The sequence below is a fragment of the Rhyacophila brunnea genome, unplaced genomic scaffold, assembly GCF_057557595.1.
Source record: "Rhyacophila brunnea isolate RB1 unplaced genomic scaffold, BYU_Rbru_1.0 scaffold_13, whole genome shotgun sequence".
NCBI lineage: Eukaryota > Metazoa > Arthropoda > Insecta > Trichoptera > Rhyacophilidae > Rhyacophila > Rhyacophila brunnea.
The window spans coordinates 12,929,638-13,073,816 of record NW_028232785.1 but is presented as its reverse complement, the minus strand read 5'-3'; the positions used below and the strand labels follow the sequence as shown (position 1 = coordinate 13,073,816).

General features: G+C 34.1%; 3 protein-coding genes and 3 long non-coding RNA genes across 8 annotated transcripts; 1 reads left to right on the top strand and 5 right to left on the bottom strand.

The window, feature by feature from the left end:
• Nucleotides 1–17,049: 17,049 nt before the first annotated feature.
• Nucleotides 17,050–20,508, top strand: LOC147076535 (uncharacterized). Its single transcript, XM_085941280.1, has 3 exons — nucleotides 17,050–19,183; nucleotides 20,043–20,125; nucleotides 20,276–20,508. Exon 1 carries the CDS (start codon nucleotides 17,058–17,060, stop codon nucleotides 18,756–18,758), a length of 1,701 nt encoding a protein of 566 aa, XP_085797406.1. The 5' UTR covers nucleotides 17,050–17,057; the 3' UTR covers nucleotides 18,759–19,183; nucleotides 20,043–20,125; nucleotides 20,276–20,508.
• A 4,198-nt stretch (nucleotides 20,509–24,706) lies between these two features.
• LOC147076532 (uncharacterized) lies at nucleotides 24,707–100,121 on the bottom strand. 3 transcript variants are annotated; one of them, XR_015069312.1, is made up of 3 exons: nucleotides 31,446–31,662; nucleotides 29,906–30,052; nucleotides 24,707–26,945 (listed from the first exon to the last, which is right to left on the bottom strand). It is a non-coding gene; the product is annotated as an uncharacterized LOC147076532 (long non-coding RNA). The 3 variants fall into 3 exon arrangements; XR_015069311.1 differs by lacking the exon at nucleotides 31,446–31,662 and adding an exon at nucleotides 99,896–100,121 and having other exon boundaries at nucleotides 24,710–26,945; XR_015069313.1 differs by lacking the exons at nucleotides 24,707–26,945; nucleotides 29,906–30,052; nucleotides 31,446–31,662 and adding exons at nucleotides 96,914–97,033; nucleotides 98,400–98,555; nucleotides 99,896–100,118.
• On the bottom strand, nucleotides 56,504–70,536 carry LOC147076534 (uncharacterized). Its single transcript, XR_015069639.1, has 4 exons — nucleotides 70,313–70,536; nucleotides 63,414–63,560; nucleotides 61,559–61,678; nucleotides 56,504–59,257 (listed from the first exon to the last, which is right to left on the bottom strand). It is a non-coding gene; the product is annotated as an uncharacterized LOC147076534 (long non-coding RNA).
• Nucleotides 93,848–95,468, bottom strand: LOC147076533 (uncharacterized). The gene has a single exon (XM_085940325.1). The coding sequence runs from the start codon at nucleotides 95,398–95,400 to the stop codon at nucleotides 93,946–93,948; it is 1,455 nt and encodes a 484-aa protein (XP_085796451.1). The 5' UTR covers nucleotides 95,401–95,468; the 3' UTR covers nucleotides 93,848–93,945.
• A 434-nt stretch (nucleotides 100,122–100,555) lies between the features above and the next one.
• LOC147076531 (uncharacterized) lies at nucleotides 100,556–107,018 on the bottom strand. Its single transcript, XR_015069638.1, has 3 exons — nucleotides 106,791–107,018; nucleotides 103,085–103,231; nucleotides 100,556–102,224 (listed from the first exon to the last, which is right to left on the bottom strand). It is a non-coding gene; the product is annotated as an uncharacterized LOC147076531 (long non-coding RNA).
• A 27,368-nt stretch (nucleotides 107,019–134,386) lies between these two features.
• Nucleotides 134,387–136,797, bottom strand: LOC147076530 (uncharacterized). Its single transcript, XM_085940323.1, has one exon. The coding sequence runs from the start codon at nucleotides 136,623–136,625 to the stop codon at nucleotides 135,141–135,143; it is 1,485 nt and encodes a 494-aa protein (XP_085796449.1). The 5' UTR covers nucleotides 136,626–136,797; the 3' UTR covers nucleotides 134,387–135,140.
• Nucleotides 136,798–144,179: the final 7,382 nt, after the last annotated feature.

Genomic DNA, 144,179 nt, shown 5'->3' with positions numbered 1-144,179 from the left:
TAGTACAAAATGAATTTTTCTAATGTGTGTATGCATGGGATGTTTTCAAATTATCAATATTAAGCATATAGATTGTTACATTCTCAAAATATTATTACGTCGTATTCGTTGAATTAATAATAGTTAAACAAATTGAAATGTCACATTTAAATGGGTTTTCTCCAGTGTGTCATATAATGTAAGTTTTTATTCTAGATTTTATATATAAGTAATGGGATGCTCGTAGTTAAATGGTTTTTACAAGAATAAATCATTTAGAGTGATTTCATGGGACTAGATGTGATTAAATGAAAAATTACATTCTCGCGATTAGTAAATTTAACGTTTTATGTTCGGTAAATTTAGTGACGGGATGTTATACAAGAGGATTTAATTACAATTAACATTTTTAATTATTTTTCATTAGAATAAGTCATTTTGTGAGTTTCATATTAATAGATTTTTTACAAAAATAAGCACTTAAATATCACATTTAAATGGATTTTAATTAAAATGTGTCATTTTATGTTATTTCATGTTACCAGATGTTATACATGCCAATTCACATTAATCACATGTAAATGGCTTTATACCAGAATGTGTCATTTTGTGATGTTTCATGTAACCACATTTTTTACTAGAGTAATTACACTGATCACATTTAAATGGTTTTATACTAGAATGAATCATCATAATAATATGTGATTTCACGTGGAACGATGTTTTAGAAGAATAATCACAATGGGCACATTTAAATGGCTTTTTACCAGAATGTGTCATTTTATCTAATTTCATGTTACCAGATGATATACAAAAGTAATCACATTTAAATGGCTTTATATCAGAATGAGTCATCTTGTGTGATTTCATAAGTAAAGATGTTTTACAAGAATATACACATTGATTACATTAAAATGGCTTTTTAACAGAATGTTTCATTTTATGTAATTTCATGTTACGAGATGCTGTACATGCGTATTCACATTGATCAAATTTAAATGGCTTTTCTCCGGTATGCATCAATTTAAATTGTTTCGTGTCACGAGAATAATTAGATTCATCTTTTTTAACCTCTTTTCCGCGACCTTATTCCGCTCATGTACTTCTTCAGGCGCGCTACGATTTTTACGATTCATAAATCATACCGAAACGTCATTAAAAATGTACCTAACAATCCACTGAGTGGCTCTAGCAATCATAAACAATTCCTTTTAATTTTAAAGCATGTCAAAATAAACAAAATGATCGTATATTAAGCAACAGGGCTTTAAGAAATTCTGTCATACATAATAAAGCATACTTGCAGTACATACCGCGGAGTGAAGTCGACCGCTTACGACAACGGATAAGTGGTAGACACTTGCGCCGATGATTATTGTTCACACTTTTTTAACACCAACATAGAACGCACACAATTGTCATTATTTTATTTCCTTACAGCTATACTTGGAGACAGTCTCATATTTTAGTCACACCTTATTAATGTTTATGGCTAAACTATATAATTCAAAAATTGATTTTCTCATGGTAGTCATAAAAACAGGGCACAGAGCATAAAGCGACATCACATGCTTCACACATAATGTTCGTCATTTTCCTTTTTTTATCTTTAGTTGAAGCAATACACACACGACATCTTCGGTATGGTTTTGTTTTATTTACTGTTGGAAGAATTCTACGGGGTAAATGTCTTAGGAGTTCTGTTTTCAACATTCTTTTTGGGTTATTAGCTACATCAAATGGAGTGTGATGAGAGACTTTACATTTACTACATTTACATTGTTTAACATCCTTATTAGTGATTTTATTGATTATATTTTTATGTAACACTTTATGAAACTCGAGCAAGTCTAACGATGCAAAAACATTATCACATATACCGCACACAAAATTATTAACATGAAAATATTTTTTTTCCAACTCTATAACAGCCACTAATTCGGGGATTGATTTAGTAACACTACGTTTAAAAGTGCCACGTATTTTTTTATAGCCTTTGTTGTATTCTTCGGGCTCTTTTTTAAATTCGAGTCAAGTTATCAACTGTCAAATTTCTCTTCTGTTCACTAAGTGACATTGTTTCGTTCACCGCGACCATCTTTTAACGCGCAATTGTAAACAAAAAGGAAAATAGCCGTACACATGGCGTCATCATTAACAGTACCAATGGGTCATATAATTCAATAGAAGGAGAATGCTGCAAGCAAATGTATCTACTATCCCATATTGCAATCTTCATCTACTGTACCAAAACGTAGTACCTTCTTTTACTCTAGTCACTTAAGAGATAGGACAATGGTTGAGTTAAAACAATAGTTTATTTACCTAAAGTACACTACAGTCAACTCAAATCGATATTCTGAAGGATGCCAAACACACTTAGGTAGGTACATGCAGGGTGAAACAAAAGGCTACTTTACTTTGAACATCCAGATCAGAAACTATTTTGTACAATGAAAAGTGAAACATACGTAAATTGTCAAGGCTGATCGAGATCAAAATAAAATCTAGATTAGAGTGAAAAAATAACAGGATAACGATACCCACGTTCTCGACATGTATCTTAAAACAAAGTTTTTAAAATTATTTTCCCATCGTTTAGCTTAACTAGGAATCTGCGTAACTTCAGTAAATAATTAACAGCATACATGTAATGAGGATGAAAGTTTAAAAGATGCTTACGCTGTCTAGATCGTGTGGTGCTAATAATTATATTATAAATGTTTTTTAGGATAACGCAACAAATCTCAAATCGTCCTCTATGTCAGAAGAAGAGAAAAATTATGACATCATACAAATCGACGAACAAGATATTAATATGCATCTGTACGTGTACCTATGTATTCAACCAACTCTGGTATAGTAGAGTTGTTTGAATAATAACCTTTGCTAAATTATCGATTAATAAACTTTATGTTTTTAAGAATTCTGACTATGTATTTTTCTTTTTTCAACGATATCCAATTATGTTCATTGCAGCTGTACCTAATATTTGATCTAATTTAATTCATTAGTTACGTATTTGTGTCCGCTGTTATTGGGACCATCACATATTAATTTATACTAAATTATACTTATTCTCTGTGATTGATTTTACTGGTTAGTTTTACTAGAAGACTTATTTAGAGAACTTGACTGGAATGACGCGGGCCCCCATAAATGGAGGATACGTGAGTCATCTGCGCTTTCCCGATGACAATAAATAGTAGTTTGCAAGACTCAGAAGACCCCCAAAGAAGAATGCAGGAACTCGCTGGAGTAAGCAACAAAGTAGGCTTGATAATAAATGTGTCAAAGAAGAAAGTCATGTTCAACTGCTTTGCGGGCCAAAAAGAGATCCTCATCAATGGCATTCAGCTCGATCAGGTGAAAAACTACACCTATCTGGCACAACAATTGTCTATAGATGGATGTATATTTAATGAAATTGTTTGCAGAGTGCGTTTGGCCGCCTAAATAATTTCTTCAAAAATGACCTCCCACTGTGCCTAAAGTGCAAAGTGTTCAACCCGTGTGTACTTCCCGTAATCACATGCGTGTGGAACATGGAAATGCGTGTGAAACTAAGTAAAAGAGAGATCCAGAAACTTAGAGTAGCACACCGTGGAATGGAAAGGTGCATGCTGGGCATAACGCAAACGGACAAAAAGAAGAATGAGGGGAACGAGACGAGAAGGGAACAGACAAGGATTAATGATGTGATAGAGTTTGCTAAAAACCTCAAATGGAAATGGGCTGGACACATAGGTCGAAGAAAGATCAATCGCTGGACAAATTTATTCATCCAGTGGTATCCAAGAGGTACAAAACATCCGCAAGGTAGATCTAGAGGCCGCTGGATCGATGTAATGATAAAGTTCTGCGGAAAAACTTGGCAACGCAACGCACAGGGACGAGAGAAGTGGAATCAACTTGGAGATTAGAGAGGCCTTCATCCAGCAGTGAATAGATTCAGTCTGGTGATGATGATGAATACATAATAAAATTTAAAAAAGTTTTGCTTTGTTATATTTATACCTATAAATTTTTTTAACTTATAATTTGTTTTATTTTGGCTAGGTAAATAAGATACAAATCCACATTTAACAAAATATCTTTAGAGGCAGATGGATGCAAATCCACACTACGTTTTTTATTTTATTTTTTTTAGATATAAAATTGTATTATATTTATTCTTTTCTTACATATTCCAGAAGTACTTTAATTGAATTAGAATTAAAAAAATAATGATCATTATATGTATATTTTCTTAGAAGTTATGAATATTCGTTTCAAATAAAAATTGTTTTTTGGCTCTCCTGAACAATTGGGTATTTGGCACTTGCATCCGTCTGCCTCTGAGGTACAGATATATATTATTATAAGCATTACGCAACAGAGAAATTGAATGTGTATACAATTATTGTATAATATCAGGCAACTGTCCCCGGTGACATCCTTTTGGGGCTAGATAGATGAAGAATTGCATAGGGGCGGCATTTGGTGCGTAGAATAAAGGAGTGATAAATAAGTAATACCTACAACTTTTGACATTAATAGCGGTTTTAAAGATAACAGGAGATTACCTAGATTCTTCGACTTGCACTTAATTAATAACTTTCCATCTGACGTTAAATCGTTTGTTTACGTCAGGAATTGCAAATGGCCGACAATAATAATTGATAATAATAAGAATAAGTGTGAACAATTCTACTATCAAACTTGCGTTTGTATACAGCTAACTGACTCGCAGCTATATTCATACTGTCGTAACGATGTGTGCACGCAGCTCTCAATTCCATTTCTGCCCCAAAAGAAGTAGGTATAACTTCAAAAATAATCTAAGCATGATAATCCTGACATCGTAACTATTGTCTAATACTTGGACGTATGTCTGCAAACAAGATCCAACCCACAGAATGACCAAAATTGAGTTACATATACTAACGCGTAGAGAAAATTGTACTCCATATTCTGCAAAAAAGATCCAAGGTAGGTATACGACATTTCTGTAAAACGATATCGTGATAAAATCTGGTTTGCATAAAATAAATATTACTCAGGGAAGATACAAAGCTCTTGGATCTTTGTCGCTACATTATAATGTGAATCCAAGTTACCTTGATCTTATTCGCGTATTAGTGTATAGGTATGTATGACTTTAATTAATTTTGCAATATAGATCCAAATAGCTTGGATCTTTTTCGCATCTTAGTGTTTATGACTTTTCAGCCTTAATTAATTTTGCTAAGTATATAGATCCAAATAGCTTGGATCTTTTTTGCAAGTTTAATATCTTCCTTACGATAGCTTTTTTTAAATTTTGCAAAAAACATCCAAGTAGTATGGATGTAACATTGACTTGGTATTAAATTAGTATTTTAAATATTATAAGTGAAACGGTCAAGTTATATGAATTAATACTGGATAACTGAATAAAATCAATAATTAGCATTTCGGATGTGGGATTATTATATGAGTCTACTGAAAGAATAGTGACTCTTTATACTATGGATATGAATGTTGAGTCGTCGCCAGATAGTTTGGATGTCCGGCAAAATACTTATGGGCATTTTCACCAAAGTTTGTACATTGCGTTTTTGGCATGACGTCCCATGACTTTGATTGTTTTTTTCATAGTTATTATATGATATAATATTGGAAAGATATGTATTTTTAACACGCAAATTTATTAATTTACTTTATTCGATCAGTTAAATACAACTGTCTGACCTGTATATATTTTTAATTAATTATTTAGATCGAAAGGTAGTGTGTTTTTACCATGTCCCACCCCTAAATTCAAATAAACAAAGTCTGATTTCGTCATTAATTTTGAGTGTGTAAAATTAAATTCGAAGTGTCTTCAACAGCTTACATTATATATTTTTGGAAAATATACATTTTTTTTTTAAATTTGGACCAATATTTAAAAAAATGACGTTTAAAGTGTGTCCTAGGATATTTGAAAAAGTGGAATTCCACATTCCGATACCACGATTTTAGCATGAAAGCGAAAATTTTCCACTATAAATATGTATTTTTTTAATGTAACAACACTTTTGTATAATACTGATCGCCATTTACAATTTAAATTGTTGGTGTGTGTCGGTATCGCTATCGGAACAGGTTGCTTTCTGGGTTGGTCATTTAAGAAGTTCCACTACTGTTACCACGATTTGTAAGGTAAGAAATCACATATTTCCCATTTCACCTACTATACATATGGAGCTTATCTTTCATACTACAGATATAATAAAGCATATTGCAGGTTTAACAATAAAACTAAGCTAAATTTTGGCTTCAACCACTTCTGAAACAGAATCCGTTATTTCCGTTCCGAAACTATATTGGTGGTAACGTATATGTGGAATGTAAAAGTAACCAAATGGAATGCATAAAGTTGGGTTTACATTGTGTGTTTAGTTCTTCATAGATTATAAAAAGTTTTATTTTGACTGTTCGTATGAAAAACAAAAATATTTTCATTAAAAAATATAAAAAATAACCTGACTATATAATAAAGATTAAAAAAGTATGTGATATATCTGAATACGCAAAACTAGCGAAGATAAAAGTATGGAGAGATAAAAAAAACAACAGAAGGAAAAGAAAAAAGACCAGAATAAAATAATTGCGAGACAGGCTCTGGATCTGTCATACACTTTCTGTTATACGCCACCAAAATTTTAAAACTTCTCCATAGATTTTAGGCATAGAAATTTATAAAAATGTATGAAAAAGTATTTTTTTGTCACGTTTAACAGAAATGTGTACCCTATTAGTTTTAATACCTGAAACTGTAGGTATTTGCGAAATGTCAGAAAAGTACGTCTGATTACAATCAACCTGTATAGCTACATTTTATGTTGATGAATACAAGTAAATTTCACGACAACATACAGTCGAACTTGGTTATTACGAGGAAGATGGGACCGACTGAATTTGCTTGTTATAAGCGTTATTCGTTATATCAGAGAATACGTATTTTTAAACGAGCATGTCACATTACACAAAAAGTCGAAAATAAAAAATTTGGAAACTATCGTAAAAATCCCCGAAACGAGCATGGCATCCATAAACTACAAAAGAAGTTGTTTATTGTAATGAACGCTGGTAGGTACCTACGGACTTCACAAACCTTAGATTTTTCAACCATATGCGTGGATACTTTTTTTTTATTATTGTCGGCGTAACACAGATAAGGTAGGTACTTAGACACTTTACTAGTGTCATAAACGTAATCCGACCCCGGCGGCATCCTGTTCAATCGGATTTTATTGCTTAGGGTCGAAATGTTTTAAAACGATCGACACATTAACAGTATTTTAGCTCGGTACATCCGATAAGTTGCTCGTAATAACAGTGAATAAATTAAATGTATGGCGAAAATCATAAACCAAATGACAACAAATGTTTCCTTATTACATCCGAGATCTCGCTATGTCCGAGATCGTAATAACCGAGTTCGACTGTAATTATTTTCGTAAAAGTTATATACTCCGTGCCGCGCTATGAACTCGCGTCCGAATCCCTTGCTGATTTAATTTTTTTCATAAATATTGTTAATTTGCTATAAAATATTTTTTATCTGAGTTACAAATAATATAAATGCCAAATAAAAGTTATGGTAATGTATAGTGTGTCAAAATTATTACCTATCTTAATTTACTAGTATTGGGAAATTTATTATAAAATATCTCTATTTTAGTGATTAAGTTTGATTTGTTTTGTTATTGTGACGCGCGTTGAATATATATCTGACTATCAAAAAATTCAAATAAATTTCATAAAACAAAAATTTGTTTTTATGGTAACATGTAACTTTAGCTTTACAAATTACACTCCGTTACCATTTCGATCCATTCCGAAAATGTCCCTAAAAAAGTTGAACGTTAACTATTTTTCATTTGATTAGGTATTAAACAACGAAACTTATGTATTTTTCCAATAAAATTTAGTAAAAGTGATTACTGTCTTTAAAAAATTAGCAGAACGAACATTGATTGGTTTTTTCAAATACTAATGGAAAAATGCTCTGCCATTATAGACATACTAGGGTAACGGAGTGGAACTAAATGTGCCCAAGAATTAGAAGTCAATAATATTTTTTGACTATTTGTAGTTTTATTTTTAAGTGTATGGTTTTTTTAATCTTATAGAGCTCTTTTATGTGATAAAAAGTGTCTCATTCATGTTTTATAAGCTTAGTTTCGTAGTCACGGAACGGAAACTTATTATGCCCAATTTCATAATAAAAAAGATAAAAATATTGAATTCATCAATATTTTGCTGAAAAATTGCTATCACCAATTCAGCAATAGAACAAGGCTAGCTATATAAAAATGGTTAATTTAAGTGAAAAAATAATATTACCCAAATTTCAAACATGTACAAACTTTGGCGAAAATGCCCGAATACACCATTCATATGCTGTAAAAATAACAATTTAAATATCTCCATGTATTTAAATATAGGATTATGAAGTTTGTTTTTCGTCTCCTGAACATTTGGTCTATTCAGGAAACCAATCCTACAGCGACGATATATTAAAGTCATGCATAATAATAAATAAATACCAAGCCATTCAATGTCTAATGTATTTAGTTTAAAACTATGTATATAAAGATTTTATTTATAAGAATAATAAATGTCTGTGTTCATTTTGTAGGTCAGATATTTCAAAATATGTACCTATCAAGCAAAGAAATGCAGTAATAATAATCCCAACGGCATGCACCGAAAACAAATGGTCGTTCACAAGAATAAATCATTTAGTGTGATTTCATAGGAGTAGGTGTGATTGAATGAAAAATAACATTCATAAATTTAAGAAGTTTTTCACCGGGATGAGTAATTTTGTCGTTTCATTTTCGGTAAATTCAGTAAAGGGATGTTATACAAGAGGATATCATTGCATATAACATAACACGTAACTATTTTTCACTAGAATGAGTCGTTTTGTGTGACTTCATCCGACTAGATGTTCTACACGAGTAACCACATTGATGACATTTAAATGGCTTTATACCAGTATGTGTCATTTTGTGTAATTTGATCTGAGTAGATGTTTTACACGAGTAGGAACATTGTTCACATTTAAATGGCTTTTCACCAGAATGTGTCATTTTGTGCAATTTCATCTGACCAGATGTTATACATGAGAAATCACATTGATCACATTTAAATGGCTTTTCACCAGAATGTGTCATTTTGTGTGATTTCATGTTACCAGATTTTATACATGAGTAGTCACATTGTTCACATTTAAATGGCTTTTCACCAGAATGTGTCATTTTGTGTGATTTCATGTTACTATATTTTATACATGAGTAATCACATTGTTCACATTTAAATGGCTTTTCACCAGAATGTGTCATTTTGTGCAATTTCATCTGACCAGATGTTATACATGAGAAATCACATTGATCACATTTAAATGGTTTTATACCAGAATGAGTCATTTTGTGTCGTTTCATGATACCAGATATTTTACATGAGAAATCACATTGTTTACATTTAAATGGCTTTTCACCAGAATGTGTCATTTTGTGTGATTTCACGTTACCAGATGTTATACATGAGTAATCACACTGATCACATTGAAATGGCTTCTCACCAGAATGTGTCATTTTGTGTGATTTCATTCTACCAGATGTTATACATGAGTAATCACACTGATCACATTGAAATGGCTTTTCACCAGTATGTGTCATTGTATGTAATTTCAGAAAACTAGGCCTTTTACAAGAATAATCACATTGGTAACATTTAAATAGCTTTTCTCCGGTATGTGTCAGTTTAAATTTTTTCGTGTCACTAGAATAATTAGATTTATCGCTTTTAAATGGCGTTTGATAAGAGAAATTGCTTTTACTACGTTTAAATTGTTTCATATCCATATGAGTGATTTTATTGATTATATTTTTATGTATTAATTTGTGAGACTCGAGCAAGTCTAACGATGCAAAAAAATTATCACATACACCGCACACAAAATTATTAACATGAAAATATTTTTTTTCCAACTCTATAACAGCCACTAATTCGGGGATTGATTTAGTAACACTATGTTTAATAGTGCCACGTGTTTTTTTAAAGCCTTTGTTGTATTCCTCGAGTTCTTTTTTAACATCTTGTTCGTCGATTTGTATGATGTCATCAATTTTCTCTTCTTCCGACGATTTGAGATTTGCTGCGTTATCCTAAAAAAATATATAATATGATTATTAGCACCACACGATCTAGACACCGTAACCATCTCTTAAACTTGCATTCGAATTACATGTGTGCAGCTACTGAAGTTACGCAGATTTCCTAGTTGAGCTAAACAATGCGAAAGTAATTTTAAAAACTTTGTTTTAAGAAACATGTCGTTTTCATAATAGTGAACGTACGTGTCGTTATCCTGTTAGTTTTTCGCTCTAATCCAGATTTGCACGTTAGCATAAAAAGGGTTGCCATCGCTGCTATAGATTATATGAAGATACTATAAATTATGTAATACCATAATAATGATTACTCGGTATTAAAATATGCATGTTGGATGAATACACAGATACAAGTTTAGGTACCTACCTACTTACCTACTTAACTGTTCCTATTCATTTTTTATATATTTCAGAATATAGATTTGAGTTAGCCGTAGTTTACTTTAGCGTGAATAAGTCACTATTGTTTTAACTCAACTAACGTCCCACCCCCTAAGGAACTAGAGTAAAAGTAGGTAGGTACTACATTTTGGTACAGTATATGAAGATTGCACAACGGGAAAGTAGGTACCTTTGCTACTGGCATTTCTCTACTATTGATTTATAAGACACATTGGTACTGTTCGTTTCTCGGTTATTTTCTGTTTTGTTTATTAGGTACCGCGCGTTGAAAAATGGACGTGATGAACGAAAAATGACTTAAGGGGGGGCTGAAGAGCTCATATTCAATTATAATTTAGTATAAAAAGGACCTCGGCATCGTAAGTACGTTAATTTAAATCGATCTTTTGGCAAAAATCACTAATCATCGGAGATTTTATTTAAAAGAACATTATTATTATTATCGTCGACCATCTTACAATATTATTATTGTCAATCTTACATTATTATTTGAAAAACACCTGCACGTGTCCGCTGATCAGAAAACAGGGCTGTCAAAATAATATAATATTTGTAAAATGTTAATTTCATAATAGTTTTTAATCAAACCAGTGCAAAAAGTACATACTGATAACTTGGGTGGATATCGTAGCAAACATACTATTGATATATCTACGGATATATTATTATTATAACCGAATTCAAATTGAACATAGGTTGATACTCAAATACTATTATAGTATCTTTATGATTTCGAGAAAATAATACGATGGTATATATTATATAATCCATATCAATTATTTGAAAAAATTACATTTGTACGTATATAATATAGTGAAAAGGTCAGATAACTGTTCTCTCTGCAAGATAACATCAAAATTTATATATACTTACCTAAATTAAGAATTACATTCATGAGTGAGCACGGCTCAAAGCTCTTTCTATTAGTTATATAAAATCAACTTTATATAACTAATAGAAAATACCGTTTGTTTCCACGAATAAAAAAACATGTGTACAAATCACGGCAATCAGAAAGGCCGGCAAATATGGCTGACAATGCATGATACACAAACATAAAATACACAAAATTACAAGCACATACAAAGTTTACCGCACACGTGCAGACCACGTGATATTTGTTTACGCAAATTCGTCACTTTCCAAAATGGCGAATTTGGTTGCCAGTTTTTACTGCGATGAATCACTATGTTCTTTCCTCTTTTTTTATTCGTAGGTGTTTTTACTATGTACACCGAGAAATTTCCATTAATAAAATCGGAAATGAGTTGGAATATAATGCAACCAAAACTGGAAAAATTCTATTATGGGTGTTTACTTTTTGAATTAGTTGACCCCAGAAACAACAGGTCCATTCCACTACGTGAACCACAGTGGATATTATGCCGGGTCCACATTGGCAACATGTCATTGGCAAACTCGTTAAATTTTACGATAAGTATGATAATTATCGTAAAATTTATCGAGGTGCACATAGCACATGAAATAAAAATGTAGGTAGATGTGTATTTCAACATCCTTCGTATGTTTAATTCTCGGACAATTTCAGGTTAAAAAGTTATTAATATAATATTATTAAGTTTATATTGTGGCAACTACATAATTGAAAATGTCACCGTCATATTGGTTGCAATACTTCCTCCCAAACAATTTAGTAACATTTACGCACCTACCTATATTAGAAGAAATTATTTTTTGGTCACCCCATACTGTCTTCACGTCGACCGTGTTTATGATTTAAATTTAATTTAGAAACCGTTTACATTTGACACAAGCATTGTAGGCTACCTTTGTATATTGCTAGTAGACCAACAATTCCGGAGCACATATAAAAAAATCATATTTCTAATTCTCAAGGGCAATTCTGTAGAGCTTACCCTTAAGGCTATACTTTAGCTGTTGCATGGTCTAAAAAAATCGTGGCTAGGCGATGCGCGGATTGTGCAAATGACGCGTCCCGAATGAAATAGAATTTGTCATAAAAATCCAACATGCGTCCATTTAATGTTATGTTTAATGTTATATCACTACCATTAAAAGTATATTCATTTACATGTTTTCTTTTTTAAGAACATACGTGAAGTTTTTAGTCTTCTTTAAACGATTTAAGAATATTTTCATCTGACGCCATGTCAAAACAAATCGACGTTTGGATACTTCGACCGTCGGTTTCCGATTGGCGACTAGTAAGAAATTTCGTCGCGCCTACTGTTGAAAATTATTTTCCGTTTCACTGAAGTAGGTTGGTAGATAAAGCAAGCAGAAATTTGACTTTAATAAATGCATATACACGTGAAAATACACTAATAACTTAGGTAACTGACACATACGTACATCAGTAAAGTAATATATTTACCTGCATAGCTCAAAAAGACAACGCGAATTGTAAGCAGTACGTTTTCTTCTAGGGCGCGTTCCTAAAATATCATAAATCTTTCCATCAAACTTCAAACGAGACATTGTTACTCAATGAGAGTAACTTTCAAAAATTTTATCTTACCTTCCGCATCACACTTATCTAAACCACCATTACCAAAAGAGCTGGTTCAAAGAAACGATATCCGTCAAATGACAGATGGTGAGGAGTAATAATTATCTGGCACGAAAAGGAATTTAAGATGATATCAATTTTTTTAAATAATTTTTCATTTACTACAAGAAGACATTGGCTACCTGCTCTTCATCACACTTGCAATAATAAACTTGAGTCGGCAGGACGGTCGTCATTGTAAGGATATAAACAAACATTTGGTTTAAATGGTTTGTCACCAGTCAATGTGTTTGGGTCGTCATAGGCTTTAATTGTATATGCATGACAATCGTATTTAAATAGATTTTCACTAGTGTGTTATTACAAATATCTTAGAGCGTAGGTATGCATAAAGAGGTTCGCCATCGCTGCTATAGATTATAGGAAGATGCATATTACCATATCAGTACCTACTTACAGTACTAAAATTGTTCAATAAAAATATTTATTTGTAAACCTTACGTTGTGTTCTTCGAGTTCCTTTTTAATGTCAATTTCATCGAAGTGTATGTCGGAGTAAATTTCCTCTGCTCCTGACGTACATAAGTTCAATTTAGCCATAACGGTGCTAGCGGCGTTACCCTAAAGAAAACAAACATAAGACAGATCGTATTTATAAAAAAAAAAAAAATCATTTTGACCAGTTTAGCAGAGAAATTATGTGAGAGAAAGTCGATCTTTTTTGACGTTAAACATAATTTCGCGTGGGCCATTGATTGCCTCACATGTAGACCTTTCATCGCGAAAGCATTCCTTCCCAGCTGCAATTACTGACAAAATGGTTGGAACCTGTCAAATATCGGTTCGCCTCGACTGCACTCAGATGATTAAAAACAGTTCCGTAGGCACCTAAATTTGTATCTGTGTATTCGTCCAACATGCATTATTATATATCATGTCACTAGGTAAATTACAAGAATTTGGTTTGACAATACGCAAAAAAATGCCAGCAACAATTAAAAGACTTTAGTTAAAAAAACAAACTAACCTCAAAAGAGCAACTGGGACCGTCGGAATTCTTTTGCTCTATATACTTTTTCAGGTTATATCGATGGTATACGGGCATCTGCCTTTCTGAATCAGATTCGAATTCATCCGGTTCGGTTTTCACGTCCATCTTTTTCTAATTGAAAGCGTAAAATTACTTATAGGTACTAAGAAATATTATCGTAACAGAACAAAAGCGTGTCGATATTTTACGTGTAGTATCTATGGTTAGGGGCAGTGTTGCCCACTGGCATTCACAAAAATACGGCAGTTATGTTTGTAGGCACAAGCTAAATGGCACTTTTTCCCAACGTTAAAAAAAATGTCTATATTCTGGCATTTCAAAATATTAAGACATATTATTTTACGAGAACAAAGATTGATAATTACGAATTTATTGTTTCACAACAAATAAATAAGCCATAGGTACGCCTAAAAATAAATGAAGGTGCCTACCTACCTACGAAATTTAGTTATTATTCGCTATTGACTCTGAAGTCCCTTGAGATGTTGATCGTATTTTTGCCTTGTGTTCTTCTGCGCTGGCCCCTTTTTACCCCCTTTTCTTCTCGATTATTTACCTCTCTGGTTGTTCATCTTGTTTTTTACCGGCTGGCAGGACTGACGCTTGTATTGTGGCGTGCTTTGTCTTTGGTATTCAATTGTGTGATTGTATTGCTTTCGTTCGAAGCGAGAAAATTTTGTCAAACGTTAAACTGTGAAATTTGTGCAATAATGGAGCGTAATGAAGCCAACAACGTCGCGGAGGGACTAGCGATGGAGACCGACTCGAATGAATCGGAATTGCTTTTGGACGATCCAGTGCGTGAATTGAGGGCAACAGTAATGTCTCTTGACAATAAGGTATCACAGATTTTTTTCAATCTTGACCCAACAAGGCCTGCCTGCAGCGGTGCCTACTCCGCAGAGGCCGACGGTAAATATCGACTCTCCGGTAAGTTTTTTACGGCCGCCCGCAAGGCCTGAGACAGCGGAAAAACCCAACAGGATTCCGTTGCCTGTTTTTAGCGTCATAGTTCAGGAGCCTGCTTTTCCGACGCCAGACAAAGCTCGGGTAGCGGAACTTACCAGGCTCCAACTGTTCGACACAGATAATTGGGCGGGGGTTCGCTACGCTGAAACCCAAAAACAATATTTGGCGGCCCCGTCTTTCGTTGAGTTGGGACTCAACGATGAGTTACGCCCCTACGACCATTCATCGCAAACAATACATTTAATGGAGCGTACGATTGCCGGCCTCCAAAATGCAATGCTTGCTCAAAAAGAGTGTATTCGGGACGCGTTGCAGCGAGTGGTCGACTCTGTCAGCGACCACACCATCGGTACGGCTCTTTTTGAAACGGTCGTAAAGGAGTTCGGGCCCTCTTCAGCACTCAACAAAGTGTCTGAGGACGTCACCCGAATCCTTTGTGGAAAGCGGGCAGAGTTAGTTCAGACGAGGCGGAAGAAAATCCTTTCCGGTATAAGAGACACCTTCACCCGAGAGGCTCTTAACAAGATCCCACCTAGCGCCGAACACATCTTCAATAAAGATAAACTGGCGGTATTCCTAGAGAGAGATGGGGGTCGTGAGAAGGTCTTCGATCAGACCACCAAAGTGGTTGACCAGGTCAGGGAGAGTCAACCTAGCACTTCGTCAGGTGGACGCAAGGACACCTTTCGGAGGCAAGGATGTACGAGGAGGATACCAGACCAGGTTAGGGGTGGCCTGCCGAGAGGCCCACGCCCATCCAACCGAGGTTTTCCCAGAGATAACCGAGGTGGTGCAAGGGGCACTTACCCAAGACGCAGGTGACCGGGTCTCCCTCACCACGTTCAAAGGGGGACGCCTCCAGCATTTCCAGGAAATCTGGCAGGCCAAGGGTGCACCACCACCATTATTAAAAATAATAACGGGAACCCGTATTCCGTTTATAAAGAAACCCCCTCTAATAATGCCTTCCGTGCAATTCCAGAAGGATTTCCAAACGCGACAATCGCCGGAGATCACTTCACAAATCGCGGAACTGAAGGAATCGGGAGTATTGGAATTGGCAGAACCATCTCCAAGCTTCCTCTCAACCCTGTTCCTAGTAAGGAAGCAAGACGGCAGTCAACGACCCGTCTTCAACCTAAAACGCCTAAACGGTTTCCTACAACCAAGGCCGTTCAAACTGTTCCACCACTTCAAGGTCCCGACATTCCTGCAAAGGGAAGACTGGTTAGTAAAAATAGACCTAAGCCAAGCGTACCTACATGTACCTATAGCTATACAACATCGCCGATTTCTTCGGCTAGTTTACCAAGGAGAACTCCTTCAATTCACGTGCCTTCCATTCGGACTGTCGGCAGCACCAAGACTGTTTGCCTCGTTAACAAACTGGGTGGCCGAACACCTCCGGGGAAAAGGGTATGAGAATCGTCACTTACTTAGACGACTTTCTGATGGCAAATCAGTCCAGAGAGATTCTCCTGTCGCAACTGACTTATATGATAGATTTCATGCAAGCTCTAGGCTGGATAATCAACAAGAAAAAATCTTGTCTGATTCCAAGCCAACAGCGGGAGTTCTTGGGTATCACGTGGGATACTCACAACAATCGGAAATATCTATCAACAGAGAAGTGCACATCACTTCGTCACCACCTGCAATTGCAGATCCAAAAAGGCAGTTGGTCGCTCAGGCAGGCCCAACGCCTCCTCGGGCGACTCAACTTTGCAACCTTCGTCACTCCACAGGGGAGGTTGCATTGCCGACGTCTACAACGTACGAGCGCTCAATTATCGAGGAGCCACCCTCACAAATCAGCATCGATTCCTCCACAAGCTCGAGAGGACATCATGTGGTGGATTCGAGCGGTGGGCTCCTCAGGAAAGATTCACAGGGCAACCTAAAATCACTTCCTCACCACAGACGCAGCCGATTCAGGCTGGGGAGCGCAGTTAGACGAGTACCACCTATCAGGTACATGGACAAAACGCCAATCCACGTGGCACTCCAACCGAAAAGAGCTGTTTGCGGTACTTTCAGCCATACAACTCCGGGAACAAACGCTCAGGGGATCAGAATTACTCCTACAAACCGACAACAAAACAGTGGTGGCCTACATCAACAACGAAGGGGGCACAAAGTCCGCAAGCCTACTAAGTCTTTGCCGACAGATCCTGGAAATCGCCAACCAGGCCAGTATATCATTGACTGCACAATACCTTCCAGGAAAATACAACTGCGTGGCAGACCATCTCTCACGCAGCAAAATTATCCCAGAATGGCACCTAGTTATGGCGGCTACAGCTCCCCTATTTCAAAGATGGGGACTCCCAGACGTAGACCTGTTCGCGTCCAACACAGCCCATGTTGTCGCAACCTATGTCTCACGAAATCCGAACGATGCTCTTGCACTGTTCCACGATGCCTTCAGTCGACAGTGGGACTTCAAACTAGCCTGGATATTCCCGCCACCGAATCTAATTCCACAAGTATTGGCACACCTGAACATGGCAAGGGGAAAATATTTACTAGTGGCCCCATGGTGGAAGAAGTGTTTTTGGAGCGCAGACCTACAGCAGAGATCACTGGAACCCCCCTACCCGATCCCGCACTTGGAGTCATTTCTAGTGGATACAGTGACAAACCATCCACCTCCACAAGTCCGGGACCTATCACTCCAGTTATGGATAATTTTGGGTGGGCAGAGTTAGTTTCTAGCTGGTCGGTAGAGGACAGATCACTTCTCACTTCTGGCTGGCGACCATCCACTTTGAAGACTTATAGACCGGCATGGGACAAATGGAAGACATGGTGCATGGCCAACACGATAAGCTATAATACCCCCGAGCCGATTGAAGTGGCTAGATACCTGGGTCACTTATACATTAAGGAAGGTCTTTCATATAACACTATTCTTGTACATAAGTCAGCCATAGCTACCTTTTGCAAACCCATGATCAGTAAAGACATCAGCAGTAACATAGTAGTGCGTCATATGTTAAAAGCCATATCCACCCGCAAGACTAGACCTACAAAACCACCGATTTGGGATCCTAGAATAATCGTGGACTACCTCAAGAAAACAACACCACTAGTATACAACCTATATGAGGTTTCACGCAGAACAGCTATACTATTATTACTCGCATCGGGACGACGGGTTCATGACCTTACCCTACTCAGTATAGCGGATAATGGCCTAGTCGATAATGGCGACCATATAATTCTATGGCCAGTGTTTGGTTCCAAGACGGACACATCAAGGCACCGCCAATCTGGATGGAAATTAAGCGCTTCCAGTTGCCAAAACATCGATCCAGTTTTTTGGCTACGAAAACTTATCTGCGTTTCCAATGAGAGAAGAGAAGAGGGTGGTAATATTCCGGCATTATTTATCTCGTCAAGAGGCCCCCCAAAACCTGCGACTCGAGCAGTCATTGGAAATTGGGTGAAGTCAGTACTCGCTGATGCAGGGGTACAGGAATCACCAGGCAGTACTCGATCAGCAGTCGCCTCTCTAAATTGGTTAGAGAACTACCCCATAGATGACATCCTGCAGAGAGGTAATTGGCGCCAAGAAGCTACTTTTAAGACATTTTACCAGAGACCGATAGACACACAGACTTCTACAGCGGGGGAACAAAATATGTTGACCTCTCTATTCAGCCCGGTACACTGAGCCTAAAAGCAAGGAGATGTTATACCTGATTCTCATGTTAGGTTCATCCACCTTATCTTGCAGGATCTATCTTGCTTTACCAGGTGATAACAAACAGATATCTCAAGGGACTTCAGAGTCAATAGCGAATAATGAAAGGAGTTTTACCTACCATTAAAACTCTTATTATTCTTGTTGACTCTGAAGTCCAGAGAACACCTACCTGGTTTCCTTGAGACATATCAAATTGAATACCAAAGACAAAGCACGCCACAATACAAGCGTCAGTCCTGCCAGCCGGTAAAAAACAAGATGAACAACCAGAGAGGTAAATAATCGAGAAGAAAAGGGGGTAAAAAGGGGCCAGCGCAGAAGAACACAAGGCAAAAATACGATCAACATCTCAAGGGACTTCAGAGTCAACAAGAATAATAAGAGTTTTAATGGTAGGTAAAACTCCTTTCATTACAAAAATATTGTAGGTATGTACCTAGTAATAATAATGTAAGACAGAATTAATAATTGGAAGTGAAATAGGTACCTATCTAACGGGTGTAGAGTCACAAGCAAACGATCTCGAGTGTGGAAGAATATAGGATAAACTTAAACGCGTGTCAAGATCATTTTAAGCAGGATAAAGACCAAACACAATTTAATTGATAAAAAATATGTATCTGCAAATCTTTAATTATTTTTATTATTATAATATTCAAAACTATTTTAACTTTCATGTTACATTAACTTTTTGAAAGATATGATCACAAATATTTTTTAAATCAGTTTATAGGCTCTCCAGTAAAAATAAAATTGATATTGAAAACAGGATAAAGACCAAACCCATTTTTAATTGATAAAAAATTTTCTGCAAATATTTAATTATTTTTATTATAAGATGTTCAAAACCACTTTAACTATCAGGTTACATTCACTTTTTGAACGATAGGATCACACATATTTTTTAAATCAACTTATAGGCTCTCCTGTAAAATTCACTATTAATTTGGTCTTTGTTCAGTTTGCATTCTCAGGTCTTCATATTTTTTATAGTACCTACTTACATACAACGTAGGGTGACTGCTATTTATAGTAATGGGGCAGGTTTATTTATGGGACACCTGAACTTTAAACTCCCATAATCAGATTACCTAAACATGTCTGTAAGTATAAATAAAACAGATCGATACGGTCATTTCCTCTTTATATGACTTCGTTGAAGTCACCACAATATCGCGAAAACGCGTGTTTGTATTAGGAACAGTGATCTTTTGGTGGTATTTTTTTTAATTCAAGTTTTGTGTATTTCAGGAAGAAACTTCTCAGGGAAGTGCTAGAGACTACAAAATATATTCATTGAGATTTACTTATCAGCTCGAAAATTATCCCTAAAGGTAAGTGTGTCCAATTACTAGAACAGATTTTTATGTTTTTTTAGTAATTGGACACCCTGTCCAATTACTGTGTTTGCTTGGACCAGGTGTCCAATAACTATAATAATGTACTATCCAATTACTAAAACAATTTTATTTATTGTATTTCAGATTCCACAACATGCCCATAACACCTCAATATAGGTAACAAATAACTTTTAGACAAGGCCATCGAGGATATCAGCGCAGGGGTGAGCTTAAGGGCTACTTCAAAAAAATATGAATTCCAAAAAGTTCCTTACATATAAAGATGAAAAATACGAACAGCAAGTCAGCTATTGGATCCAATCCATATCTCACAAAGAAATAAGAGCAGGAATTGGAAGGTTGGTTTTGTGAATAGGGAAAAAAAGAAAAATTCTTGATCATGCCGAGATTCAATTCATGTTGAATAATTAATAAATTATGAACAGTCGAACATAAAATGAATTAAAATGGTTTCTGAAGCAATTTCACCTGCCGAGCTAAGTGCAATATCTGAAACGACTTCTCAATTCAACCTAGCGCAGGATACCACTATTAATACGGATACCTACCGTTTTGCAGACGTCACTATATTGATGAAGAGATTATCCATGAACCAAATTAGGTAGGTAGGTACCTACTAAATGTATCCGCAGAGCTTACTAGAATTGAATAAATGATATTTCCTACACTGATTGCAAAAATGTTGTTTTGCTCTGCAGCAACAAAAATAAATCTACACAGACATCTGGAATACAAAACGATATACAAGGTAGGTACTGCGAATGTGGTAGGTAATACAAACAAAGCTAAGAGATTTTTCAAGCGCACATCCGAGACCTAAGAGGAAAGGCAAGAGAGAAAGTTGCGCGCCTGTCTTTTAACACATATCTAGGGCTTGACCAACAACTTGTTCTTTCAAATATCAAGGTAAAAGTAAAACTTTTATGTTCATTGAAATAAGCTCATCTATCACATTAATTATTTACTAGCTGAGCCAGCTGGCTCTCGCCAGTCTGTCTCGCTAGGTCTTGCAGACAGCTTTTCGTCATAATGACATGGTGTTGGATTTTAATATAATGGTAAAGTATGTATAGACGGCGCCATAGTTTTCCCTTTGGGATGGATTTTCATTTACGTCAGACATTTCGCTGATTTGTCAGTTTTACGATTTGCATGTCGTCACTGCCAATACAAAATTGGATTCATATGCGTAGTCTATTTTGGAGTCTGGCCTTCACAATATCACCTGACATTACTTCAGGCTGCTAGGCCTAGCAGAGCTCCTGGCAATCGCCGATTGCTACCAATGACATTTTAATTTTAATACAAAATATATGTGTAGGTATGTGCATTTATATATGATAAATAATTATACATCTCATTCATTCGCAATATCAATATACAGCAATATTATGTGATTATTATTAAAAGCGATCCAATATATCCAAATATTAATCTCTTTAGAGTCCCATTTACATAATAGAAAAAGGTTAGTAGCATTAAAAACAAATTTAAACATTGTTTTGTTTCATTGTCAATAAAAAATAAATGCTTGCAGCCATAGAATAATATTTAAAAATCAAATTTTTAATTCAAAATTAACCTTAACTAATATAGTTTGTCTGTGCGGGACATTTATATCGAGACAAATGTTGATAAATAAGAAAACAATACATATTATATCTGAGAGGAATAGCCCAATTTTGATAATAATAGATATGAATTTATAAAACCTAAAAATGTGGAATCAACTTAAAGAGGCCTTCATCCAGCAGTGGATTGACGACGATAATGACGATATAAATAGGTAGGTATATAAAATCACAAATTAAAAATAAATATAGCTGTTTATATGACTAAGAAGAGTAGAATTAGGTTGGCATAACCTTCATCCAGCAGTGGATTGATCTTGGTTGATGACGATATTATGAATGGGTAAATATAATATCAGCAATTTTGATAAATATAGCAATTCATATGATCGACAGAAATACAAACAACTTAGAAAGGCCTTCATCCACCAGTGGATTGATTCAAGCTCATGATGGTAATGGCAATAAAAATAGATATATATAATATCACCGATTTTGATAAATATAGCAATTCAAATGACATAAAGGAGTAGAATCAGGCATGGGAGGTCTTTATCCAGCAGTGGATTAGTTCAGGTCGATGATGATAAGGACGATAGAAATAGGTATAATATCACAAATTCGGTACACCTGATTTGTCAGTTTTACGATTTGCATGTCGTCACTGCCATTCAAATTTGGAGTCATATGCGTAGTCTATTTTGGAGTCAGGCCTTCACAATATCACCTGACACCACTTCAGGCTGCTAGGCCTAGCAGGACAGCTGACAATCGCCGATTGCTACCAATGACATTTTAATTTTAATACAATATAATAGTATGTGTAGGTATGTGATTTAAATATGATAAATAATTATGCATCTCATTCATTCGAATATACAGCAATATTATGTGATTGTCATAAAAAGCGATCCAATATATCCACATATTAATCTCTTTCGGGTCCCATTTACACAATAGAAAAAAGGTTAGTAGCATAAAAAACAAATTTAAACATTGTTTTGTTTCATTGTCAATAAAAAATAAATGATTGCAGCCATAGAATAATATTTAAAAAATCAAATTTTGAATTCAAAATTAACCTTAACCAATATAGTTTCCCGGTGCGGGACATTCATATTGAGACAAATGTTGATAAATAATAAAGCAATACATATTATATCTGAGAGGAATAGACCAATTATGATAAAAATAGGAATTTATAAAACCTAAAAATGTGGATTAAGCTTAAAGAGGCCTTCATCCAGCAGTGGATTGATGACGATAATGCGATATAAATAGGTAGGTATATAAAATCACAAATTTAAAAAAATATAGCAGTTTATATGACTAAGAAGAGTAGAATTAGGTTGGCATAACCTTCATCCAGCAGTGGTTTGATCTTGGTTGATGGTGATAATGACGATATTATGAATGGGTAAATATAATATCAGCAATTTTGATAAATATAGCAATTCATATGATCGACAGAAATACAAACAAATTAGAAAGGCCTTCATCCATCAGTGGATTGATTCAGGCTCATGATGCTAATGTCAATATAAATAGATATAATATAATATCACCAATTTTGATACATACAGCAATTCAAATGACATAAAGGAGTAGAATCAGGCATGGGAGGCCTTTATCCAGCAGTGGTTTGTTCAGGTCGATGATGATAAGGACGTTATAAATAGGTATAATATCACAAATTCGTTAAACCTATAGTAGTAGAATCAGGTAGCGGAACCCTTCATCCAGCAGTGGATTGATTGTGGTTGATGATGGTGACGATATGAATATGTCGATAAATGTAATATCACCGATTTTGATAAATACAGCAATTCATATGACAGAAAGGAGTATAATCAGACTATGGGAGGCCTTTATCCAGCAGTGGATTGGTTCAGGTAGATGATGATAAAGATGATAGAAATAGGTATAATAACACAAATTCGTTAAACCGATAGTCGTAGAATCACGTTGCGGAACCCATTGATGATGATGATGATGAAATTCAAAACTGTCAAGAATACAATCAACGTAGAGAGGCCTTCATCCAGCAGTGGATTTAATTAGGCTCGTGATAATAATGGCATTATAAATATAGATAGGTAGATAGTATAATATCACTGATTTTGATGAATATAATAATTCATGTGTAAGTAAGGAGTAGAATAAGGATGAGGAGGCCTTCATCCAGCAGTGGATAGGTCAAGATTGGTGATGATAAGGATGATAAAAATATGTAGATATTATATAATATCACACATTTTGTTAACTATAACAATTCGTATTAATTTCTTTCATTGTTTACAATGGCAACTTAATATGACCATATCTATGGAAATTAGTAGCCTAGGTAATTATTCAATAAAAAAATAGTGCGTAAACAGCCACAAAGAAGTATTTAAAAAAAATCTAATTTGTTATTAATTAATAGAAAACTCATCTTACAATAAAAATGTCTTGATTGATATTGATTATTTAACATGCTTATAGAAATGTCACATTTTTTGATTAATTCTGCAAATTCTAAATTTGAATTCTGCACTTCAAATGAACTTGTTTTGCGAAAGAAAACAAATGACAATCTAAGTCTATTAGTTTGACAGATAAAAAGCAGTGACATGGTTTTAGATTATATTTTCGTAGTAATTAGTGAGGAAATATGTATTTATTTTGTGTTAAAACCCATCGTACGCCAATGTGCTGCTTACAGATTTTAATAGATTTGTGGAATATTAATTGTGATTTGTGAAATTTCGATTAAACAGAAAGTATTAAGCGACATTATAATCAATTTGCGATAGATAGACAATAAAGTAGCGAAAATGTATGGTGACGGATGTAAAACGCGATTTAAAAATGATTTTATCTGTGATTGTGTCGAGTTTTATCAGATTGTGCCCGATTCAAATGGAAGTAGATTCGGGACTCCAATAATTGAAGTGAATTCCTTTAATAATCAACAACGTGGTATTTAAATAAAAAAGTCGGTGCGTTTTCCAAAATCTCTTACGATAATAATATATAGGAGATTATCGTACAATAATTGTGTTAGGTATATCAGTAAATACATAATATTATAAAATCATATTGATAATACAAATACATGTAAATATGTGCATTTAGTTCATACTCGTACATTATTATGTATATGTATTTCATAATTTATCAAACAAAAAAATACGACACCCGCGGGACTTGAATCTATAACTGCTGGATTCCCGCCAGTATGCTTTTTTCAATAAAGCTACGGGCATCTTAGTTAATTATGATGATTTTATCTAGTGGTTGTTACATAAAAGGCTTATCGAATTGCGTTATATATAATGTTGGCTATCGGTTTTAGTACAAAATGATTTTTCTTGTGTATATATGCATGAGATATTTTTAAATTATGTTTATTTCAATATAAAGAGAGTTACATTCCCTAATCTTGTATCCCATTTGTAGAAAAAAAAAGGTTGAACATATTAAATTGCCAGATTTAAATGGGTCTTTGCCAGCATGTCATGTTATGTAAATTTGTATAACTAGATTTTATACATAAATAATGGCATGCACCTCAAATAAATGGTCTTTCACAAGAATAAATAATTTATTGTGATTTCATGGGACCCGGGGTAATTAAATGAAAAATTACATTGAGAAATTTAAAAGGGTTTTTCACTGGGATGCGTTTCATTTTCAGTAAATTCAGTGAAGGGATGTTAAACAAGAGGATTTAATTGCATTTAACATAACACGTAGTTATTTTTCACTAGAATGAGTCGTTTTGTGTGATTTCATCCGACTAGATTTTATACACGAGTAACCACATTGATCACATTTCAATGGCTTCTCATTTGAATGAGTCATTTTGTGTGATTTCATGTTTTCAGATGTTATACACGAGTAATCACATTGATCACATATGGCTTCTCACTTGAATGAGTCATTTTGTGTGATTTCAAGTTTCCAGATGTTATACAAGAGTAATCACATCGATCACATTTAAATGGCTTCTCATTTGAATGAGTCATTTTGTGTGATTTCATGTTTCCAGATGCTATACACGAGTAATTACATTGATCACATTTCAATGGCTTCTCATCAGAATGAGTCATTTTGTGTGATTTCATCCGACTAGATTTTATACACGAGTAACCACATTGATCACATTTAAATGGCTTCTCATCAGAATGAGCCATTATGTGGTATTTCATGTTTCCAGATGTTATACACGAGTAGTCACATTGATGACATTTCAATGGCTTCTCATTTGAATGAGTCATTTTGTGTGATTTCATGTTTCCAGATGTTATACACGAGTAATCACATTGATCACATATAAATCGCTTCTCATTTGAATGAGTCATTTTGTGTGATTTCATGTTTCCAGATGTTATACAAGAGTAATCACATCGATCACATTTAAATGGCTTCTCATTTGAGTGAGTCATTTTGTGTGATTTCATGTTTCCAGATGCTATACACGAGTAATCACATTGCTCACATTTTAATGGCTTCTCATTTGAATGAGTCATTTTGTGTGATGTCATGCTTCCAGATGTAATACAAGAGTAATCACACTGCTGACATTTAAATGGCTTTATACCAGTATGCGTCTTTATATGTAATTTCATACTATTAGATGTTTTACAAGAATAATTACAATGATCACATTTAAATGGTTTTATACTAGAATGAGTCATCTTGTGTGATTTCATGTTTCCAGATGTTATACACGAGTAATCACATTGCTGACATTTAAATGGCTTTATACCAGTATGTGTCATTAAATGTAATTTCAAATGACTAGATGTTACACATGAGTAATCACATTGATCACATTTAAATAGCTTTATACCAGTATGTGTCATTTTATGTCGTTTCATGTTACCAGATTTTATACATGAGTAATCACATTGATCACATTTAAATGGCTTTTCTCCGGAATGCAGAAATTTAATTTGTTTCGTGTCACTAGAATAATTAGATTCAACGCTTTTAAATGGCGTTTGACAAGAAAAATTGCTTTTACTACGTTTACATTGTTTTACATCCATACTAGTGATTTCGTGGAATATATTTTTTTCGGGTATTGATTTAGTAACATTACGTTTAATTGCGCCACGTGTTTTTTTTAAACTTTTCTTGTATTCCTCAAGTTCTTTTTTAACATCTCGTTCGTCGATTTGTATTATGTCATCAATTTTCTCTTCTTCCGACGATTTGAGATTTGCTGCGTTATCCTAAAAAAACATTTATAATATAATTATTAGCACCACACGATCTACACAACGTAACCATCGTTTAAACTTTCATCAGCATGTTAATAATTATCTACTGAAGTTACGCAGATTCCTATAGATCTACCATCGTAAATTGGCAGCCGGTCGAATTTGAAACTAAAATTGTCTATCGAGGATAAATTTGTCACAAATGCCATTTAATTTTACAACATGTTTCTCGAATTATGGATTACGCTTGCGTTTATTTAGCTCTCATGGCGTCAAAATATCAAAATCACATTATATTTAGTGGTGATAAATAAAATATACCTACCTATTAAAAAAAGAGATCAAAAAGTGAAAAAAGCTTTTTCCTTAATTAAGGAATGTACCTAATACATAATTTTATATTTGATATAGTATTTTATAATCGAATGAGTGTTTGTTGCTAATTTAGGTAGGTACGCTATTTTTCTTGCTCGCAAGATTTTTATTGTTTGTACATTTGAAAACATAAAGAGCATTTTAGATTATTAATAAACGAATGTGACCTTTTAATATTTGACATTATTCGATAGCTACTTAGCACCAATTATTTGGTAAGTATTTAAAGTAAGCTATATTTTAATATAATCAACAACGAATTATGTCTCCACGAAGAAATTAATGTAGACATCCGAAAATAACTCCGGGCGATTGGGCGTTATGACAAATTTATTCCAGACTGAGTCAAATGTTTACATTTTGAAACGTCAGTGTGCAGGATTCGGGGTATATATTTTGTTTTTGAAAATACAGAAGAAATAAGTATAGTGCATAATGGCAAGTAGTTCTAAAACAGTTCGTGGAAATGTCAGAGACATCATTCTAAAAGTATGGCAATTTTGCGATGACGAAAAAGGACAAAACGAAATGATTATTTATATCGATAATGGAATACAACGGCAAGTCGCCATGACAGTTGTTCAGTGTTACCAAGTTGCATTTATATTACAACGCAAGTAATTTCTTATTTTTAAGTTTTAAGTTATGATATAAATAAAAATTAATGTCGGATAGCAATATAAATGAATGCTTACTTATTATTTGTGTATGTAAACGGATTTATAAAGAAATTTAGTGTATTAATTAAACTGACATTTACAAGTTGTAATTCCATAATATGACCTCGACTGGTTTTATTTTTACTGTAAATGGTCCTAAGAGTGACACAGAATCGGATGATAGTCTATCTGGAATTGAACCATTATAGTAGTTATATAATTTCTACATTGTTTGTGTAATTTATAGTTATCGGGTTTCATTTAAAATTCCATTTATGTTGATACTATTTTACTGTCTTTAGAGTTAATTTAATTTACTTTCGCTTTTTTATTATATTTTTTTCCATGACTAAAATATACACCAATTTCTGATTTTTCCAACTATGCATTTCTTCCTCATGGTTATAAAAGAAGTAACACGTTTTTATTTTGATTGTGTTAATTTTTTATTTTAATAATATTTGTACCTATATCTACTACCAATAAAAAAATATAAAATACCATTTTTTGTTAGTTATGGCAACATTCTCAATGTCATACTAGCGCCCTCGCTGAAATGCCAATTTATGATGGTAGATCTATAGTTGAGCTAAACGATGCGAAAATAATGTTAAAAACTTTGTTTCAAGATACATGTCGTTTTCATAATAGAGAACGTGGATGTCGTCATTCTGTTAGTTGTTCGCTCTAATCCAGATTTCAATAATTAGATCTCGATGTGCGCTGTACCTATGGTTCACTTTTCATAAAAAAATTCTGATCTGGATGTTCTAAATGAATTTTAAGGACACTGTAGAGCAGCTCTTTAATTTCACTCTGTATGTACCTAAGTGTGTTTGGCATCCTTCAGAATATCAATTTGAGTTGGACGTAGTTTACTTTAGCGTGAATTACCTATTGCTTTAACTCAACCATCGTCCTATCTCTTAACTAAGTAAAAGATTGTACCTACTAAATTTTGGTAGATACAGTAGATGAGATTGCACAATGAGACAGTATGTAGATTTGCTTGCCCATTGTTACTGTTTACGATTACGCCATGTGTAAGGCTATTTTCCGTTTTATTCATAATCGCGCGTCTAAAGATGGACATGGTGAACGAAACAATTTCACTTAATCGACCGAAAGACAAATTTGACAGTTGATAACTTGATTTGAATTTAATATTATGCATCAGTACGTGTATGTATTCCACCAACTCTGGTATAGTAGTAACCATTTTGAAATTATCGATTTACCAACTTTATGTTTTTACGAATACTAACAATGTATTTTTCTTTTTTAAGGATATCCAATTATCGTCTATTCAATTCAAAACTATCCTAAACGACAATTTTTCGAAATACGTTTTTTTACATTAATCGATTCTCTATGAAATTTCCAACATTTCTGTATAAACCTGAATGCATACGGTTATATTGAATTTAAGAAACAATTATTTTTATGCCACTTTTTAAGTATCCTAAGTGACATTATTTGCCAATGTTTTGAATTTTTCATAAATTTGAAATTGGGAAAAATTCCCCAAAATCTATTGTAATTTGAAACACAAAAAATGATTTTTTATTATTTCGATATTACAGAACTAAATCGAATGTATAGGTTCATAATTTCTAAATTTCGCTTTCCTGCACATTTTATGATTTGACGTTTAGGATAGTTTCGATTTGAATAGACGTTATATTCATCGCAACTGTACCTAATATTTAATCTAATTTGATTCATTAGTTACGCTATTTGTGTCCGCTGTTATTAGGACCGTCACATATTATTTTATACAAATTATAATTATTCTACTTATTCTCTGTGATTGATTTTACTGGTTAGTTTTACTAGTATTTTACTGGTACTGGTAGACTAGATACGAGAAAGAAACACAATATCTTCATGTTTCTACCTACATTGTAAGTACATACATAGTTCAAATATATGGATTACCTGTTTTAGTGGGCTATGTTCGGAATACGAACACCTTGGTTGAGGACCTTTATAATTAATTGTATCTTCAATAACCTCTTCCTTGATGTCCACTCGCTGAAATTCGGGTTCCGATTTTATATTTACCATGTCTCTTGTTTGAAGGTTCTGAAAAAACAAAATATTATCATTTCATTAAATCAAGCTTACTTGTCATTACTCACTTTTATATGATTTATAATAATAATTTGTATATTCATCGGGAAAGCATTATTTCCCAGCTGCAATACGATTTTTTAGGATCACAGGCGCCCAACTACAATAATGTATGTTTTGATTTAGGCCTGGTTTCGATAATGCGGTAACTATAAATAAAACTTGATGCTGTACATAATATATCCGATTACAAGGTATAGTTGAGAGAAGTATGCTTTATTTAATGAATTACATTGTATTAAAATCTTTATTTGCGTTTATCTCAAAACTATGTAATTGTAGATAGGACACTGTTATCTTAAAACTCCAAATAATGCTATCCAAATATATATATTATGTTTCTGTAATCATTATTAATAACTGTAGGCATGTCTTTGCTTTTTCGTATAAGGTAGTTGTTAGTAATTTTGAGTAATCACAAACAACACAAAAGGTGTCCTCACCGGGTGGGTATCGAACCCAGAGCTCCCGGATAGAAAACCAGTGCCTTACACATTGCACCACGAGAGCAGCCTTGGCCAAATGGATGGAATCTGTCAAATAATATCGGTTACTGAATTCAGATGAATTGGATCTGCAATATGACTGTTTCGCGCAATCGATAGATACATATTATTATCATTTACATATACCTGACCAGTAAACCAGTAACTAGTAAATAATCCAGTATCCATATCGGCTATTATCAAAATTCCAATAATAATAACTGAAATATTAGCATATAAAATATTTCAATTAATGTCAAAATAATATTATTAACTTTTTCAGCTTTTCGTATAGAAAAAAAAGGATTCACAAGCCAATTATTTGTAATTCCATGAGGTACATGGTGGATTAATTATGTATTTGGATACGTTTAATGTAGTTAACCTAGGTACGAGTAATTTTGCAACGAAACATAATCAAAAACCAATGAATACCTACCTACCCCGTTTACACGTGTATGGATTTACTGCTGACAGTACGTATTATCACGGCCATAACAAGAAAATGTACGTGTAAACATGTTTTACTATCCTGCAGTTGCAAGATTGCATGCATGAATCAAAAAGTTCGGAAGCTTCTGAATGTTCACGCGACAGTTGGATTTGTTCGATATCTGCGTCTGCGCAGTAGAACGATAGTAGCGAACCAGCCGGCAAAAAACAAACTACACCGCGCGGCGACTCATTTTAAGGACAATCGATTTTCATGACTGTCAAATAGTACCATAAAATGACAACATCGCGTCTCGCTTATTCTTTAAGAATGAGATTGGAGAGACAGTCAGCACTTAAAATACCCACTATTGCTTCAAGTAAATCCATGGACGTGTTCAGGCGCTATAAAGCTTCATAAAACTAACCTCAAAACCAATGCTGGAACCGTCGGCAATCTCTTGCTTTATATAATTATTGGTCACAGGGTTAATTTGATGGTTTAAGGGCACCTGCCATTCTGCATCAAGTTCGAATTCATCCGGCTCGCGTTTCACGTCCATATTTTTAATCAAAAGCGTGCGTTTGATTATCGCAGCAGACTAAAAACGTGCAGGTATCAGATGATATACTTTTGACAGATCCGACAATGGAACATTTTGACGGGCTTTACCATAGACAAAATATGCCGATAGTATTGCCATATATATTATAATCATTACGCAATAGAGAAATTCAATTTGTATAAAATTATTATAATAATATATCAGGCAACTGTGCCGGTGACACCACGTGGGGCTAGGTAAACCATGACTTGCATAGGGTCGGCATATAATAGTAAAATGTGTAGAATAAAGGAGTGAATATAATTAACATTACAGCTTTTGGCAGCATTCACCGTTTTCAGGCGTTGCAGCAGTCGTTACATTAGGAAGAATTGACATTTTAGATTTTATTTGTTTAAAAAATCAAAGCTTGAACATCCTGAAGGCCAATTCTTGAATGAAGCAGTATTGCCGGTTGCACAACCTAAGCGCAAACCTACTACAACGAAGTATATTAAATGTCAACCGGTGGTGTCGGGTACAGTATGCAATTTAGTATACACGCTTTGCCGGTAGAGGCGCTAGTAACTATCCGTTTGACTTTGACATATTATTAAACGTCAAAAATTTGTACGTAGTGAGCAGGCTGTTATTCTATTTTTTCTATTACCGCTGAAAGTATTATTTTGAGTTTAAATTCTCACTTAAATATTTATTGTGATTTTGTAATACAGAAACACACATGTTTGTTTGCAAAATACAACGGAAATTCCGTGTTGTAATATTGTTATATTGTAGACGTAACTAGCCTGTTTAAAGATTAATTGGCTACGTACTTCAACAATGAATGATTTAATCATGCAACGTTAACAGTAAGTACTGATTAAATATGAAGTCATTACCAAAATGGATAAAAATATTATTTAATTTCTATGACATTCACAAACGATCCGTTTTGGCATGTTTACTTTCTATCTTACTCTAACGCATGGACATGAGGTATAAGCATGCTGAATGCTTTCTCACTCGCACGTATTGATGTCGTTCGAAGCTCTACACACTCAATATCTCCTATAAAACTAAAAATTTTACATGCTTCAGTTAAGCGGTGTTTTTTACTGCTTCGTTCGTGAATTGCCCTTCTGACATCGTAACTATTGTAGGTATTGTAATACTAAATATTCCCATTGTAATCCATATTGTAATGACGGTTTATCAGATCAACATAGCCTAGGATTCCCAGGGTCCTCTTACCCGGACAAGTCGTCTTTCATTAGGTCAATGTCCGTGTCCGGTATCATTTTTTTTATTTTTATAGAAAAATACGTAATAATATCAGGGCTCGTAATGGAACGGAACGCACCGGAGCGCCGTTCCGGCTCGTGAAATCTGTAAAATTATCGCTCGGTCTCGTGGAAAAAATATGTTGACCGTCTGAGCTAGATAGGCCGTAGAATATAAAATCTGACACACTTATTTTTATAAAATACACATGCGATTTGATGACTATGTAAATATCTTCAGAAAATTTGTCGAGCGCTCCGTTTCGTAAACTTTTCCATTTCGAGCGCTGAATAATATGTTCATGAATCCGGTTACTTGTAGATTGTACGTAAAACATTAATTCACCATAGCACAGTTCGCTGTGATTTTTTTATCGGAAATGACCGTTTATTGTACAATATGAACAATAATTCAATTTATGTAACCTATTTTGAAAAAAATCGTGAATTCAAGGATGAAAACCTAACCTGAACTAACAATATAATCCAGTATATACCTAGTATCGGCTACATGGGCACCGGCAGCGTACTGCAAGGTGGTGCAAGTGCACCTCCTTCGGCTCAAAAACTTTTTTTGATAATAATATTATATAATATAGGAAATAAGGGTATAATAAATCAATTTAATTAAAACATTTTGCTAACGGTGACCTGCGCAATGAAAGAACATAGGTTTTGGATATTAATCCCATACTATTTTTTGAACCCAACTTATAATAATATAGGTAATCAGACATGTTGACACAGCCATCGTATCCTTGTCTAAGTAAATAATATGCTGATCCAATCCTCTATCCTGTTCCGTCTATAATATGATCTTGGATAAAGGTTGCACAGCTAAATCCGACAGAGCAGAATAGACTATACATTCTTCATGTATTTTGAAAATATTATTATTATCTTTGTGCAGGTATCGAATGCACCTGTTTGTAGTTTTGAAAGGTAGGTACTGTCACCACCTCGGACTTCGGGTCTTATACCTGGAGTACCTTCTATGGGTGTAGAGTGGCCTGAACACGCCCTTGGCCTCGTAGTCAAATAAACTGCACCGAGCCGCACCCTTGATCACCCACAGGGACGTTTCTTTCCAGAAATAAGTCCCACGGCCCGTGTCTTAGAGACTGAGGACACGGTTCGTGGAAGATCAGGTTCGAGTAAAGCATGCGAGACGACGAATGAAATTGGGCTTCACCCCTTAAACAGTATAAAAAGTGACCAACTGTCGCTAACAATAATGTATGAAACATGTCAGTAGAATGTGTAGACAAAACGCCAATAAATTGCAATACCATGTATAAAGAATGAATGGGAAAAATAACTTGTATTGTAATTGAGAGAGAGGAATGTTAGATAGTGCAAGGAGAAGAAAAAGAGTTGTTAGAAAATAATATGTTGAATGGCAACAATGCCATAATTTGACCGTTGGAGATATTGCAACGTCGCCTTGAAAAAAAACCGTTGAAAGCGGATTTCAAGATGGCGTCAGTGTCGGAAAACAGTCAAGCAATGAACTCACGAAATTTTGTCCTCCGTAAAACAAATTATAAAACAATGTAATAATTATATAACATCCACGTAAATATACCCTGCCGTTATAAAACTAATTCCGGTGCGTTATTTTGCCCAGCCCAAATCCTAAAAAAAACCATACTAAAGATAAAAAGTGACAGTTTACCAGTTACTAACTAAAAATTGTGATACCAGGGTTCGAATTGAACTTTGTCTGAGCTAGACCGGAACCCTGGATTTATCAGTACCTACTCTTTTAGATGGACGCTTTACTATTGAATCCCGCCGCCTGCGAGGTGCGTTCAACCATTCGCTTTCTCAACCAGGAGGGAGCCCACCCTTTTGAAATCCATCAACGTCTCACGTCCGTTTATGGTAATGTGATGAAACAGCAGAATGTCTGAAAGTAGTGTGACTCAGAATAATGAAGAAAATCCCATTTATGTACATAGTAAGTCGCCCATTTCCAAAATTCATCGTGTCCAGTTTTGACCAAAAATTAACCTAATATGCAATTATATTGCTTATTCAAATGAGCACAAACAAATTCTATAAAAATTATTCCTGTTGGGATAATGGATCGTTTAGAGGATGTTAAATTATGAACATGGTTTTCTTCATATGATTAACTTTATTATTATCATCATCATGAATAATAATGTACAGAGTAATAGATTACATTGATTATGCGACCGTTACAATAGACCTTCGATTATACACTAATGTCACGCCGGACACTCAAGTGAACATTTAACTGTAATTAGTATTAATTAGTATTTAGCATTGGCGGACAGCCAGTGCCGTAGTTAAACGTATTAATAATATTCTTATATTATTACTTATAATATTTAGTTATGTTATTATATTAGACGGCTATATATCAACACGCCTCTTAGCCGTTTAATTACTTTTGTATCTGTACATTAGATTAACTTCAGTCTTTGACGATTTTCCAGGAAGCTCGTTTTATCCAATGCTTTGGTAAAGATGTCCGCTATATTATTTTTTGAATCAACTTTTACTATGTCAATCGTCTTGTTTTGGTAATGTTCGTTTACATAATGAAATTGAATTTCAATGTGTTTAGAGTTTTTTGTAAAATTTCCAAACTTTGCAATAGCGACCGCTCCGCTATTGTCCTCGTGAATTTTGATTGGTGTATTTACTTTTAAATCAAAACTTTCGTTACATATATTTCTCACAAATAAAATTTCTGTGACTGCTTCTGACAGTGCTATATATTCCGCGAAAGTGGAGCATTTTGTAACCACATTTTGTTTTTTTGACTTCCAAAAAATTAAATTTCCGTTTAGTCGAATAGCGTAACCGCTCGTCGACTTTCTGTCTATATTGTCGCCCGCATAGTCTGAGTCGACGTAACAATCAATTTTATCGTTCTTTTCGTTTTTGCCATATCTTAATTTTAGATCTTTGGTCTTTAATAAGTATTTTAGAATTCGCATCGCATACTTGTAATGGGTTTTGTCGTAGCAGTTTTGAAAACGGCTTAAATAATTAACGCTGTACGCGATATCAGGTCTAGTGCCTGAGCTTATGTATAAAAGTTCGCCGATCAAGTTTCTGTATTTTATTGATTCATCTGTTTCGCTCGCTTGATCGATTTTTAGGTTTGTCTCCATTGGAGTTTCGTATAGTTTAGAATTTTCTAACTGATATTTAGAGGCTAAGGATTCGATATATTTTGTCTGGCTTAGCTTCATGTTGTTTTGATCTTTATTGTAATCAATATCGATGCCTATATAACTTTTAACCTCATTAAGGTCTTTCATCGTAAATCTTTTCATTAAACTTTTCTTAATTAAGTCAATTTTTAATTTGTCTTTCCCACAGATCAACAGATCGTCTACGAATACCAGGAGATATATTGATTCCTTATTTTCGGTTTTTACATAAAGACAATTATCGTATTTGCTTCTCTTGAAATCTAATTTTTTGCATATTCATCGAATGTTTCGTACCACGCAAGTGGACTTTCTCGCAAACCATATAACACTTTCTCTAGTTTGCAGACTTTATTTTTTTCTTTTTGATAGCCTTTTGGCTGGTAAATATAAACTTCGCTTTTAACTGGTCCATTGAGAAATGCGGTCTCAACGTCCATCTGGTCAATGAAGAGATTATTCGTTGTGCAATAACTCACAAGAATTTTAAAAGTTAACATTTTTCCCACGGGGGAATAAACGTTTTCCAAGTGTTCTCTTTGTTGAAAGCCGCGTACTACTAGACGCGCTTTATATGTAGCATCGCTCTTTCTTTTAAATATCCATTTTACATCGATTATTTTCTTATCAGTCGGCTTATCAACTAGACGCCATGTTTTGTTTTTATTTAGACAGTTTATTTCTGAATCCATCGCCGTTCGCCAATGGTCAGAGTCTTTCGAGGTTAAAGCTTCCTCATATGTACTTGGCGCATTTGCGTTTATGTAATTAACGTATATACAGTGAGCTATAGGATTTCCGTAACGCTCAACTGTCTTTTTTTCGCGTGCGGATACTCGTCTAGTTTTAACTTTGACCGATTCGCTCGCCTGTTCATTTTCAACAAATACTTCATTATCATTATCATTTTCACGCTCATTTTCACTTTCGCTCAATTCGATCTCCGAGCCCTGCTCATTTAGATCAATGTTTACACGGTTTTGTGATTCGTTATTTCCGTCGAAAGTGTTTTCATTAGTCTGATTTTCTAGGCATATTAGTCTTGTACCTTTTTCGATAACCTGCACATGTCTTGCCTCGATCACCTTATTTTTAACCAAAACTCGGTACCCGAAATGTGTATATCCTACGAGTACTCCGATTTGTGACTTATCGTCCCATTTTTTTCTGTTTATTTCCGGAATTCGGACAAAAACTCTTGAGCCATAAATTTTTAAATGTTTGGCTTTCGGCTTAACCCCGAAAAATATTTCATAAGGCGTTTTATTCTCGCACGTATTTGCGATAGTTCGATTTTTTAAATAGGCAACTGTATTTATTGCCTCGGGCCAATAAATTTTACTTATGCGCGCCTCTTTAATTAAACATCTTGCTATATCCATTGCTGATCTATTATAACGTTCAGCGACTCCATTGAGTTCGTGTACGTTTGTCGGACATGGTAAAATTTCGATTCCCTTTTTGTTTGCAAATTCGTATATTTCTCGATTTAAATATTCGGTCCCCTTATCGCATTGCAATCTTTTTATTGATTTCCCGAATTGATTCTCTACAAAATTAATGTGATTTTTGAGACACTCGGCCGTTTCTGATTTATTTTTTATACAATAAATTTTTGCACATTTGCTGTAATCGTCTATGACAGTCAAAAAGTATTTTTCACCTTTATAGCCCACAATATTGTGCGGACCGTTTAGATCGGTGTGTATTATTTCGTTTATCGCTGTTGTTTTCGCGCGGTGATTTTCGAAAGGTAAATTTGCCATTTTACTTTCAATACATGTCGCGCATTTCATTTCTTGTTTTTCAAGATGGTCTGGTAGTCCATCAAGTAACTTATCTTTTACTATTTTTTCTAGATATCTAAGGTTTACATGGCCTAACGCACGATGCCACTTTTCCTTTTTTGTTAATCTCGTTGTATTTGTGAAGGCTTCATTTGGATAATCATTGTATGTACTAATCTTGCTTGAATCTTTAGGATTTTTTACAAAGCTAGTCATGTAGTATAAATCATTTATTTTATTAGCCACTGCTATAAGGTTTCTGGTTTTTTTTATCAAAGATTTTGGCGTTTGAATCGCGCGCTACTATTGTGCAATTTTGTGTTATTTTTGAAAAACTTAACAGATTTTTCTTTAACCCTTCTACTAAATAGACGTTTTTTAGTTCTACTGGCTCAACATTGTTATGGTTTTTAAAGTAACTTACAATATTTCACACTTTTGTTGCTCGCAACTTTTTTCCGTCGGGTAGGTTTACGTCGATTGGCTCTTTAAGCTCAACGCAACTTGAATAGAACTTATCGCTTTTCACTAGGTGATCTGTGCACCCGCTATCGAGTAGCCACTTTATTTCACTCTCACTTGTTTCTTCACTGTTTGCACTGAGTTTATGATGATTAACTTGAAGAGCCCACGTCTTCAAGTTTTGTTGTTGTTGCTGCTGCTCGATGCCTCTGCCTCGGCTGCCGCCTCGCTGGTATCTGGTGCCTCTGCCTCTGTGATATCCAAATTTCTCGTAATTGTTTTTGTTCGTCGGCTGTTGTGATGTATTGCCGCTGTTTCTGGTGCTGGGCCCATATCCCTGCTGTAGATTGTCGGTTTGATTTGCGAACCAACACTGTTGCTGCTTGTGTCCTTGCTTATTACATATAAAGCACAGGCCTTTTGTTTTTGTTTTCGTATTGAACGTGCTGACATTCGTCTTTTGTGGATTTTCCGTGTTTGTTAGGATGAAAAACAGCATCCAATTTCAAAATGCGTTTTGTCCATTAAACTGTGTCAAAAGTCATCTTGTCCATGACAAATCTTTTAGAATTTCAAAAACTGTGTATGATATTTTAGAAAACGATGTGTTTATCGCAAGCATAATAATATATTATTTTTTTATTTAATTACTAATTTAATTACTAATTTAATTTAAATTGTTTCGTGTCACTAGAATAATTAGATTCATCTTTTTTAAGCTCTTTTCCGCGACCTTATTCCGCTCATGTACTTGTTCAGGCGCGCTACGATTTTTACGATTCATAAATCATACCGAAACGTCATTAAAAATGTACCTAACAATCCACTGAGTGGCTCTAGCAATCATAAACCATTCCTTTTATTTTAAAGCATGTCAAAATAAACAAAATGATCGTATATTAAGCAACAGGGCTTTAAGAAATTCTGTCATACATAATAAAGCATACTTGCAGTACATACCGCGGAGTGAAGTCGACCGCTTACGACAACGGATAAGTGGTAGACACTTGCGCCGAACACCAACACAGAACGCACACAATTGTCATTATTTTATTTCCTTACAGCTATACTTGGAGACAGTCTCATATTTTAGTCACACCTTATTAATGTTTATGGCTAAACTATATAATTCAAAAATTGATTTTCTCATGGTAGTCATAAAAACAGGGCACAGAGCATAAAGCGACATCACATGCTTCACACATAATGTTCGTCATTTTCCTTTTTTTATCTTTAGTTGAAGCAATACACACACGACATCTTCGGTATGGTTTTGTTTTATTTACTGTTGGAAGAATTCTACGGGGTAAATGTCTTAGGAGTTCTGTTTTCAACATTCTTTTTGGGTTATTAGCTACATCAAATGGAGTGTGATGAGAGACTTTACATTTACTACATTTACATTGTTTAACATCCTTATTAGTGATTTTATTGATTATATTTTTATGTAACACTTTATGAAACTCGAGCAAGTCTAACGATGCAAAAACATTATCACATATACCGCACACAAAATTATTAACATGAAAATATTTTTTTTCCAACTCTATAACAGCCACTAATTCGGGGATTGATTTAGTAACACTACGTTTAAAAGTGCCACGTATTTTTTTATAGCCTTTGTTGTATTCTTCGGGCTCTTTTTTAATATCTTGTTCGTCGATTTGTATGATGTCATAATTTTTTTCTTCTTCCGACATAGAGGACGATTTGAGATTTGTTGCGTTATCCTAAAAAACATTTATAATATAATTATTAGCACCACACGATCTAGACAGCGTAAGCATCTTTTAAACTTTCATCCTCATTACATGTATGCTGTTAATTATTTACTGAAGTTACGCAGATTCCTAGTTAAGCTTAACGATGCGAAAATAATTTTAAAAACTTTGTTTTAAGATACATGTCGAGAACGTGGGTATCGTTATCCTGTTATTTTTTCACTCTAATCTAGATTTTATTTTGATCTCAATCAGCCTTGACAATTTACGTATGTTTCACTTTTCATTGTACAAAATAGTTTCTGATCTGGATGTTCAAAGTAAAGTAGCCTTTTGTTTCACCCTGCATGTACCTAAGTGTGTTTGGCATCCTTCAGAATATCGATTTGAGTTGACTGTAGTGTACTTTAGGTAAATAAACTATTGTTTTAACTCAACCATTGTCCTATCTCTTAAGTGACTAGAGTAAAAGAAGGTACTACGTTTTGGTACAGTAGATGAAGATTGCAATATGGGATAGTAGATACATTTGCTTGCAGCATTCTCCTTCTATTGAATTATATGACCCATTGGTACTGTTAATGATGACGCCATGTGTACGGCTATTTTCCTTTTTGTTTACAATTGCGCGTTAAAAGATGGTCGCGGTGAACGAAACAATGTCACTTAGTGAACAGAAGAGAAATTTGACAGTTGATAATTTGACTCGAATTTAATATGCATCTGTACGTGTACCTATGTATTCAACCAACTCTGGTACAGTAGAGTTGTTTGAATAATAACCTTTGCTAAATTATCGATTAATAAACTTTATGTTTTTAAGAATTCTGACTATGCATTTTTCTTTTTTCAGCGATATCCAATTATGTTAATTGCAGCTGTACCTAATATTTGATCTAATTTAATTCATTAGTTACGTATTTGTGTCCGCTGTTATTGGGACCATCACATATTAATTTATACTAAATTATACTTATTCTCTGTGATTGATTTTACTGGTTAGTTTTACTAGTATTTTACTGGTACTGGTAGACTAGATACGAGAAAGAAACACAATATCTTCATGTTTCTACCTACATTGTAAAGTACGTACATAGTTCAAATAAATGGATTACTTACCTGTTTTAGTGGGCTATGTTCGGAATACGAACAATTTGGTTGAGGATCTTTATAGTTAATTGTATCTTCAATAAACTATTTCTTGATGTCCACTCGCTGAAATTCGGGTTCCGATTTTATATTTACCATGTCTCTTGTTTGAAGGTTCTAAAAAAACAATATATTATCATTTCATTAACTCAAGCTTACTTTGGATGGAATATCACTCACTTTTATATGATTTATAATAATCAGTATATTCATAATTATAAATAAAACTTGATCCTGTACATATATCCGTTTACACGATATAGTTGAGAAAAGTATGCTTTATTAAATGAATTACATGGTAGTAAAATCCTTATTTGTGTATATCTCAAAACTATGGATAGCTAGGACACTGTTATCTTAAAGCTCCAAATAATGCTAACCAAATATATATATGTTTCTGTAATTATTATTAATAACCATGTCTTTTTCGTACAAGGTAGTTGTTAATAATTTTGAGCAATCACAAACATCATAAATTGTGTCCTCACCGAGTAGGTATCGAACCCAGAGCTCCCGAATAGAAGACCAGTGCCTTGCGCACTGCTCCACGAGAACTGCCTTGACCAAATGGTTGGAAACTGTCAAGTACATTCAGATGAATTGGATCTGCAGTAGACATGTCTGCTTCGCGCAATCGATAGGTACATAATATTATCATTTACATATACCTAACCAGTCACCAGTAAATAATCCAGTACCTATATCGGCTATTATCTAAATTCCAATAATAAGAACAGAAATATTAGGATAAAAAATATTTCAATTAATGTAAAAAGAGTATTACTAACTATTTGAGCTTCTTGTATAGAAAAAAAGAATTCACAAGCCAAATATTTGTAATACCATAAGGTACATAGTGGATTTATTTAAGGATTTGGATACGTTTAATAGAGTTAACCTAGGTACGCGTAATTTTGTAACGCTTACATGAAATAAATACGTGTACGAAATTAATGATAATGTCCGCAAACATAAACACCAATGAATACCTACCTACCCCGTGTACACGTGTATGGATTTACTGCTGACAGTACGTACTATCACGGACATAACAAGAAAATGTTCGTGTAAACATGTTTTACTATCCTGCAGTTGCAAGATTGCATGCATGAATCAAAAAGTTCAGGAGCTTCTGAATTTTCACGCGACAGATGGATTTGTTCAATATCTGCGTCTGCGCAGTAGAACGATAGGTGCGTACCTGCCGGAAAAAAAACCTCTAAAACTACACCGCGCAGCGACTCATTTTAATGACAACCGATTTTTATGACTGTCAAATAGTACCATAAAATGACAACATCGCGTCTCGCTTACTCTTGAAGAATGAGATTAGAGAGACAGTCAAAACTTAATATATACACTATTTGGTGCAAGTAAATCCATGCACGTGTACAGGCGCTATAAAAGACATAAGCTTCATAAATCTAACCTCAAAAGCAATGCTGGAACCGTCGGCTATCTCTTGCTTTATATAGTTATTGGTCACAGGGTTAATTTGCTGGTTTAAGGGCACCTGCCATTCTGCATCAAGTTCGAATTCATCCGGCTCGCGTTTCACGTCCATCTTTCGAATGGAAAGCGTACGCTGGATTATCGCAGCGACGCAGCAGAACAAAAACATGCAGATTTCAGATGATATGGTACATTTGACAGTTCTGACCATAGACTAATATACTTTTGGTTCTGACAATGGGACACTTTGACGCGCTTTACTATAGACAAAATATGCTGATTGTATTAATTGCCTTATTACGCAACAGAGAAATTGAATTTGTATAAAATTTATATTATATCAGGCAACTGTGCCGGTGTCGCCACGTGGGGCTAGGTATACCATGAGTTGCATAGGGTAGGCATATTATTATAAACTGTGTAGAATGAAGGAGTGAATATAATCAACATTACAACTTTTGGCAGCAGTCGCAGTTTACGGGCAGACGATGCAGTCGTGCAACGAACATATTGACATCGCAACCATTGTAGGTACCTATTGTAATACACAATATTCTCATTGTAATGACAGTTAAGGTCATACACGAGTGAAACGACGAATCAACGCAATCCTATACTGAGCCGATGCTCATCAGACGCGGTTCGTCACTCAACCGCATAGGACGTTGGAGTGTATGGTTTTTTTTTTTGTGTTAGCTGCGTAAAAAAATATCGTTATTCGTGTAAAGATGAATAAAAACTGTCATGTATCTACTCTAAAACGAAAATATGTCAACCAATATTCAACAAAGCACAAAAATGCCCCGAAGAAACCACGGTAAATTGAAATTTTGTATTCATTACTTATTTGTTTCGGAAACGTAAAAATCGCCATAACTTTAACTGGGCGTCATTTGTTTCTGTTGAAATTTTGTAAGCTTATATTACACATTATAATATAGGTATTTAATACCATGTTAAACATATGCTTACGATGGCGTATTCGCTATAACAAAGTTATCATTTGATATTTATAACATAATCTAAATGTTTTTAGTAATAATATTATGTTTATGTTGATGTTTGTAGAATAGAGAAAGAATCATCAGAAAAGAAATATGCCAGTACTGACGATCGAGCCGAACAATGTGTGGTAATTATAATCTTTTAAATTTTATTACCTACCACATGCATGTTTTCGCAAAATACATACATTGAAGTTAATTATTTAACTTTTAAAAGATAAAGTACCTATTATGAATGCTCCACTGTAGAATGCATAATACCTACTCGTACAAGTGCGGCTGTCCAAATTTAAAACATAGTGAGGGGTGTTTTTTTTTTAAATATCTTTTATTTTATTTCTAAATACACGTGCATGTATTTTTTAAAATTTGTAAATTGTTATTTTTTTGACAACCACATTTTTATAACCTAATATCTTGACATGACAATCTCTGTCAACATCTTGACATTATACATATTTTATATAATACCATTATCAAAACTACAAAAATTTACTTACCTACTTATATTACTTATATTTACCTACTTAGAAACCGTATTAGTTTACACTTTAAAACGATTATTTTACTTTCCTACAAGTTAAAATAGATCATTTAATTAATGGGATCTTTGGCATTACATTTCTTCAATCAATTTAATATAGTAAGGAATGTAAATGTTAATATTCACCTATAAATTAAAACATCTGCATTGTTATCCTACTTCGCGGTGTTCATCTGATAGCGCGAGTTTAAACATTTCTGAAGTAAATTAAGTTAATTGTTCTTGAATGGTTGGTTTTGAATTTTTATAGTCGAGAGTACATCCCCACTTAAAAAAAACTTATTTATTTCTAGGAAACAACAAAAGAAGCAAAAATTCAACACGATATCACAGGTTCAATAAATGACGACGAAATCGCCGCTGCTGAAAAAATCAATATTGAACAAGATTTTTTTAATCTTCAAGGGCGTCGTGTAGTTGATTTTATGTACCTTTTCCAACAGTTACAAACTATAAGCAACCATGATTCATTATTCAACTGTAAGCTAAGCCACTTAGAGATCACCTCTGAAAAACGCCTTGGTTTTAATTCGTGTACATATATTTTTAAAATGCCAATTATGCCAGGAAATATTTTCAATTCATACATCTGAAAATCGTAAAGATACGATGAACTTGAACGAAGCATTTGTATCAGGGGCCATGAGCATAGGTATCGGTTATTCAAATTTAGCTGAGTTGTGCACAGCCGTTGAAATCCCATGTGCTGCGGAAGGTACCTATTCAAAAAGCCATATTAAAGTATGCGAATGGTGGGAACAGACAAAATTGAATAGTATGGCAGCCGCTGGTAAAGAAGAATACGACTTAGCAGTCAAAGACGGTACAGTTACCAAAGATGGAATCCCTTTGATAACCGTAGTGGCAGATGCTTGTTGGTCAAAACGTTCTTACAAGACTAATTATTCAGCGTTGTCTGGTGCAGCTGCCATAATTGGTTTTCGCACAAGAAAAGTTTTATTTATTGCGGTAAAAAATAAATACTGTACAATATGTGCTAGATATACTAATCTAAACACAACTGTCCCTGAGCATACTTCCTTCAAAAATTATGAGGGCCCATCGACTGGAATGGAAACTGAAGGAATTTTGGATGGTTTCAAATCTTCGATCGATATGCATGGTGACACGAGCAGAAACGCCGACCTTCAGTTAGTGTTTGTGGCAGAGTATGGTTTAACGACATAACTATACAAATCTAGCCTTGTAGTCAATTCTACTTCTCAATAGCCTTGCGACAACCTCACGACACGGTTCAGACAGGATATATAAGTCCCATGGTTCTAAATTATGGAAGAAGCAGAGAAGAAATGGTCGAAAGAGACCTTGAACAGGTAACCAGTAACGTAATCGTTTAGAATAGGAAGTAAAATGTATGTTGTTAACCTTTTCTTTGTAAATGTAATAAAATTTTACGTAAAAAATTTCGCCTCCAAAAATCGAGACTGCTAAAGTGTAATTAGAGCGCTGTGACCACAGGCCTCGAAATGACACGTCGCGTAGATTCGGCGCGATCTAATTTGGAAATAATTTCCGGGAAATCTCCATTAAACTTAGAAAATAAGTTATGGAAGAGATTGTTTACGTAAAATTTAGCAAGTACATGCTTCAATAACTTTTATAGCAATAATGGAAATGTATGAGAATTGAAAAAGAAAATTGAATATTTATAAATTTATATACTGTATAATTATAAATAAAGAATTTTAATACTAATTTTATCAATACAAGATAGAAGCTAACTACCGTTATAAAAATACTGTAAACGCGTACCTATACTTATAGACGCGTAATTATAATTATAGATTTTGTTAATGCTATAACTTGCTGACTATAATGAATATTGTAAAAGTAACAATTGGAAAAACTTAAGATTCTGGTATAGATGGGTTTCTACCCATAAACAATAACAAATCTTAATCGCATCCTAAGTAATAAAAGAATCAAAAATCACAACTAAAAATACGAATTATCGCTCAACCTTGAACTTTAAAGAAAATCTATTTCAGTCAAAAGTACCGACCAGCTGGTTCACGTCGCGAGACAAAAATAGATTCAAGGTTGCATTCAAATTACTACATAAAAGCTACCATACAAGATTAAATAAGTTAGTAACTGCTCATGTATAACATCTTGTTAGAATTAAGCATTTATATACTTAAGTGGAAATGTTAAGTATAATATTATAGTATTTTCACGTAATAATGTTCGTCCGAAAGGTAAATATCGAATGAGAAAGTTTCTGCGGCTCCAAACAGTTTTATTAAAACTTAGTAAAATTCTATTGGCCTAAAAAGGCCAAGAGTGGTGGAAAGGACTAGTACATGGGTGTCAACCTTTCGTTTTGACATTTTAAATTTAAAGACTGCCATTCCCTTATTTAGTACCCGAATACTTATTCCGATACCTCGATGGAAAGCTAGAAACTTTCCCCTTCGTTTGAACACGAAAAATCATATAAAATCAACTATTTTGCTTACGTCATCCTAACTGCGCATTTAAGGGACATGTTCTAGAGGGTGCTTGAAACACCCCTATTAAGTCTTAATTTTGCGAAAATAAAGTAGAGTAAATTTAACCCGACTAAATTAGAAGATATCTCTATTAGAAAGTTGCCAGGAACGGGAGATATACGTAAATTTATCCCGTGAGAGAAAGATATACATCTGCTATCCCTTACGGACTGTTTCCTGTTAAACCTCTATCCGAAGGGTATAAAAGGCGACCACTTTTTCCGTAAAATCATTAGTTTCTACACTCTTCACCAGCGATCTTCAGCAAGCAGCAGTCCTCACTGCAAAGTTGTGAGACATGGTTCTCAGTACATTCGCGATTCATACGTACCAGTAAGTCCCCTTCGGCGGGCAAAACGTAGCGCGAATAACACGTATCTGTCGGTAGTGACGTCGGCCGCTAAAACGTAGCACGAATACCACGTATCTGTCGATAGTGACGCGCTCGCGGAGTAATTCTATTTTTCATTACTCATCATACGAGGTGACGTAATCGGGATAAATTACGCGATCGGATTTGTTTTATAAAAACAAATTAATAAACTCAGTCTGTAATAATAAATTTTACAAATCTTTTCGGGATTATAAAATAAATTTTTGAAACTTTATTAAGTAAACATAATTATAAAACAAGTTTTGGTAAATAAATTTGTAAACATAAAAACAAATTTTAGTAAATAAATTTGTAAACATTAAGCAAACCTTTTGTAAACAAGTTTGTAAACACAAATAAATATTTGTAAACATGCTGTGAACATAAATAAACTTTATAAACAACAATAAAATAAATTCTATTCTTTTTATAAACCTAATACTGTGTGACCAAAGAATAAATTATATTTTCTTTCTTATGGGAAAATATTTCATGAATTAAAAATATCCAAAGAATATCTGCGTATACATTCTCTGAATTAGGTGTGACTTTTTGGGAATTTGTGAAAGATTTCACAGAGATCCTATAGTGAACAAATAAATAGTTTACTGATACTTTAATGAGATTTAATTACGGGAACAATGACAGTTAACCTTATTGTGTGACCGTGAACTCTAGAACCTGAATAAATTCGGCACCACACCAGCTGAGAGTTTTATTTGGGAATTCAAAAGTTGTGATACTACAAAGGAGATCCACCTCTCCTAGTTCATCACTAGTCTCCTCAGTGACGGCCCGGTAGCATTATTGAGCTAGCCGTGAGCCGGGCCATGTCAATGGGTTGATATACTCTAAATTAATTGCCGATGGTGATTCCAGTACATACAAGAAGATTAAAGATGCCTGCCCATATAATGATCTAACAGTGGAAAAAATTGAATGTACCACCCTTTGGTGCGAAATTATTGTTGCAACATTGACACAATTTCTAAAGACACAGTTTCCTCTTAATTTACGTAAGCTGATAAGTAGCCGGAAACTTCGTCTGCGATAAGCTGTGGTTGGTGCAGCCAAATACAGGATATCATCGGAATGCGACTTTAATACAAAAGTTATTGAACTGCGGAAAGATCTTTTGAACGGCCCAAAGCATGTTTTTGGTGACCATTCTGCCTGCAAATCTTATTTTTGTAAATATGTAAGCGAGGGAATTACTAAAAAAGTTGATTTAAATTACTTACCAGAATTACAAGACTCTGGTACATTTCAAAGAATTATGTCGCATACTAATCGCTTAGTGGACAATGCCAAAAGTTTAATGTACTATTTAAATAGTAATATAGTAGAGAGTTTTAACGCTATCATTGCCAAATTTGTTGGTGGCAAACGCATTAATTATTCCGGCAAACAGTCATACATGGGACGCTGTGCAGGTGCAGTCGTATCATTTAACGATAAACATCCTCACTCCAGTCTTCACAGATCAATATTTAAAAAAAGCCCTAGTAAATTGATGAAACACCAAGAAATAAAAAAAAACAGACGGAGGGAATATAATAATACACATTGCAAAAAAAAAGAATCGCACTATTGTGAAGGCTTCAAGTGATTGTCACTATGGTGAAAATTGTTAAAAACCCGATATTGACCAAGATTCGTATGGCAAGGCAAAGCGTGAATTTTTGAAAAAAATTGAACTTACTGATGAAGAGAAGCATAACACTGAAAGAAGAACAATATTACAAGCAGATTGTATGGAATGGATTGAACGAAGAAGAACTCTTTTGACTGCATCTTCTTTTGGAAATGTTTGTAAAAGAAGTCAGTCGATCAGTTGTTCGAACTTAGTGAAAGCATTATTGTATGGAAAACCATTAGATAAAGTAAAATCAATAAAATATGGTAAAGAAAATGAAATCACTGCAATCGCTCAATTAAGTGAACAACTAGGTATTACAATAGAAAACTGTGGCTTATTTATTGATAGTGAAAAAAGTTATTTGGGCGCTTCACCGGACGGTTTGTCAGGTGATAACATCATTGAAATAAAATGTCCGTTTTCTGCAGCAGGAATGTCCCCAGATGAAGCTATTAAAGAAGGAAAAGTAAAATTTTGGAAAATCGATAAAAATGGTCAAGAAATTATAGATAAAAACCATATTTGGTATTATCAAATACAGGGGCAACTGCACATCACACAGAAAAAAATGCATTTTTGGCGTTTGGACCGATGGTAATATTCCTCTAAAAATAGAAATAATAACCAAAGACGATACATTTTGGGATATCAAAATGCGGGACAGACTTGAAAAGTTTTATATGGATTGTATTTTACCTGAAATTTTAGACCCAAGATATACACGAAATATGAATATAAGAGATCCTGAATACATAACACACGCTATTGAAAGTAGAAAACAATCAAAAGCACAAAATTTACCAAAATGTAAAAAAAATTGCTTGATGTATTACAGCCGACAACAAGTACATAATGCCAGTTGGGTATTTCCCGGGAAAATCTCAATCACGAGATTCGGGATTTCCCGAAATGGTGAAATATTGAATTATCGAGATTCGGGATTTCCAGAAATTAATTCTCGAGAATTCTCGAGATATCGGGAAATTTAAAAAAAAACTGTAAAAATCCTAAAATCAGTGTAAAAACAGACAAATTCCAAAAAAACATAATTTTTTTTATTTATGTAAGAAGACAAACAAAATAGAAGTAGGAAAACAAACATTATTCAAAACATTACTTATTAAAATAGAAAGTCAATTAAAATACTTGAAATATACTCATACCGACCTACCTCTACATGATTTTGATTACCTTTGATATTGCTATGTTTTTTGTACCACTCATTTTCTCGGAATAGTTATATTAATATGTATTTGACAAACATTTTTAATAAACATTAAGAAAATAATTTAACAAAATTTGGTTTTATTTTAATTTTCTTATTAAATATTTAAGTATCTTATTGTATGTAATATGTATCTACCTACTTACTATTTTTTATATTCCCTGTCATAAGCATTTTCATGGTTTTACTTATTATTTAATTGATACCTATATGTAACAATGAATATATTATATTATTACAGTAATACAATAACGCTAAATGGACGCGCGCTGAATGTTATGACAAAATTATACTTCGGCACACGTTATGACGTCACTCCGGGCGTCGCATGGTTACGATCTTTTACCCGTATTTTTAGACCATTGCTTAACTGATGCATGGCCTTAATCAGATCACCACAGACTAGGATTTTCAGGGTCCTCTTATCCGGAGAAGTCGTCTTTTTTTATGTCAATGTCCGTGTCCGGTATAATTTTTTTTTTATCGAAAAATGCGTAATAATAATATGTCCACGTTTCCGGTTACATGTAAATTGTACATAAAACATTAATTATCCGTAGCATAGTTCACCGTGAGCTTTCAATCGGAAATGACCGTATATTGTACGGTCTAAATTTTATAAGATTCAATATGAACATTAATTCAATCATTATAGCCGATTTTGGCAAATTAATGGATAATAATTCAAGAATGAAAACCTAACCTGACCTAACAAATAATCCAGGACCTACCTATTATTGGCTACATGGGAGCCGGCAGCGGGGTGCAAGGTGGAGCAAATAGTTATATAATCAGCGCTCAAAATGGACAGGAAAGCACCGGAGCGCAGTTCCTGTTGGTGGAAAAGTAATATAATCATTCAGTTGAAATATATATTTTTTAAAGTTTATACGAAACTTATTGGAATCATATTAATGTTCTTAACGGCGTGAGGTTATCCACAATTTTCATCTGTGTCGCCGACAACATTATGCCCTAGTGTTGCATGCCACAAGATTGTTATCCCATTTGACTGTCTGATCTTGGCAGATAAAAAATCTAATATGTACATTTTTTTATATAAATACATAAAATATGTTAAGTAATATTTTCGGAAAATTGTTGGACGCTCCGGTTCGTAAAATTGTCCATTTCGAGCACTGTATATAATATAGGAATATTATCAGAAAAAACAATTTAAGTAATTAAAATATTTTGCTAACGGTGACCTGCGCAATGAAAGAACATAGGTTTTGGGTATAAATCCCAGCTTATTTTTTGAACCCCGCCTATAATAATATGATGAGACATGTTGGCACAGCCATTGTATCCTTGTCTATCCAAAATAAAATGCAGATCTAATCCAATACATATCCTGCTCCGTCTATAATATTATCTCGGATAAAGACCAGAATAGACCTTACATTATTCATGTGTCTATTTTGAAAATGTTATTATTATCTTTGAGCAGGTATCGAATTGTACCTGTTTGTAGTTTTGAAAGGTACTCTTTTAGATGAACGCTTTACTATTGAATCCCGCCGCCTGAGAGGTGCGTTCAATCATTTGCTTTTTTAACCAGGTCCACCATGTTGAAATCCATCGTCGCCTTACAACCGTTTAGGATGATGTGATGAACCAGCAGATTGTCAGAAAAAGGTGTGACTCAGAATAATTAAGAAAATCCCATTTATGTACCTACATAATATGTGTTGACACAATATATCAAACGTCGTAAAGTCCACTGAATGTCAAACTGAGAAAAATGCAGTTTTATCATATCTTGTAATACAAATGGTTGTAACATGTGAGATATTGTAAGATAATTGAATCTAATACCCACGATGGCTACAAGGAAGTGCTGAAGGTATTCCTTCAGTGCAACATTTATAAAAAATGTTTTTATTTTGGACTTAAGCAGTTTAGATAAAATACAGGTGGACTTTATGAGTTTTGATAAATTTTCAGTTGGACTTTAAGCGGTTTGAAAAAACTTTGCATGGACTTAATGCAGTTCGATATGTATCCGGGCGGCCATTTTTATTATTTTCAAAGGGACGTATTCAGGAATATGTTTATTGGCTTTATCAATAAAAACAAAACAAGTTTCTTTATTATCGAACTATTATTACACGATATGTGGTTTATGTCACAAATAGTAAATTGGTAGAAAATTTTAAGTAAAATACGTTTTCGAATGCTGTCGTCGTAATGGCCACTGAAACAATATGTGTCATAATTTTCCTAATGGTCAAAATATTCATCTTTAAGTATAAGTCTTTTGAGGCACAAATAAAAAATCACGTATTATATTTTATGAGATATGTATACCTATATTTTTAGATGGTTTGTGGTAAATTTTTTTTTTTTGCTGCCACACTTCAACTATTCATAATTATTATTAATTGTTTGTTGCATTTTTATCGTGATCATTGACTTAATAGGTAGGTGATAAAGGTTTTACCTACTTTATTGAATTAATTTACTGTTAAGTGAGAATTAAACTTTATTCTTTGTGTGTAGTACTTGATAAGTGCGCATAGTGCCCAAAGATGCCGAAAGGCAAAAACCGGATCGCAAAAAACGACTCAAATGAAATAGTAGAAAACTTAAATCCATTAGAATTTAATTTATTTAATGTTGAATCGAGCGGAATCTTATGTATTAGTAATTATTAAACTAAAGTAAAAATATATCGAGGTAATAACCTAGTCCATTGAATAATAAAAGCAATATTACTCTTAATTTTAAGTACATAGATTTGATTAACTACATAGATAAATTCGCATTGCTCCAATACGGCCCTGTCTCACAAGTTACAGCATACTGTAACGTCAAAAACTGAAGTTAGTATCAAGTAAACTCAAAATTTCTGTGTCTTGGCGGCATTTTTCTTCTTAGCTTCGGTGCTCGACCTCTTTCTGGCTTTGTCTGGATCCACAAAATCTACTTATACATCCATTTTATGTAATAATTGTTTAGAAATTAAGGAAAATGATAGGTGCCGTCGTTCACCTTTAGCTTGAAAGTAGAAGAATGGCGGCCATGACAGGGCGCTAGCTAGTCAGTGATTGGCCCGTAGGGACTTTATGGGGTTAGATAAAATACGCTTGTGGACTTTAGGTGGTTTGAAAAAATATTAATTTTTCAAAACGTGATTTCATACGTAAATAGTGGACTTTTGGGGGTTTGCAGTATACCATAATGTGCAGATTTGCATACTCTATTAAACGTATATCAAAAGTCATTTTTTTCAATATGTGGACTTTACGGCGTTTGATATCCATCAACACTATAATACATAGTGAGTCGCCCATTTCCAAAATTCATCTTGTCCAGTATTGACCAAAAACGAACCGAATATGCAGTTATATTGCTTATTCGAATAAGCACATAACTATTATATAAAAATTATTCCTATAGTAGTCTTTTGCAGTCCGTATAACGGTTATAAAACAGCGTCCAAATTCAAAATGCGTTTTGTCCATAAAACTGTGTCAAAAGTCCATAACAAATCTTTAAATTTTTCAAAAACTGGTATGATATTTTAGAATACGATGTGTTTTTCGCAAGCATATATTAAATTTTAAATTACTTAATTAATAAAACATAAATGTTTCTTATCATATAGATGTTCCATACACGTTTTACCATAACTCACCTTGTCCATAAGAACATTTCCAAAATGCATCAAGTCCATAAAACTGTGATATTGATCTGTATTTTTATTTCACAATCATATTATATTTTTTATTTCAAAACGTTTTTCGTGAATATCTCTAAACCAAACAACATGGACTAGGTGGCCTTTGGAAATGGGCGACTCTACTAAATGGATCACCAAGTTTAAACCTAGAGACCCCGAAAGGCACTGGACTATGTGGCGACTGCTAATTTTGAAATAAATAGGTGTGTCGTTTTTTTAACATCGTCCAAATAATATGGGAACCCTGCCACGTGCGTAAAACCGTCACTGTGTCAAACTACCTAGGTACTTACGTTTTGCTTATTACTAATAATGAATAAATATAAATTTAATTAACTATTTTTTTTTATTGTACGATTAATTCACAAGATCAAGAATGTACCTACCTACTTCTAATTATTGAATATACATAAAATTGAAAACACTTCTGAGAAAATGTGTAAGTACATAGCTCAATTAATTAGAAAGCGCTTCAGTGAGTATTAAAAACCATTAGTTAAAGTTTGTTGTAATTAGATACGACTCCTTTAGCATAGTAGTCAATGTGCTTAGGCGCAATACCCGAGAGATGTGCGTTTGATTCCGGCGAGGTGTCTCACGTTTTTTCAAAAAGATTTTATCTATTTGGTTAGAAAGAAGTAAGTATTTTAAAAATTATTTCCATGGTAGAGATGAGCAGGTACGTTGAGGCAATATTAAAAATTGTAGTACCTCAAGCTAATACAAAACTTCCAAACATTCTAAGTGAAGATCTCTTCATGTAGGCAGTATGACGCCACAAATTTTCTAAACTAAATAAAATTCATCTTTGTGTCAACCAGATCGGATGGTCCGATAGGTCCTCATCTGGTTGAACCGACTTGAGTAACTCTTCTCTTACCGTAAACATTTAAGAACATTCCCAAAGGTTGCGATTTGCATCCAATATATCTCCGCCACAGGACAAGTTGAACGGGTAACAGGACCAAGCTCACAGAGCCTGCCAGCGAAGCCGCCATGTCCAGTCAAGAATTGACCTGTATAATGATCTGGAGGTGCTGGCCAGTAAGATTACCAAACCGTCTCTTCATAGTCAATGTGTAGCCTTAGCAATCATTTACCAAAATGTTGAAATAACACTTTTTTATTCGCCATTTACAACTGCACCCCTAATTTTACTGTGTTACCTACTAATAAAATAATAAATAAAACAGAAAAATAATAACACAATTGTTGGTTTGAAGATATAGCTTATATTTATTTATATGACATAGTCATAGTTCAGTGAACAGAGGAGTTATTTTTACAAGCATATATTCCAAATACATTAAAAAAATATCAAAACACAGTACTAACTAGTATCTTACAACAAAAATGCAAGACATTACCTATATTCATTTTGTGTATTTTAATGTCAAAAGCTGCTAAACAAGATAAATTAAATTAAATATACATATTTTGAAAAGAACGCATGCATATACACACTAATAAAAATCATTAGTGGAAAAAATAAGACAACAGACAGGACTTGATCCTCTACCAGTAATCCGTCAGTATATTATTGCAATTCAGAGTCGTGCATTGATGTAACCCCGGTCCTGGTAAAGTCACAGAGGCGTTATATTCTCAATCGGCCCTGCCTATAGCCAGGTTGAGAGTCCCTGATTTAGGCTAGCTCAGCACGAGGTCGGAGAGGGTGGTCAAGTAAGAGTTCTGAACGACACTCGAGAACACATCACAACGTTCTAATAATTGTTTTATTTAATTTGAGGCGTCTAATTACAAAAAGCGACAAGTCCACAATTCAATATTTTCGGGAAACAACGTTTTTATGTTTCAAGCTTCAATTATTTGTTTTAACGTGAGATTATTTTTTCCGTTGTATTCTATGTCAAAATTAGAACCAAATGGCAATTTGTTTCAGCCGATAAACTCTTAAATGTAATAAATATAGGCAAAATAAAATTGGACATAGCGCTATATATATTTCACTTTTTAATTTATTCCGCATAAGGCACATATTTCCGTGGCACTGCCATGAGTTTACCAAATGCTACAGCATGAGAGACGGCCTTTTCAATATTGAACGTTCCCTTATTGGTTGACTTAAACACGCGCGAAATCAACCAAGTTTTACATAATATGAAACACGGACTTGGCGCTTTTTGTAATAAATCGAGACTTTAAATATTTTTTTTCGTAGGGTTATGTCGCGTTTTGGAATTTATAGATCAATACATATTGCGAAAATTATACAAAGAATACGTGCGTATTTTTTTCTCGATTTTGACCAAATGTGGACTTATCGCTTTATGGAATTAGACGCCTCATTGTTCTACATACACATGCGCGAAACGTCAAAGAACAGCTGATGGCTGTCACTCGATTTACGTATCGAATTATACACCCGGAATAAAGATCGCAGATTTATTTGAATTAAAAAAATCTTCGTGGTTATTGTTTTAATTATTTATCTGGTAGTTCTTTAATAAAATATTCTTTTTATAATTAATTTTTATTAAATATCTTAACACTAATTTTTGTATACTTACTAAAGAATTAACAACAATTATTTTTTATAAACTTTTTGTTTACTTAATTTTATTGTATAAAACTATCTATATCTAATTGTATAATTATTTATATTTATAGGTATGGCTGCGCACTTATTATATTATTAAGGCACCCACCGACTATAATGATTAGAAACCGGCTGCCATGCGCGGCTGATGATGAGTGATATCATCGCAAGATGATGCAATTGTTTAGATCGAACAAATCGTCACAATTACGATATCTTTACACTAAATGCCTTTCGAACTCTAATCGCGGCAAGAGCTTTCTCACGGAAAACAAATGAATGCATTAAATGCACCACTATTTACGCGGTTAAATCTTGTCTTTTCTTCCCGAATGAATATTTTCAACTTTTTTCCCGGAGAGGAACGGCACGTCATCCCCTTTGGCTTATTCTTTCCCACTCTTTTATTAAAAAAATTAACTCAATAACCTGGACGCTATCGGAAAAAATTACAACATTTCTCCCGAATGATAATCCAGTTATATGATGACGTTTACGTTTAATTTTATACTAGTCGCCCATTGGTCGGAAATGTCTTCGCATTCATTCAATACATGTACCCAAAACGATTTTATACAATGCAAAGAAGATTATAGTTATAAATTAGCTTTAGTTTACAGCATTTAGCTAATGATATCGCCTGAAGTTTTCACATAGAAATTATATATTTTTCATATAAGACCTTTCGGTCTGCCTGAAAAAAAATCAATAGTTCACTCTGAGTGGCTGTAAGTCACTCAGATCGAACTATGAGACTTATCACATATTTTTTTAGCTATGTCTCGAGGTAGGCGACGTACTTCGACGTAAAATCGACATTCAGACCATAACAGCTGTGACGTCACAATATCGTCGCAAAAAATGCTAGCTGAAGGCGCGCATTTTGTGATCGTGTCAGCATCTTAGTTATTTACGCTCGTTCTAACTAGTAGTCGTGACATGAAATGATTATCCAATTGCATTATGTTGGCTAGCGGTTTTAGTACAAAATATTTTTTTCTAGTATGTATGTATGCATGAGATGTTTTCAAATTAGCTATATTCAGTTTAAAGAATATGACATTCTCATACATTATTGTCTTATTCGTTGAATAAATAATAGTTAAACAATGGAACAACAAGAATAAATCATTTAGTTTGATGTCATGGGACTAGATATGATTAAATGAACAATTCATTTTCAAGTTTCATTTTCGGTAAATTTTGTAACAGGATGTTAAACATGAGTAATAACATTGATCACATTAAACTGTTTTCATTAGAATGAGTTATTTTGTGTGATTTAATATTAAAAAAATTTCTACAAGTATAAACACAAAAATATAACATTTAAATGGATTTTCATCAAAATGCGTCTTTTTGCTTTATTTCATATTACTAGATGTTATAAATGTCGTCACAAATTGATGACATTCGAATAGCTTTATACTGGTATGTATCATTAAATGTAATTTCATCCGAAGAGATCTTATACATGAGTAATCATATTGATCACATCTCAATTACTTTTCACCAGAATGTGTCATTTTGTGTACTTTTAAAATACGGGAAGATGTACAAGAGTATTCACATTGATGACATTTGAATGGCTGTATACCAGTATGCGTCATTTTGTGTAATTTCATCTGACTAGATCTTTTACAATTATAATCACATTGCTCACATTTAAACGGCTTATCTGGAGCATGAGTCATTTTGTGTGATTTCATGTAAGCAGATGTTATACATGCGTAATCACATTGATCACATTTAAATGGCTTTATATCGGTATGTATCAATAAATGTAATTTCAGCTTTATAGATGTTATACATGAGAAATCGCATTGATCACATTTAAATGGCTTTTCACCAGAATGGGTCATTTTATGTGCTTTCAGATAACGGGAAAATGTACAAGAGTAATTACATTGATCACATTTAAATGGCTTTATTCCAGAATGTGTCAGTTTGTGTTGTCTCATATTACCAGATGTTTTACAAGAGTAATTACACTGATCACAGTTAAATGGTTTTATACTAGAATGGGTCATCATATGTGATTTCATGTAGGACGACGATATACAAGAATAATCACAATGGGCACATTTAAATGGCTTTACACCAGAATGAGACATTTTGTGTCGTTTCATGTAATGAGATGTTTTACAAAAATAATCACAAGTGTCACATTTAAATGGCATTATACCTGTATGTGACATTTTATGTGCTTTCAGATAACGGGATGTTATACAAGAGTAATTACATTGATCACATTTAAATGGCTTTATACCAGGATGTGTCAGTTTGTGTTGTTTCATACTACCAGATGTTTTACAAGAGTAATTACACTGATCACATTTAAATGACATTATACCAGAATGTGACATTATATGTAATTTCATGCGGGACGATGTTTTACAAGAATAATCACAAAGGGCACATTTAAATGGGTTTACACCAGAATGAGTCATTTTGTGTAGTTTCATGTCACGAGATATTTTACAACAATATTCACAAGTGTCACATTTAAATGGCATTATACCTGTATGTGACATTATATGTAATTTCATTTGACTAAATGTTACACATGAGTAATCACATTGATCACATTTAAATGGTTTTACACCAGAATGTGTCATTTTGTGTCGTTTCATGTTACTAGATATTTTACAAGAATAATCACATTGATTACATTGAAATGGCTTTTCTCCGGTATGCAGCAATTTAAGTTTTTTCGTCTTACTAGAATAATTAGATTCATCGCTTTTAAATGGAGTGTGACAAGAGACTTCACATTTACTACGTTTACATTGTTTAACATCCTTATTAGTGATTTTATGGATTATATTTTTATGCAACACTTTGTGAAACTCGAGCAAGTCTAACGATGAAAAAAAATTATAACATATACCGCACACAAAATTATTAACATGAAAATATTTTTTTTCCAACTTTATAACAGCCACCAATTCGGGGAATGATTTAGAAACATTTCGTTTCATAGTGCCAGGTATTTTTTTAAATCTTTTGTTGTATTCCTCGAGTTCATTTTTAATATCTTGTTCGTCGATTTTTATGATGTTATCAATTTTCTCTTCTTCCGACAACTTGAGATTTGCTGCGTTATCCTAAAAAACATTTATAATACAATTATTAGCACCACACGATCTCGACAGCATAACCATTTTTTAAACTTTCATCCGCATTACATGTGTGATGTTAATTATCTACTTAAGTTACACAGGTTTCCTAGTTAAGCTGAACGATGCAAAAAAACTTTGTTTTAAGATAGGTACATGTCGTTTTCATAACAGATAAGTGGGTATAATCATCCTGTTAGTTTTTCGTTCTAATCCAGGTATCAATTTGACCTCGATCGGCCTTGATAATTTACGTATGGTTCACATTTCATTTTACAAAATAGATTCTCATCCGGATGATCAAAGTGAAGTAGCCTTTTGTTTCTCCCTGCAAGTGTGTTTGGCATCCTTCAGAATATCAATTTGAGTTGGCTGTAGTGTACTTTAGGTGAATAAACTATTGTTTTAACTCAACCATTGTCGTATGTCTTAAGTGAGAAGAGTAAAAGAAGGTACTACATTTTGGAACAGTAGATGAAGATTTCACAATGGGATAGTAGGTACATTTTCTTGCGGCATTCTCCTTCTATTGAATTATATGACCCATCGGTACTGTTTATGATTACGCCATGTGTACGGCTATTTTCCGTTTTATTTATAATCGCGCGTTTAAAGATGGACGTGGTGAACCAAACAATTTCACTTAATCGACCGAAAGACAAATTCGACAGTTGATTACTTGATTCAAATCTAATATGCATCTGCATGTGTATGTATTCAACCAACTCAGGTATAGTAAAGTAGTTTGAATAATAACCTTTTCTAAATTATCCATTTTCCAACTTTATGTTTTACGAATGTTTTTATCTTTTTTAACGATATCCAATTATATTCATCGCAACTGTACCTAATATTTGATTTAATTTAATTTCATTAGTTACACTTACTACTTGTGACCGCGCTGTTATTGGGACCATCATATATTATTTTATAATAAATTATATTTTTTCTACTTATTCTCTGTGATTGATTTTTCTGGTTAACCTAAATCAATAAAAAAATATATGTACTTACCCCACTCATTATTATAAATACTTTGCACGTAAGCATAAAAAGGGTTGCCCTTGCTGCTATAGATTATAGGAAGATGCATATGCTATACCATAACTTCGAAAATATATTTGTTTGTATCGTCGTGTCGATTTTTCTTTGTACGTATCCACACGCGCAGTCGGAATTCGACAAAATTTGAAGGGTAGATGGAGGCAGACGAGCCGGAGTGCGTGGTGCTCAAATTTCAAATTTAGCCCGTTGCACCCCGGGGACAGTTTAACGGATTTTGAGGAAAAGGGCCTTGCAACACGGAAGTAAATGTTGCAACCAAGGCCTAAACAAAAACGATGCATGAGTGCGAGTGAGAAAGTATTCGGCACCCTTATAATCTCTGCGACACGCGCTAGAGTAAGATAAAAGGTCTACATATGTGTGAGTTAGTTTCCAAAAGTATCGCCGGGAAATCGTGGTGAATCGCTTCACGTAGCGTCGAAAACCTGCGAGCTCGTGTTGCTAAAATTGCTATTTTTTGTATTAAACATAAAGTCAGTGGTAAATATTTTTAGTTAATTAAGTAGAAAATACGGTTCCGTGTGTTGTATTAAAATATGGTAGCCATACTCATAAGCAAGAAGATGGTATTACGTTTCATAGGTAAGTTGATACATGTTCGTGATAATTTATTTGTATATTATTATATATTTTAATATCACTGACTTAGTGTTTCTTTAAAATAACTTAAATAATGGATATCTTTAGCTAATAGTTGCATTTTGACCGCTTAAAAATACTATATAACGTAAAAAAATAGAAAATTATATTTTAATTCTGAGCGTCTAGTGCGAGCACTAGCGAAATGGTCTATGGTCTCGAACATTTGTAGATGAATACGTTCGCTCGCCTACAAACCAAACGCACGGCAAGCAGCTTCATTTAGCAATTCAACGGGTGGCATCTTAATGTATCTATAGTCTATGGTTGCAACCCTTATTTTTTTATTGAAAATGTTGCAAGAATGTGTACATTTAAAAAATATTAGCTCGATCAGAGGTCAAATGGCAAAGTTAGATACAAATAATTGTTATGAGAATCGCTAATCGGCCGGGAGCCAACCGAGCCGTCGCGGCGCAGGCGACGCAGTGCTGCCATCTTGGATCAGAATGCTTCACTCACGGACAATTGTATTTAGCGGCATCAAGAGTGAAGGTAGTATGGTGATACTGCTAGTATTATCATATCAGAACTTACAATACTTACTAAAATTTTGCAATAAAAGTATTTATTTGTAAACCTTACGTTGTATACTTGGAGTTCCTTTTTAATTTCATGTTCATCAATGTGTATGCCGAAGTTAATTTCATCTGCTTCTGACACACACAAGGTTGATTTAGCCATAACAGTGCTAGTGGTGTTAACCTAAAGAAAACAAGCAGAAGACAAATCGTATTAATAACAAAAAAATAAATATATTCATTTTGACGGATTTCCGGGTAAAACACTTGTGAGAATGTCACGGAGGCAGTGGTCGGTATAGAAAAGCCAATGAACCGAAGCGCTCGGTAATTTTTAGAAAATGCGTATGACGAGCGAGTTTTTTTATATGTACTTGGAAACATTCCTAATTACCTGAGTTTGCAAAAAGTTCCCAGATATGGGACCAGCCGTTGTACTAACTGTGAGGGTCCACATCCTGCGAATTATATAGGTTGTCTGAAAACGCCTCACCTTGCTAGAAACCTTTATAATGAGTCATGGCCAACATCTTGGAATAGACAGGTAACCACTAATCGCATACCGCTAATGCAGCGGCTCGTTCCATGTGCATATTTACCCAATCCGCCAATTCACTTTAGGTATAAGGCAACCTCTCCCAATTTCTCCCAAAGTTTTAACCCCGCGAGGCACTCATTGAGAAACTCAGAGCTACCCCTGCCCAAAGCATTGAATTGCTCCACTAAGTCACAGCATACACAACTCACTATAGTTGATAACACCACGCTGCCAACAACTTTGCAGATTACTAAATGGAACGCCAACAGCGGACTTATAAACAAAATAAAGTCAAATTATTTCTTCAGCGTCAACACAACTTCGGAACTAACCCGCCCCGCACCACACACAGTCATAATCGAGCGTATCAAGGGGCTCTACATCTGGATGTGAAGCATCAGTATTTTTAATGCCTGGGAATGTCTGAGGATCCGATACCTAAAACTGAGGTCACCACTATGTGCTCATGGAAGAGAGGAGTACGGTGTCTTAACAAAAATAATGAGTAAGAGATGAAAGATATGCCATTTAGTTATCTCTCCGTCTGCATAGATATAAATAATAAAATATGTTGTGGTGCTGATTCCGTCATCTCGTAGGAGAAATCACTGTATAACCCCAAGTTTTCAGTTATTTTTCTTTCTTTCTTCTCTCAGAACCTTGACGAAAGTCCACGAGCTCTTCTTTAATAGGTATTTACACGTGAATACTACAGAAGGCGAGGAAAAAATGCCAATTATCCTAAGTGCCTCATATTACGGGCGCATGGGCCATTGATTGCCACACACATATACTTTTCACCGCGGAAGCATTCCTTCCCAGCTGCAATTACTGACAAAATGGTTTGAAACTGTCAAATAATATCGGTTAACCTCGACTGCACTACGATGAATAGGAACAGTTAAGTAGGTAGGTACCTAAACTTGTATCTATGTATTTATCCAAGATGCATATTTTAATACCGCGTAATCATTATTATGTAATTACATAATTAACAAGTATTGCTTTATTTATTAGTATAATAATAATAAATACCTCTTTAAAATTGCGACGGGTTAAGAGAGATGAAATAATATTACCAATTCATTTAATCATTAATTTAAATCAGTATATTATGACAATAATAAAAATATCGGAAGTTTTTTACGCAATCACCACACGATAACGATGTTGGGATGGTCCCTATGAACCCTTAAGGTAGAGCTGCACCCGCATGCATAATATTATCATCTCACATTATGTCGCTAGATAATATCATCCAATATTTGTTTGTTTATTTGTCATCATCATTTTTATAGACTAGATACGAGAAAGAAACACAATATCTTCATGTTTATACCCATACTGTAAAGTACGTACATAGTTTAAATAAATGTATTACCTGTTTTCCTGGGCTATATTCCGAATACGAACAACTTGGTTGCGGATCTTTATAATTAATTGTATCTTCAATAAACTCTTTCTTGATGTCCACTCGCTGAAATTCAGGTTCCGATTTTATATTTACCATGTCTCTTGTTTGAAGGTTCTGAAAAACACAGTATACTTATTATTATTTCATTAAATCAAGCTTATTTTATGGAATATCACTCACTTTTATATGGTTTATAATAATAATTAGTATATTCATCGCGAAAGCCTTATTACCCATTGCAATACGATTTCTTAGGATCACAGGAGCCTAACTACGAAAATGCATGCCGTTATTATAAACAATCCTTGTTGCTGTACATATATATTATATCCGTTTACAAGATATACTTAGTTGAAAAAACTGTGCTTTATTTAATGAATTATAAATGGTAGCAAAGTTTTTATTTGAGTTTATCTCAAAACTCTTATTGTTATTATAGATAGGACCCTGTGATCTTAAAATCCGAATAATGCCGAACCCAGAGCTCCCGGATAGAAAACCAGTGTCTTACACATTGCATCACGAGAGCAACCTTGATGAAATGTTTGGAAACTGTCAAATTATATCGGTTCGGCGTCGACTGCAGTCAAATAAATCCGATCAGTGCAGTATGTCTATCTTCGCGCAACGGATAGATACGTCATATTCATATTATCATTTACATATACCTAACCTAACTTAAACAATCTAGTATATCGGCTATTTGAAAAATAAAATGAATTTGCCGATGGCTTCCAATAAACAGACAATAACTCAAAAATTTGCAAAACAATTACCTAATTAAAATAATGTCAAAATAGTGTCAATTTAATTGTTGACCTAAGGTTCTTTCTTGTCCGTTTACGGGAAGCCAGCGGCAAACAATTTTTAAAAATTGCTGATATACCACTTATATGATTTGTTAGGTTAGGTTAGGTTTTCATTCTTGAATTCATAAATTTTACCAAAATCAACAGTGAAAATTATCGCGGTTCCCGCCTGGCTTCCCGTAAAAAGACTTGTAGGTAACAAAAATAATTCACAAGCCAATAATGTGTAATTCCATGAGGTACATAGTGGATTTATTTAAGGATTTGGATACGATTGATAAAGGTAACCTTATAATAAATACATGTATTGACAGATTTTGTTTTTTTTTTAAGAGAAATGGATGTCAGCCACTTGCTCAACCTATTAGGTCCATACTCTGACTCATACACAAATTGTCAGACCCAAGATTCGAACTTGGGACTCACGAAGCTATCGGCCAACGCTTAAGGTGATTCATCAGTGAAACGGCAAATAATTTTCAACCATAGGCGCGACGAAATTTTGCACTCGCTCCCATTCTGAGAGAATGTGAGAGAGAGAGAAAAAACGAACGAAGTTTTAAGACGAGGTGAACCATAGACAGCATGATCTTAGCTAAGGACGATGTTTCTGCATAGTGTTTTGTACTGAGGAAATTTTAGTTAAAACAAATATTTCTGCATTAGGCTCTGACATTATTGATTATACCCTTCCGCAATCTAATTGTACAATTGAAAATCAACACGTGGAATCATTAGGTCCTATCATATTATTGATGTTTGAACGTCGTAATAATTAGCACTTTTAATACCACAATGCCACGTTGTTTCTTCTAAAAAAAAATTAAACATATTCACACGTTGTCTGTCAATGCATTTGTATAATATAATGTTTTCTGTCCGCAGTAAAATTTAACATATGTATAAATATTATATCAGTTGCGAAGGATGGAGGCGCAGAAAGTGCTCATTAATCTGTCATATGTATTTGTTTTCATTGAAATAGGACTACAATCTACAGATGGTGTTAGTTAGTTTTTCAAACTCAATTAAACCCTGCGAACGCCAAGCCTTAATAAATAGTCAAAAGATACTTGTCTATCGATATGACTAAATAATGCAATTAAAGCATACATAACTTTTGACTTTTCATAAAATATTATTTTTTATCTATAATAGTTTGATTTAGGCAACGCTTAATAAATTTAAAAAAAAATGAAGCAACATATTGTGTAATATGTATTCTTAATCCAACGAAGACAAAGTAGGTATGTATGAAAAAGTGTGCACAATCTTGTCGTATCGCCTGAAGATAACAAAAACTATTGTGGTGTGGTTGGCAGGGTTTAATTGATTTTTAAAAACAAACCAACACCATCTGTAAATTGTAGACTTAGTTCAATAAAAACAAATATGTACGTACGACTTACAAAGTTTGATGTGCACTATTAATTGGGGGATCTTCACAGCCTACCTCCGCCCTTCGCTACTGATATTGATGCAGGTACCTGATTTTCTGCCCTGTATTCCGAAAAAGAACACCCAGGTTGTGATTCTTCATTGTTGGTTTGGCCGTCTTCAGCAGACTTATCCTTGAAGTCAAGTCGTTGGCTGTTTATAGTGGCCGGGCCAGTTTCAGTTTCAACGTTTTTCTTAGCTCGTATTCTTATTTGTCCGGTATAAATCTTGCAATCGATTTTAAACTAACTTTCCGACTAGATAGATATTTGAAACTTTTAGAATATATCAGAACACGATGCCAATGGATTTTTTAATACTTTTAGCCATCTTTAAGTAGAATTGAATTCATTTTCAGTTAATTTTGCTTTGTATGAAAAGTTATTTCATCACCATTATTGGTTCAACAGAAAATTTAAAAACGTTGTATATAAAAAGTGTTTTGGGTGGCCGCGCGGCATAAGCGTTGGACTATCACGCCGTGGGTCTCAGGTTCGAATCCTGGGTCTGGCAAGTACACATATTGTTTTTCAATTTGTGTGTGAGTCAGGGTATGGACCTAATAGATTGAGCAAGTGGCTGACATCAATAACTCGTAAAAAACAAAACCTGTTAATACAAACCTCTACTCTGTGGAGGCACATATGATCCTATTAGGATCGGAAATGGTCGGGAAAAAAAAAAGTTCTTTTATCTTGTAATTATTTAGTCTCAAATTCGATAGATAGACCACCCTCTACGTAACCTTGCAATTTGGAAGAGATTTTTTTTAATTATTTTGAATTATTTGATGAAATCAGCCGCCTGGGATTTCTAATACACTAATACGCAGTGCGTATTACACACAAATCTTGTGTGTAATACGCACTGCGTACATAAGGTACATAAGTATAGTATCTCCCACGTAATACGTGGGGGATACTATACTTATGTACCTATTTTATTATTTATTTTCTGCTAAGTATCTTAAACAGACAAATGCAATAAAATCTTGAAAAACTGACACAATATCATCATAACATATCTACTGACGATTGTTATAGGTACGTAGAGATCTGAGGCAGAGGCGCTAACAAGTTTGGAGGCCCCATTATAAACATTTTGCCAGTATTTTATACTGCAAGAGAGTATTATGACTAAAATATCGGAATTTTCTAACTGGAGCTCCATGGAAAAACGTCAATTATAAGTTATGATATTATTTGTATTAGTTTTCTTCATTTGTCGCCTTTTATTAAAGGCCACCCCTTAGCAACGCATGACGTGCCTACTACCACGGACGACACTGCCAGGGAATACAGAACTCATGTAGTCAAAAATATCTTAGAAACTGACTCACATTAATGTATACATCTAAATAAATGACGTATGTTTATTATTAATAACCCATGTATTTGTTTATTCGTACAGGGTGGTTGTTAGTAACTTTAAACAATCACAAACACCCAGGCTTTGAGCAAATCACATAAATATTGTGTCCTCAACGGGATCGAATCCAGAGCTCTCGGCTGGAAAGCCAGCGCCTTACGCACTGCACCACGAGAGCCACCTTTTGTCTGACCATTGTATGCAATGTACGACAATTAAAAATAGGTTTACAGATGCATGTATTGAAGACAAAAGTCGATTGCTTTCTAGAACCAAATCAATGGCACTCAAATTCAGTGGGTCAACAACTACGTCTATCTTGGGCAACGAATGTCATTTGTTCAATTATTATCAAGAAAATACCATTCCGCGCATTTAGGCGCCTACATATCTACAAAAGTGACCTTCCATTCTCTATTAAACGCAGTGTTCAACTAATTTGTTATACCAGTGCTCACGCAGTTTCACGTGCATCCCTTAACAGCATACTTCAGTGAAACGGCAAATAATTTTCAACTATATGTGCGACGAAATTTCCGACTCTCTGGCAATTGGAGAGCGAAAGTAGAGCTGTGAACACGTCAATTTGTTTTGTGATGGCGACGGGGGAATTAATTCTTAAATCGTGTAAAGATGACTAAAAAACGTTACCCATTTACTTGAAAAAGGAAACATGTCAATGTATAAGTATCATTATTCTTATCTAATAGAACAATAAATGGACGTATGTTGAATTTTTCTGATAAATTATGTTTTGTTCTGCACGCTTCGTTTGCACAATATTCGCGTCGCGTAGTCACAATCGTTTTTGGCCGTGCCCCAGCTGAAGTATAGCCTTAATGTAAACGATATAAAAATACTTACAAGATTTAATTTATATACAACGTTTTTAAATTTTCTGTTGAATCATATAAACTTGGCTTGACTAACTTAAGCGATCAAAAAAATTCTACTTGATAGAAATAATACTGAAATGTCATTTTGACATGTTATATTGATTTCTATAGTAACGCTCGTGTATATTAATAATTTAGTTGCTAGGACCCCAGACCCCTGCAACCAATAATGGTGTCGAAATAACTTTTCATACAAAACAGAATTAACTGAAAATGAATTCAATTCTACTTAAATATGGCTAAAAGTATTAAAAAAATTCATTGGCATCGTGTTTTGATATATTCTAAAAGTTTCAAATATCTGGCTAGTCGGAAAGTTAGTTAATTGATTGCAAGATTTGTACCGGACAAATAAGAATACGAGCTAAGAAAAACGTTGTAAAATGAAAGGTGACTTTACATCTGGCGCTTACATCGCTTTACATCTGGTTATGGGTAGACATGCGTCGCGTACGCATCTTTTTAAACTAATCTATAGCCAACGAACGAATCGGTCTCGTGTCACCTGGCGCTTATGTCGTTCGAGGCGATCGAGATTCGCGAGAGTGCACCCGCAGTATAGGAAGAAACGTGGGTGCAAAGGACACGCTGCCCGCCGAACTGAATATGTCGTTCGAGGCAAAAGAGATTCGCGAGAGTGCGCGCGCAGTATAGGAAGAAACGTGGTTGGGAAGGACACGCTGCCAGACTAGTACTATACATTTTATTACGACAACAAAAGACACAATTGACCTAATCTATCCGAACAAATCACTATCCGTAATTGACCTATTCGGTCGGAGTCCTTATTAAGTGACTCATTTCCATATCGAGTTATGGGTGGAATTTTACCTAGGGATTGAACTGTTCTAATAAGAATATGAGCTAAGAAAAACGTTGTAAAATACGAGTAGCGCAACGTGGCATGGATAAGGTGCATGTTAGGCATAACAAAGAAACCAAGGGATAAGCATAAGGAGGCATTCAAGAGTAGGTACGCGACGTGATAGAAACTGGCAGGCAGATGGAATGGTATTTTTTTGGATATTTCAAACAGTGATTGGAAAAAATACAGTCATGCAGTGGTACCCAAGGGGCACAAGGATGCCCTAAAACTCGTTGTATCGACTGGCTCATAAAGTTCGGTGGATATGCGTGGCAGCGAAGAATAAGAGACCGAGAAAAGTAGTAGTAGCTAGGAGAGACGTTCATCCAGATCGACTCCAGTTGATGTTGAAATGTGTATGCAATTGTATTTCATAAATAATTGAATAAACACGATTCGACCAGTTGACGATAATATGTCGTGGCAGTGGGCGGTTTAATAGTTATAAGTATCATTAATATAATAAGTATCATTTTCGTAGAAGTCTTTTGAAATGCGAAAACAAACCAAAACCTAATCCTAACGTAATTCAATAATAAATCATGTCAGGTAAATTATACGTATGTATTATGACCGTTAACATTTGTTTAAATAACAGATGGCAGAGTATGATTGACATCGTATGACACATTTTTGTCCAACATTCCACCAAGTGGTAGATTGTTTAAATTTTCTATTTATTTGACATGCGGAGTTATTCATTCGTAGATAGTAATGGCTAGGACACGTGTTTCAGATGCCACCAAAGAGTGCGACATTTAGAACCCTTGTGGCACAGCCTCAAGGGTACCTTCGTCATGGCCTGCCCTACCCAACCCTGCAGCGGTGCTACAAAAGCGATCTATGCGCTGCAGGTCTGGCATGGCGGGAGATGCAAGAGTTGGCGATGTATCAAGGAAAGTGGCGCGAACTTGTGCTTGCCCTAGACCCCCAATGCTAGGTCGTGACAGGTTGAAAAACAATTGTTGTAATCAACAAGAACCGTGTTTTATTTAAACATGAATTTTAGCTCCTTAAGTACTATACGACCCAAAAAGGCAGGAAGGTCTTTTATACGGCTATATTTCCGATAAAACATTTCACGGTGAAGTGTGATACGGCGAACTGCATACGTACAAGTTTCAAACGCCATACGTCAAGTAATAAAATAAACTACTGGGTACAAGAAAAGACAGAAGGTACGTTAGAAATACAATTGCGCGAAATGTTCGCGTTTACAATGTATAAATGCAACTGTTTACGTGCAAATTACATGAAACCGAAATAATTCGGTTTTATTGGCTATTTGTTTTTTTTTTTTTACGTTGAGAAACTTCTGTCATCAATGATTCGAATCGAATCTTGATTGAATTCGAATGTTGTGCTGTTTTTTCTAGTTTCTTTGACGATATTAGTGACTAATTACTATATAATATTCATCCCAAGGCGACACAATGGCTTATGTCTGAGGGATATATTCAATATTCACACAATAAATAAGTAAAATCTAACCTCAACGGTGCAAGTCACACCTTCGGCTTTCTCTTGTTTTATGTAAATTTCGGCATCAGGGCAATTAGGGTCGATTATTGGTACTTCAAACCAATGCTGGTCTTCTGCGTCAGATTGGACGTCATCTGGCTCGCGTTTAATATCCATGTTACGTATATTTTAAAACAAAAATATGTCATTTACTAACGTAGAACAGCGGCCGCGATGACAGACGCTTGTGGCTTGCCCATAGACAAAAAAACTTCTTAATGGCATTTTTGCTTGTGTTGCCATCTTTTGTGACTAAAATCCGAAAACTGGTTTAAAATATTGTGTGAGCTTATTTTTTGTTTTTTTTTTCGGGTAATGGAAAGGATCAATTATTATTATTTCATTCATGGACATCATAAAGACAGGAATTGGAATGCAGCATTAATTACTGTTTGAAATCATTTCAAACTTTTGTTTTTCACGTATTTGTGTGTGCATGCACAAACTCAAAACAGCTGTTCACGTACAGCTTAAAATTAATGTGTTAGCTTAAATACCTACCTATCTAATAAACAAAAAAAAGATTCGGTAAAGGCATCGATTCTCAAAGCAAACTAATAATAATTTATTTTACTAAAGTTAAATTCCTATAATAGTAGGTAATCTTAACTTAACTGATAATATCTTATTTTTTGACCATTTCCGATCCTCTCCATTTCCGGGCCTCCACAGAATCTTGTTTTTACCAGAAATGGATGTTTACCACTTGTTCAACTTATTATGCTCATAATTTGGGTCAAAACACACAACAATAATGAAAGGAGTTTTACCTACCAATAAAACTCTTATTATTCACGTTGACTTTGAAGTCCTTGAGATAGGGTTTGCTCTTTCTTCTTCGCGTGAGGATATATTCTACTAATTTATTTTCCTTTTTCTTGTCGTTGGTCATTTATCCGTTTTCATTTACTGGTCATACCCGCGTGTCTGTTTTTTTATGTATAAAGTTTGGCATCACTTTGTCTTCATTATGATATGACTCAAGGAACCAGGTAGAAGTTACCTGGACTTCAAAGTCAACATGAATAATAAGAGTTTTATTGGTAGGTAAAACTCCTTTCATTATTCGAATTTGACTTTGAAGTCCTTGAGATATCTGTTTGTTATCACCTGGTGTTGGGTATGCCAAATTCCTGTATGTGACAATGATTCATTGACGAGGTATAGACCATCGTGACTTTCCATGTATATGTTGAATAGAGAAGTTAATGGGTTCTTTTCCCCTTCTGATGGTGGTGTATCCATCGTTCTTTGGTAGTTGTCGTGAAATGTCGACTCACTACGCCAGTTACCTCTCTTTAAAAATATCATCTATTGGGTATATTTACAGTTTAAGGAAGCCACTACTGAGCGGACACTACATGGTGGTTCTTGTACCCCTGCTTCCAACAGTACTAACCATATCCAATTCCCTATAACTGTCCTGGTGGTTGGTTTTGGTGATCCTCTTGAAGATATAAATAATTCCGAAATATACCCACCTTCCCCTCTCTTTGGGTTTGACCAGCGCTCGAAATGGAAAAGATTACAAACCGGAGCGCTCGAAAATTAACATGGTTATCAAATTTTATGTGTATTTTATAAACATAAGTGTGCTAGATTTTTTTTATTTTCCACGAGACGGGGCGATAACTTTACAGATTTCACGAACCGGAACGGCGCTCCGGTGCGTTCCGGTCCATTTCAACCCCTGGGTTTGACATGCAGACGAGTTTCCGTAACCAGAATACTGGGTCGATGTTTTGACACGTGGAAGCGCTTAGCTTCCATTCCGATTGACGATGCTTGGCGGGATCTGTATTTGAGCCAAACATTGGCCATACAATTTGTGGCCACTTTTTTCCACTAATCCATTGTCTACTATTCTGAGTAGTGTGAGGTCATGAACCCTTCGTCCCGATGCGAGAAGCAGCCGAGTAGGTGGCTGTCCTGCGAGAGGTTTCGAATAGGTTGTACTCCACCGGTGTTGTTTTCCTAAGATGATCTACCACTCGTCCTGGATCCCAAACCGGTGGTTTGATGGGTTTCATATTTTCAGTTATCATTACCGAAATTGCCTGTAACATATTGTGTTGTGCTACCACGTTGATGCTGATATCTACAATGATAATCGGTTTGCAAAATGTGGCTATGGCTGACTTATGCACCAGGATGGTTATGTACGACAAACCCTCCATGTTGTGCATGTAGCCTAGGTATCTGGCCAATTCCATTGGTTGAGGGCTATTATGATCCATTAGGTTCATGTTACCCATGTCATTGTCTTCCATTTGTTCCAAGCTGGTTTATAAGTTTTTAGAGTCGAAGGCCGCCATCTGGAAGTAAGAAGTGCCCTTTCTTCCACCATTCAATTTGATGTTATTTCCACCCCACCCGAAATTATCCATAGTTAAAGGGACAGGTCCCGGGTCCTTGGAGGTGGACCGTTGGTCTCCATACCAACTAGTGTCGTATGTAGGTGAGGCATTGTATAAGCATTGTTTCCAGCTTGGTGCCACTAGTAAGTACTTCCCTCTTGCTGAGTTCAGGTGCGCTAGGACTCGTGAAAGGATGTTTGGTGGGGGAAATATCCACGCCAATCTCAAGTCCTACACTCGGCTGAAGGCGTCGTGAAACAGCGCGCCACTGTCTGTAACGTCTCGTGACACATACGTTGCAATGACATGTGCTGTTTCGCTTGCGAATAAATCCACCTCGGGAACACCCCATCTTTGAAACAGGGGGGTGGTTGCGGTGTTGATGAGGTGCCATTCGGGAATGAGTTGTCTGCGGGAGAGATGATCTGCCACGCAGTTGTAATTTCTGCGGAAGTATTGTGCAGTAAACGTGATGTTGGTTCGACTGGTAAATACTAGTATCTGTCGGCATAGGTTTGGGAGGGTGACAGATTTTGTGCCGCCCTCGTTGTTGATGTATGCCACCACTGTTTTGTTGTCTGTCTGCAGAAGCAGATCTGATCCTATGATTGATTGTATCTGAGATTGAATTGCAAACATCTCCTTCCGGTTGGAATGCCATGCCATGCTAACTGGTCTTGTTTCCACGTACCTGATAGGTGTGTTCATTCAGTTGGGCTCCCTAGCCTGTGTCAGACGCGTCTGTCGTCAGGAGGCGATTGATGTGTGTCAACTCTGAGGAGCCTATCACCTGGAGCCACCACATGATGTCCTGTTAGGCCTGTGGTGGGATTGTCGTCTATTGGCGAGAATGGGACCTCGACAATTTTGATGACTGGAGCTTTGTAGCCGTCGGCAATGCAATCTTCCTCGTGGAGGTGGGATGCGAAGTTAAGTCGCCCCAGAAGGGATTGAACATGTGCCTACCTGAGGGACCAACTGCCTTTTTGTAACTGCGTTGTGTCAAATCTGAGGATCCTATCGCCTAGGGCCACCACAAGATGTCCCGTTAGGCCTGTGGTGGGATTGTCATCAATTAGCGAGGATAGGACCTCGGCCATATTGATGACTGGAGCTTTGTAGCCGTCGGCAATACAACCTTCCTCGTGGAGGTAGGATGTGAAGTTGAGTCGCCCCAGAAGGGATTGGATATGTGCCTGTCTGAGGGACCAACTGCCTTTTCCTGCGTTATGTCAACTCTGATGATCCTATCGCCTACAGCCACCACATGATGTCCCGTTGGGCCTGTGGTGGGATCGTCATCAATTGGCGAGGATGGGACCTCGACCATATTGATGACTGGAGCGATGTAGCCGTCGGCAATGCAACCTTCCTCATGGAGGTAGGATGTGAGGTTGAGTCGCCCCAGAAGGGATTGGATATGTGCCTGTCTGGGGGACCAACTGCCTTTTTGTACCTGCATTAGCAGCTGATGGTGACGGAGTGCTACACACTTCTCCGGCGACAGAAACCTCCGCTTGTTGTATGTGTCCTACGTGATGTCCAGGGACCCTCATTGTTGGCTTGGGTTCAGACAGGATCTTTTAATATTTATTAACCATCCTAAAGACTGTAGGAAGGTTATCCTGTATTCCACCTGAATCGAGACTGTTTCTCGGATTGGTTGGCTACTAAGAAGTCGTCTAGGTAAGTGAATATTCTCAGCCATTCTTTCGTAGGCGTTCGGCGACTCAATCGGTCAGGGATGCCAACATAATTGGAGCGGTTGGCAGCACGAACGGGAGTCACGTGAATTGTAGGAGCTCCCCTTGGTAGGGTAGTCGAACGAATCGACGATGTTGAGAAGCCATTGGTACCTGGAGGGACGCTTGACTTAGATCTATTATTACTAGCCAGTCTTCTGTTTGTAAGACGGCTGGAACCTCGTAATGGTGAATTAGTTTGAATGGCCTTGGCTGTAGGAACGCATTCAAACGCTTTCGGTTAAAAACAGGGCATAGGGCCCCGTCTTCTTTCTTGATCAGAAACAGGGTAAAGAGAAAAACCAGGGGTTTGACCCGCTTCTTCTAGAACCCCTGAGTTCTTTAAGTCCTCGATCTCGAGAGTGACCGCTGCTGATTGTTGCGTTTGAAAATCTTTCCGTAAAAGTAAAGAAGGACTTACCAATGGTGGTATCCGCACAAAAGGTATGCGGGCTACGGCTATTATTTTTACCAATTGTTTTGAGGATTAGTTGCCCAATCCACTAACCCTTGCATACCCTTTCAGTAGCTGTCCCGTTGGGAAAAAATCGCATTCTGGAGGGCCGCGATGGTCCTTTTCGTCAGATGGTTAGCTGATCACTAGTGGTCGCACCGACGCAACTTGTCATTTAGACCTAACTCTACGACCGTAGGGGCCGCCAAGAATTGTTTTTTGGGCGTTGTGCCACTCCTTGCCGGTCCCCCTGCTGAAATAAGGTACGTAACGAGGATACCTCAAACATCAGCATCTTAATCGACGCTGGTACGTTGAACTTTTCCTCCTGTAGCAGTTCTGCTGCGCCGTCTGGTGTCCATTGCTTTTAGAATATCCTCCTCACGGTCATTCAGATGTTGCGCCATAATCACTGATCACTTAACGTTCACTTAACTATGACTTAACGTTCGTCCAAGATAATTATTTTGATAGTTAGAATGAACTGTCAGAAGCAACACGTAAACAAAGTAAGAAAGTCAAATCCATAATGAAGACAAAGTGATGCCAAACATTATACATAAAAAAACAGACACGCGGGTATGACCAGTAAATGAAAACGGAGAAATGACCAACGACAAGAAAAAGGAAAATAAATTAGTAGAATATATCTTCACGCGAAGAAGAAAGAGCAAACCCTATCTCAAGGACTTCAAAGTCAAATTCGAATAATAAATATTGTCGGTACCTATGTCTAGGAGTAAAAAGAATCGAACCTGGGACCCACGACATAATAAGCCGATAGGTACATTAGCCGCTCGGTCATCATTTAATTTAAAAATAAATGAATTCTAAGTTATTTAGTCGATAATTAATAATATTATTAAGTAATAATTCCTTTTTAAACACATTGTCATAATGCACGTGACCTGTAAACTACTACTTTTATCATTAATGACAGCTGGGTTCATTCATCCAAAAGTACCTAGGTAGGTAGTTCGATTCCGAATAAAGTAATGCGAAACATAACAAAATAGGTACCTACATTAGGTACCTAGGAAAGTAGGCGTTGGGTATTATATACAAACATTCAATAGGTACTACGTCCTGAATGACCTTCACTGGGAACCTTTCAAACCTTTTAACTTTACTGGTGATCTCAAAAGTTATCAACAAAGTTCTATAATTATTATTTCAGAATGTCTATGATTAAATTTATAATATTGACTACCTACACGTCAAGATACAGAATAGATACCTAGCATAATATTCTTTACTCTTCTTCTTCGTCCAAGTCCACTCTTAAGTCGAAACAAATGGACACAACATGATGCCTTCAAGAATTCCTGTCGCTCGCTCTCCTTCTTCTCTCTACTTCTTACATCCAGGTTATACCAGCATTCCGGAGCTCCACTATATACACTCTATAAAATAGTTTTTAGTATCCTTCTAGGACGCCGGAATACGTTTGTTTAAACTGGATGGTGATAAGCAGAAAGAGAGTTAAAAATGGGAACTTGTTCAAAAAAATCCAAATTTCAATTTGCCAAAGAGATCCAAGTTCAATTCGGCCTAGCTTCCATTTTATAAACACAATTTTCTTTAACGGACAAAATGTTCTAAACCTCAAATTTGCTGAGATGAAAAAAAAAACTAACTGCTATGTAAGAATCTGTCATAGTCAGAAGTATATTAGTCTATGATAGTCAGTATTAAAGTGTCAGAAGAGACAAGAGGTCAAGGCTTCTTTGATGGTAGGTACGGAGTAAGTTCTCCATCTTTAACTTAAGTTATTAAAAATACAAGACCTATACAAATATTTATTATTTGCAATTTGATATTTTATGATAGGTATATTAATAGTTGACGACTCTGCAAGTAGGTAATATATGGAAAATTAAAAAGAGAATCAGCAGTTGGTTTCTTTATGTAAAATTGTTTCTCTGGAAAATTAAATAAAATGAAAAGGAGCCAACTATATTATTGATTAATATCCTAAGATACATATTATATTACTGTATTTTATATTCTTTTACTGGTAATAGAAATACTTATATTAATAATAGCCACAGTATTTAATAGGTAAGGTGAGTCGGGGTAAGTGTAGCTACTGCACAACACCGTCCAAATAATATTGTGCAAATTATTCCAAATCCCGTCAGTAATCGGCGTGGTAGTATTTTAACTTCTGACGTTAAATTCACTTGCAAATTTGAATACCTAATAGGAATGCTGTTACTAAATACCTAGGTAGATACGTTATAACACGCTCCATTACATATATTTTTTTATTTCTGCAATGCACGAAACTGAAAACACGGTTCTACATCCCAATCAAGAAGGGTGTAAGTAAACCATTAAAAAATTACCTTTTCGTCCTTCATTAGATTTTTTTAAAATAGGTAAGTATGTTTAATTGTGTTATACTTTTTTTAATTAATGCTATGTATTCTTTTCACATTTAAAATAGGATAACGTGTAGAGCTTCTGGACTTTTGAATTTTTTGTAAGATTGTTTAAGGGGAAGATTTTTTTCATCTTAATTTGTTATCTATAATTTTCGTTTTCGACCGTGTATAATAAAATGTCTAATAATTCATATCTATTTGTTTGGTTTTACATTTCACATCGTAATTCCTATTGTACATTTCAATAAATTCAGCATATAGTTAAGTAGTAAACTCTAAAAACAAAACTATCACAATAATAAGAACTTTGTTTTCCATTTATAGTAAGTACCTACTTAGAAATTTTATTTGCTTTGTGTCAACACAAACATTTGTATGAACAAGTAATGAATAGTCACGGCAACTTTACCTAGGACGCGTAAGTACGTCGTGTTGGTGATATAGATTTGCCATTATTTTTTTGTGGGAAATGTTGAATGTACACGACGCCAAATTTACCTGAATTATGAATATCCCTCTATTTTCATCCAATTCAGCTTTGTAGGTTTTATTTTCAACATCAAGGTTGTATTTTTATTTTCAGTTATATTTATTTTTTCAGTTTAGTATCAATCCTTATAATATAGTAATTTTTTGAATCTAAAAGATATCTTTCATACTCGTAAATAAAAAGAAAATCGACTTATGTCGTCAGTTTTTGACATATTAACATGTTTTCGAAAAAATATGGTAACGTTGCCACAGTTTACGGTAACCGATCGGTCATCGTAGACCAGTGCTTCCCAAAGTGTGGTACGCGTACCCCCTGGGGTACCTACGGGAAGAGTTTGGTGGAGGCACGCGCTGCACCAGGCTTTTGCTGCGCCTGGTGCAAAAGGCATTAATACGACATCAATTAATACAACATCCGTGCTAGAAGGTTTATCGCATAAGGAAGAAGAGCAATTATTGGAATTAGCTTCAGACGGATTCTTGAAAAATAAATATAAGGAGTGTACTTTAACATCATATCTAGTTTTAACAGAGAAAATCCTGAAATACATCTTGCCTTTTCAAACTTCATATCTATGTAAAGTTGCCTTTTCAGCATTTGTAGACATTAATTTAAAAAAAAGGAACTGGCTTTTGGAAGTGGAACAGCATCTCAGATTAAACTAATTAATCAGGGAACCAAATCATGTTGATCTGTCTCAACATAAACAATTTCATCCTTCTCATTGATTATGATGGATGTTATTTATAACATAACTTTTATTTATATTATTATAAACAATCACAAACACCCAGGCTTTGAGTAAAACACAATTTAAGATTGTCTCCTGACAGGGATTGAACCCAGAACTCTCGGGTGGAAGGCAAGCGCGTTACACACTGCACCATGAGAGCCAATTGTTAATAATTAATTGTTCTAGTATTAATTGCTGACTTACTGTGAATTATTGATTATTAAAATGCCAAACTTTTTTTTTTAAAAGATGAATTAGTAGGCAATGTATATAACAACTTATTTTCCATAGACCAGGCATGTCTAATTTGATCTGTGATCAACTATCCACTATCTAATATCATAATGCAATGATCTACCACACTCTATCTTTGTCATTCTGTAACTTTACTTATGTATTCGAAACAAATTAAACAACGCATCGTGTATTTCATCATTCCAGCTAAATCCTCAATTTCCCATTTGTCATGAAAATGGTCTTCTTTTGGGCAATCATTGTCAAACTATTGTCAAAAATATTATAAGAGTTCCATCCATTTATAAGTTTGAGGCACCAAAAATGCTATCAATATCAAATAAATGTCAAAAATAATACTCACTTCAAATCATTCAAAGCTTTATTAAGTCTAACAATATTATATTTAGGTTTACAACAATACAATTAATAAAATCACGCATGAGCGAGTGGTAAGCGATAACGTGTCACATGATCGTTTTTCAATATGTGTTTGGATACAGAGCATGGACATGGACGTAGGTTCAGCAAGGGGATAACATATTGTGTAATATCTCAATGATCGAGAGGTGGCTAAAATGCACGTCTACTTGTAGAGTCAAAGAGAAAAAATGTGCAAAAAATAATATCGACAATATTATTGAAAATTTATTTTTTAAATACGACGGTTATAAGTGGTTACCTCGTCAGTTATTCCTAGAAGCCCTAGTCTTGACCAACAACTTGCTCTTTCAAATATCAAGCTAAAAGTAAAAGTTTAAGTTCTTTGAAACAAGCTCATCTATCACATTAATCAGTTTTTATCGAATAATAAATATGTTAGGTATATTGTATAGGTATATCAGTAAAAAAATAATATTATAAAATCATATTGATAATACAAATACATGTAAATATGTGCATTGAGTTCTTACTCGTATATTGTTATGTGTATTATGTATTTCATTTTTTATCAAACAAAAAATACGAGACCGCGGGACTTGAATCTGTATCTGCTGGATTCCCGCCAGTATGCTTCCCAAATGAATCTACGGGCATCTTAGTTAATTAAAAGAATTTTAACTAATGGTTGTTACATAAAATGCTCATCGAATTAGGTTATATATAATGTTGGCTATCGGTTTTAGTACAAAATGATTTTTCTAGTAAATATGTGCTTGGGGTATTTTCAAATTATGTTTATTTCAATATATAGAAAGTTACATTTCCTAATCTTGTGTCCTAATTGTAGAATAAAAAAATAGTTGATCATATTAAATTGCCAGGTTTAAATGGGTCTTCGCCAGCATGTCATGTTATGTTAATTTGTATAACTAGATTGTATACATGAGTAAATGGACTTTTACAAAGATAAATCATTTAGTGTGATTTCATGGGACCAGGTGTGATTGAATGGAAAATAACGTTGACAATTTAAGAGGTTTTTCACCGGGATGAGTAATTTTGTCGCTTCATTTTCGGTAAATTCAGTGAAGGGATGTTATACAAGAGGATGCTATTGCATTTAACATAAAACGTAATTATTTTTCGCAAGGATGAGTCGTTTTGTGTGACTTCATCCGACAAGATTTTATGCACGAGTAACCACATTGATCACATTTAAATGGCTTCTCATTAGAATGAGTCATTTTGTGTGATTTCATGTTTCCAGATGTAATACACGAGTAATCACATTGATCACATTTAAATAGCTTCTAATTAGAATGAGTTCTTTTGTGCGACTTCATGTTTCCAGATGTTATACACGAGTAATCACATTGATGACATTTAAATGGCTTTATACCAGTATGTGTCATTATATGTATTTTCAAATTATAAGATGTTTTACCAGAATAATCACATATATCACATTTAAATAGCTTCATACCAGTGTGTGTCATTTTATGTAATTTCATGCAACCAGATCTTTTACAAGAGTAATTACATTGATCACATTTAAAAGGCTTTTCATCGGAATGTATCACTTTGTGTCTTTTCAGAAAACGGGATGTTATACAAGAGTAGTCACACTGATCACATTTAAATGGCTTTATACCAGTATGCGTCATTATATGTAATTTCAATCTACTAGATGTTTTACAAAAATAGTTACAATGATGACATTTAAATGGCTTCAAACCAGTGTGTGTCATTATATGTACTTTCATGATACCAGATGTTTTACAAGAGTAATTACATTGACCACATTTAAATGGTTTTTCACCAGAATGTGTTATTTTGTGTACATTCAGATTTTGGGATGTTTTACAATTATAACCACATTGCTCACATTTAAACGGCTTATCTGGAGAATGGGTCATTTTGTGTACTTTCAGATGATGAGATCTTATAAAAGAGTAATCACACTGATTACATTTAAATGGCTTCATACCAGTGTGTGTCATTATATGTGATTTCATGTTACCAGATGTTTTACAAGAGTGATTACATTGCCCACATTTAAATGGCTTTTCACCGGAATGTGTCATTTTGTGTAATTTCAGAGCACTGCATGTTGTACACGAGTAATCACACTGATGACATTTAAATGGCTTCATACCAGTGTGTGTCATTATGTGCAATTTCAAATGACTAGATGTTCTACAAGAATAATCACATAGATCACATTTAAATGGTTTTTCACCAGAATGTGTCATTTTGTGTACTTTCAGATTATAAGATGCTAAACATGAGTAATCACATTGATCACATTTAAATAGCTTTACACCAGTATGTGTCATTTTATGTCGTTTCATGTGACCAGATCTTTTGCATGAGAAATCACATTGATCACATTTAAATGGCTTTATACCAGAATGAGTCATCTTGTGTAATTTCAAATGACTAGATATTTTACAAGAATAATCACATTGATTACATTGAAATGGCTTTTCTCCGGTATGCAGCAATTTAAGTTTTTTCGTCTCACTAGAATAATTAGATTCATCACTTTTAAATGGAGTGTGACAAGAGACTTTACATTTACTACGTTTACATTGTTTTACATCCTTATTAGTGATTTTATGGATTATATTTTTATGAAACACTTTGTGTAACTCGAGCAAGTCTAACGATGCAAAAAAATTATCACATATACCGCACACAAAATTATTAACATGAAAATATTTGTTTTCCAACTTTATAACAGCCACTAATTCGGGGATTGATTTAGTAACGTTGCGTTTAATAGTGCCACGTATTTTTTTAAAGCCTTTGTTGTATTCTTCGAGTTCTTGTTTAATATCTTGTTCGTCGATTTGAATGATGTCGTAAATTTTCTCTACTTCTGACACCAAACAGGACTTGAGATTTGCTGCGTTATCCTAAAAAGCATTTATAATATAACAAGCTGAAGTACCCGGCTTCGCACAGGGTCGCTTCTTGGATACATTTATCTTAGATATTTAAAAAATAATAATAAATTATCTTTTTAATATTAAAATATCTGTGTAATACAATATGGCAATATGAGTATATAAAGTAAAGGTCAAACAAAAGAACACATTAAAATCGAATCCAAAATATGCAAACGTTATTAATAGTATTAATATGTAGTAAAAAATTCAAAATTGGATGGAACAAACAAACAACAAAATTTGTATTTTATATAATACTAACCTTCGCAGGTGTGCGAACAACAACTAACAAAAGTGCCATCGCAATCGGATGAATGGTATAGAAACGCATACGAATAGAAGAAGATGATTTTCTAAGTCAGAAATCTTCGCGGTCGTGCGCACGACAACTCACCAAAGTTTTATTGCAATCGGATGATTGGTATAGGAACGCATACAAACAGAAGAAGAAGAAGATATGTAAAAGTGTCCACCACCACCCGTCATATATGCACAGATGATATGCACGGCCGTTTTTCATAACGCTTTAAGCCTCCCCCACACCAAAGCGAATATTCGCGGCGAATATTCGCAGCGAATTATTCGCCAATCAAGCTCGTATTGGCTTACGGGACAGAGCACGCTTGCGCGACCGCCTTGCGTCTTGAGTGCGAATTTGCAGCGAATATTCGCTGCGATTTTCGGGAACTCTGTCGACAGCGAATTTATTCGCGGCGGACAATTTCGCCAAGGGAATTAGTAAAATCAAAATGGCGAAGACATTGAGCAGCTGATCGAGTTGGTCCGGAAATATCCAATCCTTTATAATTTCTCTGACAGTGACTACAAAACATGAGAAAGAAAGATAAGATATGGGATGAAATTGGCAGGGAAATTGTTGAAAATGGTATGAAGGTCGTCATAATAATATCTTTTATCTTTGTCTAACCAAAGTATGTAAAGTTTTTTGACAGGATGAATACGCTATTATAAATAAATAACTTTAATCTAAGGTCCCGATATTTAAAAAATACATATTATTAATTTGCGTCATGCACAGCCTTTAATAACAGAAACTTTATAACTTTGATTGTTAGGGCACTGACAGTTCTAACTTATTGCGATCGTTTGACGTTTTGGTTTCGACTTTCGAGCAGTCATATCAATAATGTTATAATTAGGTATCATTTACAATACCTACTTCAATCATATTCGGTATCGGTCACGTAAATACCCATTTTATATTCGTTGATAATATTTTTTTAGGTTAGATAGGTAGTCTTTAAGATTATTTTTTTGCATCTAACATTATGCAGCATAGCATTTCTATTGTAGCTAAAGATATAATATACATATAGGTAGATAAGTAGGTACTCCATGTCGTCATTGTGGTATTTTGTAAGGTTTTAGACCAAAAACCTTACATACTACTTACTATCGGGTTATTTACAGTAGGACATAGGTACCTAGGTTGTTTGTTTTTTGATCTCAAGAGACCTCAATCACAAAAACGATATTATGTACCTATATACCTACTAGGTATATATTTCCTTCATTATGTATAGGTATATTGAGCTAATAAACTGGTTTTGCCCAGTGCCGACCGCGAACCAAGATAATATCTACATGTTCCATGTACCTACCTAACATAACCAATGTTTTCTGTTTCACATTAATTTGTATACCTACCTACAAACATTTTAAACTTAATTGAGATGTTCTTAAACTTCTGTTCATGTAATATTATGTAGGTAGGTATATCTTGGTCTGCATTAGGCAATAAGATTAATAATTTTATGTGCATGTAAATATAAAGGTCAGGTACCTCCTCTAAGTACATAATATTATATTATCATCATGGATACCTACCTGAATGATGTTGGAGATATACTAATGCTTTGTGATGAATTTAATTTTAGCAAAGATCTTCAACCTTTCAACGTAGGTACAAAGCACCAGAAGAAATTAAAAATGAAATCCCCGGCATTAACAGGAATAAAATAATATTTCATCATCAACATCAGTCGGGGTCATTCCACTGCTAGATGAAAGCCTCTTCTAGCTCCTTCTACTATTTTCGGTCTCTAGTTCTTCGCTGCTACATACTTTTATTGTACTTCACGTGAACAAAGAGATCAACTAAGTGAAGTGTCAATCAACAAAAGTGGCATTTGTGCACAATGTTAATGAATTTTCCAAAACATTAAGTGTGATAATATAATATACAAGGATGAATAAGGCGTGGGCGAGGGCCAAGGTCCATTTTATGATTCCTCTATTGATGTACCTATTTTTATTAAGAAAAATGTTTGCCGTAGAATGGGGTGAATACTGAATAGACCCTTTTTAAAATTTCTATTTTTCTGCTACACATTATTCGGACAAATATGAATGACTTAAAACCTGTTTCTATGGACATAATCATACTCTAAAATATTTTTCAACTACCATTTATTATCAAACAGCCAATTTTGTGTGATGTCTCTTTCTATCCAGCGTTGGGGTGATTATAGACATGGCGGGTGGATAGAATCGAATAATGGTAATTTCCTAATGTTAAAAATGTAATTAAGTACCTACTGTACATTACAAATTTATGTAGGTACATTTAAGTATGTAAATCAAAATCAAAAATATAAATTTAAATGTTATACAACACAGTATTATGTAAGTATTTAAAAAAACATATACTTACATAAACATCTATTTATCCAAGAATTATTTGATACTTGAATCTGTATTTTATATACCATATTCGATGGATGTATGTGGTGTATTTTGTAAAATATTTGGTATGTATTTATTATTTAACTAAGCGTATTTAATTTGCTACGTGACCTGTAGCTCTTTTATAATCACAAATTATTGTTGAATGTTCCGAAAATGAGTTTATGTGCCGAAACAGCTGTCAAGGTAAATGACTCATTAACAAAAATAACTATATTTCAAAACCATTATAATCCATCTACCATATAAACACCATTTCAAGTAATAAAGAAATAAAAAGTCACCTAATTAAATAATATTATACTAGAAAAAATATACTATCTATATACCCACTTAATTTTCATTTAAAGTTGTAAAACGCCCGGTTACTAAATAGAGGAAGGACAGAGTCTTCTGGCACGACCGAATCACATTGGAACGGTGTTATTGTCATTTGAAAGTAACAATACTGACACCTAAATGAGTCGCCTGCACTGCCAGAATCATCTGAACCCTGTCACCTATCTATATACAATTTATTGTTATTTTTTTTCATATTTGTCCATTTTATTACAATATCGTGTTACTTTTAAAGCTCATTGTAATTCTAATAATTATATAAATATTTTTCTTGTATTCTGTGCAAAAATGATTATTAAAACTTTCTTAACCTAAACCAAGTATTTTTTATTGAATGATCCTGCAAAAAATTCAAGTACAGTTAAGTGACATATTTTGTTTCAGTGTATAAGCCATAAATAAATATACATAAATTATATTTAATATATACATGTATACTGTATGTATAGCCACGGTTGGTCTTGCACTTGTTGCTGTAGCTATGCGATCTGGTGTGGTCCATTATCCAAAAACACTCAATCACATCCCTGGTCAAACAGCGGGCAGCCGTGTAGTGAGTCTGGCTGGCCTATGGTGGCACTAGAATGATTTCAATATACACAGTCTGTTAATTTGAATATGTTTTCGACTGAAAGTTGTAAAAATATTAGAAATCAGGATTTAAATAATTAAAAAACTGTTTCATTAAATATCATATTCATACCTATGCAAAATTTTGATTCCTTTGAAGTACCTGTACAAAATACGGATGAATATAAACCAAACAAAAATATTTGTTACTGGTACTGCCATAGTAAAGTAAAGTTTAACATACTTCCCTAATAAAACAAAATTCCCAATTCTTGTCGTTCTGTAGATGTTTCATTTCAGTTTTTACCAACGATCCACTAAATATGAATTGGTCATAAACACTCAAAGGAAATCTGGCACTCACTGCCAGAATGTCCATGTCAGACATGTCAGATACCTGCATAAAAATAAATGTCATGTTATGATATTTATTACGAATTTCACATTTACAGAAAATTTTCTGCGCTCATTTTTGAAAGTCTCCAAGTATGACGGGTATATTCGCACATGGGTGCAGTTAATGCACCCAATGATTTTCGGGAAACCTGCCCTTTCTTGAAGTCTGAAATTAAAAAATATTTTTACCGACACAAAATAATATTCCCGTTAAATTCTTATTGAGTAGGTAATTTACTTGTTGTGTCTATGCGCAGTTACTCTAGTTACATGACATGTACATTGTAATATTGTATAAATTGATCAGAGGGTATCAACACAACACTAAAGACTGTCAGCGCTGTATGGCGACTGTATGTAAGTATTACTAAGCACTGCTATTATAGCATCGGACACGTTTCCTATGCATCTGCTTACTGATGTCTGGCTCATTGCGCAGAAGACTTGGCCTACCCGTTTTTGGTACGCTCCCTCTGCGTAGAAACGCAAAATAGTCAAAACCTACAATTCAAATAACGGAGACATGTTATTTCAATAGCATATTACCTTCAAATCCTGTTAACCCTTCATGGTAAATGCTTATTTATAATATGTGCAGTTATGAAACTGAGTAAATCTATCTTACCTATGAGCCATGGCAATCTTGCCCTGTCATAAAGTAAGGTTATATTAAATGTCGATGTAATTTGTCGCACGCCATCTCATTATATCTTCAGCGTGTAATAAGCATTCAGAAGACGTGTACATTTTGTCAACACACAACTGTCACTTTGACATTCGTATATGTATTTAGTCTATGGCTGCATCCAATGCTGCCACCTTGTTTCAGATAATTAAAATACACTTTACGCAAAGTGGGTAAAAGTTGTAGCAATTCTGAAAGCGCTATAGTGTACGTGTATTTTTTATATTCAATTCATAAAAATTATAGAATAATTGGCGTAAAATATTAATAATATTTACAATTTTAAATCTGGCGCGTAAATAAAATTATTTAGTCTATGGCTGCGTCGCTGACGCTTTGGTGTGGGGCCAAACGCGAAATTCGCATCAAATCCAAGCGGTAGCGACAGCGATAGCGAGGGCGTTGCGAATTCGCTGCGAATATTCGCTTTGGTTTGGGGGAGGCTTTAAACGTGTTTGAAAGAAGTGATTTTAAGTGCTCATAAATAATCTGGTGCATTGTAATATGGTAATAAAAAGTCAAAAAATTGATATAAGTATTATTTTTATTGCAGAAATATAAATGTACAACAAAAATAATAGTACATAGCATGATAAATGAATAATATTACATAGCATAATAAATTAATAATATTCCAGACATGGTATATAATATTACATAATCATTATCACAAAAACATGACAAATATAAATTTATCAAATACAATGAAATTGTGAATTACATTAGGATTTTACATATTTCAATTAATTTAAAAAAAACTGATTATTGTTCTCTGATCAACAGCATTTAAAGAACATGATGTTATGGGATATGGGATTGGGAGACATGGTTTATGGGATATTGATTAATATTCAAAATTAATTATTTATGTTATTTATTATGGTTAATTTCGTGTTAATATTTTATATAATAATGAATGTTCGTTTATTTACTTAATATTGCTGGGGTATTACATAATATTTAACTATTTTTGAGATTTAAACAATAGGAAAACCCACTTATTAAATTTGTACTACCGTACCTACCTACCTACTTATTTTAGGAATAAATCATGGAATATATCAAATAAATGAATTAGAAAAATGTCACTTTAAGAGTATTGCATTTATTATTTAATTATATTTGAGGTCTAAACAATAAAAAACATATTCTAAATGTTGTATCATGATAGTTAATTTGCGTACCTACTTATTTTAGAAAGATATCCTGTAATAGTGTAGGTAATATTATACAAAACATAAATTTAAAAATATGTTATTTTTTAAAAGGGTAGGTATTACGTAATAGAATTTAATTATTTTTGATATTTAAACAATAAAAAAACCTACCTACTTATAATTTTTTATCGTACTTTGGAGGTATTAATTAGTTAATGTTTGTTTGGGAAAAAATCGCAAAATTAATGGCAATATTCGGCAAATTCATATTTTTATTTCATCTGGCAGCACTGCTGGCGTCCACAGAAAAAATCGAAAGTCTTTGACGTACACAAATATTAACGGCTAATTTTATATACAAAAAACTAGTTTGTTCTAAAACAAAATCAAAAGCGAAATAAGCAAACTATATACTTTTATGTCCAGTACATACCTACATATTATTATGTATTAATTATAATATTATTTAAACAATGTTTAACAAAAAGGGTGCCATCGAACAAGGAAGGATGTGTTGATTTTAAACGTAAGTTGGCTACAATATTGCATTAAAATGAAGTATTCATACATCTGCACTATATTTTAATATAATAATTAATATATACACTATATAACAAGCCAAACAACAAATACACTCGACATACATACAATAATACATCAAGCTTCCTCTCAAACATGAATGTCAATCAATGAATCGTAGAAAAGTCAAACCCTGCTGCGTGGGGTCTCATTTCTTTGAGAAGCAAAACCGTAATTTAGTATTATTTTATATTTCAGCTGAAGCAGTGCTTCGTCCACACCCAGAGAAGAATACAGAAATATTTTTACAGTGGGTACCTACGACTCAGCGGTGGCCATAAAAAAGAATTAGATGCGACTTTTATAATATGTACCTATGCATCGTCCGATATGTGATTTTCATTTTGAGTCCTGTTCGTAAAAAAATGTCAGTAATATTTTTAAATAATGTACCTACATAACGCAGTAGTTGGGACTTGCATGGCGGATATGCATAGCCAGTTGAAAGAAAGTGGCGAATCTGCCTGAAATAATACTAATTACACGGTGACGCAGGGCATTTTTGACGTTTACCATTTTCACAACCTGTTACATGGCACCATACATTGACAACATCGCGTCTCGCTTACGCTCGAAGAATGAGATTAGCGGGACAGTCAGAACTTTTATGTGTAAACGGTTATTATTGGGATATTTTAGTTTACACACTATCTTCGACCATGTCCAATCCTAATAGGATCATATGGGCCTCCACAGGGTGGAGGTTTGTATTAACAGAAGTTGTTTTTACGAGAAATGGATATCAGCCACTTGCTCAACCTATTATGTCCATACTCCAACTCATACACAAATTGAAAAAAAATATGTGTACTTGTCAGACTCAGGATTCGAACCTGGGACCCACAACACTATAGGCTGACGCTTAAGCCGCGCGGCCAACGTGGATGTACTATTGGTGCCGGTAAATCCATGCACATGGAGCTATAATGTTATATACTCGTGTGATCCATTCTGTATACACAAGTTATAATGAATCTGTGGACACAAACTTTATTTCAATTCTCCTCGATTTGTTAGGTATGGTAAACTGTTCTTCAACGATTACTAACGATGGTGAATATTGCACGATTTCAGCTGAACGTGCAGAATCGCCAGGAACCCTAACGATGCAGCAAGAGCCTTAGTTGGAGACGTCTAGCACTTCTGCTGTTCAGAAAGAGAAGCGTGAGTAATTTTTAAGTTTTTAGTTGCCTTGAAGTACATAATTACTAGTGCTGATTGACACAAATCGATCCTATCCACAAAACTAAAAAATATCAATACTTACCTACATCAATAATAGGTGCTAAATTGACTGGAACCGACTTGCAAGAATAAGAATTAAATTATAATGTATACACATTACATTTGGTGTTCTCAAAAACATCATAGCTCTTGTTTTAAATTAATTAAATGGGTAACAATTTTTATGTGACTTCAGGCTTTACAGCCATTTTATACTGATCTGATTATAAGTAATGGGCCGTTACCATGACTAACTATACAAAACTGAAAAATAAAACATATACTGTAATAATTATAAGTAAATAATACATTGTTTTATGATGTTTCGGATAAAACATATGGCTGCATCTTAGCGCGTCTTGGTGTCCCTTGTGTTGATCAACTCACCCCCAAGGCAGAATACTTTCTCTGATATTTTAAAGCAAATACGTTTGTGTTGGGTTATAAAATAACCTCTGAAGATTGGATAAATAAATATACATAATAATATATCAATCGCTAAACCCGTTCTAGATGTTTACGTAGTGATTGACAGACTAATCTTGTAATTAAATGATAATTTAATTTATAATTTAATTTAGAACAATATAGCCATTTTTCTATGCCGATAAACCCGTGACGATAACATGCAATTAATAATACTTAAGGCCATGCATTAGTTGAGGCACGGTCTAAAAAGATCGTCGCTAGGCGATGCGCGGACTGCGGGTCGCGGGTGCAAATGACACCTGTCAAACGAAATATTATTTGTCATATAAATCCAACATACGTTCATTTTATGTTCTGTTTATTGTTCTATTAGTAACAATAATAATATATTCATTGACATGTTTTCTTTTTAAAGTAAATGGGTAACGTTTTTAGTCATCTTTACACGATTTTAGAATTAATTGACCCGTCGCCATCACGCAGCAAAGTGACGTGCTTCTGACTCGAGATTCTCTCAGTGAATGGCAGCGAGTCCAAAATTTCGTCGCGCCTACAGTTGGAAATTATTTGGCGTTTCACTGATGCGTCACCTTAAGTACATACCAAATTTATTATATAATTTCCAACCGGCTGTATAATTATTATAATATGTCTGTATCATCATTGTTAAACTGTTGAAATTTGAATTATGACGACTAAATCCTAATTGAATTATGATTTTTAAAAGCTATTGATCAGAGAACAATAATCAGTTTTTTGGAGTAATTGAAATAATGTAAAATCTTAACGTAATTCACAAATTTCATTGTATAATATATTCGTCGATGAAACTAGAAAAAAGTGACTCCATTTTAATCGAAAATTGACTTTCAATGCCATCTAGTGGCCGTTGTTAATATTTACCCGTCTTGCAAATGATGTAATTCTATAAAAAATCTAACATTGTTAAACCATGGATGATTAAACTCCATAACCATTTATGTTTGTATATATTTCTATAATAACCATGATGTTTTTGTCTCCTGCAAAACTTGTGTACGCTCTCAATTTTAACTCGACTCTAAATACAGTTGTACCTAGATGCTTTTAAAAATAAGTTGATAATTAAAAATTTTTGGGTTTATATACATTTTGTGGAAACATTTTATTTACAAACATTGTACAGCAAAGAACTAATATATTTTATCTAAAAAGATATGTAACCAATTGACAGTAATTTATTTTGAATTGTCTTTTTCTTAATTTATGCTAATGCAGGCGCAGGCGAGCGAAAAGTCTGAGGACAATGAATCATCCGATTTGTCTATGCTTCGCTACTGACTAACAGACAGATGAGTAAAATGGTCGAGCTTTTACAGTTGAGATAGTTAAAACAAATCGTAATGTCGATCGTAATCGATAATCGTAACGAATTCTGTTCTTTATATGTGGATTTGCATAAAATAATATAGCAGTGAGAATAACACAAGTTTTACGTTTCCTTTTAAGAATTTCATACATCCAAATTTTTAATAAAATTGATTAATTTATCATTTTCTGATATCTAAATTAACAAATTAATCAATAAAATTGTTTAAAATAATTACAGCTTTTTCAGTTCGAATCATTGCATATTAATGTCAAAATATCGAATTTACGTAGTGAGTGACAAACGAATCTTGTAATTAAATGATGATTTAATTTATAATTTCTATTTAAAATAATACAGCTATTTTTTTAAGCCAATAAACCCTTAAATGCAATATAAATTAAACATGGCATTTTCAATAATCGGTTTTTTTCAGTTATTGAGGTTTTAATCAAACAAACTAATGAAAAATAGGAATTTATCTCTGCTAATACAAAATCATTAATTCTGAGAATTTAAAATATAATCTTTTCACGACGATAACATGCAATTAATAATACTTAAGTACATACCAAATTAATTGTATAATTTCCAACCAGCAGTATAATTATTATATGTCTGTATAATCATTATTCAACTGTTGAAATTGGGATTCTGACGACTAAATCCTAATTGAATTATGATCATTAAATGCTGTTGATCAGAGAACAATAATCAGTTTTTTGAATTAATTGAAATATTTAAAATCCTAATGTTATTCACAATTTCATTGTATTTGATAAAATTTATATTTTTCATGGTTTTGTGATAATGTAATATGTGATATTATATACCATGTCTGGAATATTATTAATTTATCATGCTGTGTAATATTATTTTTTTTTGTACATTTATATTTCTGCAATAAAAATAATACTTATTAATTTTTTGACTTTTTATTACCATATTACAATGCAACAGATTATTTTAAAAAAAAGCCCGCCAGCTACACCAAGTTGTTAGAGAGAGACAGAATATTACTTTAGAGAGAGACAACTTTGAACCGGTTGGTATCCCTGAGTGGCGGATCTATAAAAGTAATATAGTCTATGCCATAGACTGAAGCTGCCTTAAGCTGCAAAGCCGACTCAATCAGTGTTGCCATATTTTCAAAGTGGAATTATAGTACAGAGCCTCCAAAAATATAGTATTTAGGAAAAATATAGTACGCGTTGTCATCACTATTGAAAGTGTATAGGTTTTTTGTTTCTCATAAAAAAATATTGGATATTTCGAGAAATTCCTGGACCCTTTTTATGTTGGTACCTCTTCCGACTGCTTACCGAATAAATCTTGAAATTTTATTTTTCAACAGTCAAGGGATTTTTTAACGTTTTCCGAGCAATTTTTCCAGGTTCTCCAAAATCTTCTTATATTGCGAAATTATAGTACTTTGCACCAATTTGTCAAACGGAAATACTGAAATATATAAACCTACTTTTTAAATATTTTTTTCGATATTCAAAATTACGCAAAGTACGCGGACTAAAATTATAGTACTTACAAATAAATATACCATAATTATAGTACGGATGGCAATACTGGAATCAATCTAAAGATGGCGCCCAAGTTAATTGGCAGATTTTCCCAAAATTAAAAAAAAATAACTATAAAAAAAAATAAGTAGGTATCTACCTAGCATTGTTTAAATAATATAAAGTCATAATATTTTTACGAGAACAAAGACTGATATAGAATGCGTAATTTATTGTTTCACAACAAATAAACAAGCCATAGGTGCGACTATTAATGAATGAAAGTATCTAGGTACCTAGGTATCTACGAAATTTGGTCATCACAAAAATACTCTTTGTAGGTAGTGACGATAGTCTTGGTAAAGATGCAAGGGCGTTGAAATCTCGACCGGCCCTGTCCCCAGACCAGGTTGAGAGCCCCTGCTTTAGGCTAGATCAGCACGGGGTCGGAGAGAGTAGTCAAGTAAGAGTTCTAAACGACACACTATAGCAATACTGCAATATAATAAAAACGCCACCCGATAATAGGATGACGTCAGAATCTAATGAATATTATTTATTTATTTAATTTATATCGTTCCGCACCCACTGTGTGAAACGTCAAAGTTCAATATCTCCCGTCTTACGTACCGAATTGCGGTACTCGAAATATAGATCGCGGATCTATTTAAATTAAAAGTCTTTATAGTTATCATTTTAAAAAATAATTAAATTATTCTTACATAAAAGAAATTTATTATAATTTATTAGTCACCTATCTTAACACTATATTTTATTTACTAATAAATTAACAATATTTATTTATAAACTTATTTTAGCACTTAATATTACTTTATAATTAATCAACTTATATTTATTTTTAGATTTAATTTAACTTATGGGTATGGCTGCGCACTTATTATATTAGGGTCTCGATTGCGATTATTTTTCACTACAATGAGTCGTTTTGTGTAATTTTATCCGACTAGATGTTATACACGAGTAACCACATTGATCACATTTAAATGGCTTCTCATTAGAATGAGTCATTTTGTGTGATTTCATGTTTCCAGATGTTATACACGAGTAATCACATTGATGACATTTAAATGGCTTTATATCAGTATGTGTCATTATATGTAATTTTAAATGACCATATGTTTTACAAGAATAATCACATAGATCACATTTAAATGGCTTCATGCCAGTGTGTGTCATTATATGTAATTTCAGGGTACCAGTTCTTTTACAAGAGTAATTACATTGATCACATTTAAATGGCTTTTCATCGGAATGTATCACTTTGTGTAATTTCAGAACACGGGATGTTATGCAAGAGTAATCACACTGATCACATTTAAATGGCTTTATACCAGTATGCGTCATTATATGTAATTTCATGTCACTAGATGTTTTACAATTATAGTTACAATGATGACAATATTTAAAAGGTTTTTCTGGAGAATGAGTCATTTTGTGTGCTTTCATGTTACCAGGTGTCATACACAAATAATCACAATGATCACATTTAAATGGCTTAATACTAGAATGTGTCATTATATGTAACTTCATCTGACCAGATATTTTACAATAATAATCACATTGCTCACATTTAAAAGTCTTTTCTCGAGAATGAGTCATTTTGTGTGATTTCATGTTACCAGATGTTATACACGTGTAATCACATTGATGACATTTAAATGGTTTTATACCAGTATGTGTCATTATATGTATTTTTAAATGACTAGATGTTTTACAAGAATAATTGCATTGCCCACATTTAAATGGCTTTTCACCAGAATGTGTCATTTTGTGTACTTTCAGATCATGGGATGTTATACAAGAATAATTACACTGATTACAATTAAAAGGCTTAATACCAGTGTGCGTCATTATATGTAATTTCATGTAACCAGATCTTTTACAAGAGTAATTACATTGCCCACATTTAAATGGCTTTTCACCGGAATGAGTCACTTTGTGTACTTTCAGATCACGGGATGTTAAACAAGAGTAACCACACTGATTACATTTAAATGGCTTTATACCAGTATGCGTCATTATATGTAATTTCATATGACTCGATGTTTTACAAGAATACTCACAATGATGACATTTGAAAGGTTTTTCTGGAGAATGAGTCATTCGGTGTGCATTCATGTTACCAGGTGTTGTACACGAGAAATCACAACGATCATATTTTAATGACTTTTCATCGGAATGTCTCAACTTGTGTGATTTCATGTTACTAGATGTTATACATGAGTAATCACACTGATCACATTGAAATGGCTTTTCACCAGAATGTGTCATTTTGTGTCGTTTCATGCTACCAGGTATGATACACGAGTAATCACATTGATCACATTGACATGGCTTTATACCAGTATGTGTCATTATATGTAATTTCAGTAGACCAGATCTTTTACAAGAATAATCACATTGGTAACATTTGAATAGCTTTTCTCCGGTATGTGTAAGTTTTTTCGTGTTACTAGAATAATTAGATGCATCGCTTTTAAATGGCGTTTGACAAGAGACGTTGCATTTACTACGTTTACATCGTTTCACATATATATCAGTAATTTTATTGATTACATTTTTATGCAATACTTTGTGAAACTCGAGCAAGTCTAACGATTCAAAAAAATTATCACATATACCGCACACAAAATTATTAACATGAAATAATTTTTTTTCCAACTTTATAACAGCTACTAATTCGGGCAATGATTTAGAAACGTTTCGTTTAATAGTGCCACGTGTTTTTTTAAACCTTTTGTTGTAATCCTCGAGTTCTTTTTTTATATCTTGTTCGTCAATTTGTATGATGTTATCAATTTTCTCTTCTTCCGACGACTTGAGATGTGCTGCGTTATCCTAAAAGAGCATTTATAATATAATTATTAGCACCACACGATCTAGACAGCGTTACCAACTTTTAAACTTTCATCCGCATTACATGTATGCTGTTAATTATCTACTGAAGTTTCGCAGGTTTCCTAGTTAAGCTGAACGATGCAAAAATAATTTGAAAAACTTTGTTTTAAGGTACATGTCGTTTTCATAACAGAGAAGTGAGTATAATTATCTTGTTTGTTTTTCGTTCTACTCCAGGTTTCAATTTGACCTCGATCGGCCCTGACAATTTACGTATGGTTCACATTTGTACAAAATAGATTCTGATTTGGATGATCTGAAGTGAAGTAGCCTAAGTGTGTTTGGCATCCTTCAGAATATCGATGTGAGTAGGCCGTAGACTTTAGGCGAATTAACTATTGTTTTAAATCAACCATTGTCCTATCTCTTAAGTGAGTAGAGTAAAATAGGGTACTTCATTGTGGTACAGTAGTATAATCACGCGATTAATGATGGACGCAGTGAACAAAAAATGTCACGTAATCAACGGAAGATAAATTTGACAGTTGATGATTTGATTCGAATTTAATATGCATTCCCATGTGTATGTATTCAACCAACTATGGTATAGTAGAGCAGTTTGAATAATAACCTCTTCTAAATTATCGATTTTCCAATTGTATGTTCATACGGATGTTTTTATCTTTTTTAAAGTTATCCGATTATGTTCATCGCAGCTGTAGCTAATATTTGATATAATTTAATTTCATTATTTACGCTATTTGTGTCCGCTGTTAATGAGACCATCACATATTATTTTATACTAAATTATATTATTCTACTTATTCTCTGTGATTGATTTTACTGGTTAACCTAAATTAATTTACAAAAAATATATACTTACCCCACATAATACTACGAATACTTTGCACGTAAGCATAAAAAGGGTTGCCATCGCTGCTATAGATTATAGGAAGATGCATATTATCATATCAGTACCTACTTACAATATTAAATTTTTGCAATAAAAGTATTTATTTGTAAACCTTACGTTGTATTGTTCGAGTTCCTTTTTAATGTCGATTTCATCGAAGTGTATGTCGGAGTAAATTTCATCTGCTTCTGACGTACACAAATTCGATTTAGCCATAACAGTGCTAGTGGTGTTAACCTAAAGAAAACAAAGAGAAGATAGATCGTATTTATAACAGAAAAATAAGAGGATTCATTTTGATAAGTTTCCGGCTAAAACGCATGTGAGAATATCACGAAGGCAGTGGTCGGTGTAGAAAAGTCTATGAACCGAAGCGCACGGTAATTTTTAGAAAATGCTTATGACGAGCGAGTTTTTTTATACGTACTTAGATATATTCCTAATTACCTTAGTTTGCAAAAAGTTCCTGATGTGGGATAAACCGTTGTACCAACTGTGAGGGTGCACATCCTGCGAATTACAAAGGTTGTCCGAAAACGCCTTACCCTGATATAAACCTTTATAAAGAGTCATGGCCAACGTAGGTATTGCAATAGGCAGGTAACCACTAATCGCAGACCACTAGTACAGCGGCCATATTTACCCAATCAGCCAATTCACTTCACCAATACGGCAACCTCTCCCAATTGCTCCAAAAGTTTTAAACCCGTGAATCACTCATTGAGAAACACAGAGCTACCCCAGCCCAAAACATTGAATTCTCCCCTCGTAACAGCATATTTTTGAGCAATCAAATCAAAATTACTTAGAGTGAACAATATTCACCTTACACCTCACAACCCACTGTGGTTATTAACACCACACCGCCAACAACTCTGCAGATTGCTAACTGGAACGCCAACAGCGGACAAATAAACGAAATAAAGTCAAATTATGTCTTCAGCGTCAACAGAACCATAGACACTTCGAAACTAAGTCGCCCCTCACCACACACTGTCATAATCGAGCGTATCAAGGGGCTCTACGTCTGAATGTGAAGCATCAGTATTTTTTAGCCTGGGAATGTCTCAGGAGCCGATACCTAAGACTGAGGTCACCACAATGTGCTCATGGGAGAGTGGAGCACGCTGAGCTTATAAAAAAAATGAGTAAGAGATGAAAGATAGGCCATTTAGTTATCTCTCAGTCTGCATAGTTATATAAAATAAAATATTTTGTGGTACTGATTCCGTCAATTCGTAGGAGAAATTACTGTAAACCCCAATCTTTTCAGTTATTTTTCTTTCTTTCTTCCCTCAGAACCTTGGCGAAAGTCTGCAGGCTCTTCTTTAATAGGTACATATACACGAATACTACAGATGGCGAGGATAAAATGATATTTGCTCTTGGTGCCTCCTATTACGGGCGCATGGGCCATTGCTTGCCAAACACACATGCTTTTTACGGCGGAAGCATTCCTTCCCAGCTGCAGTTACTGACAAAATGGTTTAAACTGTCAAATAATATCGGTTAACCTCGACTGCACTAAGATGAATAGGAACAGTTTAGTAGGTAGGTACCTAAACTTGTATGTATAGGTATATAGTTCAAATAATAGTATTACCTGTTTTCCTGGGCTATATTCCGAATAGGAACAACTTGGTTGAGGATCTTCATAATTAAATGGGGGCATTGTATCTTCAATAAACTCTTTCTTGGTGTCCACTCGCTGAAATTCGGGTGCCGATTTTATATTTACCATGTCTATTGTATGAAGGTTCTGAAAAAAACAAAATTCCTATTATTATTTTATTAAATCTAGCTTACTTTATGGAATATCATTCACTTTTATATGATATATAATAATCAGTATATTCATCGGAGAACCAATATTTCCCAGCTGCAACATGGTTTCTTAAGCTCAATGCTGTACATATATCAGCTGTTTACAAGTTATAGTTGAGAAAAGTGTTCTCTATTTAGTAAATTACATGGTAGTAAAATTTTCATTTGCGTTTATCTCAAAACTATGTTATTGTAGATAGGACACTGTTATCTTAAAACCCCAAATATTGCTATCCAAATATATATATTATGTTTCTGTAATCATTATTAATAACTGTAGGTATGTTTTTGCTTTTTCGTACAAGGTAGTTGTTAGTAATTTTGAGTAATCACAAACAACACAAATGGTGTCCTCACCGGGTAGGTATCGAACCCAGAGCTCCCGGATAGAAAACCCGTGCCTTACACATTGCACCACGCCTTGACCAAATGGTTGGAATCTGTCAAATGATATCGGTTACTGAATTCAGATGAATTGGATCTGCAATATGACTGTTTCGCGCAATCGGTAAACCAGTAACAAGTAAAAAATAATCCAGTATATATATCAGCTATCATCAAAATTGCAATAATAAGAACTGAAATATTAGCATATAAAATATTTCAATTAATGTCAAAATAATATTATTAACTTTTTGACTTAACTTTTTTCGTATAGAAAAAAAGGAATTCACATTATTTGTAATTCCATGAGGTACATGGTGGATTTATTATGTATTTGGATACGTTTAATATAGTTAACCTAGGTACGCGTAATTTTGCAACGCTTGCAAATAAATAAATACGTGTACGAAATTAATGACAATGTCCGCAAACATAAGCAAAAACCAATAAACACCTATCTACCCTGTTTACACGTGTAAGGATTTTCTGTTGGCAGTACGTATTATCATAGCCATAATAAGAAAATGTACGTGTAAACGTGTTGTACTATCCTGCAGTTGCAATATTGCATACATGAATTATAAATATTCGGAAGCTTCTGAATGTTCACGCGACAGTAGGATTTGTTCGATATCTGCTCTAGCGCAGTACAAAGATAGTTGCGAACCTGCCGGCAAAAAAACTAAATTCACCACGTATCGACTCATTTTAATGACAACAGATTTTTATGAGGTTTGAGGTACCAAAAAATTACAACATCGCGTCTCGCTTACTCTTGAAGAATTATTTTGGAGATACTTTAAGTCAGTACTTAAAATACCCACTATTGCTGCAAGTGAATCCATGGACGTGTATAGGCGCTATAAAAGACATAAGCTTTATAAAACGAACCTCAAAAGCAATGCTGGAACCGTCGGCAATCTCTTGCTTTATATAATTATTGGTCACAGGGTTAATTCGATGGTTTAAAGGCACCTGCCAATCTGCATCAAGTTCGAATTCATCCGGCTCGTGTTTCACGTCCATCTTTCAAATGGAAAGCGTACGTTGGATTATCGTAGCAGACTAAAAACGTGCAGGTGGCAGATGATACTCTTTTGACAGTTCTGACAATGGCACACTTTGACGGGCTTTATCCATAGATAAAAAATGCTGATAGTATTGCCATATATTATAATCATTACGCAGCAGAGAAATTCAATTTGTGATTATATAATTATTATTATATCAGGCAACTGTGCCGGTGACGCCACGTGGGGCTAGGTATACCATGAGTTGCATAGGGTTGGCATATTATGTAAGAGTGTAGAATGAAGGAGTGAATATAATTAATATTACAACTTTAGGCAGCATTCGCGGTTTTCAGGTTAACAGACGATGCAGTCGCTTCATATCGCTATTGTAGGTAGGTATTGTAATACACAATATACCCATTGTAATACAAATTATAATGGCGGTTTATCACATCACCACAGACTAGGGTTTCGTAGGTCCCGGACAAGTCGTCTTTTTTGAGGTCAATGTCCGTGTCCGGTATTTTTTTTTTATTTTAATCGAAAAATGAGTAATAATATTATGTCCTCGTTTCCGGTTACATGTAAATTGTACGTAAACATTTCACCGTAGTACAGTTCACTGTGAGCTTTCTATTAGAAATGACCGTATACTGTACAATATGAACATTAATTCATTTTATATAGGTACCTAGCTGATTTTGGCAAAATTCATTAATAATAATTCAAGAATGAAAACCTTACCTGACCTAACAAATAATCCAGTACCTACCTATATCAACTACATGGGCATCGGCAGCGTGGTGCAATGTGGTGCAAGTGCATCACCTTTGGTTCAAAATCTTTTTTTGATAATTATTGTATTTTATAGCAATATTATTTATTGAAGCAAGTTCCACACATAAAACAGCATTTTAAGAGTAAAATAACCAATTTATTTGATACGTTTTGCAAACAATGACATGGATGACGCAACAGAAGAACATCCCACCAGCCCCACCTATAATAATATGATCAGACATGTTGGCAGAGCCATCGTAACGTTGTCTAACCAAAATAAAATGCTGAAAAGACCCAATATCCTGTTCCGTCTATTATATTATTGTAGATAAAGGTTGCACAGCTTAATTCGACAGAGCGGAATAGACTATAATACATTATTCATCTATTTTGAAAATGTTATTATCCTTGTGCAGGTATCGAATTGTAGATGTTTGTTGTTTTGAAAGGTACTCTTTTAGATGGACGCTTTACTATCTGTTGAATCCCGCCGCCTGCGAGTTGCGTTCAATCATTCGCTTTCTCAACCAGGAGGGAGTCCACCCTGTTGAAATCCATCGTCATTTCACATCCGTTTATGGTAATGAGTTGAACCAGCAGAATGTCAGAAAGTGTTGTGACTCAGATAAAACAAGAAAATGCAATTTATGTACATATTAGTATATAGTGAGTCGCCCATTTTCAAAAATCATCTTGTCTAGTTTTGACCAAAAATGAACTGATTATGCAGTTAGATTGCGAATTCAAATGACACATTTAAATAACTTTTCTGCGGTATGTGTCAATTTAAGTATTTTTTGTCACTAGAATGATTAGAGTCATGACTTTTAAATGGCGTTTGACAAAAAAAATTGCTTTTACTACCTATGTTTACATTGGTCTACATCCTTATTAGTGATTTTATTGATTATATTTTTATGCAACACTTTGTGAAACTCGAGCAAGTCTAACGATGCAGATTATGCAGTTAGATTGCGAATTCAATTGACACATTTAAATAACTTTTCTGCAGTATGTGTCAATTTAAGTATTTTTTTGTCACTAGAATGATTAGAGTCATGACTTTTAAATGGCGTTTGACAAAAAAAAATGCTTTTACTATGTTTACATTGGTCTACATCCTTATTAGTGATTTTATTGATTATATTTTTATGCAACACTTTGTGAAACTCGAGCAAGTCTAACGATGCAAAAAAATTATCACATATACCGCACACAAAATTATTAACATGAAAATATTTTTTTTCCAACTCTATAACAGCCACTAATTCGGGGAATGATTTAGAAACATTCCGTTTAACAGTGCCACGTGTTTTTTTAAAACTCTTGTTGAAATCCTCGAGTTCTTTTTTAATATCTTGTTTGTCGATTTGTATGATGTCATCAATTTTCTCTTCTTCCGACGATATGAGATTTGCTGCGTTATCCTATAAAAACATTTAAAATATAATTATTAGCACCACACGATCTAGACAAAGTAACCATTTTTTAAACTTTCATCCGCATTAAATGTATGCCTTTAATTATCCACTGAAGTTACGCAGATTTCCTAGTTGAGCTAAACGATGCAAACATAATTTTATAAACATTGATTTAAGATACATGTCGTTGTCCTGTTAGTTGTTCGCTCTAATCCAGATTTCAATTTGATATCGATCGGCCCTGACAATTTACGTATTGTTCACTTTTCATTGTACAAAATAGATTCTGATCTGAATGATCAAAGTGAGTAGCCTTTTATTTCACCCTGCAAGTGTGTTTGGCATCCTTCAGAATATCGATTTGAGTTGGCCGTAGTGTACTTTAGGGAATTAAATATTACATTAACTCAACCGGGTAGAGTGAGTAGAGTAAAAGAAGGTACCACATTTTGGTACAGTATGCATATTTTAATACCGCGCAATCATAATAATTTACAATTATTGCTTTATTTATTAGTATCTATAACAATAATAAATAACTCTCTAAAATTGCAATGGGTAGATGAAATAAATGAAATAATTCATTAATTTATTTAATTAAGTAGGTATATTATGACAATGATAAAATAATCGGAAGTTTTTTTACGCATTCTTCACATGATAATGGTGTGGGGATGGTCCCTATGAACCCTTAGCCCCTGCATGCATAATTAATTATCATGTCACTAGATAATATTATCCACTATTTATTTGTTTTATTGTCATCTTTCATTTTATAGACTAGATACGTGAAAGAAACACAATATCTTCATGTTTCTACGTATATTGTAAAGTACGTACATGGTTCAAATAAATAGATTACTTACATGTTTAAGTGGGCTATATTCCGAATACGAACAACTTGGTTGAGGATCTTTATAATTAATTGTATCTTCAATAAACTCTTTCTTGATGTCCACTCGCTGAAATTCGGGTTCCGATTTTATATTTACCGTGTCTCTTGTTTGAAGGTTCTGAAAAACACAATATATAATTGGACATAGTTATGCAGAAAGTAGCCAGTCCACAAAAAATAAAAAATGAGATATGATATAGATCAGATGCGAGAAGGTTTTCTCTACATTCTGCTGAAATGAGCCAAGACGCAAAAAAAATATTCTTGAAATAAAATACTATAGAAATATTCTGCTGATTATACAAGCCGGACACTGTGCCGGTGATCAGCAGAAAAAAATCACACCACTCTAGTTACTATTACGATAAAATATGGATGATTTTGTATTCTGCATAAAACAGTCAAAGTCAGTTGATCATATTCTACATTTAATAGTATAAGCAAATATTCATTTTATAAAATCTGCATAAAATGACCAAGCCTATTGTCTATTTTCAGCATTACTATTGTTGATAGAATATATTGAAACACATGTTACACAGAAAACAACCAAAGATAGTTGATCGCTTACTGCATTTCAATCAGTTTCAAATACAACATAAAACGTAATCTGCTGAAGCCTAGGCGGCATAAACACATACTGCAGAACCGTGATTCTCTACACTGGTCACATTATACACGTATTGTCTATGTAATTTGACAGTTGCGCTCCCGCCAAAATTATAGATTTAGTTTATTGATTATAAATGCAAATGCACAAAAAAGTGCAATGAAAATATGAATGTAAGTGATAGGTTGTCTGAATTTAAAAAAAATTGGGAAATAGCATCGTATGATTCTCAGACAGCTTACATTTCTGTAAAAGTAAGTGAGAAACCAGTCAAAGTAACACCAGTAGTAAAACCAGTGGGTACGTTCTGACTATTAGCATTACCTATTAGAATATTTTCACGAACATACACACTAGGTTCATCTGTAGTCTGTCGTCCGATGTTTTGTCAGACATTAAAAATTTCTGCTGGCAGAGTTCACACGTGCCTTTTAAAATGTTCTTCACGTGGTCCGCTCAAAGATCAGCGAGGAATCAACCAGGGAGGATTTAATAAATTGCCACTTACAGTAACGCGGTCCGTTATAAAATGTCCTGTACCTACCAATCGCATTACTGTAGAGAAACCTCCGAGGCAAAGTTTCTACCTCCAGAAATTACTTTGGTAAAGTTATTTGAACTATACAAAGACGAGGAAAAAGAAAACGCAGTAAGTGTTGCTTAATTTAAAAGAATTTTTTACACTTCGTTTAATCTGAGGACAAAAATGCTAAAAAAAGATATTTGTAATCTATGAGAAACACTCAAAATACAAGTTGTGAATGAAATGGACCAAGATAAAATGACAGATCTTAAAGCAAAGCACGATACGCGCATTGCATTAGCAGAAAAGGGTCAACGTTATCTTAAACGTGATATAATTTTGGCTAAAGAAAATAAAGAAATTAAATTTATCACTTTTGATATGGAAAAACCTCTGCCATTACCAAGAATACCCACAAATATTGTGTTTTATAAAAGGCAATTGTGGTTGTATAGCATTGGAGTACACAGTGCTAAGAAAGACCAAGGTTATTGCTACGTATGGCCTGAGGGGAAAGCTGGTAATGGTTCTCAAGAGATCGGTTCTTGTTTGTTGAAACACTCCAATGAAAAAGTATCATCTGATGTTTGTCACTTAGTCTTTCAGACTCCTGCGGCGGCCAGAACAGGAATATCAAACTAACTCTTTGATTATAGTCAATAATTTAGTCGTATCCAACATTAAATTAGGTAACATTGAAATTTCTATATTCCGGGAATAGCTTTTTGCCAACGATAGAGATTTTAATGATATCGAAAGTGCACTAAAACACCAACAGCGGTTTTACACACCCGATGATTATATTTGTGAAATAAAAAATTGCAGAAAGAAAAAACCGTTGTTGGGAAAACAAATGAAAAAAGATTTCTTTTTCGGTACTTCTAAATTAGAAAATCACATAGTCAACAGAAAACTAAGTGTTGACAGACAAAAGGTTAACAGGTTTAATATCAGGAAATAATGCTTTTGGTTGATGAACTGTATTTTATTAATTTGAAGACTGATTTTGATGGTGATGTCACGAAAGTTGACTTACGTCCTAGGACAAGAGGAAGATCGGCAACAACAACACCTAATTTTAAAGATATGTTGGTACTTTTGTAGCTCTTGGTTAAGCCAATTGCACCGGCTAAAATCAAAGATTTGAAGTCACTGCTTCATCTCATACCTTCTCGGATGCAAAATCATTTTACACTAGTTTACGAAGCAGTACTACTGACCGAGAGGACGTAGGTAGATGGATACAAGGAAGTGTTGGATTTCTATGTGGAGTTTCATGATTAATATATTTATCTTTTTGCTTTTGTTATTTCACTTTTTCGTAATAAAAATATGTCATTATTTTAAATATTAAACTGAATACCATTTTAACCGCTGGTTTCTCTTGACCTTATCACATCCAATAAAATAAAAGCCAATAAAATCTAAAATATCTCGAAAATTGTGGGATAAAATCCATAGAAAACAATAAATAAGATTAAATTATAGCTATACCTATGACACATCTGCAAATAATGCTAACCAAATATATATAGGTTTCTGTAATTATTAATAATAACCATGCCTTTGCTTTTTCGTACAAGGTCATTAACATCACAAATTGTATCCTCATCGGGTAGGTATCGAATCCAGAGCTCCCGGATAGAAGACCAGTGCATTACGCACTGCACCACAAGAGCCGCCTTGACCAAATTAATGGTTGGAATATGTCAAATAAAATCGGTTACTGCATTCAGATGAAATGGATCAGTGCAGTATGTCTGTCTTCGCGCAATCGATAGATACACATTATCATTTACATATAAGTACCTAACCAGTAACCAGTAAATAATCCAGTATATATATCGGCTTTTATCAAAATTCCATTAATAAGAACATAAAAAATATTTCAATTAACGTCAAAATATTATTATTAACTTTTTGAGCTTCTTGTACAGAAAAAAAGAATTCACAAGCCAATTATTTGTAATTCCATGAGGTTCATAGTGGATTTATTTAAGGATTTGGATACGTTTAATATAGTTAACCTAGGTACGCGTAATTTTGTAACGCTTACAAAGAAATACATACGTGTACGAAATTAATGACAATGTCCGCAAACATAACCAAACACCATTGCATACCTACCTACCCCGTTTACACGTGTATGTATTTACTGCTGACAGTACGAATTATCACGGCCATAACAATAAAATGTACGTGTAAACATGTTGTACTATCCTTCAGGTGCAATATTGCATACATGAAATAAAAATATTCGGAAGCTTCTGAATTTTCACGCGACAGTTGGATTTGTTCGCAGTAGAACGATAGTTGCAAACTTACCAGCAAAAAAACGATGTACACCACGCAGCGACTCATTTTAATGACAACCGATTTTTATGACTAATAATACCATAAATTGACAACATCGCGTCTCGATTACTGTTGAAGAATGAGATTGGAGAGTCAAACAGTCGAAACTTAAAATACCCACTATTGCTGCAAGTTAATCCATGGACGTGTACAGTCACTATAAAAGACGATAGGCTTTATAAAACTAACCTCAAAAGCAATGCTGGCACCGTCGGCAATCTCTTGCTTTATATAATTATTGGTCACAGGGTTAATTTGATGGTTTAAGGGCACCTGCCATTCTGTATCAAGTTCGAATTCATCCGGCTCGCGTTTCACGTCCATCTTTGGAATCGAAATCGTACGTTGGATTATCGCAGCAGACCAAAAACGTGCAGGTGGCAGATGATACTCTTTTGACAGTTCTTACAATGTGACACTTTGACGCGCTTTATCATAGACAAAACATGCCGATAGTATTGCCATATATATTATAATCTTAACGCAGCAACGAAATTCACTTTGTATACAAATATTATTATTATTATAATATAGCCTCCCCAAACCAAAGCGAATATTCGCGGCGAATATTCGCAGCGAATTATTCGCCAATCAAGCTCGTATTGGCTTACGGGACAGAGCACGCTTGCGCGACCGCCTTGCGTCTTGAGTGCGAATTTGCAGCGAATATTCGCTGCGATTTTCGGGAACTCTGTCGACAGCGAATTTATTCGCGGCGGACAATTTCGCCAAGGGAATTAGTAAAATCAAAATGGCGAAGACATTGAACAGCTGATCGAGTTGGTCCGGAAATATCCAATCCTTTATAATTTCTCTGACAGTGACTACAAAACATAAGAAAGAAAGATAAGATATGGGATGAAATTGGCAGGGAAATTGTTGAAAATGGTATGAAGGTCGTCATAATAATATATTTTATCTTTGTCTAACCAAAGTATGTAAAGTTTTTTGACAGGATGAATACGCTATTATAAATAAATAACTTTAATCTAAGGTCCCGATATTTAAAAAATACATATTATTAATTTGCGTCATGCACAGCCTTTAATAACAGAAACTTTATAACTTTGATTGTTAGTGCACTGACAGTTCTAACTTATTGCGATCGTTTGACGTTTTGGTTTCGACTTTCGAGCAGTCATATCAATAATGTTATAATTAGGTATCATTTACAATACCTACTTCAATCATATTCGGTATCGGTCACGTAAATACCCATTTTATATTCGTTGATAATATTTTTTTAGGTTAGATAGGTAGTCTTTAAGATTATTTTTTTGCATCTAACATTATGCAGCATAGCATTTCTATTGTAGCTAAAGATATAATATACATATAGGTAGATAAGTAGGTACTCCATGTCGTCATTGTGGTATTTTGTAAGGTTTTAGACCAAAAACCTTACATACTACTTACTATCGGGTTATTTACAGTAGGACATACCTAGGTTGTGTTTGTTTTTTGATCTCAAGAGACCTCAATCACAAAAACGATATTATGTACCTATATACCTACTAGGTATATATTTCCTTCATTATGTATAGGTATATTGAGCTAATAAACTGGTTTTGCCCAGTGCCGACCGCAAACCAAGATAATATCTACATGTTCCATGTACCTACCTAACATAACCAATGTTTTCTGTTTCACATTAATTTGTATACCTACCTACAAACATTTTAAACTTAATTGAGATGTTCTTAAACTTCTGTTCATGTAATATTATGTAGGTAGGTATATCTTGGTCTGCATTAGGCAATAAGATTAATAATTTTATGTGCATGTAAATATAAAGGTCAGGTACCTCCTCTAAGTACATAATATTATATTATCATCATGGATACCTACCTGAATGATGTTGGAGATATACTAATGCTTTGTGATGAATTTAATTTTAGCAAAGATCTTCAACCTTTCAACGTAGGTACAAAGCACCAGAAGAAATTAAAAATGAAACCCCCGGCATTAACAGGAATAAAATAATATTTCATCATAAACATCAGTCGGGGTCATTCCACTGCTAGATGAAAGCCTCTTCTAGCTCCTTCTACTATTTTCGGTCTCTAGTTCTTCGCTGCTACATACTTTTATTGTACTTCACGTGAACAAAGAGATCAACTAAGTGAAGTGTCAATCAACAAAAGTGGCATTTGTGCACAATGTTAATGAATTTTCCAAAACATTAAGTGTGATAATATAATATACAAGGATGAATAAGGCGTGGGCGAGGGCCAAGGTCCATTTTATGATTCCTCTATTGATGTACCTATTTTTATTAAGAAAAATGTTTGCCGTAGAATGGGGTGAATACTGAATAGACCCTTTTTAAAATTTCTATTTTTCTGCTACACATTATTCGGACAAATATGAATGACTTAAAACCTGTTTCTATGGACATAATCATACTCTAAAATATTTTTCAACTACCATTTATTATCAAACAGCCAATTTTGTGTGATGTCTCTTTCTATCCAGCGTTGGGGTGATTATAGACATGGCGGGTGGATAGAATCGAATAATGGTAATTTCCTAATGTTAAAAATGTAATTAAGTACCTACTGTACATTAAAAATTTATGTAGGTACATTTAAGTATGTAAATCAAAATCAAAAATATAAATTTAAATGTTATACAACACAGTATCATGTAAGTATTTAAAAAAACATACTTACATAAACATCTATTTATCCAAGAATTATTTGATACTTGAATCTGTATTTTATATACCATATTCGATGGATGTATGTGGTGTATTTTGTAAAATATTTGGTACGTATTTATTATTTAACTAAGCGTATTTAATTTGCTACGTGACCTGTAGCTCTTTTATAATCACAAATTATTGTTGAATGTTCCGAAAATGAGTTTATGTGCCGAAACAGCTGTCAAGGTAAATGACTCAGTTAAAGTAGAATTAACAAAAATAACTATATTTCAAAACCATTATAATCCATCTACCATATAAACACCATTTCAAGTAATAAAGAAATAAAAAGTCACCTAATTAAATAATATTATACTAGAAAAAATATACTATCTATATACCCACTTAATTTTCATTTAAAGTTGTAAAACGCCCGGTTACTAAATAGAGGAAGGACAGAGTCTTCTGGCACGACCGAATCACATTGGAACGGTGTTATTGTCATTTGAAAGTAACAATACTGACACCTAAATGAGTCGCCTGCACTGCCAGAATCATCTGAACCCTGTCTACCTATCTATATACAATTTATTGTTATTTTTTTTCATATTTGTCCATTTTATTACAATATCGTGTTACTTTTAAAGCTCATTGTAATTCTAATAATTATATAAATATTTTTCTTGTATTCTGTGCAAAAATGATTATTAAAACTTTCTTAACCTAAACCAAGTATTTTTTATTGAATGATCCTGCAAAAATATTCAAGTACAGTTAAGTGACATATTTTGTTTCGGTGTATAAGCCATAAATAAATATACATAAATTATATTTAATATATACATGTATACTGTATGTATAGCCACGGTTGGTCTTGCACTTGTTGCTGTAGCTATGCGATCTGGTGTGGTCCATTATCCAAAAACACTCAATCACATCCCTGGTCAAACAGCGGGCAGCCGTGTAGTGAGTCTGGCTGGCCTATGGTGGCACTAGAATGATTTCAATATACACAGTCTGTTAATTTGAATATGTTTTCGACTGAAAGTTGTAAAAATATTAGAAATCAGGATTTAAATAATTAAAAAACTGTTTCATTAAATATCATATTCATACCTATGCAAAATTTTGATTCCTTTGAAGTACCTATACAAAATACGGATGAATATAAACCAAATAAAAATATTTGTTACTGGTACTGCCATAGTAAAGTAAAGTTTAACATACTTCCCTAATAAAACAAAATTCCCAAATCTTGTCGTTCTGTAGATGTTTCATTTCAGTTTTTACCAACGATCCACTAAATATGAATTGGTCATAAACACTCAAAGGAAATCTGGCACTCACTGCCAGAATGTCCATGTCAGACATGTCAGATACCTGCATAAAAATAAATGTCATGTTATGATATTATACGTAATGAATATGAATGTATCAGAAACAACATAGATTTTATTACGAATTTCACATTTACAGAAAATTTTCTGCGCTCATTTTTGAAAGTCTCCAAGTATGACGGGTATATTCGCACATGGGTGCAGTTAATGCACCCAATGATTTTCGGGAAACCTGCCCTTTCTTGAAGTCTGAAATTAAAAAATATTTTTACCGACACAAAATAATATTCCCGTTAAATTCTTATTGAGTAGGTAATTTACTTGTTGTGTCTATGCGCAGTTACTCTAGTTACATGACATGTACATTGTAATATTGTATAAATTGATCAGAGGGTATCAACACAACACTAAAGACTGTCAGCGCTGTATGGCGACTGTATGTAAGTATTACTAAGCACTGCTATTATAGCATCGGACACGTTTCCTATGCATCTGCTTACTGATGCCTGGCTCATTGCGCAGAAGACTTGGCCTACCCGTTTTTGGTACGCTCCCTCTGCGTAGAAACGCAAAATAGTCAAAACCTACAATTCAAATAACGGAGACATGTTATTTCAATAGCATATTACCTTCAAATCCTGTTAACCCTTCATGGTAAATGCTTATTTATAATATGTGCAGTTATGAAACTGAGTAAATCTATCTTAGCCATGGCAATCTTGCCCTGTTATAAAGTAAGGTTATATTAAATATCGATGTAATTTGTCGCACGCCATCTCATTATATCTTCAGCGTGTAATAAGCATTCAGAAGACGTGTACATTTTGTCAACACACAACTGTCACTTTGACATTCGTATATGTATTTAGTCTATGGCTGCATCCAATGCTGCCACCTTGTTTCAGATAATTAAAATACACTTTACGCAAAGTGGGTAAAAGTTGTAGCAATTCTGAAAGCGCTTTAGTGTACGTGTATTTTTTATATTTAATTCATAAAAATTATAGAATAATTGGCGTAAAATATTAATAATATTTACAATTTTAAATCTGGCGCGTAAATAAAATTATTTAGTCTATGGCTGCGTCGCTGACGCTTTGGTGTGGGGCCAAACGCGAAATTCGCATCAAATCCAAGCGGTAGCGACAGCGATAGCGAGGGCGTTGCGAATTCGCTGCGAATATTCGCTTTGGTTTGGGGGAGGCTTATATCAGGAAACTGTGCCAACGACGACACGTAGGGCTAGGTATACCATGAGTTGCATTGGGTCGGCATATTAATATAAAGTGTGTAGAATGAAGGAGTGAATATAATTAACATTACAACTTTTGGCAGCATTCTCGGTTTTCAGGTTAACAGACGACGCAGTCGCTTCAAGAATTGACATTTAATTTTAAATAATAATCAAAGCATGAACATCCTGATATCGTAACTATTGTAGGTACCTATTTTAATACACAATGTTCCCATTGTAATACATATTGTAATGGCAGTTTATCAGATCCCACAGACTAGGATTCTCAGGGTTATCTTACCCGGACAATACGTCTTTTTTTTGGGTCAATGTTCGCGTCCGGTTTAATTTTTTTTTTATCGAAAAATGCGTAATAATATGTCCTCGTTTCAGGTTACATGTAAATTGTAGGTACGTAAATAATTTCACCGCAGCACAGTTCATAGACTAATGCAATGTTTGAATGTTCGCATTATTTGCCAAATACTTGATATTGTGCCGATATATTACTTTATAAGCTTAGAATATTGAATTATTATAAATATTCTATATAATTATATGTGTTTGAACGAGTATTTAGTTAATTCCACGTGTTTTCCCACCATTCAAAATTAGTTTACTAATGGCGATTTTTTTGTTGTTTACAACTAATCCAAACCAACAGATTTGCCTCTGATATCCAAATAATTGACTGATCAGATAGGTACATAACAAGGTAATAATTTATACACAAAATATAATTTATATAAGATAATCGAACATTTTGATAAAGCCACATGTTTCCCAAGAATTAAATTCTGTTTACTAATGTGGAATTTGTTTTGATTCCAGCCTATTTTCACGCTGAAATGGAGGCCTTTTGGAACAGACCACTCAGAGCAGGATTATGCATTCGAGTTATTATAACACTCTGATTCAGATGTCCCACTGGATGCCACCACCGATGTCGCAGACATCACTGATTTCATCGCCGGCCACTCGAGCAACTTTGAGGACGACTTCAACGGTTTCATTAAACGCATTGCAGAGGTGCTCGATAAAACCAGTATGGTGTCAGGAGTCGACACGCCCGAGGACCTATTCCCTGGCCCATCTCGGACAGAAACGAGAGGTCGAGCGGGTTGGCAGCGTGGAAGAGGAAGTAGGGGCAGTCGTCCCAGAGGCAGCAGAGGACATGCGAGGTTTAGTGCCAGCGTTACTGTACTGTGGTCAACAGAAGACTACACTCCAGCACCTGGACCGTTTACTGCTGACCGAGGTGTAAAAGTGAATGTTGACGTTCAGTCTGTTCATTGATTTTTTTTAAATGTAACACTAGTCGTACGTTAGCAATTAAAGATTTTTTAGTAGAGTATTCAATTTCTTTAATGTCTTTGGTACCGATGACTCGTCTTCTCTGGCTCTTGAGGCGTCGTGTGACATTGGATTCGCCTGTAAGATTATCTGGAGACATGTCCAGACATACCTTACAGGCGATTCTAGCGACGTAGAAAAAGGCATATCCAACAAGGCTATGAGAGGTATGTGCAAAAACAAAAAAAAGGGCGAGACTCGGTACATGTGTAAAGAGTGTGATGTTCCTCTTCACAAAAGCATCTGCTGCCAGAAATATCACACAATTCGTAATTATTAAACTGTTTTTGATTGTTCCTGAAAGTTTTATTTAAATATTCCCACAAATAACCCAATAAACTAAGATTATATCATTTACTAGAAAAAAACAATTTCACTCAAATTTGTCTGGGAATAGGGGTAATTTTATAAAAACCTGCCGGGGCTGAACGTACTAATAGACGATTTATGGCCAGTGATATTCTGAGATCATTGATTACACAATTGAAAATGGCTGAAAAAATTGCACTTCAAATCGATAAATCAACAGATTTTAAAAGCCGAGCACAACTAATAATTATTATTAGGTATACATTTTGTTGACGAGGACTCCATAAAATAACATTAGGTACTTCTTATGCAAGGAGCTTCGAGAGCGAAAACTACATGGATGATTTCTTCAAAAGTTTGTCACGATGTGCGTGAACAAGAGAATTATTCCTATCGTTTAATTCTTACGGCGGCAACATTAAATTTCATCTACCGGTGCACAAATATACGGAAGGTTGGTACAACTGGTAGCGAACGGACCGGAAGGAAGAGGAAGGGGTCTGGCGGCAGTAACGATATAGGCCAAGCGTCTCCCACTCTCCAACATTTAGTTGGGGGGTGTTTCGTATTTTATTTTTTTGTTAGATTGTTGATTTGGAACATGGAACTTTTCTCGCTCTAGGATTTTCGTTTGATAATAATTTGCATGAGGTACTCGTATTTTCAAATTATGTTTATTTCAATATATAGAAAGTTAAATTCTCAAATCTTTGGACACAAATCCATTCGTAGTATAAAAAAATAGTTAAAGATATTAAATTGTCAGATTTAAATGGGTTTTCACCAGCATGTTGATACCGCCTAAACAATGGCATCCTCAGAGGATCCAAGGCCATGAGGCCTGAATCATCATTGGGCGGATTCATGCAAACATGAGCAGATCGACTACGACACAGAATTTTCTAGCCCGTAAGCTTAGATGTAAGAAAATTTTATAGTCACCCTTTAGAAACTTAGCAAAAACAGTCTAAACTAAATAAGTAATATTTCATAAATACGTAGGTATTAAGAATAATTACTTTCTCAGCATTAATAATTTTATCAGAAGCCTTGCCATTAAATTCGTCCCTAGCATAAAAAATCATTGACCTAGCTTTATTAAAAAAGAACATCCGTAAAAGCACTTACCTACTTATATTAAAGTCATGCACAATAATAATTAAATACCTATAAAATCATTCATTCCAAGCCATTCAATGTCTAATGTATTTAGTTAAAAATATGTAAGTATATTAGGATTTTATTTATAAGAATATGTATTTTTCATTGATAGAATTTTGAATTATTATTGTGTAGCGCACTCCTACGCCCCCTCTCCCTCGCCTTGCGGAGGTGACAATGTCATGTTATGTAAATTTGTATAACTAGATTTTAAACATGAGTAATGAATGGCATGCACCGTAAATAAATGGTCTTTCACAAGAATAAATCAATTAGTGTGATTTTATGGGACTAGGTGTGATTGAATGAAAAATAACATTCATAAATTTAAGATGTTTTTCACCGGGATGAGTTATTTTGTCGATTCATTTTCAGTAAATTCAGTAAAAGGATGTTAAACAAGAGGATTTAATTGCATTTAACAAAACACGTAAATATTATTCACTAGAATGATAAGTTTTGTGTGACTTCATCCGACTAGATGTTCTACACGAGTAACCACATTGATGACATTTAAATGGCTTTACACCAGTATGTGTCATTATATGTAATTTTAAATGACTAGATGTTTTACAAAAATATTCACATTTATCACATTTGAATGGCTTTAAACCAGTATGTGTCATTATATGTACTTTCATGTTACCAGATGTTTTAGAAGAATATTGACATTGGCCACATTTAAATGGCTTTTCTCCAGAATGTGTCATTTTGTGTGATTTCATGCTTCCAGATGTTATACAAGAGTAACCACACTGCTGACATTTAAATGGCTTCATACCAGTATGTGTCATTTTGTGTCGTTTCATGTTACCAGATGTTGTACAAGAGTAATCACATTGATCACATTTAAATGGCTTTTCATCAGAATGTGTCTTTTTGTGTGATTTCATGTTACTAGGTGTTTTACAAGAGTAATTACATTGATCACATTGAAATGGCTTTTCACCAGTATGTGTCATTTTGTGTCGTTTAATGTTACCAGAGATTATACATGAGTAATCACACTGATCACATTTAAATGGCTTTATACCAGAATGAGTCATTATATGTAATTTCAGTAGACTAGATCTTTTACATGAATAATCACATTGGTAACATTTAAATAGCTTTTCTCCGGTATGCGTCAGTTTAAGTTTTTCCGTGTCACTAGAATAATTAGATTCATCGCTTTTAAATGGTGTTTGACAAGAGTCATTGCATTTACTACATTTACATTGTTTCACATCCTTGTTAGTGATTTTATTGATTATTTTTGTATGCAACAATTTGTGAAACTCGAGCAAGTCTAACGATGCAAAAAATTTATCACATATACCGCACACAAAATTATTAACATGAAAGTATATTTTTTCCAACTCTATAACAGCCACTAATTCGGAGAATGATTTAGAAACATTTCGTTTAATAGTGCCACGTGTTTTTTTAAAGCCTTTGTTGTATTCCTCGTTTTCTTTTTTAATATCTTGTTCATCGATTTGTATGATGTCATCAATTTTCTCTTCTTCCGACGATTTGAGATTTGCTGCGTTATCCTAAAAAAACATTTATAATATAATATTTATTAGCACCACAGGATCTAGACAGCGTAACCATCTTTTAAACTTGCATCCGCATTACATGTATGGCTTTTATTATCTACTGAAGTTACGCAGATTCCCTAGTTGAGCTAAACGATGCGAAAATAATTTTAAAAACTTTGTTTTAAGATACATGTTGTTTCATAATAGAAAACGTGGGTGTCGTTATCCTTTTCGCCCTAATCCAGATTTGCAAGTAAGCATAAAAAGGGTTGCCATCGCTGCTATGGATTATATGAAGAAGCATATATACTATAATTTCGAAAATATATTTGTTTGTAACGTCGTCTCGGATTTTCTTTATACAAATCCAAACGCGCAGTTGGATTTCGACAAACTTTGGAGGGTAGACGGAGGCAGACGAGCCAGAGTGCGTGGTGGGGGTTTTGAATTTGAGATTTATTCCATTGCACCCTGGGGACAGTTTTAAGGTTATTGCGGAAAATGTCGCCGCGTACAGGGCCTTGAAACGCGGAATTTAATGCTGCATCCCATTTTTTATTGAAAATTTCGCTAGAATGTGTACATTTAAAAAGACTGGCGTTTATTTCAGCTCGATCTAAGGTCAAATGGCAAAGTTAGATGCAAAGAACAGTGTTATTAGAATCACTAATCGGCAGGGAGCCAACCGAGCCGTCGCGGCGCGGGCAACGCAGTGCTGCCATATTAGATCAGAATGCTTTACTCACGGACAATTGTATGCAGCGGTATCAAGAGTGGGGAGTAGTAAAAATCTTTATATTTTGGGAGCAAATGGAAAAGCCACATAATATATTGTATATCAATAAGCCCTGGTATAATGGATTGGATATTTATATTATATAGAAAAGCCTTAAAATAATAAATTGAATATGTACTACTTTTAAAGATATTTAAATGCATTACATGTACAAAATAGACTATATTATGTTAAAATACAATATTATGTCAACACAAACACTGTGTTCGAAACTAAACCGCCTAGCACCACACACTGTCATAATCGAGCGTATCAAGGGGCCTTATTTTTAAGCCTGGGAAGGTCTCAGGATCCGATACCTATGACTGAAGTCACCACAATGTGCTCATCGGAGAGAGGAACACGGTGAGCTAACAAAAAAATTGAGGAAGAGATGAACGATAGGCCACTTAGTTATCTCTCCGTTTGCATAGATATAAAAATAAAATATTTTGTGGTGCTGATTCCGTCAATTCGTAGGAGAAATCACTGTATAACCCCATTTGTTCAGTTATTTTTCTTTCTTTCTTCCCTCAGAACCTTGACGAAAGTCTACAAGCTCTTCTTTAATAGGTATATACACACGGATACTATAGATGGCGAGGATAAAATGCCATTTGCCCTTAAAGCCTCATATTATGCTTGCCACACATATATACTTTTCACCGCGGAAGCATTCCTTCCCAGCTGCAAATACTGACAAAATGGTTTGAAACTCTGTCAAATAATATCGGTTAACCTCGACTGCACTACGATGAATAGGTACAGTTAAGTAGGTCAGTAGGTAGGAACCTAAACTTGTATCTGTGTATTCATTTAACACGCATATTTTAATACCGCGTTTTAATACCGAATTATTATTGTGTTATTCCAAATTAACAATTATTCCTTTATTTATTAGTATAATAATAATAAATATATCTATAAAATTGCGACGGGTTAAGATATATGAAATAAATTAAATAATTCATTTAATCAAATAGGTATATTATGACAATGATAAACATATCAGAAGTTTTTTACGCATTCTCCACATGATAACGATGTGGGGATGGTCCCTATGAACCCTTAAGGTAGAGCTGCCCCTGCATGCATGATATTATCATGTCACATTATGTCACTAGATAATATCATCCACTATTTATTTGTTTTATTATCATCATTCATTTTATAGACTAGATACGAGAAAGAAACACAATATCTTCATGTTTCTACCTACATTGTAAAGTACGTACATGGTTCAAATAAATGGATTACCTGTTTTCCTGGGCTATATTCCGAATACGAACAACTTGGTTGAGGATCTTTATAATTAATTGTTTCGTCAATAAACTCTTTCTTGATGTCCACTCGCTGAAATTCGGGTTCCGATTTTATATTTACCATGTCTCTTGTTTGAAGGTTCTGAAAAAAACAATATATTATTATTTCATTAAATCACGCTTACTTTATGGAATATCACTCACTCTTATAAGATTTATAATAATAATTAGTAAATTCATCGGGGGAAGCATTATTTCCAGCTGCAATACGGTTTCTTAGGATCACATGCGCCTAACTACAAAAATGCATATTTTGATATTTTAGACCCGGTTTCGATAATGCCGTAATTATAAATAAAGCTCGATGCTGTACATATATACGTTTACAAGAAATAATCGAGAAAAATGTGCTTTATTTAATTAGTTACATGGTAGTAAAATCTTTATTTGCGTTTATCTCAAAATTAAGTTATTTAGGACCTTGTTATCTTAAAACTCCAAATAATGCTAACCAATTGTTTTTTTTTTTGTAATTATTAATAACTTTGTTCCTGCATTTTCGCACAAGGTAGTTGTTAGTAATTTCAAACAATCACAAACATCCAGGCTTTGAGAAAATCACACAAACATATTGTGTCCTCGCCGGTATTGAACCCAGAGCTCTCGGATAGAAGACCAGCGCCATACACACTGTACCACAAGATACGCCTTGACCAAATGATTGGAAACTGTCAAATAATATCGGTTTCTGCATTCAGATGAATTGGATCAGTGCAGTATGTCTGTCTTCGCGCAATCGATAGATACATATTATCATTTTCATATACCTAACCAGTAAATAATCCAGTACTTATATCGGCTATTATCAAAATTCCAATATTAAGAACTGAAATATTATGATAAAAAATATTTCAATTAATAAATGTCAAAATAGTATTAAACTATTTGAGCTTCTTGTATAGAAAAAAAAAGAATTCACAAGCACATTATTAGTAATTCCATGACGTACATAGTGGATTTATTTAAGGATTTGGATACGTTTTATATAGTTAACCTAGGTACGCGAATTTTGCAACGCTTACAAAGAAATAAATACGTCTACGAAATTAATGACAATGTCCGAAAACATAACCAAACACCATTGAATACCCACCTACCCCGTTTACACGTGTATGGATTTACTGCTGACAGTTAGTACGTATTATCATGGCCATCACAAGAAAATGTACGTGTAAACATTTACTATCCTGCAGCTGCAAGTTTGTGTGCATGAATCAAAAAGTTCAAAAGCTTCTGAATTTTCACGCGACAGTTGGATTTGTTCGATATCTGCGTCTGCGCAGTAGAAAGATAGTTACGAACATGGCGGCAAAAAAATGAACTACACCGCGCAGCGACTCATTTTATTGACAACCAATTTTATGACTGTCAGTCAAATAGTACCATAAAATGACAACATCGCGTCTCGCTTCCTCTTGAAGAATGAAATTGGAGAGTCAAACAGTCAACACTTAAAATACCCACTATTGCTGCAAGTAAATACATGGACGTGTACATGCTCTATAAAGGACATAAGCTTCATAAAACTAACCTCAAAAGTAATGCTGGAACCGTCGGCAATCTCTTGCTTTATATAATTATTGGTCACATGGTTAATTTGATGGTTTAAGGGCACCTGCCATTCTGCACCAAGATCGAATTCATCCGGCTCGCGTTTCACGTCCATCTTTCGAATGGAAAGGGTACGTTGGATTATCGTAGCAGATCAAAAACGTGCAGGTGTCAGATGATTTTCTTCTGACAGCTCTGAAAATGTGGCACTTCACGGGCTTTACCATAGACAAAATATGATGATAGTATTGCCACAATATCTTTACCTCAGAGGCAGACGGATGCAACTCCATTTTTGGGGAAAATGATTTTTTTTAAGAATCGTCATGCTAAAGGCTTTATTTATTAGAGGCAGAGAGATGGATGTCCTAGTCCAAGATATTTATAGAATAAAGATGCAAGTGCCATACCTACCTTAGAGGTAGAAGGATGCAAATCCAATAATCCACTAAGATAAAATTCTCTCAAACCGACTGCAATATGTACTAGACGAGAACCAGCCAGGATAACGAGCTTTAGAGGAGGATACAGCACTATGGACCATATCCAAGTCATCAGAGAAATCAGAACGGTAACAGGAATACAAACTGCAGCTATCCATGGGTTTTATAGACTATGAGAAAGGGTTCGATTCCATAAAGAAATTTTCAATACTCGATGCACTCAGAAATCAAGGAATCCCCGGGCGCTATATAAATATTTTCAATAGTATATACAGTAGCGCAACAACATCGCGCATTTCCTATCAGCAAAGGTGTCCGACAAGGTGATACAATCTCACCTAAACTATTTACAGCTACACTTGAAGACTTATTTCGAGAACTTGACTGGAATGACGCGGGCCCCCATAAATGGAGGATACGTGAGTCATCTGTGCTTTCCCGATGACAATAAATAGTAGTTTGCAAGACTCAGAAGACCTCCAAAGCAGAATGCAGGAACTCGCTGGAGTAAGCAACAAAGTAGGCTTGATAATAAATGTGTCAAAGAATAAAGTCATGTTCAACTGCTTTGCGGGCCAAAAAGAGATCCTCATCAATGGCATTCAGCTCGATCAGGTGAAAAACTACACTTATCTGGCACAACAAGTGTCTATAGATGGATGTATATTTGATGAAATTGTTCGCAGAGTGCGTTTGGCCGCCTAAATAATTTCTTCAAAAATGACCTCCCACTGTGCCTAAAGTGCAAAGTGTTCAACCAGTGTGTACTTCCCGTAATCACATGCGTGTGGAACATGGAAATGCGTGTGAAACTAAGTAAAAGAGAGATCCAGAAACTTAGAGTAGCACACCGTGTAATGGAAAGGTGCATGCTGGGCATAACGCAAACGGACAAAAAGAAGAATGAGGGGAACGAGACGAGAAGAAGGGAACAGACAAGGATTAATGATGTGATAGAGTTTGCTAAAAACCTCAAATGGAAATGGGCTGGACACATAGGTCAAAGAAAGAACAATCGTTGGACAAATTTATTCATCCAGTGGTATCCAAGAGGTACAAAACATCCGCAAGGTAGATCTAGAGGCCGCTGGATCGATGTAATGATAAAGTTCTGCGGAAAAACTTGGCAACGCAACGCACAGGGACGAGAGAAGTGGAATCAACTTGGAGATTAGAGAGGCCTTCATCCAGCAGTGAATAGATTCAGTCTGGTGATGATGATGAATACATAATAAAATTTAAAAAAGTTTTGCTTTGTTATATTTATACCTATAAATTTTTTTAACTTATAATTTGTTTTATTTTGGCTAGGTAAATAAGATACAAATCCACATTTAACAAAATATCTTTAGAGGCAGATGGATGCAAATCCACACTACGTTTTTTATTTTATTTTTTTTAGATATAAAATTGTGTTATATTTATTCTTTTCTTACATATTCCAGAAGTACTTTAATTGAATTAGAATTTAAAAAATAATGATTATTATATGCATATTTTCTTAGAAGTTATGAATATTCGTTTAAAATAAAAATTGTTTTTTTGGCTCTTCTGAACAATTGGATATTTGGCACTTGCATCCGTCTGCCTCTGAGGTACAGATATATATTATTATAAGCATTACGCAACAGAGAAATTGAATGTGTATACAATTATTGTATAATATCAGGCAACTGTCCCCGGTGACATCCTTTTGGGGCTAGATAGATGAAGAATTGCATAGGGGCGGCATTTGGTGCGTAGAATAAAGGAGTGATAAATAAGTAATACCTACAACTTTTGACATTAATAGCGGTTTTAAAGATAACAGGAGATTACCTAGATTCTTCGACTTGCTCTTAATTAATAACTTTCCATCTGACGTTAAATCGTTTGTTTACGTCAGGAATTGCAAATGGCCGACAATAATAAATTCGTTGCCTAGGCAACGGAACAATTCTACTATCAAACTTGCGTTTGTATACAGCTAACTGACTCGCAGCTATATTCATACTGTCGTAACGATGTGTGCAAGCAGCTCTCAATTCCATTCCTGCCCCAAAAGAAGTAGGTATAACTTCAAAAATAATCAAAGCATGATAATCCTGACATCGTAACTATTGTCTAATACTTGGACGTATGTCTGCAAACAAGATCCAACCCACAGAATGACCAAAATTGAGTTACATATACCAACGCGTAGAGATAATTGTACTCCATATTCTGCAAAAAAGATCCAAGGTAGGTATACGACATTTCTGTAAAACGATATCGTGATAAAATCTGGTTTGCATAAAATAAATTAATATTACTCAGGGAAGATACAAAGCTCTTGGATCTTTGTCGCTACATTATAATGTGAATCCAAGTTACCTTGATCTTATTCGCGTATTAGTGTATAGGTATGTATGACTTTAATTAATTTTGCAATATAGATCCAAATAGCTTGGATCTTTTTCGCATCTTAGTGTATATGACTTTTCAGCCTTAATTAATTTTTCTAAGTATATAGATCCAAATAGCTTGGATCTTTTTTGCAAGTTTAATATCTTCCTTACAGAAGCTTTTTTTAAATTTTGCAAAAAACATCCAAGTAGTATGGATGTAACATTGACTTGGTATTAAATTAGTATTTTAAATATTATAAGTGAAACGGTCAAGTTGTTTAGAATTAATACTGGATAACTGAATAAAATCAATAATTATCATTTCGGATGTGGGATTATTATATGAGTCTTCTGAAAGAATAGTGACTCTTTATACTATGGATATGAATGTTGAGTCGTCGCCAGATAGTTTGGATGTCCGGCAAAATACTTATGGGCATTTTCACCAAAGTTTGTACATTGCGTTTTTGGCATATTGTCCCATGACTTTGATTGTTTTTTTCATAGTTATTATATGATATAATATTGGAAAGTTATGTATTTTTAACACGCAAATTTATTAATTTACTTTATTAGATCAGTAAAATACAACTGTCTGACCTGTATATATTTTTAATTAATTATTTAGATCGAAAGGTAGTGTGTTTTTACCATGTCCCACCCCTAAATTCAAATAAACAAAGTCTGATTTCGTCATTAATTTTGAGTGTGTAAAATTAAATTCGAAGTGTCTTCAACAGCTTACATTATATATTTTTGAAAAATATACTTTTTTTTTTTTAAATTTGGACCAATATTGAAAAAAATGACGTTTAAAGTGTGTCCCAGGATATTTGAAAAAGTGGAATTCCACATTCCGATACCACGATTTTAGCATGAAAGCGAAAATTTTCCACTATAAATATGTATTTTTTTAATGTAACAACACTTTTGTATAATACTGATCGCCATTTACAATTTAAATTGTTGGTGTGTGTCGGTATCGCTATCGGAACAGGTTGCTTTCTGGGTTGGTCATTTAAGAAGTTCCACAACTGTTACCACGATTTGTAAGGTAAGAAATCACATATTTCCCATTTCACCTACTATACATATGGAGCTTATCTTTCATACTACAGATATAATAAAGCATATTGCAGGTTTAACAATAAAACTAAGCTAAATTTTGGCTTCAACCACTTCTGAAACAGAATCCGTTATTTCCGTTCTGAAACTATATTGGTGGTAACGTATATGTGGAATGTAAAAGTAACCAAATGGAATGCATAAAGTTGGGTTTACATTGTGTGTTTAGTTCTTCATAGATTATAAAAAGTTTTATTTTGACTGTTCGTATGAAAAACAAAAATATTTTCATTAAAAAATATAGAAAATAACCTGACTATATAATAAAGATTAAAAAAGATTAAAAAAGTATGTGATATATCTGAATACGCAAAACTAGCGAAGATAAAAGTATGGAGAGATAAAAAAAACAACAGAAAGAAAAGAAAAAAGACCAGAATAAAATAATTGCGAGACAGGCTCTGGATCTGTCATACACTTTCTGTTATACGCCACCAAAATTTTAAAACTTCTCCATAGATTTTAGGCATAGAAATTTATAAAAATGTATGAAAAAGTATTTTTTTGTCACGTTTAACAGAAATGTGTACCCTATTAGTTTTAATACCTGAAACTGTAGGTATTTGCGAAATGTCAGAAAAGTACGTCTGATTACAATCAACCTGTATAGCTACATTTTATGTTGATGAATACAAGTAAATTTCACGACAACATACAGTCGAACTTGGTTATTACGAGGAAGATGGGACCGACTGAATTTGCTTGTTATAAGCGTTACTCGTTATATCAGAGAATACGTATTTTTAAACGAGCATGTCACATTACACAAAAAGTCGAAAATAAAAAATTTGGAAACTATCGTAAAAATCCCCGAAACGAGCATGGCATCCATAAACTACAAAAGAAGTTGTTTATTGTAATGAACGCTGGTAGGTACCTACGGACTTCACAAACCTTAGATTTTTCAACCATATGCGTGGATACTTTTTTTTATTATTGTCGGCGTAACACAGATAAGGTAGGTACTTAGACACTTTACTAGTGTCATAAACGTAATCCGACCCCGGCGGCATCCTGTTCAATCGGATTTTATTGCTTAGGGTCGAAATGTTTTAAAACGATCGACACATTAACAGTATTTTAGCTCGGTACATCCGATAAGTTGCTCGTAATAACAGTGAATAAATTAAATGTATGGCGAAAATCATAAACCAAATGACAACAAATGTTTCCTTATTACATCCGAGATCTCGCTATGTCCGAGATCGTAATAACCGAGTTCGACTGTAATTATTTTCGTAAAAGTTATATACTCCGTGCCGCGCTATGAACTCGCGTCCGAATCCCTTGCTGATTTAATTTTTTTCATAAATATTGTTAATTTGCTATAAAATATTTTTTATCTGAGTTACAAATAATATAAATGCCAAATAAAAGTTATGGTAATGTATAGTGTGTCAAAATTATTACCTATCTTAATTTACTAGTATTGGGAAATTTATTATAAAATATCTCTATTTTAGTGATTAAGTTTGATTTGTTTTGTTATTGTGACGCGCGTTGTATATATATCTGACTATCAAAAAATTCAAATAAATTTCATAAAACAAAAATTTGTTTTTATGGTAACATGTAACTTTAGCTTTACAAATTACACTCCGTTACCATTTCGATCCATTCCGAAAATGTCCCTAAAAAAGTTGAACGTTAACTATTTTTCATTTGATTAGGTATTAAACAACGAAACTTATGTATTTTTCCAATAAAATTTAGTAAAAGTGATTACTGTCTTTAAAAAATTAGCAGAACGAACATTGATTGGTTTTTTCAAATACTAATGGAAAAATGCTCTGCCATTATAGACATACTAGGGTAACGGAGTGTAACTAAATGTGCCCAAGAATTAGAAGTCAATAATATTTTTTGACTATTTGTAGTTTTATTTTTAAGTGTATGGTTTTTTTAATCTAATAGAGCTCTTTTATGTGATAAAAAGTGTCTCATTCATGTTTTATAAGCTTAGTTTCGTAGTCACGGAACGGAAACTTATTATGCCCAATTTCATAATAAAAAAGATAAAAATATTGTATTCATCAATATTTTGCTGAAAAATTGCTATCACCAATTCAGCAATAGAACAAGGAATCTGCTAGCTATATAAAAATGGTTAATTTAAGTGAAAAAATAATATTACCCAAATTTCAAACATGTACAAACTTTGGCGAAAATGCCCGAATACACCATTCATATGCTGTAAAAATAACAATTTAAATATCTCCATGTATTTAAATATAGGATTATGAAGTTTGTTTTTCGTCTCCTGAACATTTGGTCTATTCGGGAAACCAATCCTACAGCGACGATATATTAAAGTCATGCATAATAATAATTAAATACCAAGCCATTCAAAGTCTAATGTATTTAGTTTAAAACTATGTATATAAAGATTTTATTTATTAGAATAATAAATGTCTGTGTTCATTTTGTAGGTCAGATATTTCAAAATATGTACCTATCAAGCAAAGAAATGCAGTAATAATAATCCCAACGGCATGCACCGAAAACAAATGGTCGTTCACAAGAATAAATCATTTAGTGTGATTTCATAGGAGTAGGTGTGATTGAATGAAAAATAACATTCATAAATTTAAGAAGTTTTTCACCGGGATGAGTAATTTTGTAGTTTCATTTTCGGTGTTTCAGTGAAGGGATGTTATACAAGAGGATATCATTGCATTTAACATAACACGTAACTATTTTTCACTAGAATGAGTCGTTTTGTGTGACTTCATCCGACTAGATGTTCTACACGAGTAACCACATTGATGACATTTAAATGGCTTTATACCAGTATGTGTCATTATATGTAATTTTAAATGACTAGATGTTTTACACAAATAATCACATGTATCACATTTGAATGGCTTTAGACCAGTGTGTGTCATTATATGTACTTTCATGTTACCAGATGTTCTACAAGAGTAATTACATTGACCACATTTAAATGGCTTTTCAACAGAATGTGTCATTTTGTGTACTTTCAGATCATGGGATAATATACAAGAGTAATTACACTGATGACATTTAAATGGCTTCATACCAGTATGTATCATTATATGTAATTTCATGTTACCAGATGTTTTAGAAGAATACTGACATTGGCCACATTTAAATGGCTTTTCACCAGAATGTGTCATTTTGTGTGATTTCATGCTTCCAGATGTTATACAAGAGTAATCACACTGATTACATTTAAATGGCTTTATACCAGTATGTGTCATTATATGTAATTTTATATGACTAGATGTTTTACAAGAATAATCACAAAGCTGACATTTAAAAGGTTTTTCTGGAGAATGAGTCAATTTGTGTGCTTTCATATTACCAGGTGTTATACAAGAGAAATCACATTGATCACATTTAATTGGCTTTTCATCGGAATGTATCAACTTGTGTGACTTCATGTTACCGGATGTTATACATGAGTAATCACACTGATCACATTGAAATGGCTTTTCACCAGAATGTGTCATTTTGTGTCGTTTCATGTTACCAGATGTTATACATGAGTAATCACACTGATCACATTGAAATGGCTTTTCACCAGTATGTGTCATTATATGTAATTTCAGAAAACCAGGCCTTTTACAAGAATAATCACATTGGTAACATTTAAATAGCTTTTCTCCGGTATGTGTCAGTTTAAATTTTTTCGTGTCACTAGAATAATTAGATTTATCGCTTTTAAATGGCGTTTGATAAGAGAAATTGCTTTTACTACGTTTAAATTGTTTTATATCCATATGAGTGATTTTATTGATTATATTTTTATGTATTACTTTGTGAGACTCGAGCAAGTCTAACGATGCAAAAAAATTATCACATACACCGCACACAAAATTATTAACATGAAAATATTTTTTTTCCAACTCTATAACAGCCACTAATTCGGGGATTGATTTAGTAACACTATGTTTAATAGTGCCACGTGTTTTTTTAAAGCCTTTGTTATATTCCTCGAGTTCTTTTTTAACATCTTGTTCGTCGATTTGTATGATGTCATCAATTTTCTCTTCTTCCGACGATTTGAGATTTGCTGCGTTATCCTAAAAAAAATTATAATATAATTATTACCACCACACGATCTAGACAGCGTAACCATCTCTTAAACTTGCATTCGAATTACATGTGTGCAGCTACTGAAGTTACGCAGATTTCCTTGTTGAGCTAAACAATGCGAAAGTAATTTAAAAAACTTTGTTTTAAGAAACATGTCGTTTTCATAATAGTGAACGTACGTGTCGTTATCCTGTTAGTTTTTCGCTCTAATCCAGATTTGCACGTTAGCATAAAAAGGGTTGCCATCGCTGCTATAGATTATATGAAGATACTATAAATTATGTAATACCATAATTAATATTACTCGGTATTAAAATATGCATGTTGGATGAATACACAGATACAAGTTTAGGTACCTACCTACTTACCTACTTAACTGTTCCTATTCATTTTTTATATATTTCAGATTATAGATTTGAGTTGGCCGTAGTTTACTTTAGCGTGAATAAGTCACTATTGTTTTAACTCAACTAACGTCCCACCCCCTAAGGAACTAGAGTAAAAGTAGGTAGGTACTACATTTTGGTACAGTATATGAAGATTGCACAACGGGAAAGTAGGTACCTTTGCTACTGGCATTTCTCTACTATTGATTTATAAGACACATTGGTACTGTTCTTTTCTCGGTTATTTTCTGTTTTGTTTATTAGGTACCGCGCGTTGAAAAATGGACGTGATGAACGAAAAATGACTTAAGGGGGGGCTGAAGAGCTCATATTCAATTATAATTTAGTATAAAAAGGACCTCGGCATCGTAAGTACGTTAATTTAAATCGATCTTTTGGCAAAAATCACTAATCATCGGAGATTTTATTTAAAAGAACATTATTATTATTATTGTCGACCATCTTACAATATTATTGTTGTCAATCTTACATTATTATTTGAAAAACACCTGCACGTGTCCGCTGAACAGAAAACAGGGCTGTCAAAATAATATAATATTTGTAAAATGTTAATTTCATCATAGTTTTTAATCAAACCTGTGCAAAAAGTACATACTGATAACTTGGGTGGATATCGTAGCAAACATACTATTGATATATCTACGGCTATATTATTATTATAACCGAATTCAAATTGAACATAGGTTGATACTCAACTACTATTATAGTATCTTTATGATTTCGAGAAAATAATACGATGGTATATATTATATAATCCATATCAATTATTTTAAAACATTACATTTGTACGTATATAATATAGTGAAAAGGTCAAATAACTGTTTTCTTTGCAAGACAACATCAAAATTTATATATACTTACCTAAATTAAGAATTACATTCATGAGTGAGCACGGCTCAAAGCTCTTTCTATTAGTTATATAAAATCAACTTTATATAACTAATAGAAAATACCGTTTGTTTCCACGAATAAAAAAACATGTGCACAAATCACGGCAATCAGAAAGGCCGGCAAATATGGCCGACAATGTATGATACACAAACATAAAATACACAAAATTACAAACACATACGAAGTTTACCGCACACGTGCAGACCACGTGATATTTGTTTAAGCAAATTCGTGGCTTTCCAAAATGGCGAATTTGGTTGCCAGTTTTTAATGCGATGAATCACTGTGTTCCTTCCTCTTTTTTATTCGTAGGTGTTTTTACTATGTACACCGTGAAATTTCCATTAATAAAATCGGAAATGAGTTGGAATATAATGCAACCAAAACTGGAAAAATTCTATTATGGGTGTTTACTTTTTGAATTAGTTGACCCCAGAAACAACAGGTCCATTCCACTACGTGAACCACAGTGGATATTATGCCGGGTCCACATTGGCAACATGTCGCCGGCAATTTCGTTAAATTTTACGATAAGTATGATATTTATAGTAAAATTTGTTAAGCCATTATGATAATTATCGTAAAATTTATCGAGGTGCACATAGCACATGAAATAAAAATGTAGGTAGATATGTATTTCAATATCCTCCGTATGTTTAATTCTCGGACAATTTCAGGTTAAAAAGTTATTAATATAATGTTATTAAGTTTATATTGTGGCAACTACATAATTGAAAATGTCACCATCATATTGGTTGCAATACTTCCTCCCAAACAGCTGATTAACAAATTGAATTTAGTAACATTTACGCACCTACCTATATTAGAAGATATTATTTTTTGGTCACCCCATACTGTCTTCACGTCGACCGTGTTTATGATTTAAATTTAATTTAGAAACCGTTTACATTTGACACAAGCATTGTAGGCTACCTTTGTATATTGCTAGTAGACCAAAAATTCCGGACCACATATAAAAAAATCATATTTTCAATTCTCAAGGGCAATTCTGTAGAGCTTACCCTTAAGGCTATACTTTAGCTGTTGCATGGCCTAAAAAAATCGTGGCTAGGCGATGCGCGGATTGTGCAAATGACGCGTCCCGAACGAAATAGAATTTGTCATAAAAATCCAACATGCGTCCATTTAATGTTATGTTTAATGTTATATTACTACCATTAAAAGTATATTCATTTAAATGTTTACTTTTTTAAGTACATACGTGAAGTTTTTAGTCTTCTTTTAACGATTTAAGAATATTTTCATCCGACGCCATGTCAAAATAAATCGACGTGTGGATACTTCGACCGTCGGTTTCCGATTGGCGACTAGTAAGAAATTTCGTCGCACCTACTGTTGAAAATTATTTTCCGTTTTACTGAAGTAGGTTGGTAGATAAAGCAAGAAGCAGAAATTTGACTTTAATAAATGCATATACACGTGAAAATACACTAATAACTTAGGTAACCGACACATACGTACATCAGTAAAGTAATATATTTACCTACATAGCTCAAAAAGACAACGGAATTGTAAGCAGTACGTTTTCTTCTAGGGCGCGTTCCTAAAATATCACAAATCTTTCCATCAAACTTCAAACGAGACATTGAAACTCAATGAGAGTAACTTTTTAAATTTTTATCTTACCTTCCGCATCACACTTATCTAAACCACCATTACCAAAAGAGCTGGTTCAAAGAAACGATATCCGTCAAATGACAGATGGTGAGGAGTAATAATTATCTGGCACGCAAAAGAATTTAAGATGAAATCATTTTTTTTAAATATTTTTTTATTTACTACAAGAGGACATTGGCTACCCACTCTTCATCACACTTGCAATAATAAACTTGAGTCGGCAGGAAGGTCGTCATTGTAAGGATATAAACAAACATTTGGTTTAAATGGTTTGTCACCAGTCAATGTGTTTGGGTCGTCATAGGCTTTAATTGTATATGCATGACAATCGTATTTAAATAGATTTTCACTAGTGTATTATTACAAATATCTTAGAGCGTAGGTATGCATAAAGAGTTTCGCCATCGCTGCTATAGATTATAGGAAGATGCATATTATCATATCAGTACCTACTTACAGTACTAAAATTGTTCAATAAAAATATTTATTTGTAAACCTTACGTTGTGTTCTTCGAGTTCCTTTTTAATGTCAATTTCATCGAAGTGTATGTCGGAGTAAATTTCCTCTGCTCCTGACGTACATAAGTTCAATTTAGCCATAACGGTGCTAGCGGCGTTACCCTAAAGAAAACAAACATAAGACAGATCGTATTTATAACAGAAAAATAAATATATAAATATAAATAACATCAAGAAAGTCGAACTTTTTTGACGTTAAACGTCATTTCGCGTGGGCCATTGATTGCCTCACATGTAGACCTTTCATCGCGAAAGCATTCCTTCCCAGCTGCAATTACTGACAAAATGGTTGGAACCTGTCAAATATCGGTTCGCCTCGACTGCACTCAGATGATTAAAAACAGTTCCGTAGGCACCTAACTTTGTATCTGTGTATTCGTCCGGCATGCATTATTATGTATCATGTCATTAGGTAAATTACAAGAATTTGGTTTGACAATACGCAAAAAAATGCCAGCAACAATTAAAAGACTTTAGTTAAAAAAACAAACTAACCTCAAAAGAGCAACTGGGACCGTCGGAATTCTTTTGCTCTATATACTTTTTCAGGTTATATCGATGGTATACGGGCATCTGCCTTTCTGAATCATATTCGAATTTATCCGGTTCGGTTTTCACGTCCATTTTTTTCTAATTGAAAGCGTAAAATTACTTATACTAAGAAATATTATCGTAACAGAACAAAAGCGTGTCGATATTTTACGTGTAGTATCTATGGTTAGGGGCAGTGTTGCCCACTGGCATTCACAAAAATACGGCAGTTATGTTTGTAGGCACAAGCTAAATGGCACTTTTTCCCAACGTAAAAAAAAATGTCTATATTCTGGCATTTCAAAATATTAAGACATATTATTTTACGAGAACAAAGATTGATAATTACGAATTAATTGTTTCACAACAAATAAATAAGCCATAGGTACGCCTAAAAATAAATGAAGGTGCCTACCTACCTACGAAATTTAGTTATTACAAAAATATTGTAGGTATGTACCTAGTAATATAATGTAAGACAGAATTAATAATTGGAAGTGAAATAGGTACCTATCTAACGGGTGTAGAGTCACAAGCAAACGATCTCGAGTGTGGAAGAATATAGGATAAACTTAAACGCGTGTCAAGATCATTTTAAGCAGGATAAAGACCAAACACAATTTAATTGATAAAAAATATGTATCTGCAAATCTTTAATTATTTTTATTATTATAATATTCAAAACTATTTTAACTTTCATGTTACATTAACTTTTTGAAAGATATGATCACAAATATTTTTTAAATCAGTTTATAGGCTCTCCAGTAAAAATAAAATTGATATTGAAAACAGGATAAAGACCAAACCCATTTTTAATTGATAAAAAATTTTCTGCAAATATTTAATTATTTTTATTATAAGATGTTCAAAACCACTTTAACTATCAGGTTTCATTCACTTTTTGAACGATAGGATCACACATATTTTTTAAATCAACTTATAGGCTCTCCTGTAAAATTCACTATTAATTTGGTCTTTGTTCAGTTTGCATTCTCAGGTCTTCATATTTTTTATAGTACCTACTTACATACAACGTAGGGTGACTGCTATTTATAGTAATGGGGCAGGTTTATTTATGGGACACCTGAACTTTAATCCCATAATCAGATTACCTAAACATGTCTGTAAGTATAAATCAAACAGATCGATACGGTCATTTCCTCTTTATATGACTGCAGTTTTATTTTTTCCATCGCTAGTTGGGACAACTTACAAAATGTCATTCTTAGTTGAAGTCACCACAAAATCGCGAAAACACGTGTTTGTATTATCACTTCCTTTAAGGAACTGTGATCTTTTGGTGGTATTTTTTTAATGCAAGTTTTGTGTATTTCAGGAAGAAACTTCTCAGGGAAGTGCAAGAGACTACAAAATATATAATATATTCATTGAGATTTACTTATCAGCACGAAAATTATCCCTAAAGGTAAGTGTGTCCAATTACTAGAACAGATTTTTGTTTTTTTAGTAATTGGACACCCTGTCCAATTACTGTGTTTGCTTAAATTTATTAAATAGTATTGAAAGTTGGTTAACTTAAATAATGGTATAAGAGCTTATTTACAAATTTTCACCTGATTAGCTCTAGGTGTGCGTTCAGTTATCGACCAGGTGTCCAATAACTATAATAATGTACTATCCAATTACTAAAACAATTTTATTTATTGTATTTCAGATTCCACAACATGCCCATAACACCTCAATATAGGTACCTAACAAATAACTTTTAGACAAGGCCATCGAGGATAGCAGCGCAGGGTTGAGCTTAAGGGCTACTTCAAAAAAATATGAATTCCAAAAAGTTCCTTACATAATAAGGTGAAAAATACGAACAGCAAGTCAGCTATTGGACCCAATCTATATCTCACAAAGAAATAAGAGCAGGAATTGGAAGATTGGTTTTGTGAATAGGGAAAAAAAGAAAAATTCGTGATCATGCCGAGATTCAATTCATGTTGAATAATTAATAAATTATGAACAGTCGAACTGAAGATGAATTAAAATGGTTTCTGAAGCAATTTCACCTGCCGAGCTAACTGCAATATCTGAAACGACTTCTCAATTCAACCTAGCGCAGGATACCACTATTAATACGGATACCTACCGTTTTGCAGACGTCACTATATTGATGAAGAGATTATCCATGAACCAAATTAGGTAGGTAGGTACCTACTAAATGAATCCGCAGAGCTAACTAGAATTGAATAAATGATATTTCCTACACTGATTGCAAAAATGTTGTTTTGCTCTGCAGCAACAAAAATAAATCTACACAGACATCTGGAACACATAAAGATATACAAGGTTGGTTCTTCGAATGTGGTGATAAAACAAAGCTAAGAGATTTTTCAAGCACACATCCGAGACCTAAGAGGAAAGACAAGAGAGAAAGTGGCGCGCCTGTCTTTTAACACATATATTTGCAAAGTTACCGCTAACCGGGTTGTATTTTTCCTCCGGTTAATTGCAAGCCCTAGGCTTGACCAACAACTAGTTCTTTCAAATATCAAGGTAAAAGTAAAACTTTTATGTTCATTGAAATAAGCTAATCTATCACATTAATTATTTATTATCGTATAATAATTGTGTTAGGTATATCAGTAAATACATAATATTATAAAATCATATTGATAATACAAATACATGTAAATATGTGCATTTAGTTCATACTCGTACATTATTATGTATATGTATTTCATAATTTATCAAACAAAAAAATACGACACCCGCGGGACTTGAATCTGTATCTGCTGGATTCAAGCCAGTATCTTTTTCAATAAAGCTACGGACATCTTAGTTAATTATGATGATTTTATCTAGTGGTTGTTACATAAAAGGCTTATCGAATTGCATTATATATAATGTTGACTATCGGTTTTATTACAAAATGATTTTTCTTGTGTATATATGCATGAGGTATTTTCAAATTATGTTTATTTCAATATATAGAAAGTTACATTCCCTAATCTTGTATCCCATATGTAGAAAAAAAATAGTTGAACATATTAAATTGCCAGATTTAAATGGGTCTTCGCCAGCATGTCATGTTATGTAAATTTGTATAACTAGATTTTATACATGAGTAATGGCATGCACCGCAAATAAATTGTCTTTCACAAGAATAAATCAATTAGTGTGATTACATGGGACCCGGGGTAAATGAATGAAAAATTACATTGAGAAATTTAGGAGGTTTTTCACCGGGATGCGTTTCATTTTCAGTAAATTCAGTGAAGGGATGTTAAACAAGAGGATTTAATTGCATTTAACATAAAACGTAATTATTTTTAAACTAGAATGAGTCGTTTTGTGTGATTTCATCCGACTAGATTTTATACACGAGTAACCTTATTAATCACATTTAAATGGCTTCTCATCAGAATGAGTCATTTTGTGGTATTTCATGTTTCCAGATGTTATACACGAGAAATCACATTGATCACATATAAATGGTTTCTCATTCGAATGAGTCATTTTGTGTGATTTTATGTTTCCAGATGTTATACAAGAGTAATCACATCGATCACATTTAAATGGCTTTTCATTAGAATGAGTCATTTTGTGTGATTTCATGTTTCCAGATGCTATACACGAGTAATCACATTGATCACATTTAAATGGCTTCTCATTTGAATGGGTCATTTTGTGTGACTTCATCCGACTAGATTTTATACACGAGTAACCACATTGATCACATTTAAATGGCTTCTCATCAGAATGAGTCATTTTGTGGTATTTCATGTTTCCAGATGTTATACAGGAGAAATCACATTGATCACATATAAATGGCTTCTCATTTGAATGAGTCATTTTGTGTGATTTCATGTTTCCAGATGTTATACAAGAGTAATCACATTGATCACATATAAATGGCTTCTCATTTGAGTGAGTCATTTTGTGTGATTTCATGTTTCCAGATGTTATACAAGAGTAATCACATCGATCACATTTAAATGGCTTCTCATTTGAATGGGTCATTTTGTGTGATTTCATGTTTCCAGATGTTATACACGAGAAATCACATTGATCACATTTAAATGGCTTCACATTTGAATGAGTCATTTTGTGTGATGTCATGTTTCCAGATGTAATACAAGAGTAATCACACTGCTGACATTTAAATGGCTTTATACCAGTATGCGTCTTTATATGTAATTTCATACGACTAGATGTTTTACAAGAATAATTACAATGATCACATTTAAATGGTTTTATACTAGAATGAGTCATTTTGTGTGATTTCATGTTTCCAGAACTTATACACGAGTAATTACATTGCTGACATTTAAATGGCTTTATACCAGTATGTGTCATAAAATGTAATTTCAAATGACTAGATGTTCCACATGAGTAATCACATTGATCACATTTAAATAGCTTTATACCAGTATGTGTCATTTTATGTCGTCTCATGTTACCAGATTTTATACATAAGTAATCACATTGATCACATTTAAACGGTTTTATACTGGAATGAGTCATCTTGTGTGATTTCATGTTTCCAGATAATATACACGAGTAATCACATTGCTGACATTTAAATGGCTTTATACCAGTATGTGTCATTAAATGTAATTTCAAAAGACTAGATGTTACACATGAGTAATCACATTGATCACATTTAAATAGCTTTATACCAGTATGTGTCATTCTATGTCGTTTCATGTCACCAGATTTTATACACGAGTAATCACATTGATCACATTTAAATGGCTTTTCTCCGGTATGCAGAAATTTAATTTTTTTCGTGTCACTGGAATAATTAGATTCAACGCTTTTAAATGGCGTTTGACAAGAGAAAATGCTTTTACTACGTTTACATTGTTTTACATCCATACTAGTGATTTCGTGGAATACATTTTTTTCGGGTATCGATTTAGTAACCTTACGTTTAATTGCGCCACGTGTTTTTTTTAAACTTTTCTTGTATTCCTTGAGTTCTTTTTTAACATCTCGTTCGTCGATTTGTATGATTTCATCAATTTTCTCTTCTTCCGACGATTTGAGATTTGCTGCGTTATCCTAAAAAACATTTATAATATAATTTTTATCACCACACGATCTACACAACGTAACCATCGTTTAAACTTTCATCAGCATGTTAATAATTATCTACTGAAGTTACGCAGATTCCTAGTTGAGCTAAACGATGCGAAAATAATTTTAAAAACTGTTTTAAGATACATGTCGTTTTCATAATAGAGAACGTGGGTGTTGTTATCCTGTTAGTTGTTCGCTCTTATCCAAATTTCAATAATTAGATCTCGATTGGCGCTGTATCTATGGTTCACTTATCATAAAAAAAATGTATCATAAAACCTAAGTGTGTTTGGCATCCTTCAGAATATTGATTTGAGTTGTCCGTAGTGTACTTTAGGTGTATTAACCATTGTTTTAAATCAACCAATGTCCTATCTCGTAAGTGAATAGTTTAAAAGAAGGTACTACATTTTGGTACAGTAGATGAAGATTGCACAATGGGATAGTAGGTACATTTGCTTGCGGCATTCTCCTTCTATTGAATTATATGACCCATTGTTACTGTTTATGATTACGCCATGTGTACGGCTATTTTCTGTTTTAATTTTAATCGCGCGTTTAAAGATGGACGTGGTGAACGAAACAATTTCACTTAATTGACCGAAAGACAAATTGACAGTTGATAACTTGATTCGAATTTAATATTATGCATCCGTACGTGTATGTATTCAACCAACTCTGGTATAGTAGTAACCTTTTCGAAATTATCGATTTACCAACTTTATGTTTTTACGAATACTAACAATGTATTTTTTTTAACGATATCCAATTATCGTCTATTCAATTCAAAACTATCCTAAACGACAATTTTTCGAAATACGTTTTTTTACATCCATCGATTCTCTATGAAATTTCCAACATTTCTGTATAAACCTAAATGCATATGGTTATATTGAATTTAAGGAACAATTATTTTTATGCCACTTCTTAAGTATCCTAAGTGACATTATTTTCCAATGTTTTGACTTTTTCATAAATTTGAAATTGGGAAAAATTCCACAAATTTTATTGTAATTTGAAACACAAAAAATGATTTTTTAATATTTAGATATTACAGAACTAAATCGAATTAAGTATAGGTTCATAATTTCTAAATTTAGCTTTCCTGCACATTTTATGATTTGGCGTTTAGGCTGGTTTAGATTTGAATAGACGTTATATTCATTGCAACTGTACCTAATATTTGATCTAATTTGATTGATTAGATACGCTATTTGTGTCCGCTGTTATTGGGACCATCACATATTATTTTATACTAAACTATACTTATTCTCTGTGATTGATTTTACTGGCTAGTTTTACTAGTATTTTACTGGTACTTGTAGACTAGATACGAGAAAGAAACACAATATCTTCATGTTTCTACCTACATTGTAAAGTACGTACATAGATGGATTACCTGTTTTAGTGGGCTATATTCGGAATACGAACAACTTGGTTGATGATCTTTATAATTAATTGTATCTTCAATAAACTCTTTCTTGATGTCCACTCGCTGAAATTCGGGTTCCGATTTTATATTTACCATGTCTCTTGTTTGAAGGTTCTGAAAAAACAATGTATTATTATTTCATTAAATCAAGCTTACTTTATGGAATATCACTCAGTTTTATATGATTTATAATAATAAATTGTATATTCATCGGGAAAGCATTATTTCCCAGCTGCAATACGGTTTCTTAGGATCACAGGCGCCTAACTACAAAAATTCATGTTTTGATTTAGGCCCGGTTTCGATACTCCGTAATTATAAATAAAACTTGATGCTGTACCTACATATATCCGTTTACAAGATATAGTTGAGAAAAGTATGCTTTATTTAATGAATTACATGGTAGTAAAATCTTTATTTGCGTTTTAATTGTTGAACACAAATAAAGGGTAGGTGTCGAGCCCAGAGCACTCGGGTGGAAGACCAGCGCCATACGCACTGCACCACAAGAGACGCCTTGACCAAATGACGAGGAAACTCTCAAAAAATAACGGTTTCTGCATTCAGATGAATTGGATCAGTGCAGTATGTCTGTTTTCGCGCAATCGATAGATTCATATTATCATTTACTTATACCTAACCAGTAATCAGTAAATAATCCAGTACCTATATCGGCTATTATCAAAATTCCAATAATAAGAATTGAAATATTAGCATAAAAAATATTTCAATTAATGTCAATATAATATTATTAACTATTTGAGCTTCTTGTATAAAAAAAAAGAATTCACAGGCCAATTATTTGTAATTCCATGAGGTACATAGTGGATTTATTTAAGGATTTGGATACGTTTAATCTAGTTAACCTAAGTACGCGTAATTTTGTAACGCTTACAAAGAAGTAAATACGTCTACGAAATTAATGACAATGTCGGCAAACATAAGCAAAAACCAATTAACCTATCTACCCTGTTTACACGTGTAATAATTTACTGTTGGCAGTACGTATTATCACGGCCATAACAAGAAAATGTACGTGTAAACACGATGTACTATCCTGCTGTTGCAAGATTGCATACATGAATTAAAAATATTCGGAAGCATCTGAATTTTCACGCGACAGTTGGATTTGTTCGATATCTTCGTCTGTTCAGTAGAACGATAGTAGCGAACGGCGACTCATTTTAAGTACAATCGATTTTCATGACTGTCAAATAGTACCATAAAATGACAACATCGCGTCTCGCTTATTCTTGAAGAATGAGATTGGAGAGACAGTCAGCACTTAAAATACCCACTATTGCTGCAAGTAAATCCATCGACGTGTACAGGCGCTATAAAAGACATAAGCTTTAGAAAACTAACCTCAAAAGCAATGCTGGAACCGTCGGCAATCTCTTGCTTTATATAATTATTGGTCACAGGGTTAATTTGATGGTTTAAGGGCACCTGCCATTCTGCATCAAGTTCGAATTCATCCGGCTCGCGTTTCACGTCCATCTTTCGAATGGAAAGCGTACGTTGGATTATCTTAGCAGACTAAAAACGTGCAGGCGGCAGATGATATTGACAGACTGACAGTTCTGACAATGGCACACAGTTACGATAAAAAGTGCTGATAGTATTGCCATATATAATATTATAATCATTACGCAACAGAGAAATTTATAACATTATTATTATATTAGGCAACTGTGCCAGTGACGCCACGTGGGGCTAGGTATACCATGAGTTGCATAGGGTCGGCATATTATTCTATACTGTGTAGAATGAAGGAGTGAAAATAATTAACATTACAACTTTTGGCAGCATTCGGGTTTTCAGGTTAACATACAATGCAGTCGCTTTATTAGAAAGAATTGACATTTTAGTTAAAAAAAATAATCAGCATGAACATCCTGACATTGTAACTATTGTAGGTAGGTATTGTAATACACAATATTCCCATTGTAATACATATTATAATGGTGGTATCACATCACCACAGACTAGGGTTTTGTAGGTCCCGGACGTCTTTTTTGTGGTCAATGTCCGTGTCCGGTATCTTTTTTTATTTTTATCGAAAAATACGTAATAATATTATGTCCTCGTTTCGCTTTACATGTAAATTGTACGTAAAACATTTCACCGTAGTACGTTCGCCGTGAGCTTTCTGTCGTAAATGACCGTATACTATACAATATGAACAATAATTCATTTTATGTAACTAGCCGATTTTGGCAAAATTCATGTATAATAATTCAAGGATGAAAACCTAACCTGACCTAACAAATAATCCAGTACCTACCTATATCAGTTACATGGGTACCAGCAGCGTGGTGCAAGGTGGTGCAAGTGCACTACCTTTTTCTCAAAATCTTTTGTTGATAATGTAATATAGGTAGCAATATTATTTATTGAAGCAAATTCTACACATACATCATTTTAATTTAATATTTTTTTTATTTAAAACATTTAGCAAACGATGACATGGATGACGCAATGGAAGAACATAGCTTTTGGGCATTTGGGTATAAATCCCATATTATTTTTTGAGCCCCACCTATAATAATAATATGATCAGACATGTTGGCACAGTCATCGTATTCTTGTCTACCCAAAATTACATGCAGAACCAATCCAATATCCTGTTCCGTCTATAATATTATCGTGGATAAAGGTTGCACAGCTGAATCCGACAGAGCAGAATAGACTATAAATTCTTCATGTATTTTGAAAATGTTATTATTATCTTTGTGCAGGTATCGAATTGAACCTGTTTGTAGTTTTGAAAGGCATTCTTTGAGATGGATGCTTTACTATTGAATCCCGCCGCCTGCGAGGTATGTTCAATCATTCGCTTTCTCAACCAGGAGGATGTACACCCTTTTGAAATCCATCGTCGTCTCACGTCCGTTTATGGTAATGTGATGAACCAAATGAATGTCAGAAAAATCCCATTTATGTACTTACCTATATAATTATAATACATAGTGAGTCGCTCATTTCCAAAATAATTCATCATGTCCAGTTTTTACTAAAAATGAACTGAATTTGCAGTTATATTGCTTATTCAAAAGGGCACATACATATTCAAAAAAAATATATTCCTTTAGTAGTCTTTTGCAGCCGTATAACGGTTGAAAAACAGCGTCCAATTTCAAAATGCGTATTGTCCTTAAAACTGTGTCAAAAGTCATCTTGTCCATGACTAATCTTTTAATATTTCAAAAACTGTGTATGATATTTTAGTAGGTAAACGATGTGTTTTTCGCAAGCATATAGGTATTAAATTTTAATTTATTATCGAAAGAGAAATGTTTATTTTCATGTAGATTGTTCCATACACGCTTTAGCATAACTCACCTTGTCCATAAAAACATCTTCAAAATGCATCATTTCTTGTAGAGGTTTCAGAGACGTTTTTCGTCAAAGAGAAGACTGGGAGGAGTCAAATCTCTTTGTTTTTCGTAAATATCTCTAAACCAAACAAAATGGACAAGGTTAACTTTGGAGATGGGCGACGCTACTTTATGGATCACCGAGTTCAAACCTAGAGACCCTGTAAGGCACTGGACTATGGGGCGACTCTTATTTTGAAATAATGTCCTCTTTTTATCATCGTCAAAATGTTGGAAACCTACCACGTGCGTAAAACCTTCACCGTTGTTTGAAACTACCTACGTTTTGTTAATTATTAATAACTAGCGAGCACCCTGCATGCGTTGCGATTCCACCCAAAGAAGGAAAGTGTTTGTGTTTTAATTCTGTTTGTTGAAGTGCTTGTGGATAGGTACACAATATTTTTTGTTTTACCGTCTGGTGCGTACACGAATAAATCATAAGATAACGCGTGAGTAGGTCACATACAGCTGCCCATGTGAGAAGCATGGATTTTCCAAATTTGGTATAGGTACGCATACGAATAGAAGATGAAGATGGTAGTACCCATTCAGAAACCTTTGCGGGCGTGCGCACTACAACACACTAAAGTTTCATTGCAATCGGATGAATAGTATAGAAACGCATACAAATTGAAGAAGATGGCTGTACTAATAATTCAAAAACCTTCGCGGTCTGCACACAACAATTGACGAAAGTTTCATCGCAATAGGATGAATGTTATAGGAACTCATACAAATAAAATAAGATATAATGAAGAAGAAGATGGTTGTACTAATTCAGAAACTTTCACGGTTGTGCACACAATAACTTACCAAAGTTTCATCGCAATCGGATGATTGGTATAGGAACGCATACGGAACTGACAAACAAACATTAATTTTTATATATACATATAGATAAATAATAATATTATTTTAATATTTTTTTTTTTAACGAATTATTCACAAGAATTAAGAATGTACTTAGAAATATAATTATTGAACATACATAACATTAAAAACACTTCTGAGAAAATATGTGACGCTAAAAAACAAACGTGGTCATCTCCATCACAAGTGAAACTGGGTAAATAAACTTTTTTGTTTTTGTGGTTAATTTGAACCCGTTAGTTAATAATTTCCTAATTTATGATTATATTTTATTTAAAAAATACGATTTAAACAATGCTCAATAATCGCGAATCCTTAAAAAAAGTATGACTCCTTTAGCATTGTAGTCAATGTGCATGGGCCCCTTACCAGGGAGATGCAGGTTCGATTCCGGCGAGGTGTCTCACTTTTTTTAAAAAGATTTTTTCTATCTTTTTTAACTTCTTTGGCCATACCCGCCCCTTAACTGGACACCACGCGACGCCTTCAAAAATCCCTGTCGCTCGCTAGTCTTCTTGCTTCGTTCCAGGTCAAACCAGCACCCCGTAGCTCCGCCATATACACTCTGTTGATTGTATTTAGCGGCCTTCCAGGACGCCGGAATCCGGTCGGCTTGAAGAACAGGCAAGCCAGGTTGCAGAGTTCTTTTCTGGCATCCGCAGCACATGGCCGAGTCGCCTCTTCACTTTCAGCTTGACGAGAGGCTGCTTGGTGCGTTCTCTTATCTCCTCGTTTCTCCTAAAGTCATACCACCGCACATTCAGTATTCGTCGCAAACATCTGTTTTCGAAGCTCAGTAGGTACACGGTTGCTCTGAGCCTTTGTAAGGTGCCATGATTCGCTACCGTAGAGCAGCACCGTCAGAATGCAAGCGTCGAATAGGATGCATTTGGTTTTGACCGGATAGAATCGTGAGTCCCAGATATTCCGCATCTAGTTGAATGTTGCTCCAGCCATTCCCATTCGGATAGCGAGCTCTTTCTGCAAAATGCCATCTCCCGTGATGTGTACCCCCAGGTACTTGAAGCTGTTGACGCTTTCGATGCTTTGTTCGTCACTAATTAGAGGGAAATCAGGACAGGTGCTATTACACAAGAAGGTTGTTTTCTTCGCGTTGATTTTCAAACTAACGCGAGAGGAGTTATTATGCAACCTATCGATTGTCTGTTGAATGCCCTCGATTGAGTTGTCGAATAGGACAGCGTCATCGGCGTATTCCAGGTCGCATAGCTTCACCGTGGGGGTAACAGGTATGCCTCGGTCGGGTGGTATTGACTTCCGCAGTATGAAGTCAAAGAGAATGATGAAGAGAAATGGTGTAAGGACACAATCCTGTCTGACTACGGTCATGACCCCGAACCATTCCGCGACAGTGTCTCCAATTCTGACACAGCATTCGCTATTCTCGTGCAGGCTTTTGAATATGGCAATGATCTTGGGATGGATCCCGTATGTTCCCAGTATTATCCAGAGGGAGGGGCGGTGCGTACTGTCGAAAGCCTTCTCATAATCCACAAAGCAGCAAGCCATCGGGCTGTTCAGCTCATGACTCTGCTGGAGAAGACATCGAAGGTTGTGGATTTTGTCTGCACACGGTCGACCAGGCAGAACCCCACCCTGACTTGGTTTTTCCTGAGGACGTGCATTATTGGGTCCCTTATTCTC

Coding starts and splice junctions, on each gene's coding strand:
- LOC147076530 (XM_085940323.1), bottom strand. CDS start 136,625: ATGGATGTAAAACAATGTAAACGTAGTAAAAGCATTTTCTCTTGTCAA.
- LOC147076535 (XM_085941280.1), top strand. CDS start 17,058: ATGGACAAAACGCCAATCCACGTGGCACTCCAACCGAAAAGAGCTGTT.
- LOC147076533 (XM_085940325.1), bottom strand. CDS start 95,400: ATGACACATACTGGTATAAAGCCATGTCAATGTGATCAATGTGATTAC.